We start from the raw sequence: 121,896 nt of genomic DNA, 5'->3' as shown, positions 1-121,896 counted from the left end.
ATGCAATTCTATCTAAAGAGTTAAAAACAATTAAATAAGCTTGGTACTTTACAAAGGAATCTCCCAAATAAATTCCTTTGGTCTGATCGCGATAATGATGTCATACCTGTGACTCGTGCATTTCTAATTTAAAAGCTAACGATTAACTGAAAGGTTATAGCCTATTTATAAAAAAAAAAAAAAAAAAAAACTCTGCAGACAAGGAATAACAGTGGGCCTCCTCGGCAATAGATCTCCCTGCTCCTCCTCCACAGTTCAGATGAGGGGAGGATCACTCACTCACTGAAATCTGAGACATGTGCTTTACTCGTGAGTTTATCCTGATTCCAGATCGCTCAGTCCATGTGAGAGAATCGGCTGGTTCAAATGGAGATATCTTGCGAGCCGTGCTTACTGCTGGATTTCTAGAGGACAGACTGAAAGAATGATCTCATTTCACAGTGCCGATCTCACACTGGTGCTTCACGTTTATTATTAAGAAGGACTCTACCGGCTGGACCCAAAATTTAAAGCAATGGATCCAGTAACGAGGTGGACACCAAAACAGGTTGTTGACTGGATGAGAGGTGAGTTTAAGATTTGTATTTCTTGCATAATATGTTTGTTTGCTGGTGGTCGTTTAATTTTTAAATGGTCTCTCTTTCCAGTGTACGAATATAGGACGTGTGCTTTGTTTACCTGTAGTACTTTCGACGAAACCAAGATTTGTGTGTCAGCAATGTTTGAGCACCAACAAAACAAACTCCTATGTTTAAAGAAACTCATGTTCTAGCGTGGTATAAAAAAAACAAATACATTTATTTGAATAACATCCCGCTGCAGGGTAACGTTACGGCGGGTTTTTGATTGTCATGCAGGAGTACTCCCACAGTTCTTATTGTTTTAGACAGATTTATCAAACCGTTCATCTTTTTTCCAGAAGATAATTATACCCTGCCATTTGTGTGAATGATTGACACATAAAAGGCTATTCTTCAGTGTTGAGAACTTGTTTATTCGTAGCTGTGAATTACAGACGAATTGGAATTGAAATGAATGCCAATCAAATTCAAATCTGATCGGACTCATTTGTGAATTCGAATCGAGGACCATTATTTGTGTAATCAGGAAATATTAATGTAATAATAATGATTGTGTGAAGTGTGAATATAAGATTCAAATGTGAATTGGACCACCTGTCCTTGCATGAATTGGAGTCAAATTCCACTTATAAAGTTTATTGTCTTAGAGTCAATTGGGAATCTGTGTGGACAGTTGATGTGACACATTAAAAATCTGAAATTCCATGGATAATTATTATGTAGTCTATATGTGTATTATAAATTTACAGCTTTCTTAATGTCTCAATTCATCATGCAATAAGAGAAACATGTAACACGCTCATAACTGCTACTGTTGGCTTATGTTTTGGTGAATTGGTTGCAAACTAGTATGCTACAACTACATCACACTTACAGTATGCTTTCATAAAACTGAAGGTCATGTTGGGTTGAGCTGTGGACTGTGTGGTGTGGTATGAGTGTGAATATAGCCGTCTCAAGTTTTGAATAGTTCAAAAAAATGTCTTTCAGTGAATAATAGTAATATTAATATAATTATTATTTTGTCGAACTCAAATTAAAAGTGTCTGGTAGCTATATCAGAGGTTTTTAGCTTCCTTAAAAGTTTGACACATGCTCTAGAGATATGTGTGTGTGTGTGTGTGTGTGGGTTCAATTGCCCCTAAAGTTTCCTTAAATAAAATTTATGTTTAGATTTTTAGACAGGCATTTTTTTTTCTGGCACATCTTTTTGATTTTTATTTTGACACTTATACGCCTCAGTAAAAAAATATGTTTTTGCCGCTCAAACTACTTAAAAACTATCCTAATGGCATTCATTTATCAATATTTGTACTGTCCAACTATATTAATGACTTAATTTGAGGTACACAAGTTAATTTGTCCTTTATCTGACAGTTCTGACTCAGTATCCTGGAGTTATAAATTGCTAAAGGCACAATGGTGACAGTTAAAGTATCAACCGTTGCAGGGTTTGAACCAACAACAATTAGTTACAAGGTGTGTTCAACTGCTATACCTCATGACTCTGAAACAAATGTAAATAGACTTTGAGCACATACAATGATATAGTGTAAACGGTACTAGTACATTGCAAACATACAGAAAAAAAAAGAACAGGAGCATCAGTTCTCTGTTGAATGAAATGCCTAAGGCTTGTAGTGGTTCACGTCTGGGCTTTTGTTTCTCTGCACTGCTTCATTTATAAATTATTTGATTTCTCTATGCTCACAAAAGTCAGTTGCATTAAATAAATAAAACATTCAGGGAAAAGTAGCAGACCTTCTCACACATTCTTGCAAACAAACATGCATGAACAGACGGTAAAAGTTGAATGGCAAGTCTTTAAAACATTTGCTTTTATATGGAATGCTACTGTATATGCAAAAACTGCAGTGAATAATTTCAAACTTACGAAATTGAGTTTCATTCCTCCCCTTCTCCTCCCTCTACACTTGTTGAGGGACAGTTGGTTTTCTTTACAGTCTTTTTCAAAACTTCAGAAACATCCAAAAGATGAATGAGTTACAAAACCTAAATAAAGTAAAAGTACTCAATGAGCTGAATTCCAATTTTTTTTTATTTGTGAATTAATGTTTTTTTTGTAATCATTCAATGCAATGATACTCAAAGCAATTCATCTACAAATTATCGCCACTTTTCTTGCAAATCCTCTGTTCTTGCAAGGAGAGCTAGGATAAAGTCGATGCCTGTATTGTATAATACTTGTTTTAGTCACATTGACTTGATTTATGGTGTTCTTGCATCATTTTTGAGGATTAAAAGGTCCAAACCCCATTCATTTAATTGCATGAAAAACATCCATCAGAAATTCTGTTTTGAAATGTTTGGTGTTGACATGATGTGGGTGTTTAAATTACAGACTTCTCATTTCTTTTAGAAACTAGTCGTTCAAGGTCAACACTGATTTTGACCAGCTATCCAAGATGCTGATTAGTGTATTGTATTGCACCAAACTAGGGCTGTGTGTCGTGGGCAACACACCCACGATATGATATGTAATACAGAGCCCACGATGTGACTTATATCATGTGGGTCTGCACTAATTTTCACCTCAGCACTCAGCAGTATTTAGTATAACAGCTGTTGCCATTGCAAGAGCAGTCAGTTCCCCTCCTCACTGTAACAATATAGTTAATGGCATAGGTTTCATATTAACATTAAGCAATCCCCTCCAGATAATTAATAATGATAATTAAATTTAGATCACGTACATGCATTCACTCACACAGATCGTGCTGCACACACAGAAACTTCTCAACACGGCCATGCAATTTTTATCACTAAAATAGCTTCTCAGCTGAACTCAGCAAGAAGTTGCTAGCATCACTATTTTTGAAGCAATTATAGTCACTGCTTAACTGTTAATAGAGAAACGCTGCTACAGAATGAGGGAACTCATTCATGCACAATCTCTCTCTCTTTCTCTGGCCCATTTATGAACAGACTTGATCAAACTTTTCTGTTAATAGAATATCAAACTGGAAATCCTTGTACTGCAAGCTTACCGGTGTTTTCACAAAGGCTAGTGCTTGAACATGGTTGCCAGGTTGAGAAAAACTAGTAAAACACTTTGAGCAGATACTTCAGTTTTGCGCAAGTGTAAATGTCTATTCTATTCATCAATGTCTGTTGTTGTCATTAATAAAAACTGTTGTTGTATTCAAATTAAGATACAGAAGCAGCTGTATTCTTACTCGTATATGTTTTGCAGTACAACATTGTATACACACATAAGTACATTGTACCTTTTTTTGACGTTTGACGATTTTGACAATGCATCTATATGGACAAAGCGTCTGTGACGTCACCCATAGACTTTCTGAAGTACAGTTTTGAGGCTGTTTATGGGGGGTGTGGGTGGCGCCATATTAGAAAATCTTTGGAAATACAAAAGTTTCAGAAAGGATACAGAGGTGGTATGATGTGTTGTGTCAGACGGCCGAGACGTCAAATTCCACTTGGCACAGCCCGTTATCAGCTGTCAATCAAAGTTAACCGCCCTTATTTGTCATACATTTTATATCGAAATACGATCTAAACTAACAAATTTTAAAAAAATTCACCCCCCTCACAGTTGTCAGGCACTGGGAACCTATCGAAAAATACAATAAAAGTCCATGGGACCAAACTGTAAACATGCTTGGACATTTTAATATGAAGTCTATGGATATTTGCTCCCTTTTGGGACCTGCCCCTAGTGGACTTCTGATGTATTGCAGTTTTTTGCACTTCCGGGTAGGCTTCATTTTTCACATTAGAATGTTGCCGCTTGGTCTAAATCTGACGCACATGGCACCCGTCAATATAACACGCTACTGTTATGGGTAGGTTTAGGTCTAGGGTGGGGTTAGGGTTGGAAAACTAGGAGGCGTCTTCTGGCCCATACATATCTGCGTCTCATATTGACGCTAAAGGGTGCCATGTGCATCGGATGTTGACGCATTGTCAAAAGCGTCAGTTAGATGATGCCTTGGGATGAGACCGGGCTGGAATTATACACTGCAATGATGCTCAATGCTATAGAAAATGTGTTTTTTTTATGTTTTGTTTTGTTTTGTTGTAGCAGAAATGCAATCGTGTGACTAAACTTCTAAAAGTTTTTGAACCATAAGTTTGTGTTGTGTGTTGTTGGTTTTATGGATAGCGTTACTAAAGGGGAACTTCTCACAATATGTTTGTGGATTTCCACCAAGGCACGACATCTAATAGATGTGTGTCAGTTAAGATAACTGGTTGAACATTTTTAACATTTTCTGTTTCTTTGCTGTAAGTATGATTAATTTTTCACAGACTACACAGTTATCATGCTAACCACGCAACAGCACATTACTCTACAGTGACTATCTCAAATATCACCAGATCTGTAAGCTTGAATGACGACAATATTAGTTGAAGAACATTTAGTTGCAGGGCTACCTGTCATGAGAAGCCATTGAAGCAACAAGTGTACCTTTTCCATAGGTTCTGTTAATTATATTAATGTTTTAATCCAATGGTTTCCATCCATGTTACCACAACACCATATGTCAACCCTTAGATCTTGTTATCGCCATATGGCATCTTCATGAGATTCTCGTAAATATTTAATGGAGACTCTCTGTTGAAGTTTACATGGAAGAGGTGCCCGGTATTTCCTGTTCTCTTCTTTACTTTTATGGGACTGCATTTTTGTAGCATGCATGCAGTATAGAAGTGTTTTGTTTTTCTGAGTTGCAGACACAAAAAATACGACACAAAATTGTGTGGCATTGATCTTTTCAGAGACATTTCGGTACACTCTACATTCCCACATGTAAAGAGACCTTTGATCCCACTTTGACAATCCGTTGATATTTGCATGCATCCATGCTCCGTTTATAACGGCACTGAGGTGACAAGGCGTGATCCTGCTTGGATTTTGCATTCAGAAATGAGCAACCCAATGCAAATCTCCCAGATCACAGTAGCTTAGTAGAGCCAGAATAAGAGCAGTGATCTCTACAAACACGTAGCTTAACTCAACGTGGGAAACGCAACCTCAGGTAGCACATCACACACAGTTCACTGCCCCTCCATGAGTGCCCAGCCAGGCAGAAAGTTGGACGGGACACTGTGGGCTCATTGCTGCAAAAGGCCTAATCCTCAGGAACAAAGGGAATGCCTGTTAATAAACACACAAGTTCGTCAATGAAAGGCATAGAAATAAGCTCTAGACAGAATTTGATTTTGATGGCCGTCTTATGTTCTTGTTTAGAGAATTACTTTATTTTGTGGAAACTAGGTGTTCATGAACATGTCATCAATTATTCAGCCTCATGTCTTTCCAAATCTTATAAGACTTTTGTTCATCTTTAAAACACAAATCACAATATTTTAAGGAAACCCGAGAGGATTAAGGATTCTTCCATTGGAAGTCCATTCTACCAAAGCTTTGAGTTTACCTTTATTTTGATGGTCCTTTTAACACATCCTATTCACTATAAGTAACATTGGGCTCTCATTAGTGTTAGTAGAGTACTAGTAGACTGGTAGCTGGGATAGAATAAGTTGACATGTACTTGCAAAGTTACTTATAGTCAGTAGATACACGCTATTAAAATGATAAAAGAAGCGAGAACAAACCTAAATGGTTCTTGGAGGTTAAAGGGATAGTTCAATTTGAAATACATTTTTGGTATGTTTTATCTTACCTCAAGGGCATCCAAGATGTAGGTGTCTATTTCCACAGTAGTTTAAATTTTGATATTTTTAGGTCAAACCGTTCTTGTCTGTCAGTCATAAAATGCAGGTCTATGGTCACCACCTCAAAGAGCAAAGAAGTTTTCTTTGCCGTTTCAAACTCCCAGAACAAACTCAAAAACGAACTTCGTTTCATCCTGATTTTCTTTTCGAAAGGACATGTCCTCGATTTTCGCTTTTCCTCTGCAAGTCACACAATTTGTGGTATCATTCATGTCTGTAGCACAAATGGCATGAGCAAGAGAATTAGAATGCAAAAGTGTATGTTCATAAATATTAAATCAGTAGATTATAACAATTATATTCGTATAATTATACTAATATAACAATTATACAAATCTTAGAACAGTTCAGATTTCCAGTGCGTATGTTCCTCTTGTGTGTTTCCACTGCTCGGCAATAACAAAAGGATTGGGCCTCCTATTGCACAGTGTAAAGGTCACATTATAATACCCCTCATACAGCACCTGCAATTGGGTAAACAGAGGAAGGGTGTTACTGCATGTACAGACAAAGAGCCTGAACTATATCAGGGCATCATGGGAAATCCTGCTCTCGCCTTCTCTGAAAAACATACCTTTGTTTATTGCACACTTGCACATAATCGTTCTAACACCAGGATCATGACATGTTTCAAATTGATTTGCTTTTTATTTCAACAGCTTTTATTACGGAACAACAGTCAACATGCATATTGCTGAAAGACCAGTCCAACATGTCATATTCCCACTAAATGCATGTGGATGCTTGACATCAGTCTCCCGTGCGTCAGTCAGAGGGATTTGTGTTTGTGTGAGATCTGAGAGTAACAGCATCACAGGGTTTAGTCATTGACTGAGAACAGATTGGTGCATGTGACTCATACAGCAGTAACTTTCACATGCTTCGACAGACATCAGCCATAACATCATTTGTCCGTTCTCTCAGTATTCATTCTGGATCTATTCAGACTTCCATACCGTATTGATTTACTCTATTTTCATCCTTAAGTATAAGGAGTTAACTTTCACAACTTCAGTGACATTGAATATGTCCCCAGAGTGCTTTATTTGTGCACAACGATTGATTAGTAAATGAAGACCTCTTTCCTTTGTTACATTGTTGTTTCTAAAAGCTTTTTTGTGTATTCATGGGAGAGAGCTAAAATTCAGACATAGATTAGACCAAAGCACTTAAATTTTCAACATTCTTCTGTGTGTAATGTTTGCATTTGAACATGAAAAAGGCTTGCAAAAGTTGCAAAGCAGTGCGCTCTTTTTTTTTTTTTTTTTTTTAACTCCCTGAAATGCCTTCTTTGCACTCTTGAGTTTTTAGTTGTTGTTTTTTTTTTGTTTGTTTGGTTTTTCTTTTTTGGCGAAATGAACGCTTCACAAAATTCCTCATTTAAATAATTTCCGCCCAAGGCATACACTGAATAGAGGGGGTGAGGCCTGGGTGTGTTGTATTAGTAGTGTGTTGAATCGCGCAGTTCTGGTAAGGAGTGGGAGATATTTGTGTATGTATATATATATATATATATATATAATGTAAACACTAAACACAAACTTTTATATTAGATGTGATCAATCATTTTGACAGCACTACATTAAAAACTTGGAAGTGTATTGCATTCACTTGAGGAAACAAAATCTACTCTCTTTTTCTGAATTAACAAGTTAATTATCTCAGAATTACGAGATAATTTGTCATGGAAAAAAATTGTTCCTCTGTTTTTCTGACTTTTTGAGATAATCAAGTCATTAATTCAGAAAAACATAGCAAAAACTTTTTTCCATTAAAAATTATCTTGTAATTCTGAGATAATTAACTTGTTAATTCAGAAAAAGAGCAAAAACTTTTTTCCATTAAAAATTATCTCGCGAGATAATTAACTTGTTAATTCAGAAAAACAGAGCAAAAACTTTTTTCCATTAAAAATTATCTTGTAATTCTAAAATAATTTACTTATTAATTCAGAAAAAGAGCAAAAACTTTTTTCCATTAAAAATTATCTTGTAATTCTGAGATAATTAACTTATTAATTCAGAAAAAGAGCAAAAACTGTTTTCCAATTAAAAATTATCTCGTAATTCTGAGATAATTAACTTGTTAATTCAGAAAAACAGAGCAAAAACATTTTTTCCATTAAAAATTATCTCGCAATTCTGAGATAATTAACTTGTTAATTCAGAAAAACAGAGCAAAAACTTTTTCCATTAAAAATTATCTCGCAATTCTGAGATAATTAACTTGTTAATTCAGAAAAACAGAGCAAAAACATTTTTTTCCATTAAAAATTATCTCGCAATTCTTAGATAATTAACTTATTAATTCAGAAAAAGAGCAAAAACTTTTTTCCATTAAAAATTATCTCGCAATTCTGAGATAATTAACTTGTTAATTCAGAAAAACAGAGCAAAAACTTTTTCCATTAAAAATAATCTCGCAATTCTGAGATAATTAACTTGTTAATTCAGAAAAACAGAGCAAAAACTGTTTTCCATGAAAAATTATCTCGCAATTCTGAGATAATTAACTTGTTAATTCAGAAAAACAGAGCAAAAACGTTTTTCCATTAAAAATATTCTTGTAATTCTGAGATAATTAACTTGTTGCATTATATGACTGATAGACACCAACGGTTTGACCTAAAAATATCAAAATTGAAACTACTGCGGAAACAAAGACACCTACATCTTGAATGCCCTTGAGGTAAACAAACATACCAAAAATTCATTTCAAAGTGGACTATCCCTTTAATAAAAGTACTTAAAGGAGTCTCCAAATAGTAGGCTACAGCTGTTGTTTTGGGCTTGTAGTAGTAACACTAATTATTAGTTAACTATTATGACACACTAATTCATTTTATTTTGCTAAATACATCTAAACAGAAGCGCAGAGCATCCTACAGGAAGTCTCTCGCCATAATGTCATCGCCCATGGATCAGCACTCCTCTACGATTCATTGCTGCGTCTTGGCCCCTTTCACCAGGAAGAAGATCTACAACACATTCCTCTCTCCTCAGAGGAAAGGTTTAGGTTGTCTTCCGTCTCTGATTACAGTCTATATTGGATATGTTTGCAACAAGCAAGTTGAAATATGATGCAGGAATTTCATAATTATGATCTTTTCCAGTGGTCCAGTGCATGTTTTATGCTAAAATAAGGGTGTTACAAAGTAGTTGTTAAGATATGGGAAGGTTAGTCTCAGTAATTATGGTTTGGCAGAAGATGATGTGGCAGAGTTTGGTAAGGGTAGATCCAGTCACAGATGCCTTTGTGTTTTCAAATCTGCTTCTGATTACAGGTCTCTCAGACTGACTTTCATCCCCTAGCCTTGAGTCTGCACTGTTCAGCCACAACAATTACTGTATAAGGAGTTAATGAGGAGATTTTGGCAAGTGTGAGATCCCTGAGCGGCTCTTATACAGGCCTGGCTATGAATGGAAACCTAGTTTCTGTGTGCAGACAAGTGGAATGTGTCAAACCACCTGCATTGTATTATTATGTTAATTCATTGAATCATGTTTAACCCTCTGGGGTTGTTCGTTTCAGAGTCACACTCGGGGTGTTCGGGTCCAAATGGTCCAATCATGATTTTTTTTTTTTTTTTACTCGTTTTTTTATAATATTTTTTCTTTTCTTTTTTGGCGTTTTGAGAAAATTTCAAAAATAATAGTAATGCAATAACTATGACAAAATTTCCCCCCATTGAACATTATAGAAAAAATATATTTTTTTAAATATTAAAAAAAAAAAAAATTAAGCTGTATTTCATTTTAGAGTCAAGCCTAGGCCTCAAAAAAGCCATTTTTGAAATGAGATGGATGCCATCTGATGGACAAACTGGGCATTTTAAAAATGCAAAACACATGTATAATCTGAATTTTTTTGGTGTGTTTGTGTATAAAAGTGTGTTTGTGTGTGTGTGTCTGGATGTGTCTGTTTTGCACTCTTGATGTTTTATAGATTCACCCCTTCACTGTTGTGTGCTTTTTTTCAAGATCGTGGCTGATTTGTAGATTGTACGCACAAAAAAACTCAGTATTTTCACACTTTTGCTAATTTCCCATTCATTTTCCATGTGGGTCCATTTGGACCCGAACACCCCAAGTGTGACTATTTTTTAATAAAACCACTTAGACTATTCCCACCCTGTCCCCAATTTTTGGGGGTGTTCAAATACCAAATACCAACAAATTCACCAAATTTCGGACCATTCCGAGGAAGCTGTGATTTTTAAAAAATTTGTATTTAAATTCTTCGGGTCCATTTGGGCCGAACAACCCCAGATGGTTAAAGAAGTGATGAAATGAAATCAGGAATTACCGTTCTCAAAGTCCTGGCATTCACCTTAAGTATCACTTTTTATGTGCATGGTTAGCATATAGACATACAGACAAATGCAAAGCCTTTCAAAGTATACTCCATTTGAACGCATGCACAAGCATAGGCGGTTAACGCTTGCTCACTAGAGTTATGACCAAGAAAATGTCTTCATACTCTTTTGAATTGAGTTGCAGGGTTATCCTTAACCTCCTCTGGATAGGCACTCGTCAATGTGGGCATCAATTGTTTTTGCTTTCTCCAGTAGCTTGTTTTTGAGCCGTTTCTTCTCGGACTGTGAAACAGAGGCCGGGGTTGGGGGGAAAATAATCCTGGACGCATTCACAAGCTGAGTGTACTGACTGGTGCAAGCCCAAAATATGCTTCAGTTCTGATGCAAATGCTTAGCATCTGAAGTGTAAAGCCGAACACATGTTCTTATAAAGTGTACTCTGTTTGCTAGCGTACGTGAACAGAGGCAGTCAACATGAGCATTTGAAAGTATCATCCATGTGAAGTGTTTGTGTTTTTTTTTTTCTCTCCAGAAGTTATGGCGGATAAGAATGTCTTTGTGTAACCGGTCCTACTCAACCCGCTCTGAGTGGGATTCAAACCATGGTCTCTGGCTTTGGATGCGGCGTGCTAACAAGGGCGCTAAAGATTGCACCTTTTAAAGTTACAGAGATTGTTTTGGCTTTACAGCAGCTCTGGAATAAAGTTATTGTCCAGCTAAAGTTAGGTTTGATTGATTCACTTCCATTGCAAAGATCATTAGTTATTAACTTTGAGGTCGCTTACATGACACAGTTCTAACAGAAAACCCTTTATGCGCTCCGGCTCACTCATCCGCACAACAACAGTAGTCTGGTGACTTGAGAATGCTAACCTTTTATATCATGTGCAAGCTTTAAAAATGCAAACATGTGAAAATGCTGACTATGGGCAGTAGGGAGTCAGTGTGGTGTTGCAGAACCGGGATAATATGGTCATACTTTCTGGTTCTAGTAAGAACTCGAGATGCTGCGTTTTGGACCAGCTGGAGTTTGTTTATTAAGAGTGCAGGGCAACCACTCATAAGAGCATTACAATAATCTTGCCTTGATTTCATGAATGCGTGAACTAATCGTTCCGCATTTGTCATTTAAAGCATGTGGTGTAATTTAGATATATTTTTAAGATGGAAGAATGCGGTTTTACAGATACTAGAAATTTGACTTTCAAATGAAAGTTTGGTATCAAAGAGCACACCCAGATTCCTTTCCGATGAGCAGCTGTCAAGTGTTAGTCTGTATTCTAGGCTATTACTTGAGGACGTTTTTTTGACCAATATAAATAATCTCTGTTTTTCAGAATTAAAGGATTAGTTCACTTTTGAAAAAACTTTTGCTGATAATTTACTCACCCCCATGTCATCCAAGATGTCCATGTCTTTCTTTCCTCAGTCGAAAAGAAATTAAGGTTTTTGATGAAAACATTCCAGGATTTTTCTCCATATAATGGACTTCAATGGGAACCGGATGGTTCAAGGTCCAAAAGATAGTTAATAACAGTTTCAGATGCAGCTTCAAATGTCTTTAAACGATATCAGACGATGAATAAGGGTCTTATCATGCGAAACGATCGGTTATTTCAATGCTTATTCCAAAAATGTAACTTTTCTAAGGACAAATGCTAGCCTTGCTATATTCTCTGAGGCGCGTTTGTAACGTCACGTAATACGTAATTACGTTCAAAAGGTCACGGGCGACGTAGCCGGAAGTACAGAATCAAAATCGTCCGACATCGTTGTTTTTCCTTTTTTTGTAAACGGTGTTTGAGCTAGTTTGCACGTTCAACCTATGCGTTCAACTTGTAAACACTGACTCTGTACTTTCGGCTACGTCGCCCGTGACCTTTTGAACGTAATTACGTACTACGTGACGTTGCAAACGCGCCTCACAGAATACAGCAAGGCTAGCATTTGTCCTTTGAAAAGTTACATTTTTGGAATAAGTTTTGAAATAACCGATCGTTTGATCGCATGATAAGACCCTTATTCATCGTCTGATATCGTTTAAAGACATTTGAAGCTGCATCTGAAACAGTTATTAACTGTCTTTTGGACCTTGAACCATCCGGTTCCCATTGAAGTCCATTATATGGAGAAAAATCCTGGAATGTTTTCATCAAAAACCTAAATTTCTTTTCGACTGAGGAAAGAAAGACATGGACATCTTGGATGACATGGGGGTGAGTAAATTATCAGCAAAAGTTTTTTCAAAAGTGAACTAATCCTTAAAAGTAGTAGGAAATTACTAGTCATCCAGTTTTTTTTTTTTTATATCAGCCATGCATTCCGTTAATTTTGTGACATGCTAAGTTTCATCAGGGCTTCAAGTACAAGTACGATTCTGGACGGTAAACCCTGATCTGGCTTGCATTTCCACTGCCAACAGTACCCTTACTGGATAGGTGTGGTATAGTGATCATAGACTGTATGACATAATGGAAATTGTGTTTGTGACATCACCCCTAGGTTTCTGGAGAACATTTTTGAAGCCCAAAGTGGGCGGAGCTTGCCGTCGTCATGGCAGCGTGTCACTAAGCATCACTCGCGGATAATTGAAAATGGGCAAAGAGGCGGGATTAGCTGAGGTGACGTGAAAAATCAGCACATCACAATCGAACCGATTTGACTCCCGAGCATTCCCAGGTCAGACGGAAAAGGTCAAAGAAGTGGAGACAACGCGAGCATGGACTATTTTGTTTCCTGGTGCTTCCTCTGCACCTCGTCACCTCGCTTTCTGATTGGCTCCAAGCTACAGTCCACAGGATGTGTGCTCGTTCTTCCCCGGGGGGCATCACATACGAGGAGAAATCGGGCCAAAAAAATCCAACATGTTGGATATCCCCGATTTGAGATCGCGATCGCGACGTCCTTCCGAGCAGTTGAGAGCAGTCTTAACACACCACACACGGCAGTTTTGTTTTAGCTTACCTCAAGGGCATCCAAGATGTAGGTGTCTTTGTTTCCACAGTATTTTCAATTTTGACATTTTTCAGTCAAACCGTTGTTGTCTATCAGTCATACACTGGAGGCCAAGGGGGTCCACCAAAAAGCATGCACATAGAAGTCAAAATTAAACATTATTTAATGACGCGTAAATGTAAGTATTGATGGCCTATGACACGAAACGAGCGGTTTGTGCGAGAAAACGAACAGTATCACCCGAAAGTTCCCGAACTCTGAAAAAGTACTACCTCACCAGCAAGGACTTTCTGTGGGCTTCATTCCTGCGGTGTAAACACACCAAGTACCACCCCAAAGTTCCTAGTTCCTGGGGAAAGTTCCTGCAGTGGAAACACGGCTATTCACAACTTCTGACAATCGAAACAGAAATAATTGTGTACCATACTGTACAGTACTTTACCGTAACACTCAGTGGAAACAAGACGTTAAAGTTACGAGAATTTCTTTACCCATAACACACATTTTTGGCACCTTAGTTGTTGCTTCCAGGGAAGATCGTTGTTCTATTTCATCGGTTTTGAAACAACTGGATGCACAGGCATGTGGACGAATTTGAGTGTATTATCATGAATATGATGTGCATACTGTGCTGATGACTACATTTGCTGCACAAAGAGTGTTCCAGATGAATCACTTTCCAGTGAGGATCTATTTCCAAGCCAGGCTCATTGAAAAAAAAAATGTCCTGTGCAGTGTTGTAGTACTCGAGACTCGGACTCGTCTCGGACTCAGTCTCGAGACCATATTTTAATGGTCTTGGTCTTGTCATGGACTCGTGTCCATTTGGACTCGGAATTGACTCGTACTCGAACATTTTTTTTTTAGGACTCGGAATTATTCCCGAGTCCACTCGAGTTCAATTAAAAATATTTTTCATGATTATTAATGTATGTTAATAAAATATTTCTTTAAATTGATTGACACGCCCAGTGATTGGTGATTTTCTAGTGCGCAACTGCGCATGACAAATTGTAATAAAATTACTTTTAACACCACCTACTATGTGGCCTTTTTACCCTAAACTGATCATATTTCATACTCTAAGTAAATTCAGTAAAAAAAAAAAAAAAAAAAAGGATTTCTCTAAGTAAATAAAAGTAAATTAGGTAATCAACCCTCAGTGGTCTCGGTCTCGACTCGGACTCGACCGTCTCTGGTCTCGGACTCGACTCGGACTCGACTCTCTATGGACTCGGTCTTGACTCGGACTCGTCTCTCTCTGCTCTCGGTGTCGACTCGGACTCGAGTGAGGTGGTCTCGACTACAACACTGGTCCTGTGGCAACAATTATGCAAAATAATATTGGCTGCAACACATTCATATTGAAATGAATCTGATGAACATGAATCTGGCTGTTTTTTACATTGCTTGTTGTCAGTATCATACAAGTTTGGAAATTAAATGTCTAGTAAATGGTCTCTGTCGCATTTGAAAATAATGTACCACCTACACTAAACCCTCCCCTAAGCCTAGTCTTAACAAAAGCAAACATGAGATAAAAAGCGTTTGCTAAAGGAACCATGCCATTTCAGGTCGCCTCTGTAAGTCTTCGATCTCTTTTTTTGTTTCACAAAACTCGTATCCCAGCGCTCTGCATCACACGTGCAATGCTTTATCAGGCGAGTTCACTACATAAATATGGTGCTGATTAAGTGTCAATGCATTAGTCATGCACTATAGAATGGTCAAAGTCTTTTGAGGTCATAATATCCAGCATGAAAATATGTATTTATTAATACATATTTTTATAATACATATGTGAATTCTTAAACTCACTGACCCAGAACTAGCCCTCCTCCGTGTCATTTAAAGGAGTAGTTCAACTTTTGCTGATAATTTACTCACCCCCATGTCATCCAAGATGTCCATGTCTTTCTTTCTTCGGTCGAAAAGAAATTAAAGTTTTTGATGAAAACATTCCAAGATTTTTCTCATATAATGGACAATGGGAACCAAACGGTTTAAGGTACAAATGAGAGTTTCAGTGCAAACTGTTCAAAGGGCTTTAAACGATTCCAGACGATGAACAAGGGTCTTATCAAGCGAAACGATCACTCATTTAAAAAATGTACAAAAATAACAAAGTTTAAGTTTTATAAGCTCAAATGCTCGCCTTCTGTTCTGTGTGACTCTCCTATTCAAACTCGTTCATCAAAACGAACTAATCTTTTCCCGAGTCAACTCGTTCATTTCGTCCGTTGAATGAATCAAATGACACGAAAAAGATTTGTTTATTTGGATGAACGAGTTCAAACAGGAGAGTCACGAACGCGCATCACAGAACAGAGCAAGGTGAGCATTTGAGCTTATACACTTTTTTTTTTTTTTTTAATGAGCGATCGTTTCACTAGATAAGACCCTTATTCATCGTCTGGAATCGTTTAAAGCCCTTTGAACAGTTTGTATTGAAACTGGACCTTGAACCATTTGGTTCCCATTGAAGTCCATTATATGGAGAAAAATCCTGGAATGTTTTCATCAAAAACTTTAATTTCTTTTCGACTGAAGAAAGAAAGACATGGACATCTTGGATGACATGGGGGTGAGTAAATTATCAGCAAAAGTTGTTTCAAAAGTGAACTACTTCTTTAATCCTGAGAGAGGTGATGTTTGTGACCCTCAGAAAACCTGTTCGTTTTGGTCTTTTCATGTAAAATGGCGAACATGATCGCAAAAGCCCCAGAGCATCTCCTTTTCCTGTCATTCTAAAAGCTTTGTCTCCCTTTATCTCTTATCTCTCGTTTCAAGAATGAGGGGTTTAAAAACCCCATCCAAGTGCCTTTCTTTTCTCTTGGGATTTGGATTTTGGGGAATTTGCAAACCAGATTAACAGTATTGATTGTTATATGAGCTGCTGTATTCCAATCAATACAAGTGACTATTTGTTAGATCAAATCTCCATCCCAGGAATATTGAATCCAGTCTCTTAACCAAATCCCGTTTTTCTGATATTAGCAAATAGTACACCAAATCCCTTTTCAATGTAAAAGCCTGAGAGGTTGAGAGAGGAAAAGCAGGAGATGAAATGATGAACAAATTAGCAGGGTTTATTGAATAATCCTCTACTGAGAATTTCTAGGTCCTTCAATATTTCAGGAGGTAACAAATCTTGACAAATAAAACCACACAGCACTGGCCTGTTTTATTTGATTTATTATTGTTTTTTTACAGTAAGCATTTCTCTGCTTTACTCGTTTGGTTGTTGCGTCTAATGAGAGGTTGAGCACACAAAGGATTTTTTTTGCCTTCACAATAACATCGAGATAGCACCATTGTGGAATTCCCACAAAGGGTCAACGCCCCCAAACAATAGGCATTCCTTCATTCCCCTCAGGTTTACTGGAAATCTCAATAGGCTGAGAGAGAGAGTTCCAGTGGCAGTGGCTATTGTACATGCTGCGTATGAAAGCACAGAGTTTGTGTGGAGAGGGAGGTCAGACTCCCACTGGGAGGCCCTTTATTCGGGATGGTGGAAGGGGTTTCTCTCTCATGTAATCAAACCCCTGAGAACCACAGCCTGTGCGAGCGACTCTCAGAGAAGGGTTGGCTCTGGGGGCACATCCCGTCAGAACAGATGTGCAGGGTTTAGTTTCAGAGCACAAGGTGTTGGGTTTATCAGTGATCACATCAAAGTCTCTTAGCAAGACTGAGATTGGAATAAACATGACTTTAGACCGATCCAACTGTGTGTAATTATCCAGTTTTGATCCGAAACATGATACTTTAACAAGACTCAGACAAAAGAAACAGTTGGGGGAAAAACATGGTACATAGGTTAAGGCCAAAAAAAAAAAACACCCATGCCCTCATTGGCTCTGCAGTGTGAATCTCGCCACGATTATCAGTTCTGGAATGTTTTTTTTTTTTGTTTTTTTTTTTTTTAAAGTCTGAACTTTTGTGGTTCTGGTGCACCATGCAGGCCGAGCAATGGGAGCATATCCTTTAATAGTAGAGCTCTGTGATGTCTGTGACTCAGAAAACATGGATGGAAATGGACAGAATCCAGTCATTAAAAAAATGGAATTGACTGTAAAATGTAGAATATGATTAATAAATCAAAAGTAGGGCTGTACAATTAATCAATTCACGATATGGACAGGCATTGGCAACCTGTGGCTGGCGTGGAGGGGTAATCGCTGACACGTGAACAAAGCGAGAGAGGTGTGTGTATTTCATTTAAAGGGATAGTTCACTTTGAAATGAATTTTTGGTATGTTTTAGCTTACCTTAAGGCCATCCAGGATGTAGGTGTCTTTGTTTCCACAGTATTTTAGGTCAAACCGTTCTTGTCTGTCAGTCATATAATGCAGGTCTGTGGTCACCACCTCAAAGAGCATGCACAGAGAAGTCCAGATTAAACATGATTTAATGACTCGTAAATGTAAGTACACATCGATGGCCTAAGACACGAAACGAGCGGTTTGTGTGAGAAAAAGAACAGTATTTATATCGTTTTTACCTCTTGTAACCACAGCCATGTTTAAAGGGTTAGTTCACCCAAAAATGAAAATTCTGTCAGTATTTATTCATCCTCATGTTGTTCCAAATGTGTTTATTTGTTCTGCTGAACACAAATGAAGATATTTGGAAGAATGTTTTCATCAAACAGATCTCGATCCCCATTGACTACCATAGTATGTATTTTTTCCTACTATGGTAGTCAATGGGGATATTAATGCTTTTTAGCATTAATATGGATATTGGCTGTTTAATAGTACTTATAAAGCACATATTAATGCCTTATTCTGCATGACAATATTTAAAGGGTTAGTTCACCCAAAAATGAAAATTAAGTCATTAATTACTCACCCCCATGCTGTACCAACCCCGTAAGACCTTCGTTCGTCTTCGGAACACAAATGAAGATATTTTTGATTAAATCTGAGAGCTGTATAACCACCACATTGGCTCATTGGCGACGAGAATACTTTTTGTGCGAAAAAACAAACAAAAATAACGAGTTTATTCGACTATTCCTTTTCTTCCTTGTAGGCCAGAAACGAGAGTTCCTTAGATTTCCACGACGCATGCGCGAGAATTGCTATCTTTTTCAACTACTTCAGATCAGTTCTCGCGCATGCGTCGTGGAAATCTAAGAAACTCTCGTTTCTGGCCTACAAGGAAGAAAAGGAATAGTCGAATAAACTTGTTATTTTTGTTTGTTTTTTCGCACAAAAAGTATTCTCGTCGCTTGATAAACATATAGTTGAGCCACGATAGTCACTTGGGATATTTAAACATTTTCTTCATTGACTTTCTGGGCTGTCAAGAGGCAGTCCCTTAGGAGCCAATGTGGTAGTTATACAGCTCTCAAATTAAATAAAAAATATCTTCATTTGTGTTCCGAAGACGAACGAAGGTCTTACGGGGTTGGTACAGCATGGGGGTGAGTAATTAATGACTTAATTTTCATTTTTGGGTGAACTAACCCTTTAACATCCCTTAACTCTACCCAATACCTACTTACAGTAACAACTACCTAAATAATAAACTGTAATTAGGAGTGTATTAAGGCAAAAGTTGTAGTTTTATAGTTAATTATATGTGACCTACATTCTTCAAAGATATTCAACTTAGTATTTATGCCTGGTTTCACAGACAAGTCTTAAACCTAGTCCGAGACTAAAATGCATGTTTGAGCTGTCTTAACTTGAAGCAACTTGCACAGATGTATCTTAAAATATGTCACTGCCATTGTTTTGTCTCAAGATGCTTACCAGTAATGTTTTTTTTTTCTTTATAAAAGCTATCCATGTCCTAGTTTAACTAAGGCATAATCCTAGCTTAGTCTAGGCCCTGTCTGTGAAACCAGGCCCTATAGAGCCCTATCAAACATTCCACACACATTACAATGCAAACTCCTTTCATGCGTCACTTTGAGCATTTTCTGATCAGATAGCGTTCAGATCGTAAAAACATCAGGTGCTTTCACATTCCAGACAAAACTGGAAAAAGCTGAACACACAGTCGTGAGACATTTATTTAGCATATAGCGCTGCAATTGAAGAACAGATATTCGTTTTGCGTTAAATGTGGCCAAGTGTGAATGGAATCGTTTTGACTGATAGCTATCAGATCAGTAAAAACACATTAATAAATAATTTCCCATTGGAAATGTGTTATTCGAAGTCTAATATAAACCTGGAAACAAACCAACAAAAGGATTTTGACCAATTTAAAACAAATTGGCACAGTGGTTAACTCAAAGACTTAAGTGTCACTTCATGATGAAGAGTTTGCAACCCCTAGACTAGTGTCTATGAGTGTTAAAAATAATACTGCCATTTAAACACGTACACTGTAAAAAGTAATGTGATTTTAACGGTAAAAGGAGTGAAAAACTGTTAATTAGTTTTTCGTACTATATACAGTAAATAACTGTGATGGATGTAATTGTGCATGTAATATACTAATTGTTCAGTAAAATACCGTTAAGTTTACTGTAAAAAAATAATCGTGATTTTAGCGGTAAGATAAGTGAAAAACTGTTATTTAGTTAACTGAAAGTTTCCGTACTATATACAGTAAATAACTGTGATGGATCTCATGGTACATGTAATGTAATTTTTCTGTAAAATACCATTAAAGTTAGTTTTTGAAGTTTTTGAAAGTGAAAAAGAACAACTCATTGTGTAATTTACAGTGAAAAAACGTAAACTGATTTCACATTTAATGTATTTTTGTTGAAATAACTGTTTCTTCATAGTTTTCTTTGTTTTTTTTCCCTAATCAGTTATGTACATTTGGGGTTTATCATGTAACATTTAATGTTGTTAAATTAAGGTTTATTGCATTTGTTAAATTTCATGTGCGTTGCCATGATGGTGTTTAGTGTTAATGTGAATGACACTGTGCAGTTTATCACTGTAAAAAATATTGATGGTTTAACTTAAAGTAAGTAACCTGGTTGCCTTAATTTTAAGTTCATTGAATTGGAAAAAGTGAGTTAATACAATGAAGGAGATTAATTTAACCATCAGAAACTCAAAATTCTATGTTATCTGAACTAAATAAATTATTTAAGTTGATTTGACAAAAGAAAAAATGTGATTACTACATTGTAAAAAAATATTGTTGGTTTAACTTAAAAAAAGTAAGTAACCTGGGTTGTGTAAAAAAAATATTGTTGGTTTAACTTAAAAAAGTAAGTAACCTGGGTTGCCTTAATTTTAAGTTGATTGAACTGGAAAAAGTGAGTTAATACAATGAAGGAGATTAATTTAACCATCAGAAACTCAAAATAATAAGTTATCTCAACTAAATAAATTATTATACAGTTGATTTGACAAAAGAAAATATGTTGTGATAAAAAATCTTGAAAATATTTTTTACAGTGTTATTTTTTACTGTCTAGTGATTGGTGGTTGTCAAGTGAAATACAAAGGCACAAATCAGATATTAATATTTCAATAGGTTGGTAAATTAACAGTACATCAGATAATGAAATATGGTTTATTAATGTAAAAATTAAGTCAAGTCTGTAAAACCAATCATGTTCCTACCGTAAAGTTCTGGCAACCACAGCTGCCGTTTTTTTTTTTTTACCGTAAAAAATTATGGTTTATTTTTTACAGTAGTCATGTTGTGTGTGTATGTGAATGAGCAGCATATGTTTGTCTACCTCACATGCTCACGTTTTACAGCTTCTTCCGTCTAACGATGTCACAGACGCATAAAGATTCTCATCATACATTTTTATTAAATAATAAATAACAGAATTAACACTGTACCTTGCATGTGCCCATCAACAGGTTAGGTGTTGATTTTTTTTTTTTTTTTTAAACTAAAATATATAATTATTTGATGTTAGTATAGGTTTGCAAAAACAACAAACTGTCAATTGTTTAACCAGCTTGACACACATGTGTAAACTCTAGCAGGTGGAAACAATGTTGAGTTGCTCTATACACACCTGTTGCAGTGTCAAGGAAAGAAGCGTGTTTCTAATGAAAACCTTATGTTTCTAGACATGTTCTTAAATACCGTATGTAGCTTTCTATCGTACTTTAGAAGTCTCTTATATCACCAAGGCTGCATTTATATGATCAACAATACAGTAAAAACTAATGAATGACTTCATAATTATGTGAAAACATGTACGGTGGTGTGCTGTATACGTACCATTTCACTGTCTGTTTTAAATCTGTATTTGAATTGTCCCGCTCTCATTCTCACATGTCAAAACAAACTCCACGCGGTGTTTTTTTTTTTCAAAATTAATTTATTTTTGCAAACATGTTAAAACTTGTATAAAATATATAATTATTTGATGTTATGGTTCTTTTAAAATCATTTGACAAAAAGTAATAAAGACAAAAATCAAACACACAGAACATGCAGACTTCAAAATTAAATAGCAGTATTTTTGCACTTTAGTATTCACAGACACATTCCATATTGCTTATGCAATTACTTTTGATTTATTCATCCAAAATTAGCTAATTCCGTTACACATTATACTGTAAATTCCACTTTTATGACTGGATTCTACAACTCTGAATCAATAATGCACTTTTACATAGAGGCAAAATGAAGCTATAACCCCTTTAAAATAGATTGATTATAGAACAAGAAGCACCAGGATTTGTCATTGCTGCGCTCAGGATTAACTGTTTTTGAGTATTGAGTTACATGCATTTTAGGATGGATCATCAGTTATGTTAGTAACAGCTTTTATAATGACATGACTTCATTCTTTGAGGAAATGTCACACTCTCTTTGTTCACCGAACGCTCTATTTTTTTCTTATTTAAATTATTTTGAGGTCTATAATGTGTGTATATAAATGTACACTCTGGTATTGGTCTGCATTGTAGAGATCATACCATATTTTTACCACTGTTAAGTGAATGTGATCAGGTAAACTGAATGTGTAGAAATCTGCACATAATTTCTGAGTGTAATGCAGCCTACTAGACCTTGTATGTTAGACAAGTACAACAAGAACCATTCTTAATTCGTAATTTAGCTTCTTTGTTCTTTAAAACGGTTGAAAAAGTTGATATTTACCTTTTTATTAATTTTAAGTGTTTGCTGTGAAATTTCATTGGTATTGGCATCATCAACCCTGGAACGCTGACAGTTCATGTCTGTTGTTATTGTTAACTCTTATGACAGAGAAGTGTGCTTAATTGTATTGAATATCCACTTGTGTGCCAATCAAATGTGGTCAAAGTTTACTGTTCACAGAAGCAGAGCGGGAATTCCAGCGTGGAGCGTCAATTTAATGTTGAAATAGAGAAACGTTTAATACATTTCATCTGTTTATATGTACAGCATTCACATAACAGCATTTGTTAATGTTAGCCTCTTACATTTTAATGTTTGTTCACAGTGCATTAACTTTTGATCTTACAAATGTATTAGTACTTGTTAAGATTAACATTAAGATTAATAAATACTGTAGAAGTATTATTATTATTCATTATTGCTGCTGAGAAGCATTTATGATCAATTAGATATAATTTGTAATAATGTTATTCAAACCGAACCGGAAAAAATGCGATACAGAACCCACGATTCGAATCTCGATACTTTCATGGCGCAAGCCACGCCCACTGCTACCCCGGCTCCGCCCAGCCTGGCTCATTGGACCTACACTTCGAATTCAGTTTTGTAGCCCAACCACCATTAACACCAATAATAATAAGCAACGTGTAATCTTTCAACTTCTGACTGTTTGATCACGAAATTCCAAAAATACATGCCGTTTTGGCGCTCTTTGGTGTGGCGTGACAAATCCTCATTTCAAGTGGCAGCACGAAGTGCGAGTAAACGCAACTATCTCTTCCTCAGGTACTGAATAAACATGAATGGGCTACTGAAGGCATGTTGAAAGATACAATAAACTCACTGAAAGACATCATAACTTGTGTAATCACGCAATTAGTGTTTCAGCAGCGGAAAGACGTCAATAAAACAGCTTAGCTTGTCATTAGCATTATATTTAACGTTAACGTTACCTCAGAAGTCTTTCAGTGTCTACAACTTGTTGGTTCCTAGAGAAATGAACTAAATAAATGTACTACATTAGCCTATATATTATATTTTACTTAACCTGTTAATCTTGCTATTTAATGTATGTTTAAGTTATCTTTCATGAAAATGACAGCAACTCTCAATATTGTTTTCAATAACAAATTAGAGTAAAAATTAGAGTAAAGTTAATGCAAAAACTGCCTTGCGTTCAGTTTACATGTTTTCATACATGTGTTGGGTGTTGATTATTATATCTAAAAAATAAATAGCATCTGAATTTAGGCTAAAAGTCTGGGTTCTTTTATGTTATGGTAATGTGCGGCTCTTTTTTATCCTTGCAAAACATTTCATTGTAATTTAATTAATTTAAAGACATTTTTTTTTTCATTAAACCACAGTAAAAAAAATAAATAAATAAAGCAATTTTAGCTTTCTAAACCGAACCAAACCGAGACGTTAAAACCGTGGGAAAACCGAACCGTCAGTTTTGTGTATGTTACACCCCTAAATAATAAACTACATTTTCACTGAAACTAACATGCAATTTAAGTGTCTAAAAACATTTACAAGCATATTGTTTTCCAAGTATATTATTTCCACATTTTAGAAGTACAAACCCAATTCCATAAAAGTTGGGACACTGTACAAATTGTGAATAAAAACAGAATGCAATGATGTGGAAGTTTCAAATTTCAATATTATATGTAGAATACAACATAGATGACATATCAAATGTTGAAAGTGAGACATTTTGAATTGCCATGCCAAATATTGGCTCCTTTTGGATTTCATGAGAGCTACAAATTCCCAAAAAGTTGGGACAGGTAGCAATAAGAGGCCAGAAAAGTTAAATGTACATATAAGGAATAGCTGGAGGACCAATTTGCAACTTATTAGGTCAATTGGCAACATGATTGGGTATAAAAAGAGCCTCTCAGAGTGGCAGTGTCTCTCAGAAGTCAAAATGGGCAGAGGATCACCAATTCCCCCAATGCTGAGGCAAAAAATAGTGAAGCAATATCAGAAAGGAGTTTCTCAGAGAAAAATTGCAAAGAGTTTGAAGTTATCATCATCAACAGTGCATAATATCATCCAAAGATTCAGAGAATCTGGAACAATCTCTGTGCGTAAGGGTCAAGGCCGGAAAACCATACTGAATGCCCGTGATCTTCGGGCCCTTAGACGGCACTGCATCACACACAGGAATGCTACTGTAATGGAAATCACAACATGGGCTCAAGAATACTTCCAGAAAACATTGTCAGTGTACACAATCCACCGTGCCATTCACCGTTGCCGGCTAAAGCTCTATAGGTCAAAAAAGAAGCCATATCTAAACGGGAACCAGAAGCGCAGGCGTTTTCTCTGGGCCAAGGCTCATTTAAAGTGGACTCTAGCAAAGTGGAAAACTGTTCTGTGGTCAGACGAATCAAAATTTGAAGTTCTTTTTGGAAAACTGGGATGCCATGTCATCCGGACTAAAGAGGACAAGGACAACCCAAGTTGTTATCAGCGCTCAGTTCAGAAGCCTGCATCTCTGATGGTATGGGGTTGCATGAGTGCGTGTGGCATGGGCAGCTTACACATCTGGAAAGGCACCATCAATGCTGAAAGGTATATCCAAGTTCTAGAACAACATATGCTCCCATCCAGACATCGTCTCTTTCAGGGAAGACCTTGTATTTTCCAACAAGACAATGCCAAACCACATACTGCATCAATTAAAACATCATGGCTGCGTAGAAGAAGGATCCGGGTACTGAAATGGCCAGCCTGCAGTCCAGATCTTTCACCCATAGAAAACATTTGGCGCATCATAAAGAGGAAGATGCAACAAAGAAGACCTAAGACAGTTGAGCAGCTAGAAGCCTTTATTAGACAAGAATGGGACAACATTCCTATTCCTAAACTTGAGCAACTTGTCTCCTCAGTCCCCAGACGTTTGCAGACTGTTATTAAAAGAAGAGGGGATGCCACACAGTGGTAAAAATGGCCTTGTCCCAACTTTTTTGAGATGTGTTGATGCCATGAAATTTAAAATCAACTTATGTTTCCCTTAAAATTATGCATTTTCTCAGTTTAAACATTTGATATGTCATCTATGTTGTATTCTAAATATAATATTGAAATTTGAAACTTCCACATCGTTGCATTCTGTTTTTATTCACAATTTGTACAGTGTCCCAACTTTTATGGAATTGGGTTTGTATACTTTGTTTTATTTTATTTACAAGGGAATTCACTGATATAGCAGAGCCTCAACTTTGTTTGAGATTTCCAGAGATAAATGAAGGTGGGCTTGTGTATTGAATATTAAGGTCAGTGATTTTTGTCTGGGCTGTCAAGCCGTCGAGTCCGAGGGCATCGGGCCAGACCTTTGCAGCTGCTCTCTCTGTAGTGCCTTTGACTGGGTGAACAGTAAACCCCCTTCCCCCTCTCGTCCCACAGGACCGTCCTTCACTGGTGCTGCAGCCGGGGTGACTGAGGGCTTTGTGTGTCCGTGGGGGGGTTGGATGCTCATGTCAAGAATCAGACATAAGTCCCTTAAGTCAGCAAATCCTACTTTAAAAACCGAATTTCGTGTGATTTACATCAAAAGGAAACCGAGGCAGGAAATACTCCAACATTTCCAAACAGATCTGCGCGTAAAGAAACTGGACAAGGCAGCGAAACCCTGAAGGAATCCAGCTAAACCAGTCTGCTGACATTAGTTTCCTCTGAGCTGTTGGTTGGCTTGCTGTAATTATAGGTGACCCTTTGCAAAAACAACAAACTGTCAATTGTTTAACCAGCTTGACACACATGTGTAAACTCTAGCAGGTGGAAACAACGTTGTGTAAGCTCTATACACACCTGTTGCAGTGTCAAGGAAAGAAGCGTGTTTCTAATGAAAACCTTATTTCTATCGTACTTTAGAAGTCTCTTATAGTCACCAAGGCTGCATTTATATGATCAACAATACAGTAAAAACTAATGAATGACTTCATAATTATGTGAATAATTATGCGAAAACACGTACGGTGGTGTGCTTTATACGTACCATTTCATTGTCTGTTTTAAATCTGTATTTGAATTGTCACGCTCTCAGTCTCACATGTCAAAACAAACTCCACGCGGCGTCAGTGATAGTTTAATTTCGCCTTAAGATGCCGTTCTCGTACTGTCTAATGACAACCGGGAAAAACGATCTGTATGGGTTTTTGCTGATAACCCATTGTTCCAGCAATCGTTATCGGTGCCTAATAAGCGGCAAAAAACGAATAATTGGTTGACCTCTAATGATATCGTTGGGTTTTTTATGTTCAAAAAGCAGTTCAAAATTAAATGTTTAACATTGTTTCTGCTGTCGTTTTTGGTCAATATAATGGCTCTTTTCTGAAAAATTATTAAAATATTTCTTTTAAAAAACTTTCTTGAACCCAAATTAATTTTTCAACTCTGAAAAGGTTTCAGTGCGTTCAAGTTTTACATGTTTTATCACTGTTCCCCCATAACTGTTTTTAGCAGTCCTTGCAGCACATTACAGTATTAAAGGCGTACTATGCAAGTTTTTTGGATCAAAATTCAAAAACCACAATGTTATACATTATGATTTGTGTACATTCTCAAATGTTTCTAAGAATTTTTAAATCCAGAGAAATAAGGACACAAACCATGACCGTGCGTCGCCCATCAATGACATCATCCCCACGTTACCCTCGATTTCCGGTTATACTGTATTTTGTAGAAACAATGGAAACACCAAAGACGGTTTAATATATAATGAGACAGGTTAGCAACTGTTTGCATACACTCATCGACAGAAAACGAATCATGGTAATATATCTCTTTTTGTTTAAATCTCGTTTTCTTGATTTACCTCGAGTATCATATTTACCACATGGTGTCTAATATAGTAGATGCCGAGCAAATGCACAGAGTAGCATTATAAACACTTTTAACACACTCAAATGTATCTAAAATGATTAAATAGCGCTGCATTACCTCACATACACAACACCAATTTTAACTAAAACCCCAAAACTTTTTTATGCGTTTTGACTGTTCATTTACACGACAACAGTGTTTTTGGGGCCTGAAAACATAAGCTTTTGAAAACAAGTTTCAAAGTGAAAGTTTTTGAAAACGATTCTGTTATTTGTGCCTGTGTAAACAACAAAAATGCAAATTTCTGAAAACGGTGACATCATGCATATGTATCATGTGTTCAGCCGGGTGCCAACTATGCTAAATACAGCGTTTTTAAAAATGTGTGTGAATGGGGATTCCTTCGACAGCACTGTTGCCTGTACGCAACTTTTTTTTGTACAATGTATCCTTGTTTGATCAAAGTTGAAGCCAAAAAAGTCTGAAATTATATCATTTTAGGATTTCTTAATTTTAGGGATTGTAGAAAAGGGAATCAAGGTATGGTCTAATATGGTTATTATGCTTAAAAGGGAAATGATGGAATTAAATGAACATAAGCACTCTATTCAAAGTCAAAATGCGGCGCTGTTGCTCGTTCTACAGGCTTACGTTTTTTTAGAGCAGTCTTTCAATTAAAAGAATCTGTGATACGTGACTTATTTTGTATTGGTTTGTTCTGTATGGATATACGAATTGAATTTGTACAAGTGTTAAATGTCCTGAAAAGTGTAAAGCTCCGTTCACACCGCCAGCGACATGATCCCAATCATTTCAATGGAGCGCTGGCGACTTCCGGCGACACGAGCGACAGTGACCGTTGGTGACAGAATGTGGGCGTGTCAAGCGACAAGAGACAAGTGACAAAAGTTGAGAAATTTCAACTTTATGCAAATGAGAAGCGATTATCGCGTGGGACAACCAATAGGAAAGAAGATTTCAGTGGAGCTCATGCATCACTGTGTCAAGCGCAGGCAAGACAGATGAGCTCGAGGACGATTTCACTGTTTTATATGATTTGACTGTAAACACATACTTGAATACAAAATTATTAAAATTCTCAGTGAGTTTAACTCATACATTTAACGTTATAGTTGGAGTGTTGTAATTTTATGATGCACGTTTAGCACTGCTGCAGTTCATTTTACAATTTCCCCAGCATTGACTATTAGGGAAAAGAAAATTGATTATTTGTCAAATTGGAATGACGTTTTAATAATTTATGACGGTATGAATGAGTTTAATTTGTTGATTGATGGATCGTTGATCTAGTGAATGATTTAATCCACTGAACACTGCTGTGGTAATATAAAAACACTCTCCCAACAGCATACTGTTTCTTTTTAGCCTTAAAAGTCAAATTAAAATTGTATATATCACTTGTGATGGTATTTTGTATAGATATGGTCAGACGTGCAGTCTACCAATAACATTAGACTTCTCAGTACAGAGCCTAGCGACATACAGCGACAAAGTCGCTGGCGGTGTGAATGGGGCTTTATAGGCTAAATTTGACAATTCTGAAGAATGTAGATACCCTGCAGGTTTTAGAGAACAGGCCTACAAATGGTTTTCTGAAAGCGGCAGGGTATCTGCATTCTTCAGAATTGTCAAATTTAGAAGACTTTTTAAAGGGATAGTTCACTTTGAAATGAATTTTTGGTATGTTTTCGCTTACCTCAAGGGCATCCAAGATGTAGGTGTCTTTGTTTCCGCAGTACTTTCAATTTTGATACTTTTAGGTCAAACTGTTCTTGTCTGTCTGTCATATAATGCAGGTCTATGGTCACCACCTCAAAGAGCATGCATAGAGAAGTCCAAATTAAACATGATTTAATGACTTTTTTTATTTATTTAATCACACAAACCGCTCGTTTCGTGTATTAGGCCATCAACGTGTACTTACTTTTACAAGTCATTAAATCTTGTTTAATTTGGACTTCTCTGTGCATGCTCTTTGAGGTGGTGACCATAGACCTCCATTATATGACTGACAGACAAGAACGGTTTGAACTAAAACTATCAAAATTGAAACTACTGTGGAAATAAAGACACCTACATCTTGAGGCAAGCTAAAACATATCAAAAATTAATTTCAAAGTCAACTATCCCTTTAAGACATTTAAAACTTGACTAAAAATGTGGCACTATCAGAACATTGAACTGTGTGTTTGTGGCGCAGAAATGACATTCTTTACCCTTTCTAAAAAATGTTTTCTGTCTCTTTTCTCTTCTTCTTGTGAAGGTCTGGATGACAGTCTTCAGCAGTATGTGCACAACTTTGAGAGAGAGAAGATTAATGGAGAACAGCTTCTGAAGATCTCCCATCAGGACCTTGAGGAACTGGCTGTTACCCGCATCGGCCATCAGGAACTGGTTTTAGAGGCCGTAGATCTCCTCTGTGCTCTGGTTAGTATGATTGTGTTGAGCTTCTAAATTGTTACCTATTTATTACATACTTTATTTGCACTAGTGAAATCGCTTATCTATACCACACAAAAAATTGCCCCGATATCTTGAATTTTATAGATATTTTACCTGCATTTTATATGATTCATTACACAGTGAGCTGTTTCATGTTCATGTTCGTCGCCAATCAACTGTATGAAATGTAAGATGACCTACGTAGGTCTGGGGCGAATGCGATAACTGTGTTAAATCTTATTATTTGTCCATAAATAATTAATTAAATGTATGCCTGAAATCAACAGCCCTAAAATATTCAGTATTTATATTGGTTAATGGTGATTGATTGAATGCAATCCTTTCATTATTATATTCGCTAATCCCGGCCTACAAATATTGATTAGTCAGTAGTAGTATTGTCTCCCATTCATCTACTAATTTAAAAGAAATTGGTAGTTAGTCACATGACATTTGAGCATCCATGTAGAAATCAGCTTAACCCTAAAACCGTATTCTGGACAAATGTGGGCAAAATAGTTTTGATTTATTTTTTAAAAATACTTCCCTTGATCCTTGATACAAGACTTGGTTACTTTTCCTAAGTTTGCCTCCTGAACACACACATTTTTTTTTTACTCAATTCTACAATGTTAAGTGGGTGGGGAAAAAAAACTCCTTAATCTTGTATTTGGGTCAAAAATGGGCACCCATAAAAATAAATGAATGGGAAAAACTGTAATTTAGAGCACTCTAAAATAAGCCAAAATAAGACACCAGGTGAAAGCAAAGTCACTTCATCTTTAGATTTTAGCTCTAAGAACTTATTGGAATGATATTTTAATGTAGTTAAAAAATTTAAAAAATAAAACATAAAAATAAGTATAATTTATATAGAGAATATGGTACTTTTTGAAGTAAATACATTTAAAAAAAAAACACACACACACCATAAATGGATAGACAAAACTTTGAATGAATGAAAGTTTTTAATGAATGAAAGTTTTATTTTCGAACATGTAGAGAAAAAAAAAACAATACATAAAACAAAGAGAAAAAAAAAAACAATTTTTTTTTTTTTAACTTGTACTTGTCCGAAAAGGAGTAGGAAGAAGCATAAGCTTATTCAATCCTACCCCATCTTCAACTAATTATAACTAATTAACCGGTTGACCGAATATTTTGATCTATTTGTCTCTAAACACCAAAAACAAAAACAACATACATATCTACCTATGTGTGTATATACATCTTCAAAAAAAAAAAATTACATAAGAGAGAAAAAAAGAAAAATATATAAATAAACTATCACCTAACTAATAATCTTCATCCTCTCTATACCTTTCAAACTTTATCAAAGACAGTGATATAACATTTATAATAAATAAAAATTAGGATCACACCTGAGTCCTCTGTGCCCACATTCACAGGATTAAGGGCTATAAAGTGAATACGGTTTTAGTGAGTGGTAACCAGTTCACAGTGGCCATTGACTTCCATGTTTTTCTTTCTTCCTACTATGGAATCCACAGTCAACTGTTTGATTACCAACATTCTTTAAAACGCCTTTGTGTGTATTCAACAGAGGAAATAAACTCTGTTTAGAACAACTTGAGGTTGAGTAAGTGATGACAGAATTTTCATTTTAGGGTGAACTATCCCTTTAAGGATTCAAGCTTTGGAATAATAATGCTGTTTACCACCCAGAACAGTATGATTTTGAGAAAAAGAAACCAGGAAATCAATGTGGCTCAGAAAGATTTTGGTTTCTGTGGAGGTGTGTTCTGTGGGGAGGAAAACTCAAGGACCTGATAGGAACACATGGAAATACTTAGGTAGAATGTCTTGGTGGCTTTGACTGATGGTCATGCCAGTGCTTGTAAAAGATATTGTACATCGCAGTGTCCAGCACTGAATGCTATAATTGTGCCCAGACCCCTATAGCATCAAACGCAGACAATGGTCACAAATCTGTTTTGGGTTCCCCATTTTTTCTCATTTTAATAATCTAAAGAATCGTTTTCCACTTTAAATAACCTTTTGTTGCAATGGGAAGTTTCCATTGATGTTAAAGGTTCTTCTAAAAGCACAGATAAAGAATCTTTTATGTATCCACAAGTTTCCAAGGGGCGCTCCTGTAGGCGGAAGTAGCATTCCAATGGTATTTTGTGTGTTAGTTAGCGAAGAGGCTAGCTGTTTTTCGGAGAATTATTTTACTATTTAAAGACGCAAATCTTTGTGAGAGATGTCGTTACGGAGCTCAGGGACAACATGTGCTGTTCGCGGTTGTATGTATAGCCGGACTAAACTAGTTCAGTGGCTTAAACGTGATTGTTTTGAACATAAGCTGAAAACGAAATCACAGTGATCCTACCAACAACTGAAGTTTCCATCACCTCCCAAAAGACGACGAATCTTCCTGTGTACATTTGTTTAAAATCTTAATATTCTATAAACTCTATCAGCATGTGATTGGCTGTTCGCTACTGATGTTACACCTAAACTCAGGATCAAAGCCTGTGTTGACAGAATACCAAATGTGCCAGTTAATATATTCCAGCAGCACATTAATTTATAATTTTGAATAAACTCCAAAGCACAATGACTAAGTGTGTATTTTTTATTTTAATTGTTTGTCAGCTCGCACAACTGTCTGTCACCATGCTTTGATCAGTATTGATTATTAATAATGTTATTATAATACTCCCAATCAACTACTGCGGAGGTAAAGGTACTGTTATTTCACCCTTTTTAATTTCGTTGAGGTTGTGTTCCCACATCGTTAGCTAGTTTGGATCGCTATAACTTGAATGACTGTCAACTGTTGATTGAACGAGTGTCAAGCATGCAAAGTAGCGCTTTGTTTACTTCAAACCGGAAGTCGCGCCCACTTTTGACGCAAGGCCTCATGGGGCGTAGGAAACTTGTGGATACGTGTCGTGTATGTAATTTCACACCAGTATTCCAAATACTTGACCACAAAATGCCTGATTGACCAATTATAATCAAGCATCCAGAGGGACATTTAAAGGGTTGGTTCACCCAAAAATGAAAATGATGTCATTAATGATTCACCCTCATGTCGTCCCAAGCCCGTCAGACCCCCGTTCATCTTCAGGACACGGTTTAAGATCTGTTCCTCCATTGAACATGTGTACGGTATACTGTCCTTGTCCAGAAAGGAAATAAAGACATAATCAAAGTAGTCATGTGACATCAGTGGGTTAGTTACAATGTTTCGAAGCATCGAAAATACATTTTGGTTCAAAAATAACAAAAACTACGACTTTATTCAGCATTGTATTGTCTTCCGGTTCTGTTGTGGATCCGCGTTCAGTGACGTGTGTCTGGTGCGGCTGAGCTTCGGTTTCAGTCTGAGGGAGACGCACGCTGTACAAAACGATCTTCACAAACATGTCTAAGGATTTCCACACAGAGGAAGACTTGCATTTTTTTGCCCAGCCATATTTATTTGAACCCGAATACACGGACACACGTCAGCCGTGTCACTGAACGCAAATTCCACAACAGAAGTGGAAGACAATACAATGCTGAATAAAGTCACAGTTTTTGTTATTTTTGGAGCAAAATGTATTTTCGACGCTTCAAAACATTGTAACTTACATGGACTACTTTGATGATGTCTTTATTTCCTTTCTGGACAAGGACAATATACCGTACATACATTTCCAATGGAGGGACAGAAAGCTCTCAGACTAAATCTAAAATATCTTAAACTGTGTTCTGAAGATGAACGGAGGTCTGACAGGCTCGGGACGACATGAGGTAGAGTCATTAATGACATAATTTTCATTTTTGGGTGAACAAACCCTTTTAATAAATCTTCATAATGTACTAATATATGGATGGAATCTCAAGAATTTCCTCAAATGTCAATTAACACATTTTGCGAAATGCATCATTGTCTAAGAAGAATTAGTGGTTTGGAATGAGACTCCTAATGATTTTTCCAGATCATCTCCCCAAACCTTATACATCTGTTTTGTCCCTAAATCACAGCCGTCTCCTCGATGGAAAGAGTCTCCTATTGTCTCGTAGCACTGGAAATGATATCAGAGACGCTCAGGCCAAGTGTTGGATGCAGAAAGTGTTTTTCATGCTGAACAGGAAACACATTACCGCCTCCATCTGGGAGAGCGTCTGTGAACTTTCCCCTGATGGAGGAAACCAATCTTTAATTTCTTCAAACCATATCAGGTGTAGTTAACCCTATCATTTGATAAATATAAACCCTCAAAGTGCCTTGGGGAGTTATAACACGCTCTCATTTCAGGACTTATATCATTTCTGAATGTTAACTTGTGTACCAGTGTAATATTGTCATGCTGATGTTAAAGGGATAGTTTACTTTGAAATAAATTTTTGGTATGTTTTATCTTACCTCAAGGGCATCCAAGATGTAGGTGTCTTTGTTTCTGCAGTAGTTTCAATTTTGACATTTTTAGGTCAAACCGTTCTTGTCTGTCAGTCATATAATGGAGGTCTATGGTCACCACCTCAAAGATCATGCACAAAGAAGTCCAAATTAAATATGATTTAATGACTCATAAATGTAAGTACACATTGATGGCCTAAGACACGAAACGAGCGGTTTGTGTGAGAAAACGAACAGTATTTATATCGTTTTTACCTCTTGTAACCACAACCACGTCCAAGTGATCTGAGGGCATGGCCGCTTCGGTTTTGTTTGTTTTCTCATTCAAACCGCTCGTTTCGTGTCTTAGGCCATCAATGTGTACTTACTTTTAAGAGTCATTAAATCATGTTTAATTTGGACTTCTCTGTGCATGCTCTTTGAGGTGGTGACCATAGACCTCCATTATAAGACTGACGGACAACACCAGTTTGACCTAAAAATATCAAAATTGAAACTACTGTGGAAACAAAGACACCTACATCTTGAATGCCCTTGAGGTAAGCTAAAGCATCACAAAAAAAATCACTATCCCTTTAATGTTGAATCAAGTTCCTCTAGTCAGTAGACAAGAATTGAACAGTAACGCCGCCTTCACACTGGCAGTTGAAATCAGCTCCGATGCGGCTGCGAAACGACCGGAAGTCATTCATTTCCTATGGAGATTCGCAGACCGCATGCGAATGGGTCCGAAACGGGTCCGACCGAGTGCGGTGCGAAGAAAATCGTGTCCGTTGGTCATCCGGATGCGTTCAAAAATTTGAACTCTTGCGAAAAGCTACGGACGGTTCCTATCCGACAATTCCAGCGGAAGTTGACCGTTGCTATGGTACTGATAAACAAACCTGAATTATTAACTTTTAATAAAATAAATATTGATTTTATAACGATAAGTTGTGATGTCATTTTTTATTTTCATGACTTTCTAACGTTTATAAGGGCAGTTAATACAATTAAATTGAAGGTAGACATTGAACTATTGACCACTATATCACATTTTTTAGCCGACCTGACATGTCAACGTCCTGAGCAACTTTCCTCACGCAGCATAACCCTAATCAGAGAGATCATACAGAACTGACAGAATCAAACTTTAATCTCTCCGCCATTTTTGTTCTACCCGCGTCCGATGCTTTTCACTGTGTAGTACGACGTCCGTTGGGAACGTATTGCGTATTACGGAGCTGATTTCAACTGCCAGTGTGAAGGCAGCGTAAGCTAATCACGCTGTCTAGCTTTGTCTTTCTGGAGCGTTACGTGACTGTGAAGTTCAGAGGATCCATGAAACAGAGTTGAAACTGCATATGTTCTCAAATGAACATGCTCATGAATTGGCAATGTGAGCAGTTTAATATGCAAAGGCTGAAGTGCAGATTTTTCTGTTTAAATAGATTAAAAAATGCAATTTATTCCTGTGATCAGTGTTGGGTAAGTTACTCTAAAAAAGTAATTAATTACTAGTTACTAATTACGTCTTCAACAGTGTAATTAGATTACTGTACTAATTACTCTCTCTAAAAAGTATTTAATTACTTTCAATGTCCCATATCAATCTCAACCAGCTGAATAATATAAGGATAGACATGAATCTGTTTTAATTCTTTCAAATAAATACTATAAAATTGCATGAATTATCCCTAAACAGACCAAGATGGAGGAGGTTACATTATAAAAACATACTTTTTAGCATCAGACAATATATTTTGATGTTAAACCCACTATTGTTTTATGTCTGATCTCATGACATTTCACACTTTTTTCAAACATATTTTACAGTAATTCATATGAATTTGTACGAGTGCGGTACGAAAAACCTCATAAAACGCATACGAATCGCTGTGAGATCGGATTGATCTATACACAGTATTTACTTCAATTACATCAGAAGTAACTGTAATTAAATTACAGATAAATTCAGAGTAATCCCTTACTTTACATTTTCAAGGGAAAAGTAATTTAGTTACACCCAACACTGCCTGTGATTAAAGCTGAATATTCAGCATCGTTACTCCAGTATTACCATTACTCCCAAACTGTTTTTGTTGCTTAATATTTTGTGAAAGTTTTCTATGATACACTGCGATTTAAATAATAATAATAATAAAAATGAATTCTTACATTAAATTGGTCAAAAGTGACAGTAAATCCGTTTATAATCTTAATCTTATTACTCTCATTTATAATTTATATTATTTTGGACATTCTATTCATCAAAGTATCCTAAAAAAAAAAAAACAATGTTAAAATATGTCGGTGCCATTGTTTTTTCTAACGATGCACGTCAGAATTTATTTATTTTTTTATTTTGTTTTTTTTTCTAAAGCACATTTATACAAGCTACTTAAATGTCCTAATTTAACTGAGGCCTAATCCTGGCTTAATCTAAGCCATGTGTAAAACCAGCCCTACATGGCGTTAAATAAGAAGCCATATGACCCAAATTGGTTATTTATTCTTTTACATCTTTGTTATTATACCTTAAAAAGCCTTGCTTTAGTTTTTACATCCATAATGATGAGATGCAAGCATGTGAACCAAGTACATTTGATGTTATTGACATCGAACTTGGCACTTTCTGAGGCATACATATGAATGTGCGAGCAAAATTGGCCACAAACTGATTTGCGATATGATGAGGGTAAGCAAACGATGGTATCATTTTTATTTATGGGTAAAATATCCTTTCTAGAGACCATAGCAGATCAACCTGAAGTAGATTTGTTTTCTTTTTTTTTCTTTCAGAGATGAGCAGTTTTGGCTTAGATACAGTACTTTTGTAAACTGCGATTTGCCAGACCAGGAGGAATGCTCTTGTCCTTTCCAAGATTTTAAAAGTAGAGCACGGGGGATGCCAGGTTTAGCAGCTAAATCAAGCAGCGCACATTTTGCCAAACAATTTTTAGAGTCTAAATAGGGCTGTGACATTTTAAACGGTCCAATTGCGTTACATCATGTAACAGTTGAGCATGAGGTGTTGAATTTAATACACCAAGAACGATGCCTTCTAAGTGTGGATTAAATTTCAATGTATGTAATACAGTCTCTTTGCTTTTTGCTGCGTCTGCTGAACAAGCCTACATTCATTGCATTCCAGAAGTGGATATGAATTGTCTAATAAATACTTAGTATTGGGCAAGTCAAGCATCAATTTTCATTTACAAATTTCCTGTAAAAGGACAATAAAAACAGAAGAGAAATAAGTTGTGTAGTATGCTAATCTTATTGGTGTGCATTGAACCCGAAGAATCTTTCACTGCTGATGAAGCAATTGGATTTATTGCTCTCTCACAGTCAATGCCATGCGGGAATCACTAACTAATAATAAAATTAAAACAAAAATCTGTATAAAGAAGGAAAATATGTTTCTAGCTGCTCACTGAATGCATTTAAAACAGTGGAATATGGATTTGAAGTGGGCATGTTGGTCATCGAGAACTCGACAGATAAATCAGCTTATTACTTGTGTTGGGAAGGTGGTGATGAATCTGGTCGACGCCGCTTCTTTGTGCCTTGCTGTTTTTCAGCATCTCACACCATGAGCACTGCGTTTAAAACAGTGTCGAGTGAAAAAGCTTTCAAAAGCATGTCAAGACCTCTGTGTTCTGTCCCATTCTGTCAGTTGTGTTGTGTCAACTGGTTTTGAATCCATGACCACATTCTGTGTACCCACAGTAGTCCTCAACAGTGTTGCACTTCCACATACAGTCCTCGACTCTATCCAGGCGAACTATAAGGCATCACCCAATCCACAAGTTTCCGAGGGGCGCTCCTGTAAAAAATAAAGTGGGTGAAACTTCCGGTGAGGCGGCGGAAGTAGCATTCCAATGGTATTTTGTGTGTTAGTTAGCGAAGAGGCTAGCTGTTTTTCGGAGAATTATTTTACTATTTAAAGACGCAAATCTTTATGAGAGATGTCGTTACGGAGCTCAGGGACAACATGTGCTGTTTGCGGTTGTATGTATAACCGGACTAAACTAGTTCAGTGGCTTAAACGGGATTGTTTTGAACATAAGCTGAAAACGAAATCAGAGTGTTCCTGCCAACGACTGTAGTTTCCATCACCTCCCAAAAGACGACGAATCTTCCTGTGTACATTTGTTTAAATTCTTAATATTCTATAAACTCTATCAGCATGTGATTGGCTGTTCTCTACTGATGTTACACCTAAACTCAGGATCAAAGCCTGTGTTGACAGAATACCAAATGTGCCAGTTAATGTATTCAAGCAGCACATTCATTTATAATTTTGAATAAACTCTAAAGCACAATGACTAAGTGTGTATTTTTTATTTTAATTGTTTGTCAGCTCGCACAACTGTCTGTCACCATGCCTTGATGAGTATTGATTATTAATAATGTTATTATAATACTCCCAATCAACTACTGCGGAGGTAAAGGTACTGTTATTTCACCTTTTTTAATTTCGTTGAGGTTGTGTTCCCACATCGTTAGCTAGTTTGGATCGCTATAACTTGAATGACTGTCAACTGTTGAATGAACGAGTGTCAAGCATGTCAAATCGCGCTTTGTTTACTTCCAACCGGAAGTCGCGCCCACTTTTGACGCAAGGCCTCATGGGGCGTAGGAAACTTGTGGATAGCTTGTTTTCACGTGACGTCTCGCCATGGCGCGAAATGCAGATGGAGGGCAGGAAGTGATTTTCTATATTTAGGAAGCACTATAACACACTCAAAATGCCAATGTTTTGCGTCGTTTATGGTTGCTCAAATCGATCAAACCACGAGGAGTTTTTATCGTGTGCCAAAAGTTGTTGTTCATAAGGGGGGAAAATACAAGAAATTGACAGAAAAACACTGGGAAAAATGCCTTGCAAACCTACGTCTGCGGTCGGGAGGAGCCGAATGGGAAAATGCCTGTGTGTGTGCGCAGTGATCACTTCGTCAAATGTGAGTTAATACATTATTTATGTGGCTTATAATTACATTATTCAGGTGTTTAAATACATTTATGTGGCTGTTTGTGTAACGTACCAGTTTCCGAACTTTGTAAAGTCAAAGTATCTCTGTAAGACGAGTTAGTTGCTGATATCTACAGCCTCGATGGAAGGCAAATCTCTCAATTCAGTCGAAAATCGGTCCTCTTCATAACGTAAGGATCATGTCCAACATATGTTTCGAGTTTCTGTTCATATATTTCTCTTGTAATAGCGTCTAAAGTAGTACAGTACGGATTTTCCTCCCTCTTGTGCATTGCGCTCTTCACTCCTTGCCCTCCATCTGCATTCCGCGCGTCAACACAATCACGTGACTGCAAACCACCTATATGCAATTGTAACCAATCAAAAACCAATCCGTTTCCAATTAATCACAATAGTGAAAATGTAAAGGTTTGATCACATGCCCGTATAGCTGAAAGCATATGCGTTCAGCCGAATATAAACCCTTTCAAAGTATACTCCATTTGATAGCATGCGTGAACACAGGCGCTCGACATATGCGCACTAGATAGCTTCACCTTTGTCCAGTGTCTTTGCTATTTCTCTCCGTAAACAACAAAAATGACTGTGTACTCGTTTAAACTGGAGTTGCATAAGTTCTCACCAATTTGGACATCTTTTTTTGTTGTTCTGTCTCCGTTTCTTTTCAAATGTAACACAAGGTGTTTTGGCCGCCTTGTGGATAAACGAATTACTACAACAACAACAAAAAAAAGATGTACATGCGCACAGAGCGTACATTCAGTAGGGCTGGACGATTTAGGAAAAAATCTAAGTCTTATCTTCATCATGTTCATACATTAAAGCATCAAACTTTCCTTTTGAGAAAAAAAAAACGCAGGAAAAACGTCTCTTTTGTTGATGAGCGCTTCGTATTATAAATATGGGGAGACGGTTCACAGAGGCAGAGATGGAGAAAAAATAAAATAAAATTCTGTATCAAAATGTATAGGCAAGACAAGTAGTTTGTTTAGCGAGTCAAAACTGTTACCTTAAATTAAATGTTTATCTCTGTGAAGCTGCTTTGAAACAATCTACATTGTTAAAGGGGACATATCATGCAAAATCCACTTTTTTAGCCCTTAAATGCATTTTGTTGTATATTTGGAGTGTTTATAAGTACAGAAAAGATGAAATTGTTCTCTTCAGGTGATTCGTTTATATCTTTATATTCTGTTTTGGTCATATTTTTCAACCTGTTCAGATTTTTCTGTTCTCTATGACGTTTTTTGAGGAATTACGTCACCGTATTTGCAGCGGAACTGCCAAATAAGGACATTACTACCGGCCCAACACTTCGAGCAATCCGCCATTATTATTTCTCACTCCGATTTTGTAGTCCGAGCTCAGTGATGCAGAAGTTTAGAGAGGGCAAGTCAAAATGTTTGGTTGTTGGATGTACGTTAGTGACCTGAAGCACTTCAAGGATTCCCACTTCAACAACATCCGCCAGTATAAAGAAGGGTTTGCGGATTGACTTCGTCTGAATGAGAGGTCAATTCCTCTATCTTTGGAGACGACGAACAGAGCATTTCGATAAGCTGTAAATATCGTTAATAAAAATAAAGTACTTTACTTTCTTAAAACACATGGTGGTCATGGTTTAGCAGTACCTTTGTCTTTCTTTGTTTTTGTTTTGAAGTAACGTTAACATTACACGTCTGCAGTATTATTGTTCTTGAGTTTCATCAATGGTCATTTAGCTGCGTTTTTCTGATGCTTTTCTAAACGTATCATATTATCAATACAGATTGTTTATGGTAAGATTAGACCGTAGTCATTTATCTTGTCAGTGTGCTTGTTTTAACAAGAGAAATAGTGGAATTTCACTAATAACACAAAACAGTTAACTCACATACCAATACATCCATAATGAAGAGGTTGTTCTGCAGGTTCGTCGTCGTCTTTATCAACTCGCTCGCTCTGGCTCGAATATGTAAGGCTTGAAGGACAAGTCTTCTGTTGTTGACATTTTATTAACGTGTGAATAAAAATGTTCTTTGAAGGTATCGTATATAATCGTATATCTCTAATCAAACTACAATAATGGCCGAACGGGGAGTTGAACTGACTGTGAACTAATCGACCTGGAGAGCGGGCGGGGTGTGACGCATCTCCTTTTTATTTAAAGGGGCTGCTTTGAAACGGGTCGCTCAAAGAGGCACATCAGAAAAGGGGCCTGTGGAGCTATAATAATGAGGAATTCAGACCCAAGCATTGCAGTTATGTTTTATATAGACCACAACGGTATGATTTATATGTAAAAATGAATTATTTAAAAGCATGATATGTGCCCTTTAAAGTGCTATATAAATGAGGATGAATTGACTTCATGTGGAGCAATGTTTACTGTGAACCAAGCCTCTTTGAGACGCTGAAAACACTGAGCTGCTTCAATCTAAAACACGCAGCGCATTCATTCAATTAAATCGCAGCCTTTGTGTTTTCATTATGGCACCAAGTCAAATCATGATTTTGATTCTACTTTGATTAATTGTGAAGCATAACCTAGCATGCGGTTCGAAAAGTCATGCTGTGCGTGTACAGTAAGCATGTACTGTACTGATGACGATATTTACATCATGCACACTGTACGCATGTCCTAGCACACTTAAAAACAAGTATACTTTGGGCTTTACGGTAATATATAATTTTGTGCCTTTTCCTCAGAACTATGGTGTGGAAACGGATAACTTGAAGAATCTGGTGCTGAAGATGAGAGCTGTGACCAACAGCCTTCACAATGCAACATCAGAACGCAGGAAGAGTCCTACGTGTGAAAGCAACACATCTAGCAAGCTGCCGAATGAATTCCTCTCCTCTGTGGTTGAACTTATTGGAGCAGCCAAAAGCCTCTTGGCTTGGCTGGACAGGTATAAACATCTCATCCTACTCATCTTTTCTTTGTTATTTATGTTACCTTATTTATGTATAGAGGCATTCATTGGGAATTTAAGAATGTAAAAGGCTTGTGTTGTGTACTGATGATTTATAAGGAGCTTTTACTGCTGGTAAACCTCTGGAAGCTCATATATTCACTGCAGAGTCTGAACTTAGACTTGCATGAGCAGCATGTATAGATTTTTCCAGACAGGGCAGACATTTGTAACCAGATACAATCCTCCTTTCTTTCCTAACCAGTCTGAGCACACACAGCTAACCTCATCTTTCTCATGAAGGCTGAGATTTTTGTGATGCTTTGTTCAAAATCCCAGTTAGCTGCCTTGCTATGTCCTCCCTACATAGACAGCATCCTTGCTGAAGTGGACCCTGATACGCGACTGATTTTCAACACTGAAAAAAATGTTTCACTCAGAAATTGCTAGTAAATTTCCCAAGTAATTATGGAATTTTGAAGTAGAAATGATGAAATAACATAATCTTTGTTTAATTACTTTAAAAAAATCATAGTTTTACTGTGCAGCTACTCCAGAAACCACAAACATTTTTTTTCACGGTTACAATGTACACTCACCTAAAGGATTATTAGTTCAATTTCTCATTAATGCAATTATCTAATCAACCAATCACATGGCAGTTGCTTCAATGCATGTAGGGGTGTGGTCCTGGTCAAGACAATCTCGTGAACTCCAAACTGAATGTCAGAATGGGAAAGAAAGGAGATTTAAGTCCTTTTGAGCGTGGCATGTTTGTTGGTGCCAGACGGGCCGGTCTGAGTATTTCACAATCTGCTCACTTACTGGGATTTTCACACACAACCATTTCTAGGGTTTACAAAGAATGGTGTGAAAAGGGAAAAACATCCAGTATGGGGCAGTCCTGTGGGCGAAAATGCCTTGTTGATGCTAGAGGTCAGAGGAGAATGGGCCGACAGATTCAAGCTGATAGAAGAGCAACTTTGACTGAAATAACAACTCGTTACAACCGAGGTATGCAGCAAAGCATTTGTGAAGCCACAACACACACAACCTTGAGGCGACAATTTGCAAGAGCTCAACAAAATTGGACAGTTGAAGACTGGAAAAATGTGGCCTGGTCTGATGAGTCTCGATTTCTGTTGAGACATTCAGATGGTCGAGTCAGAATTTGGTGTAAACAGAATGAGAACATGGATCCATCATGCCTTGTTACCACTGTGCAGGCTGGTGGTGGTGGTGTAATGGTGTGGGGGATGTTTTCTTGGCACACTTTAAGCCCCTTAGTGCCAATTAGGCATCGTTTAAATGCCACGGCCTACCTGAGCATTGTTTCTGACCATGTTCATCCCTTTATGGCCACCATGTCCCCATCCTCTGATGGCTACTTCCAGCAGGATAATGCACCATGTCACAAAGCTCCAATCATTTCAAATTGGTTTCTTGAACATGACAATGAGTTCACTGAACTAAAATGGCCCCCACAGTCACCAGATCTCAACCCAATAGAGCATCTTTGGGATGTGGTGGAACGGGAGCTTCGTGCACAAATCTCCATCAACAGCAAGATTCTATCCTATCAATATGGACCAACATTTCTAAAGAATGCTTTCAGCACCTTGTTGAATCAATGCCACGTAGAATTGACCCTTCGCTAAGCCCCGCCCTCCCTAGTTACTGTTGCTACGCCTGTCAAGCTTTCGCGGCTGGCCCATCTATTATAGTGTGGATGCACCCGGTGTCAGACATTTCAATGAGATAATTAGTAATTTTCGGCGAACAAGTGAAATATCTGAGAGAGAAAGACAAAAGGGACTACAGTATGCATTCGAGGGATATATTCACGACATTATATGCAACCAATTAGAGAATAATTTCTTAAAAATTAAAGTTAAAGCCTAACGTTATAGTCCCAGCGCAAGCAGCAGCGCCTCATACGCTGACCGTTCAAATGGGAAACACAAATCGAGGAACAGCTATGTTCATACACAGCAGGGTATGTGAAAAATAATCTTAATAATTATAAATCAAACAGCTTATCAATAAATCTTGTGGAATAACACTAATACCGGGAGAGCCGCGATCGGATTGGGTTAAGTTAAGGGGTAACGTTAGTAGGACGTTGAGTAACAAAATGCTGAAATATATTTTAAAGTATGTCAGTGAGCCTTTGTCTTGTCTCTTTAATCGTCTTATTTTACGTTATCATTATGACCAAAGAACCGTCAATATTTCCAAGCAATGGGTGTTTTTGTTAACCATGTCGACATTTATCAGTGTAGTTGTGAATGGGTCTCGCACATAGACGCTAGATCACGTCAATCATTTTTCCCCTTGGCTTTTAGATTTTCTGGAAGGAAAACAACTCTCCCCCGTCCAAACTTTTAGTACACCGGTATCAGATTTGCACAATCCATACGCACAATGCTTCAGCATGTTTCCCTCGTTCGAAAGCTTGCCAGACCTCCCGCGCATAGTTACGGTTGCTAAGACATGATTGGCCAGTGGCGGTTTTCGGGCGTGGCTTAGCGAAGGGTCAATTAAGGCAGTTCTGAAAGGCGAAAGGGGGTCAAACACTGTATTAGTGTGGTGTTCCTAATAATCTTTTAGGTGAATGTATAAAGCCACTGTGGAGAAAACAGTGATGTCATCGTCCAGCTCAGTTCAGTTCTCATATAATGGTGTCAGTGCAGGCAGATCAATATAATTGTTCAATATTACGTGTCCCTAACTAAGCCGGCTGTTTTCCTCAAAATTAAAAGTGTCGATTGTGTTTTTCATAGAAGCATGGCTCAACACAGCTGTAGTGCAGAACATTAAGAGTTCAGTTGGTCTGGAGATGCAAAATGCAGAAGAAATGGAATCCAATCAACAGACAAAATGTAGCATTGCTTTATTTCCATTTTGACAAACAGAGTCAGGGTCTCTATTCAAGTAAAACACTATAGTACTTGCATAACTAGGAAGTATGGCCCAAGGGCGATATAAATATGGACACAGAGTGAGCTAACTTATCTTAAAGGAATTTTTTGGGTTTGACGGAGCATTTCATTAAACTAAAATACTATTTATTTAATGTAATTACTTATCCGCTGTCTTTATTTATTTATTTATTGCGCTACATGTTCTGGCAAAAGCAGGAAAATTCCCAACTCAGAAATTATGCTTGATGTGAATTAGAATTTGTTTAGTCTAGTTTCATTTTAGATGTTCTTCCACCCAAAAAAAAAAAAGTCCAAAAGCAAAAAGAAATTGAATATTTGTTTCTTTCTGAAAAAAAAAAAAATAAGAAGAAAGAATTCATGCAAGCGTTACAAGCTTTATATTTCTGCTTTTAAACCCTTGAAGTGCAAGGCCCTGTTTACTTTGATTTTCAAGTGAAGCGGAACCGCAGTTTTCTGTGGATATTATGACACAAAAGATGTTGATTTAAACTCAGAACATTCCTTCAAAGTCAAAGCCACTGGTACTATTATTATGATGTTTTCACCACAGAAATTCAGTGATATTTTCTCAAGTTATATGTTGTTGTTCTTCTGATCTGTCTGGATAAAAGAGTTTGACTGCACTAAATGGAGCTGACATGGTAATGTGTTCAAATCCCAGCTTCAGTTTTTATGACCGCCGATTCAGAAAATCCAGACACACAGTGATGGAAATAAAGTCCTTTGCTATTGTACGGCCACATCAGAAAATCCTGTGCTAGAAGTGTGTTGTCCTGTGCTTGTATTCATTTGATCTTTTACACAGTGTGACATTTGTCTTTAACCTTCATTTCCACTGTCTGCAGAACTCCATTGACGGGAATCAGTGATTTCACCAGCACCAAGAACAAGATCATTCAGTTGTGTCTGGAGCTGACCACCACAGTTCAACAGGTCAGTGTGGCTTTTTAGGACGGACGCACATGTTCATTTTTTAAGATCTCTTGTATTTCACAGTGGGGGTTGAAAAGCTGGAATCAATCCATGTCTGAAGCTAGTTATCTGACCGTGTGCTGTCTTGCTGTGTTTGCTTTGGGGGATTTACTTCAGACAGTAATAAGTAGACCCCACAACAAATCAGTCACAGCTTCTGAGTTTACAGTTTCTTTAACACAACCCAGGATGCTCTTTAACATGGCTGCCAACATTCCTCCATGTTATCTTCCTTGCTTGTGGTTGCCTTCTGCAAGATGTTCTCACTGCACTTTCATAGCTGCCATAATCGGAGAAACCTCAAGATGGCTGATATTGGTTTAATAAGTACATACTCTCTCCTGTCTCTCGTTCTTCCTTGGCTATTCATGTTTAGATTGTTTAATAGTATGTTTCAATGTTAAGTTTGAGTTTTTGACATCGGCAGATTGATCAGTACCAGTTTTTAATGTAGAAATTCCAAATATCTTTCGTGAATTTGTTTTGGTGGTTTCACACAGTAGGATGTCTTTTGAGAATTTGAGAGACTTGTAACATTATGACAGCCCTGAATAGATTTTTGTTTGGGAAATGAAATATTCTGTGGAAGCTGTGGAGTGACTACATGGTTTGGGTTTTATTCTTGGCTGACTATGTAGTGCCCTATGATTTCATCATGTGGAAAACGTGGTCAGAATAGTGTTAATGAATGATTTTGACCACGTCAAGCACATGTGATGTGATGCTTCTGCCATCGCACTATATGAGGACTTGAACTTCATCTCCAGAGTTGCTTGGAGAGTCAATTCACCAGTATTTTACCATTTAATTTTATAAAACTATCTTGATATACATGCACAAACGTAAGTTTCGTTTAACTCGAAGAAATTGTGACAGAGATATATTACTATTGTACAGTACCTCTCAAAATAATAATACAATTATTACAAAAATATTTTAAAGGAGTAATCACACAATTTGTCTTCCATGGTTTCATTTGAAAAGTAAACCTCTGCTTGCAGCACTGTGTTTGCCAAAAAAAAAAAATATTGTTTAATTTTCGTTTCATTATTTTAAAGATTGATTTTATTTCTGATGTTTTAAACCACTTTTTTTATTTATTTTAACAAATATTAATTTATTTGTGTCATCTTAAATCCAGAAAAACTGAAACTTAACAACACAGATTTTCAAAAAAATAATAATAAATAAAAATTATATATATATCCTATTATTAAAAATAACAGGTAACAAATACGTTTATCATGTTTTGTGACGTTTTAATTCAACTCTAATAATAATTTAAAAAAAAAACAAAAACAATTAAAATGGAATCCAGGAAAAAATACAATGGAAAAAACAGAATTCAGGTAAAAAATAAAATGGAATTTGAGAAAAAACGAAACCCATTTCTTAGGGACCTAAGAATATAATTTTTGCTAAAATTTGTATAAATTGTTGTTATATTGCTTAAGTTTAATGATTTCAATTAATCAGACATGCTAAAATTTAATTTAAACGTACAGTATGCGATTTTTGGCCACCAGGGGTCACTCGTTTAAAATAATAACAAAAGACGTACTTTGATGACGTCGGGAAAGAGCGTGGGCTCACGGGAGTTGTTGTCGCTGTCAATGACAACCAGCTCAGCTCATGACATGACATCATCGTTTCACAAAATATACGGATATACGGCATCTCTCTGTAGATTTAGCTTGTCAAGAAGCTTTAAATGCAACCCCAATGTTTACCTCGGGTCATATTTTTCAGGTACGTTTGAGCTTTAGCTAATGAGCTGGCTGTAGCAGCAGAACGTGCAGGCAAAGCGTAATCGTGGTCCATAACTATTATACAGACGAATATAAATATTAATATTACGCTACTTCAATGAATGACCTATTTTAGAACATTTTTCATATATAGAGCGCACCGGATTATAAAGCACATAAGATACTGCAGTCAAACGTTTGACTGGGTTTGCGTTATTCATCCACTATGTGCTAAAGGGAATGTAGTAAGTGCGCGGCGCCGGAGGTAAGGCGTTTATTTAGTAAGCATGAGCGCGCTGAAGCGGGCACGTACATTTGCAGCCTGACTCATATGAGTATTCAATGTGCGCGGCTCGCTAACAGCAACAGTTGACTGATTTGAATGAGACGACACGGTTACTGTGAACGGGGAGCGCTTTATGCGCGAGCAGCACCGGGGACAGCGTGTCTGTGATTTACACACACAAAAATACGTACTACTTTTTTTTCTTCGTCATTTTCTTTGCTTTATTGGCGGTAGTCCAGTGTTCCCCTTTGTGTTTGACGGTTTCGCCGGGTTCCGCAAGGAAGTTAGAGAAAATAGAGGAGTCAAAGGTTATATGACGCCATAGACGGGCGACGAAACGGAAATAAAGAAACGTCCCGTGTCTTCGAATTAAACTATAAATTTCTCCGTATTTGAAATTTGGTGGAAACTGTCGGGATAATGTAAGTACATATCTAACAGAAATATATAACATAGATACAGTTATTTTTGCTATTTTTAATGCAGAAAAAATACATATTGTGGCTTTAACAATTAAAACAGCATACAGGGAAAAAAATAAATAAATAAAATTGTATGTGTACATACTGTATATTGAAGAACGCATTACAGTTCCATATTACTTTGACAAATTAAAACCAACATTTTTGGTTTTGGTTTACCATTTTTACTTCATTTTATTGAGTTGATATTTACACTTTCATTTCTACTCGCTTGAATTAAGTCGGATATGGAATTGACTTCGTTTTTTTTTTTTTTTTTAATTCTTGCCTGAACTAACTTTTTCATGTAAATTACATTGTTATTTTTCACTAATATTTACTTCACCAAAAAATCATTTTTTACAGTGTAGTAACCATACTATAAATGGAATAATTGACTCTAGGCACTTGAATTATTAGAAAAATAAAACACACTCAAGGTGTAACTGCACTTCAGTTGGTGGTTGCTGTATCTTTTCTGATCAATTCAATGGACCTGTTTTTAATTATTCCTTACTTACTTGTGCCTAGTTTAAAAAACACACTAAAACGATTTTCCTGTGGATCAGTAACTGAGCGCACATGATTGATAAGGAATGAATATAGAGTTAAGGAATGAGAGTGGTTGATAGAGTGACATAATCAACCAAGAGTTTCTATAGACCATTTCACAAGATGTAAACAACACTGGTCCAGAAGCACTTCCTGTTTCAGTTTTTTAACACTACATAAAAGCTGGGATAAAATACAACCAACAGAACATTTAAAACTGAATCAAAAAGTTAAACAAACATCTTTAAGATGTTTTCTTTACATGTGTAATAAAGAAAACAGTTACAAACTGAAACAGGAAGTGCTTCTGGACCAGTGTTGTTTACATCTTGTGAAATGGTCTATAGAGAGTAAGTGGAGCCGGTAGGGATCTCACAATGATCAGTAACAGCATGAGTGTTTTCAACAGGAGTCTGGTACACACATTTGACATATTTCTCCAAACTCAAACAATTTGCAATTGTCCCAAAAAGGTTATGAATTTTGCTTCATTTCACAAGTTCGTGTGCCCATATAATCTTAGCGTAGCCTAAGTGGTAAACAGATTTGGCTTGCTGTCCGCTATAGAGGGGCTCAGAGAGGATATTGTACTCGAACTCTGATTGCCCCGCTATTACACAGGAAAAATATGGTCCAAAAGGAGAAGGGGAGAAGGAGGGATGAAGAAAGAACTAACGATGGGAAGTGGTAAGAGGCTGGTATTAATAAGATCAGATGGGCGTACTCCTCCCGAAATAACGTTAATAATTACACTTCATGCAAATTACAAATCGGATGCATCATTTTCTCAAAACACTGTGTGTAAAAGCAATATTAAAACAGCCTTTATTGAATGTTTCTTCCCCTTCTATGCGTAATGCAGCAGATGCTGGTTTCCCTTCCCTCTCTCTCTCTCTCTCTCTCCCTCACATTGGTGGATTCCCACAGTGTGTTGTGTAATTATCTTGTCTCGGAGTGGACATGGAGATGTGATTCAAGACTGAAAGCTGTTTATTTGAGGCTGGAGGTCATTCACTGTTGCTCTGTAATTATACATTCCTGAATCTGAACTTTTTGTTTTTATTATTTACTGTGATTTCAAACATTTTCTCTCTTTCCTGCACAGGACTGCACTGTGTATGACACGGAAGAGAAGGTTTTGGATGTTGTAAGTATCTGTTTGCATTTGCATTTCTTATTTTTTTTTTATATAAATCAAGTCATTTGTTTTACAGCCCTAGTAAGATGAGAAAGCAGAAGTTTAGTCATTTATCATGGTTGCAAAAAAAAAAAAAACTATGGCTTTCTGAACATCTTTGCCAAGCGCAAACCAGTACAGAAGTAATCAATAAATTATCGGGAAGGTTCATGCCTTTTTTCACAATCATTTTGGAGGGTCATACAGTAGAAAAAATTATTGCTGGTGAAGGGAGGGTCAAGTCTTTTTTGGCTACAGACCTCAAATCTCCTCCGGTGGCCCCTTAAATAAAAAATGAACAGTCCCTTACCATGCTTTCCACCCTCATATCCCCCTGAGACGAGAGGTTTATGTATTTTTTTTGTCTGGAAAGAATCCTCCGATGATGCAAAAATCTTCATTTTGACTACAGTCAGTAGTAGGGCCTGTCCCGTATGTCCTCAACCCGCCCATAGAGGGATCTCACTCACAGAATGAACACATAGTGTCAGCCATCTTTTTTTGGAAGCTAAGCTAACAGGCTCTTGTTCTGTGGAGAAAGCTGAGTAGCAGGGGTTACCATCCTCTTTTTCACGGACATGTCCGGCCGTTGATGTCCGGGATTCAGCTTTTGCTTTCTGCAGTCGCCATTCATTGTTTACATGCACAACTTTTGTTTCAATCTAACTGAATTCATTCTGATTGGTAAGTCTGAATGTAGTGTTTACATGAACGCTAAACAAGTGATCGGTTGATGTGTTTTAACATTGCTAAGAAAATTCCCGCTCCTCCGTGAGAGATACGAGACCGGTGTGTCTCACAGGTGTCGCTCATCGGTAATCACGCCACTGGCCTTGTGCCATTCTCCCGCGGGCCTCACTCGTCCCGCTCGCCACAGTAAAAACACCAATAAATTGTGATTTAAAGAAATCTGTTTTGAATATTTAAAAATCACAGCTTCTTCAAAAAATTACGAAACTTGGTGACTTTTATGGCATTGGGTATGTGAACACACAAAAAAATTGAGGTCATGATTCAAGCAATTTAAGTGGTCGTAAAAAAATGAGTCACACTTTTGCTCTTCTGTCAAAAATGACGACCCATAGGAAATGAATGGGAAATTGACACACAAAAAAAAATTCTCTGAATTTTTGTATGTACAATCTACAAATCGGCCACAATTCTAAAAAAAAAAAAAAGTACACCGCAAGAAAGGGGTGACACTCTACAACATCTAGAGTGCAAAACAGACACACCCACCAATACACACACACATACAAACACACTTTTATACACATACACACCAATAAATTTTGATTACAAAAAGTATGTTTTGAATTTTTAAAAATCACAGCTTCATCGCAATGTTACGAAACTTGGTGACCTTTATGGCATTATGTATGTGAACACACAAATAAATTGAGGTCATGATCTGAGCATGCTAAGTGGTCTTAAAAAAAATAGTCACACTTGTCAAAAATGACCCCATAGGAAATGAATAGGAAATTGTAAAAAGAAAAAAATTGTGAATATTTGTTTTTATTATAAGAAATAGTTTTTGAGATTGTTTCAACTATATATACAAATCCACCAACAACAAAAAAAAAAAAAAATGTGTTCATAAACAGCTGGGGAATTCACATGCCTCTCCATAGAGAGCTGTACATGCCATCTAGTGGTTATACCATGATTCTACGCTTTTTCTATATACTGTAACCAGATGGTGCTAATTTTCTTCAAAAAATATTTTTTTCTGAAGGCCTAGAATAAATTCAATTAAATTGTCTCAAAATACTAAATTAAAAAGAATAAATATTATAGAACAAAAATAAATTGCATTGGTTTTACTGGGATGGAGAAAGTTTCATTTTTAGGTGTCCGGTCACTTTTGACCGGGAAGATAACAAGTGTGACTCCGAAACGAAGAGCACCTGAGGGTTAAAAACACATTCATCTATCCAGAGGTGAAGAATCCCTTTAAACGGCATATAAATCTGCATAATGTTACTGTATGAAATGGCGACCTAGGACGAGCTGTGGGACTGTGAAGCTTTGGGGCTGTTAATGGACTCGATCTACTCCATCTGTGTTTTGATCATCGTTCTGAATCCGATCCAGACGTAGTCTTCAACAAAAACATGATTTTCTCAGTTTGTTCATCAATATGTTGCTTTTTTATAAAACTTACCAATTGTTTCAAGTGTTGAAAAAAAAAGCATTACGCTGGAATAAAATGTGTTTGTTTTGTTTGTTTGTTTAAAAGCAGAGGGGCTGTTTGTTTTTTTTTGAAACATTGCATGTTTGCAGGCAACTTTTTTTTTTAAAAAAGCTGGTGGGGAAAGAGTTAAAACCCTTAAGTGCAGTGAAATGTGGACACATGCAGTCATGCGTGCATATTGGGAAGGGTGAAGGAAGTTTGGAATTGACATGCAAGCACACGCTAAGTCATAATAGATTGGCAAAATCACACACATAAAGCATGAATGAGCCCTGCATTCCTTCACTGTCTAGCGTCTGCGGCAGAGAGAAAGGCAGACCATTCATAAGAAGCTGATAGTATAATGAGCTGTCTGCAATACAAAACAAATATACAATACAGGTCAAAAGTGTGGAATAATTAAGAAAAAAAGTTTTGATTTGATTAAAAAAATAAATTTGCTAAATATCGTTACAATTTTAAATAATTGTTTTCTATTTGACAATTTTTTAATGTAATTTATTTTTTATGGTAACTCTGAATTGTCATTATTACTCTAGTCTTTAGTTCACATGAATCAATTATTGTTATTGTTGAAAAATAACTTAAAAACTACTTAAAGAGGGTAACATATAAAATAACAGCTTTAAGTTAAAAAAAATATGATTTAACATCACTGAACCAACCTTTACATAAACCTGAACATATCAATTTATACCAGCTAAACTCATTTTTATGTTAAATCGTGTAGAAATAACTATTTACTGTAATAAATACAGGTTACCACAGTTTACCATTCAAAAACTAAGTAAGAGTTTTAAAGAAACTAATACTTTTATTTAGAAGGATGTATTCAATTGATCAAATTTGTCGATAAAGACATTTATAATGTTACAAAAGATTTCTGTTTAAATTAAATGCTGTTTTAATGAACTTTCCTTTTTTTCTTTTACTTTTTTTTACGATCTTAAAAAATGCATCAGGGTTTCCACAAAAATATTATGTAGCAAAACTGTTTTTGAAATTGATAAGGATAAATAATTAATTGACCCCCATATAACAACTTAAAAAAAAATCATGTCATGTGACTGAAGACTGGAGTAATGGAACTGAAAATTCAGGTTTGATCACAGGAATACATTACATTTTAAAATATAAAGACCCGTTATTTTAAATTGTAATAATATTGCACAATATTTCTGTATTTTTGATCAAATAATTGCAACCTTTGTTGCGTATAAGACACTTCTTATTTATTCCAAACTTTTAAACGGTAGTGTAGATTATTTGTATTTTCACGTTATAGCTATAGCTATACACTCTAAACAATGCTGGGTTGTTTGAACCCAAATTTGGGACAAATATGGACAACCCAAATGCTGGGTTAAAAATGTCATTTTAAATTTTAACCCAACTTCAACTTTTAACTTGCATTTTTAACCCAACATTTGGGTTTGTCCATATTTCACTCAAATTTGGCTTGAAACAACCCAGCATTTTTTTACAGTCTATATAGAAATTAAAAAGAGATATTTAACAAGACATTCAACTCTTCAAATCTAGGTTAAATTTTGAAACAATTCCAACAGCGATAAAAAATCAAATGAAACCACGTTGTTCAATGCTGTTCTCTCCATCCAGAATGTACGGTTCAGTTTGTTGGCGCTCCTGTCCTTGTGCACTGAGCGGAAAATTAAATCAAAGCCCGGATAGCGTTCACTTTGTTTATGCATGCCCTGTGGTTTATTTATGTGCTTGGCTTGGTTTGATTCACATGGAATTTTAAAGTAAACCTAAGATATCTGTTTTTCTAGGCACAGATCTTGCATTAAATTCAATTAAAATAAGTGTTTGTTGTTACAACTAACATGTTAGTCCATTTAGACTCTGGAAAACAGAAATGCACAGGAATCAATTTTGAGTGACAGAATTTGAAGACGACTTTTCTGAACACTCTGTTCTGCTTAATTCCAGTCAAAGGTGTTGAACAGTATTTGTGACCAGACTGTGAGAACCACGTCTGATCCTCTCATGAGCCAATCAGCGTGTCTGGAGGAAGTTCAACTCACCAACATCAAACCAGGAGAGGGATTGGTGAGAATTATTACTTATAATCATTATTTATATTCAGAATGTTTTTATGTTATGCCTGTAAACGGCATCTCAAACGGGTCATAACAACAACATTCTAATTCTCTCACCATTTGCTCACACTCATGCCATTCACACACAAAAGGAGAAAATAAAGAAAGTTTTAGGGTTGTGCATTTTAGCCCGTTTTTCCTTTCAAGTACACAATAGATCAATAAAGCGAGTACATAATTTTAATTAAAACATATTTATTTATAATGTATTATATATCATCATTTAAAAAAAATATGAGAAACATCTAAAAGGAATGGTCGTTTAAAATAAAGTACATTTTTAAATAGTACACTAATATATTCTGGTTAATCTCATTTAATTCAATCAAACTAATAATTCTAGATTATCTAATAAGATTATATATTCAAAACATAATATTACAAATTCTTTATATCTACACAAAATGACACAAACGCATAAGTGAACTTGAACTGTTGCATTCTAGTCAAATACACAACTTAACTTAAAGAGATAGTCAGATAGATCAACTGTTCGGTTACTGAAATACTTCAAAATGTCTTCTTATTCAGCAGAAGAAAGACCGTCATACAGGTTTGGAACAAATAGAGTGGGTTAACTATCCCATTATATTATATTAAGAGTTCAGATGCAAAAGCCTCTAAGTGTCATTTGAAATTTTCTTCTAAAATGATCATTTTTATCAAGCTTGTATATTTAAGTTCAGTAATTTCACTTAAATGGCGATGAAGATTACCTATTAATTGTCATTTAAGTGAAATTACTGAACTTGAATATACAAGCTTGATAAAAATGGTCATTTTAGAAGAAAATTTCAAATGGCATTTAGAGGCTTTTGCATCTGAACTCTTCATATATTAAACTCAATATTAGAACTTTAATCTACACAAAAGCACATTAGTGTCATGGACTTGACGTTGATGGTTGTGAATGCACACTTCTAGCAACACAACAAGGGCAACTCAAGCACAAATAATTTGCAAAAGTGTATTATTATCATCCTCATTATAATGTGCATCTTGCACTTAACTATATTTTCATTATCAAAGTGATTCCAGACATCATTGAACTTTTAAAGCCAGTGTTTCATTTTAGTTGTCTGGTCTGGACCAGGATGTCGTCCCAACACTATCAATCAATGAAATTTAAATTCAGAAGTCTATGATTATAGTTATGTGGACTGCTTTTATATTAGACTCTTTTTAATGGTGCTTTTGCATCAGTTAATGTATTGCAAGGAAAATTTCTTCAGTACACTCTACACACAAATTGGGTTGTTTTTACCCAATTTTGGGTCAAATATGGACAAACTCAAACATTGGGTTAAAAATGTCATTTAAAAATGTAACCAAATGGCTGGGTTTGTCCATATTTGACCCAAAATTGGATTAAAACAACCCAGCATTTTTTTAGAGTGTATGTTTCCTTTTGATTTCCATGTAACAAAAAAGAAAGAGTGTCAAACAGGGTCTGAAATTAGCAAGGGCTAATACTAAATTATGCCAAGACTATGCACTGTAAAAAAATATTGATGGTTTAACTTAAAGTAAGTAACTTGGTTGCCTTAAAATTTTAAGTTGATTGAACTGGAAAAAGTCAGTTAATACAATGAAGGAGAATGATTTAATCATCAGAAACTGATAATTATATATTATCTGAACTAAATAAATGATTTAAGTTGATTTGACAAAAGAAAAAATGTTGTGATTACTACACTGTAAAAAAATATTGTTGGTTTAACTTAAAAAACTAAGTAACCTAGGTTGCGTTAAAATTTTAAGTTGATTGAACTGGAAAAAGTGAGTTAATACAATGAAGGAGATTCATGTAATCATCAGAAACTCAAAATAATAAGTTATCTCAACTAAATAAATTATTATAAAGTTGATTTGACAAAAGAAAATATGTTGTGATATATTTTTTTACAGTGTGGCGATTGTTCCAATTAAAGTGAAATCATGTGGAAAAGGAATGAAAAGTGTTGGTTGCGCCATTACATTAGAGCAGCTCATGTTGTATCAGGTTTATTTTTAACGTATTTGCACTGTGGAGCCTTCTAACCAATCACACGTTTCTTTTGAGCTCATGAACGCAATGGCCAATCAGAGGGATTCAGATTAGTCACTGCTGAAAATGTTGAACTTTTAGTACTTTTTTTTATCGCTGGTCCAAGACGGTGTTCCTTGTCGTCAGAGAATGAAACTATCCCATAGGATATGAATCAGACTTCTATTTTCTCTCTATGTCTGCAGGTTCCTGTCTGCCAACCAACTGTATATGGTGCTGTTCTCTCTCTATTTCTGTTGTTTTTAACGTTTTCTCTCCTTGTCTTCCTGTTACTCAGGGGATGTACATCAAATCCACCTACGATGGGCTTCACGTCATCACTGGCACCACTGAACATGTGAGTAAGGGCTCTAATGACAAAAGCATTTGATGTATCACTATTCGCTTTTTGATGTCAATGGCTAAGATGAATTTAGCCTCTGTGTGCACGTAATGTTGAGTCTAAATGAACAAACTCATAAATAGATGGGGCTTCTGTTAGATTGCAGACTCACCAGTGTTTGTTAGGCCTCAGTAAGAATGTTGCATGTCAAGTTTACATATTCTTCTTTAATTAGATTGCATTCCTGGGAATGCATGAACTGATACTGTAAAATCTATATCTTGAATGCAATACAAGCCACTTTAACCCCTTAACTGTCACTGTCCCGGTACCGGGACGCCTAACTTTACTTCACTACGTATATTTCTATTAAATCCTAATCTAATTATGACAAATTATATATTGTTGGAAAGGTCTAAGACTTCTAAATAGATATTCTACCCCTGTTTTGTGTTAAAAAATTATGTAGGAAGAGTAATTGATGAATTTATGACAAGAGTGCACCTCAAAAAATCTGCATCATAACAGGAGTTTTGACCTTTGTCACAAAAAGTTGATGAACCCACTTTTAATCATTGAAACTTCTGTTTTTATGCTAAAAGTTCATAATAAACATATAATCTAGTATTTTTCAATAAAAAAAAAAATTATAGTACAATATTATACTCTAAAAATGATAATATTTATATTTATTGTCCTCTAAAATATAATATTATTTTTTATCGCCTTTTTTTATTATATCACATATTTTAGTAGTTATCATAAATTAGGTATCATTTGAAAGCTTATAAACTCAGAATTCTTCGTGTGAAAACTGTTTTATAATTGAAAGTTGCGTTACCATAGAAACGGTACTTATTTTATCAGGCTCCTCCCCTTTTGGGCATCATTATATTTCATAATTAATGATCAAAACCTTTTCTAATCTTGACAAAACTGATATTCCAAATTTTGTGACAGAATTGATATTTGGACAGAAATGTATTAATTTATTAAAGCAAAATGTATACAACTAAATTCAATGTAATTCAATGGCACCCGGTGGCTATTTTTGGTACTACGCCTAAACAAAATCTCATGGGAACTTCAATTTTTATGATATCAACTTCAAATTTGGAACATAACTTGATAAGATGTATGGCTTTGATTTTATAGAAATTTTAGAGTAAAAAATATTTTATAAAATATATATTTTATATAAAATAAAAAATATATAGTACAGTATATTTAATTTACTGTAAATTTAAACTTTCATAACTTTTTCATACTTTCATTTTTTGAAGTGTTTTCACTTCAGCAATATTCTGCTGAGTGTTTTCTTTAAAACAAACTTGGGTATATATTCCAAAGCATTCTTAAATTACAACCATTTAAGTTTGAATAGTGCATTTTAACCCCCATTCTCAAAAAGGGGGGTGACAGCTAAGGGGTTAATCTTAGTCTTACACATGCATAAATGTCATTTCAGAGGTTTGTGAACAATTTTCAATAATACATTTCCCTCATGTAAAACACGGCTGACGTGTGTCTGGTGCGTCCGTGTATTCGGGTTCAAATAAATATGGCTGGGCAAAAATGCAAGTCTTCCTCTGTGTGGAAATCCTTAGACATGTTTGTGAAAATCGTTTTGTACAGCGTGCGTCTCCCTCAGACTGTAACCGAAGCTCAGCCGCACCAGACACACGTCAGCCGTGTCACTGAACACGGATCCACAACAGAAGCGGAAGACAATACAATGCTGAATAAAGTCCTAGTTTTTGTTATTTTTGGACCAAAATGTATTTTCGATGCGTCGAAACATTGCAACTAACCCACTGATTTCACATGACTACTTTGATGATGTCTTTATTTCCTTTCTGGACAAGGACAATGGAGGGACAGAAAGCTCTAAATTATCTTAAACTCTCCGTAGAGGGAGAGTCATTAATCAATGACATAATTTTCATTTTTGGGTGAACTAACCCTTTAATGAAAATGAACACTAGGTTTATCATTTTAGAAATATGTAAAAAGTTTTGATAATTGAATTTGAGAACTTAATATAGCGTGTGTTCATATAACGTACACTGTTCTTTAGAAGACATGCTCTTACTTTGTATAGCATGGTTTTGGATTATGTGCATGGTTATACAGTATGTTGTGCCTTTATTTCTGTTCATTGTGATTTAATTTAATTCATTAGGGGCAATTTTACCCCATTTCTATTAAGCAATCGTTTTATTATTATTTAATTATTTCGATATTTAGTGAAGGGGTTAGGGATTGCATCTTGTTCACAACATTTACAAATGGTTTTAACAGAATGGAAATATATTTGAATGAAAACAGACACTTATAGAATGTCCCGTTAGTCTCCAGCAGATCTGACACACAAGATCCACGCCGGAGACGAGGTCATCCAGGTCAACCAGCAGACAGTGGTAAGCGTTTCTTTATGCGCACACGTTTTTTGTATTGTACAATGATATTTTCTGTTAAAATAAACCTTTTTGTTTTTCATCTATACTTTTTTAGTACTGAATGAATGCGTGTTTACGTCATTTCTCTGCACCCCGTCTGCTATATTAAGATCAATTTCTTCACGATTAGTCATACTTGTGAAAAATGAATGTTCAGAAGTGCGTTCTCTGCGGGATTGTGCCTATGAGAATCTGAAAAGCCTGAGCAGAATTAAAGGCTTGTGCTTGTTTGCTCCAGGTGGGTTGGCAGCTGAAGAACCTGGTGGCCAAGCTGAGAGAGGACCCTAAACGTGTTGTACTTATTTTAAAGAAAAGACCCACAGGAACCTCAGGATTTACCCCAGCACCTCTCAAAAACATGCGCTGGAAACCACCCGTGCCTCAGGTGTGTCATTCATAACGCATTAACAGTCCTCACATGAACACACAAGTGAACTGAATTGTGTTTTCTGATGGTAAAAAGAATAATTTAAGAAAACATGCATGAAATATACATTTTATACTATATGACCAAATATACACTGCTGGTCAAAAAGTTTAATGTTTTTTTTAAAAGTCTCTTATGCTCACAAAGATTTATTTGATCAAAAATACAGTAAAAACAGTAATATTGAAAAAAAAAACTGGGTGTATGTGCCATGTTTCGGTTTATACAGTGGTCACACTTAAATGTCTAATATTGTTTGAACAGTTGATCTATTGTTGTATCATTTAAGTAAGGGTTAATGCCCGACGAGGTGTCCATTGTCAGGTTTTAATGGACGACGGCGAGGCGTAAACCGGCCGACGCGCAGCGGAGGACGGTTGCCTCCGCCGAAGTCCATTAAAACCTGACAATGGACACCTCGGAGGGCATTAACCCGCTTATACCATGGTCACTTGCCAAATAAAACATTTTTAAAACATTAGTTTATATTTTAATTAGGATAAATCTAGTTTTTACAAATAATAACTTGACTGACTGTTTATCTAACAACCGGAGATATTTATAGTCCGCTTAGCTCGTATCCCTTCAGGTTCACAAATGCATTTTTTTTTCATGAAACACAAAGGTAGGCATAGTTTTTTTTATTACACCTAAAACAATTAATCAAACAACAATAAAAAAAACAATTAGCTCTGAGCTCCAGCGATTTGCGCTTAACGTTATAGAGGGCAATAAATTAATCAGATCAAAGAGAGGGTCATTTGCCTCAGGCTCCTTAGGCTTGAAACGCTGTAACGTTAAGCCTTCTCCTGCCTTGGTTGTCTGGACAGCTGCGTAAAACTCCCGCAGGGTCTCATTCAGGGGTGCGTTTCCACGAAAGCATCGTTATCCAACTATGGTCGCAAGTTACGTCGTTACCAATAGAGTTCAATGGAGCAGAGCAGCAGCGGTGTAATTTTCTCCGTTTTATTTACATTTTTTCTTTCTTCAGCAGCATACCAGTCGTCAAAGTTGCCATATTCTCCATAAATGTTAAAAGAAATAGCACGAAGTCGCTCATTGTTGTATTAGGCTATAATATCTAACGTTAGATGATAGAGCATGTGACTGCCTGTTGCTATGGTTACTCACAGCCGTTGTAGGCAGCGCATTTATTTATTCATTTCGAATGGTAAACAGGCAGTTTCACCAGAACTACTTTACTAGGTGTCCTCTATCACTTTTTAACGGACACCCTGCAGCCAATCAGAATCGAGTATTCACCCAGACCATGGTATAAAAAAATATAATGAATCATTATATTATACTGTATACATATAATCAATCTATTTCCAAGTATTTTGTTTGAACAAATGTTGCTACATTTAGTGATGTCTTGAGGATATGTGGCTTTTAACTTGTGAAGAAATGTTTTACCAAAGGTTTCCCTCATGTTCTGCAGAGCTCCACATCTCCCAGTAAGAGTCAGTCACCAGAATCTGCCAAACTCTGCAGTAGAAAGGACAAGCCTGCCATACTGGACCTGTACATCCCTCCACCTCCCTCAGTGCCGTACACTCCACGGTGAGCCTGAAGCCAAAACCTCTGGAACATGTGGCATTCAAATACCTTGTAAATATCATGGTGTTTTTATTATAGTAAACATTCCATACATTGCCTGTATCAAAGTATAATTATATTTACGTCTGTCACTAAGGATTATTTTGGTAATCTTGTAATAGGTGTATTGTCATTACAACCCCCAAAAATTTAAATAAATGTCCAGTGAACTTAAAATACATATATAAAAATGACACAAGGCCATCTTTGTTTTAAAACGAATATTCAACAATAATATTCATCTGCCTAAATTGACACCATTATATGAGATTTGAACTGAGCTGGATGATGTATATACAGTATATACACTCACAAGGATTATTAGGAAAACCTGTTCAATTAGCCTTTCGCCGAGCCCCGCCCCCCTTAGTTACTGCTGCTACCTCCGTCAAACAAATGGTCAAACACGGGCAGCGCGACAGATTGCCATGACGGCAAAGGGTATTCCCGTGCGTGTCGGTGACCTTTTTTGGAGCAATACCTCCACGATATCAAGCAAGATCGAAGCAAAAGGGGTTACGGTATGCGGTGGAGGGATTTATTCCAAATATAAAATTAAGAAATGAATGAGACACGACTACTATTAATGATGCTAATGCTTACCAGTCTCAAGAAAAATCAGAAAAACCCCATGACCATGCTAAGTTACCTCAAATGCAACCAGCACAGCCTTGAAGATTTTATAAACTGGTTCAGTGGCTAATTGTTTGGAGTTCGAAATATATAACTTGCGCTGCATATTTATTCATTTTGCCTCCGATACAGGAGTACACGTTCGCTTTAACAAGCAGGTTGTTCATTACCACAGCAACCGATTGCGTGTCATGCTCATGCTGAATGCGATTTTCGTGTTTAAAAAGTAACTAACGTTATGCATAAGAGACGGAAAGAGGCAGAGAACCATACGTTATTTAAGGTTATTTCTATTCGTTACGATATTGATATATGAACTGATGTTGTCATGTAAGCTTCATGCTTTCCCCGTTGTGAACGTCCTCTAAACTGTAGTCTACGGTGCTGCACTGCTGACTTAGCTGACTGCTGCTCATTTTCCCAGAGAATATCATGGTATGTTAACAACAACCCTTTAGAAAATGTACAGTAAGTCCTTTGTGGATCCTCTTGATCTGCTTTCTCCGTGCTTCTTTGACTAATCTCAGTCGCACGCACGCTGCACGCGAGACGAGTTAACCATGTTCGACACATTTAACTGGAATTGGGGCGTCCACACTGTTTAATACATCTTAGGCACCGCTCGCGTTGTGTTTTGGACTTTGGAAAGGGAAAAAACACAACTTCTCCAGACAATCTCTCGGGGTATCATGTGTCCGATTTACAAACGCCGTGGGCGCACCGCTTATTGTTTGACGGAACAGCTCACACAGTAACGGTTGCTATGATGTGTGATTGGACAATGGCCATTTTGTGGGAGGGGCCGGCGAAAGGTCAATTTCTCATTAATACAAATCAACCAATCACATGGCAGTTGCTTCAACGCATTTAGGGGTGTGGTCCTGGTCAAGACAATCTCCTGAACTCCAAACTGAATGTCAGAATGGGAAAGAAAGGTGATTTAAGCAATTTTGAGCGTGGCATGGTTGTTGGTGCCAGACGGGCCGCTCTGAGTATTTGGAAAAATGTTGCCTGGTCTGATGAGTCTCGATTTCTGTTGAGACATTCAGATGGTCGAGTCAGAATTTGGCGTAAACCGAATGAGAACATGGATCCATCATGCCTTGTTACCACTGTGCAGGCTGGTGGTGGTGGTGTAATGGTGTGGGGGATGTTTTCTTGGCACACTTTAGGTCCCTTATAATAATAATACATTTTATTTAAAGCGCCTTATCAGGACACCCAAGGACACTGGGTAACACTTCCTTTTACAGTCCAGTTACCCATGTAAATACTATGTACTTATTTTAGTAACTACAATTACTGGTTAATAACTAGTTCTAACCCTGAACCTACCCCTGTTCCATGTACTTACCTTATATTAGCCAGTACTTTCTAACAACATTTAATTCAAATGTCCAATTAATCTTGAATATTCTTTACGATAGAAATGCTAAAGTGATCTCACAATAGCACAAACAATTAAATATTAGACTTCTTAAATGCTTTTAAATATATTATGCAGCCTTAGAAAATGGTCTAATAATGTGGTTTATGGATTCTCATCCGGTCGTGGAATGTGCCACACAGGTGAGGATATTTTTTTTTTAAATCAAGTATACTTGACGATTCTCGACTTTAAAGTAACATCGTATTCCATCACTTGGTACCAATGCAGTACTTTTCTGTAGATTTCTGGCTTTCCCAGGCTCTGTATTTCTGAAGTTAGAGTAACTACATTATTTAATCGTTCCTGCTGATTGAATAAACGTTTGTCCGCTGTTATAGGGAAGTACGGAATGGCTCATACAGCAGTGTCAGTGCCAGACCTAAAGGCTCCGAGTCCCCAAACTCCTTCCTGGACCTGGAGAGCCACCGGCGCTTCACAATTGCAGACTATGACAAAATGTCTGTTCACCCGGTCGAGGTCAACGTGCAGATGCGTCCAAGAGGAAGATCCTCATCACATGGTCAGTATTTCAGATTTACAGTAAACCTTTTGTTTAATTGGTATTTGATTGTGTTGGGGATTGGATTCTAGCAATTATAAATAAGAGCATTCCTTTCTGGGATTGGTCCATCCTTTTGCAAACATGCTATGGTGAAACCTCTGTTGAAGAAGCCAGGTCTTATCACATTTTAGGCCAATCTCAAATTTACCTTTCATTGCAAAAATCTTAGAGAATGCTGTATCTGTGCAATTCCTGGAAACAAACATTATCGTAGAAAAATTCCAATCTGGATTTAGGAAAAAACACAGTACAGAGTCAGCACTTTTAAGAGTTTTAAATGATATTTTATTTAACTTTTGGAACTTTTCCAATTTTGTCGTTCGGTCGCATTGCTACAGTTAAAAGGAAATCTTTACCACAAGTCAATTATCTGTTCTCAATGCTTCCACCCAATGTTCAACACCCACTGATAAATGGTTTGAATCACTTGATTCATTAACCTCTCACTTCTATTGGAAAAATAACACACCTCAAATATCACTGGAAAAATTACAAAAGACAAAATCACAAGGCGGCCTAGAAGCTCCAAATTTTCAATATTACTTTTTAGCAAATCAGCTACAATATTTATATAAACGGATTCATAAAACTAATCATAACAATTCATTGATGGAATTAGAACAAAACCATAGCAAATATAGTCTTTCTACCAAAATCAATTCAGAAAATGCCCCATTTTAATAATATTACAATTGCATCAACTCTAACTTGCCTGGTGGAAAGTAAACAAAATGAACAATTAACCACTAACATCATGTAGACACACCCCCAACTGGTTCAACCCTGATTTTCAATTATGCAATAAACCAACACATTTTCCATCTTGGCAACAAAAGGGAATCACTCATCTCCATCACTTATTTGAAAACAACCAATTCGTATTATTTGTTGACTCTGGGAATTCAGCAATGTTGGTGCTCTTAGATTTGAGTGCTGCATTTGATACAGTTGATCATGACATTCTCTTATCACGTCTTGAAAAGTGTGTGGGCATTAAAGGAACTGCACTTAGCTGGTTCCGGTCTTATCTTAGTAGTAGAACCTTCTCAGTGTTTATTGGTCGTGCTGTATCATTTGGTGCCAGTGGTGGAATGTAAGATTACAAAATACTTTGTTACTTTACATAAGTAAATTTTTCACGTCTCTTTACTTTACTTAAGTAGAATAAATAGTGCATACTTTTTTCTTTTACTTCGTTGCATTTTGCAGCAATTATTCTACTTTCTACTCCACTACATTTCTACAACTTCTGTTACATTTTCTGATCAGTTTTTCCCCTGCCAAAACGTAATCTGACCGTTGCACGTTTGTCTCACCAGTGACGTTTGGTTGCCATAGATATATCAACAAGGTAACACTAAATGCGTCTCGCACGCAGTGTGTTTATCGTGCGATTTATACGCGAAAATTTGCCTGTACGTGCATAGGAAACGCATCGTGTGTAATATACGTTTGGTTAGGATTATGGCAAGCCAAGAGGTTCAGAATTACACCATAAATTAATCACATTTTCTGCCAAACATAGTTATTAACATATAGTAAGGATAAGCATGATGTGCATATTGCCTAATTGCAAGCTTGTTTCAGAAATGGTGACAACAATTTGTTTCCATCATTATTGAACATCATTATAATAGAATTAAATGTTTTATTAATCATTAGAAAATAGACATGAAGAGAATAAATTGTTATGCAAGTACTTTTACTTTTAATACTTAAAGTACATTTAAAATGAGGTATTTTTTACTTTTTACTTAAGTATGGTTGTCATTGTGTTACTTCAACTTTTACTAAAGTAAATATTTATCTGGTTATTTGTACTTTTACTTAAGTACTGAGATTCAGTACTTCCTCCACCACTGTCTGGTGCACCAGTTACCTGTGGTGTTCCTCAAGGGTCTATGCTGGCTCCCGTTTTATTTTCACTATACATGCTAACTCAATGTTTAGGAAGCATGGAGTGTCTTTTCATTTTTATGCAGATGACACCCAAATCTATCTCCCTCTGAAACATAATGACAAGCAATTCCTAGAAACTTTGCTTGCCTTTTTAACTGATGTACGAGCTTTGATGTCCTTGAATTTCTTGCACTTCGGCTACAAATGGTCCAAAATACCGCAGCCAGGTTTTTAACTGGGACTCGTAGACGAGAACACATTACTCCAATACTATTGTGTGTGTTATGGAGTTGAATTTAAAATTTTGTTTTTAGTTTTTAAGGCTTTGACTGGTCTGGCACCATCCTATCTGTCAGATCTGGTAAATGTAAAAAAGTCAACAAGATGCTTGCGATCCTCAGACAGCATTATACTGTCATATCCAAGATCAAAATTAAAGTTGTGAGGCGATCGTGCGTTTTCAGTGGCCGGTCCAATGACATGAAACGGTCTTCCTTTATCCGTGAGGTCTGCAACGTCTCTACATGATTTTAAATCTAAGATAAATTGTTATTTTTTCTACACTCATAACTTTGGTCTCTATCAAACCAAACTTAATGTTTTATTGTCTGTTATTAAAGCTACAATACCTAAGATTTTATGCCGCTAGAGGGCGCTACATTCAAAACAACAACAACGGCTTTGCTTGATGACGCCGTGGAGGAACGCGGAATGATGGGAACTGTTGTTTTCAACTCCACCGTGGATAAATCATAGACAGTATAAATCAGTCAGACGGGAATCGGAAATTAGTTGTCGTGGATGAAATAAAGTTCGATTTCTATATCTGTTGCGTTTAATGACATGCTTGTTTTTCATTAAACTGAAATAACCGCAAGAAAAGTAAAGTATATTAGTTATCACAGATGTTAGGGGAGAGCCGGGACGGTTGAAACAATTTTCAGATAAACGTCGTTTTCTAAGATACAGCCAACAGTTCACATTCCGAGAAGTATTCGCGGTGAATATGACCTTACGATTTTTCACATCATATGCATAGACAACAAGACATTCTAACAATAATACTAATTGTTTTGCATGATTTACTGACATGAAATTTGAATACAGAACACGGTGTTACTCACCTGTCAAATAAAACGCATGCAAGATCGGCGTCTCTTTCTAGTTCGAGTTTTTCACAAAGTTCTCTCCATTTAGGAAATGCCACCGATGTTGAGCTGGTTTTATTTCTCTTGTCCCAAATTCTTCTTGGGTCGTTTGGTTGACGTTTGCGTTCATGAGACTTGTCTTTGTCGACAGAACCAGGTGCAATCGCTAAAGAATAATTGTGCTCCATTCCATAACAAATGCGCGAAACAAGCTTACGTTTGTTGCTTGATAGACGCTAACGCACAACTGCAACTTCCGCATTTGTCCAGGACTACACGCAGTACGAGCGGAAACCGAGGTAATGCGGATATGACGCGATTTACTGGCGACTCCCAGCTCACCCCTGCTCACACGCCCCGTTTCCTTGGTTAAAATCTCAATTTTCTCGCGATTTAAACATTGATTGAAACATTTCGAATATTGTAAGTTATCATCTTAACTAAAAATATAACACTGGCGTTGTGATTTTGGGATATTTTAATGCAAAAATCGTATGTATTCCACCTTTAATGTATTGTGTGTGGTTTGTTTTATAATTCTTCTTTTGTACGGTGGTCAACTTCTGTTGTGTTTTATTTGTGCTTTATAAATAAATGAAATGAAACCATTGTTTTATGATTTTCATCAAATTGTACAGTATATAGCACCATATAAAGTGCTGACCAAGGTTCTTTCTTGGACTTGAAGTTTTTTTTTTTTATTATATTTTTTTTTTTACTTAAAATCACAAAAGTGGATGCTGTTCTAATAGATAAAGGGAATGGGATCATTGCAGTGTATCTTAAATGAAAGAATTCCTTTGGCATGCCAGGTCCTCTTGTATGTTCTCATTGAGTGTGATTGTAATCATCTGTTTTTCATGAATATACACACAGGTAAACAGCGACCTCTGTCTATGCCAGTGGATACATCTTTGAGCGTGGCAGACCTGTATGCGAAGCCCTGGACTCAAGGACGGAAAGGTACAGGACACCTTCACAAAACACGTGCCACATTAACTAATCCAGTTCCCAGGCCTCTGTGACAGACAGAGAATTTGAGGAATTTTACTGGAGAACTTGTGTGTGTTCACTCTTGGCAGGTTTGGTTGAATTCTGGTGCATTTGCTCTGTTAGTGCGGTTCATTTAAATAAGTCTGAACGCTGCCATCCGAACCTAAAAACAGGACGTGATGTCACAAGATAAGAACCTAAAACGGACCAAATGCTCAAGCATACCTGGTTGCCCATTACAGATCGGTACAGGCATCAGAATCACGTCTTTTTGCAGCAGATCTTCATTTGTGCGTGTAATGGAGGACTTCATGGTGCTGGTTTGATTCCTTTACACATTTTATAAGTTTTTAGCTGGTAAAAAGATGACTACAAGTGTGAACACACCATAAGAATCAATATTATTGTTGCTCCAAAAAGTAATTATTTTCTTGTCCCATTAGTTGTAAAAAAACAAGAAAAGGGTGCAAAATAATGTTCTTATATCCTAGTGTATATAACACTTAAACATTTAACGTGTTTTAACCCAAAATCCAAAATTTAACTTTGTACAGTGACTATATAAAGCCAGTAACCTTCACATGCAAGGATACCAAGAAGGGACATGATGAAACTGTGCAAAGTAACATAGCATAATGTTCCTGTAGCTCAACTAGTAGCACGTCATTAGCAACACCAAGGTCATAGGTTTGATTCGAAAGCAAGTAGAGCTATTGCTACATTCACGCCATGTTGTAATTACCATAAATAAAGCTCTGTATGCTTTCGAATCGTGCTTGTGGCCAAGTCGTAGCTCTCGAGTTTACACTTGTAATTACAAGTTCTACAAATACGTGAAGGCTTTAGATTACATTACAGTAATTACTACTTGGCATGAATTTACCTAGAAAACACTGGAATAATGAGCAAAAGCTAATCGATACACCTTAACAACTTAAAGGGATAGTTCACTTTGAAATCAATTTTTGGTATGTTTTAGCTTACCTCAAGGGCATCCAAGATGTAGGTGTCTTTGTTTCCACAGTAGTTTCAATTTTGAAATTTTTAGGTCAAACCGTTCTTGTCTGTCAGTCATATAATGCAGGTCTATGGTCACCACCTCAAAGAGCATGCACAGAGAAGTCCAAATTAAACAAGATCTAATGACTCGTAAATGTAAGCACACATTGATGGCCTAAGACACGAAACGAGCGGTTTGTGTGAGAAAACAGTATTTATATTGTTTTTACCTCTTGTAACCACAGCCACGTCCAAGTGATCTGAGGGCACGGGCGCTTCGGTCTGCGCAAGCGCCGAAAAGCGCCGGAAGTGATCTAAATATGGTTGGGACAAAAATGCAATGTTGTCTGTTGATATATTGAAATCGTCTTCCATTGCGATTTCCTGTATATCTAAATATGTTTAGATCTTCACAGTGAAAGGTAACGCTTCTGAAATCTCTGTAAATAATGAGTGTCGTACACGCGCGAGAGATCACTTCTGGTTCTTTCGCAGACCAAAGCGCCCGCGCCCTCAGATCACTTGGACGTGGCTCTGGTTATAAGAGGTAAAAACGATATAAATACTAGCATTATAAGGGCAACCCAGGAAAATAACCTGTTATCTGGGGACCTTTAAGGCCCGTACACACCGGGACAAATATCAGCGCGCATTATTCGTCAGCGTTTTTCAGCGCGTTTTTTTTGTTCACACCTAAGCGATTTTTCGCTGACAATGCGACTTCATTCCCTAACATTAGATGGCGCCAATTTGCTCTGCAATACCACTCTATAACAGTTCTCTTTTATCAAGATGTTTGTAGTTGCTGTCGTGTTATTATATATTAGCATATTTAGTTCTTTATGTTCTAGCGCCAACGAGAACAGCAGCTCTATGTTCATCTTGCCTTGCATCTTCCTCGTCTTATTTCTTCCTGGCTGTGTAGACGGCGACGCTACTTGGCGTGTATATCTTCTCCGTTCCGTATGTGTGCTCGGCAAGACCGTTTTGTGTTTGAGCGCCCCCAAGTTGTGTTTTACTGTAACTTCAGAAGCTCCAGACACGTGAGCAAAAGCGCCAATCTCATTGGTCAGATAATTTTGGACGTGATGCGTCAAACTACAAAAAACGAACCCGAGGCGTTTTTTAAAAAAATGACGCGTTTTACGCGTCGGTGTGCACACTCACATTGGCGCCCTTTGTTTAGTCACGTTAAACGTCGGTGAATATCGCGCGCGAAATTCATCCCGGTGTGAACAGGCCTTTGAATTGAGACTTTTTTTCAGCAAGAATGCATTAAATTGATCAAAAGTGACCGTAAAGGTGTTTATATTGTCAAAACCCAAAAATCTAAATAAATGCAGTTTTTTTTTACTTTCCATAGTTGTTTTCTTAGTCATTTTTACTGCATATTTTATCAAAAAAAAAATTGATTTATTTGAAGCCATTTGTGAGCATAAGAGACTCCTTTCAAAAACATTCAAAAATCATACCAACCCCACATTTTGATTTTCATAGTGTGTATGAAATTCACTTTTCATAAAAGCAAAACTCTACCAACAGGAACCTTATTACACAGATTTCAAGAAAGATACCCCCACTGCAAATAGTGGATTTCATACCAAATAATTGTTTGAAACATGAATATGTTTTAAGACATGGATTTTTGAATCTTCTGTTGTAGGTGAAGATCTCCCGTACAGATACCTCAGCAACGAGCGAATACCAACGATCGCCGAGGAGGCCTCGGACCCGTCGTACAAGTTCACAGCCGAAAGACCCGCTTACGGGACGGACTACTCGCGGAACAGCCGATTCCTCGGCAGTGCGGATCTACACAACAGCGCCACCATTCCTTATCAGGAGGACTTAGTCAAACAGACCCCCATGACGTCCTCCCCCAAACGGCCTCCCGCGGAGCCCTCGCTACTGGTCAGTTGGATCACACGGCTTAAGCTATTGACTCACTAACAGCTTCCCGTTCTCCCTTTTTCCAGCTGTGTGCGGTGACTCTTTTCTCATGCTTTCACTCTCCTTTTCTCGGGATATTTCTTTGTGCCTCTTATTTGCCTATATTGCTACTTGACTAGATTGCCTTAATGTGTCTAAAACGACTAGAATTTAACCTCAGAAATGTATGTTTGGAAACACGTGTGGGGGGAAATGAGATGCATTATCTCTGGTCTACTCGGTTGTCTTTTCAGAAAGATTTACTTGTATGCAACGGTATTGATTTGTATATGATGCCATTTGAAAATGTATATCTACCTCAGCTATTTCTACAGTGGTATCTATGAAGTTCAAAGTGTTTATGTAATAGTGGTACTTATGGTTGGTAAAAAATAATCTGGTTTAAAAAGAGTTGGCTGGCTTTTTCCAGTTCCCCCATGTCTTTCCAAACAGTTTAGTCAACTGATATCTAATCAGAGAAACAAATGCATGATGTTGTTTCTCTTGTCTTTTGCTTTGGATGTGTAACCTTCAATAGATGTAATTGGAGGGTTGAGCAAACTTTTTTTTTAATGAATTTCTATGAGTTTCCTCATAGTTAAATGGGCTATATGCACGCATAAATTCTGCATTTGACGCAAGGATGCTCGTCCATTTCCGGTTGTGGAGATTAAAGCGGAGGAAAACCGAGGAAAACGGGATTATGGCAGAGTCTTCAATATTTACTGTCCTCCCGTCTTTGAAACGAAACTTTCATACATTTAGATGTAATTTTATATATAATTATGTTTATTTAATATAATTTTATAAAGAAGCATAAACACAACGAGGGGTATCTGTTTTGTCTGTTTTTGTGACTAACGTTTCTTTAGTATAACCATGGAGTATAAAATTCAATGTAAATTCTCGGTATTGCATTGGACTCTACGATCGGCGGAAGTTATCGAGCATCCTTAGACATAGAGCCCATTGTGTTTTCTCCTTTATGTATTAGGAGTATGAGTTGTGAGTAAATTATTTTGAGAGATTTTTTATCATTACATTACGCCAAAGTAAAATTAATTTTTTTTTTTAATCTTTTTTGAATTTATGGTGTTGTGCCTTGCTTTTGTGGAACATAACATGGGTATACTATATTGACAGTATTTTTTATTTTATTTTTTCAAATGCTTATTGCATGTTGAAAACGTTTTTTTTTTTGTAACATTTTTCATTAAAATGCTGATGTCATTTACAAATCGGTGTCATTAGAAATCTGTATTTTCTTTCTTCCATGGTAAACAAAAATGAATGTTTTGCCGGTTGTTTAAACTCTTCTATACCACAAAAGTGGATGCGTTAGAAGGACTTGGGATATGAAAATATTTTATTTGTTTTATTTTATTTGTGGTATTGAAAAGGGCAGCTCAGACAAAATAAAAAATCTCCTTTTGTGTTCCACAGAATAAAAAATATATATAATTAAGGTTAATAATAACGTTTTTAATTAAAAGGATAGTTCAACCAAAAATGAAAATTCTGTCATCATTTACTCAAGTTGTTCCAAACATATACGAAACTATGGAAATCAATAGTGAATTATCGCTATTTGTTTTTGGGGTGAACTATCCCTTTAAGGGTGAATCAGTTATGACAGCTGTCCTAGCTTGTCGCTGTAAAATGTATGCTTTTTAGCAATGCAAATATTAAATTATATTTAAAGGGAAAATAGCACAGCTTCAAAAAATAGAGAAAAAATGAACCAAATAACACAATATAAATCAGCGGTAATTTTTTTTTTTAATGCTGTGTTTTTTATCAGTAGTTTGTCATATCTGGATCATGCACAATCCAATCTATTGTTATTCACAGAGTTTTGAACCATTTTGTACCACATTAGTTGCTTCTGCCCATTAAAGCTGCTATTCCAGATATTTTTACGTTGTCTTCATTGAATTATTTAGTTGTTTAATGCATAATTTGTCTGTTTCGTCAGTAATAGGTAATACTTTGGCATTTACTACATATTTAACTCCATAATACGTAGGTTGCAATATATAAATATGAGAAACCGATCCAATCATAGCAGTTTAAAGATTTATTAATAACAAAACTCAGAACAAAGCACACTTGAAACCACGAACAGAATAATGAACAAGGGAACAGGACAATGAACTGAAAGAAAAATAATTTAAATACAAACAAATCAATCATGAAATGAATGACAGGTGTACATGATGATTAAATCAACGAGAATCCATAGAAACAAACTGAAAACTAGGACAGGGAACTAAAACACGTGACAAACCAACACAGATTACCCAAACAAGCAGGTTTTTCATTACTAAAGCATGATGTAATATAGTATTGTAAAGGTTTATGAAATCAGCCAAAACACAATGCATTTTTTGTGACACTTGTCCAAGACGTACTGATCTTAAAAATATAATAGTTGTGGCATGGTACAACTTCATTCGCACTTTCTCTGCTGCTTTCCTTTTACATTTAGGTTTTACAGTCTGTCTAACTTGTTTTGCTCTCTATCAATCCAAATTACCCTAATATTTTCACCTAACAATTCATTCATACTGACCTTTTACATTTCCCCATATTTGCTGCATTTTCACAAAACTAAAATTACTTGTTGGCAAAACACTCAATGAATTGTACTTTTATTGAAGAAATGCATTGATCTTTACAGAACAAAGTAACAATCAATGTCCTCTAGCTTTGTAAGGAATGTGAATTCACTCTTTGAATTATTATATTATGTTATGCTATATATTATATTATATAATGCACAAATAAATATGAGGCATGTTTTGTGAGTGATGCATGTGAATATAACACTTTTTTGCCTAGAATCTCTTAAAGTGTTTTATCTGATTGATACATAATGTACATGTATAAATATATACATAATTAGTCAGCAAAAACTGTAACTTGTAAAGGGTGGTCATCAGCTTCTACAAGAACTCACTGTTCAGCAAAAACTGTTTTAAATGCACAGAAAAGTCAGTAAGGATTGGTGGCCTTGTCCATGTTGAAGCATATATTGACTGTTCTTTATGTCCTGCCACAGGATCCTGACTGGGTCTCCAACAACGCATTCATCAACAGGTGGGTGCAGAACTAAATGAGCAGCCTCTATCCCAGATTCACAGTCACTGTGAGCCAGTGCAAAAGCCCAGGAAGAATCTTAGCTCAAATGTTATCAGCTCTTCCTGTCAGGATGCGAGATGCTCTTTGGGCTTTTAATAGTGTGGTGACATGGTTTCAATTCCCCATGATGGACAGAAAGAAAGAGACAACCCCAAGATCTGGAACAGTAACCATTATATGTGAAGGTTGATTATTATACATTTTCTCAGACAGTATATACTCAGGAACCCCTGTTCAATTTCTCATTAATGCAATTATCTAAATCAACCAATCACATGCCAGTTGCTTCAACACATTTAGGGGTGTGGTTCTGGTCAAGACAATCTCCTGAACTCCAAACTGAATGTCAGAATGGGAAAGAAAGGTGATTTAAGCAATTTTGAGCGTGGCATGGTTGTTGGTGTCTGAGTATTTCACAATCTGCTCAGTTACTGGGATTTTCACACACAACCATTTCTAGGGTTTACAAAGAATGGTGTGAAAAGGGAAAAACATCCAGTATGGGGCAGTCCTGTGGGCGAAAATGCCTTGTTGATGCGAGAGGTCAGAGGAGAATGGGCCGACAGATTCAAGCTGAAAGAAGAGCAACTTTGACTGAAATAACCACTCGTTACAACCGAGGTATGCAGCAAAGCATTTGTGAAGCCACAACATGCACAACCTTGAGGCGGATGGGCTACAACAGCAGAAGACCCCACCGGGTACCACTCATCTCCACTACTAATAGGAAAAAGAGGCGACAATTTGCAAGAGCTCACCAAAATTGGGCAGTTGAAGACTGGAAAAATGTTGCCTGGTCTGATGAGTCTCGATTTCTGTTGAGACATTCAGATGGTAGAGTCAGAATTTGGTATAGTTTACACAGACACAAAAGATAATCTCATAAACCACAGTGTACTGTATATAGAAACATACGAAAATATATGAGGTTAAGGAAACTCGAGCAAATGGATTTCATTCACAAGTGATTTCTACTTGACATAACCTCATGTTTGTTTAAGCTTTCAGATATAGTTTATTTGCTAAGCCTGTTCCTGTATTAAATCCTTCATCGTCTCCCCAGCAGGTACAGCAACACTGCCATGCGATCCTGGTCGTTCTCTCAAGCGGTAAGAACCACATCTGTACATGATCCAATCCAATCCAATCCAACTTTATTTCTATAGCACATTTTATAAACAGGAAGTTTCCAAAGTGCTGCACAGATGATTCATACTGTACATCCAAATCAATTAGCATACAATGAAAACAAATAACAAAATAAAAACATCTCAGTCCAAGAATACAGTAAAATAATAACAGACATCAAAAGACCACACAACTCACGCGGGATTAAAAGCCAAGGAATAAAAATGTGTCTTTAGACGAGACTTAAAACTCTCAACCGTCCAGGCATTTCGAACATGTAGGGGCAAAGAGTTCCAAAGTTTTGGTCCCACCACAGAAAAAGCCCTGTCCCCTCGAGTTTTGAGTCTTGTCTTAGGAACAGCGAGCTGGAACTGGCTCTCCGACCTCAGTGACCTAGCTGGCGCATAAATTTGAATGAGGTCCGCAATATATGTTGGGGCCAGTCCATTTACAGCTTTAAAAACAAACAATAAGATCTTAAAATCAATCCTAAAACGAACAGGAAGCCAGTGCAATGAGACGAGAATTGGCGTTGTGTGTGCGCGCTTTTTGGTTCCTGTTAAAAGTCATGCTGCAGAATTTTGGACTAACTGTAATCGTGAAAGTGCGTTGTGATTTATACCGGTATAGAGTGCATTACAGTAGTCTAATCGAGAGGAAATAAAAGCATGTATAGCTTGTTCAAAACTGTTCAAAGACAAGAACGGTTTAACTTTTTAAATTCACAACTGCATTTATTTGTTTATCAAATTTAAAATCACTGTCAATTTTAACCCCCAGATTAGTAATAACAGTATGCACAAAGTCATTTAGGCTGCCAAAATCTATCATGGGGTTTGTGGGGCCAAAAAGCATGATCTCGGTTTTACTCTCATTTAATTTAAAAAAATGTTGTGCTAACCACGCTTTGACATCGTTTAAACAGTCAAGTAGAGGTGTCAGGGAGCTGCCTTCATGCTTGCTGATTGGCATGATCTCTTTTTAGTGCAACCTTGCCAGTTTGGCAGAATCGGTTTAGTTTGCAGATAGGAAGCTGAAAATCTTCATCTTATGTGGGAATATCTGAACTCTACAGTTTTCTAAATATTTGTATCTGGGTTTATGTTAAACATGTCCAAACTCACTCAGGCTAATATAAACTCGGTCATCCGAATATCCATGCACGATGCATGTTTACCCAAACTGTTCTCTAATACGCATACAAAACACAGTGTAGGGCAGCCATTATTATTTTAATAACATTCAAACATATTATATCTTGAACCTACAAAGTGAACTTTCATTTTTTTCTGAACTGTACATTCACACTTAAAAATAAAGGTTTCAAAAGGGCGATTTTGCAGTGGAAGAACATTAAGTTCCTCGAAGATCAGTTCAATATGTGAATATTCTAAAATATTCCAAAATATTCTTGGTGTGAAGAATATTTTAATAATCTAAACAATCTCTTTCCACTGCAAAGAAGATTTTGTGCGATGGATGTTGAAGGTTCTTCATAATGCTGATGGGGAAACCTTTACTTTTAAGGGTGTTGTTGCTGCCTTCTGTGCAGAGTGATCCTCAACTGAGTGCCTAGTTTTCATCAACCATGAAGATTATGTCAAATATACTTCTGTTTCTATATCCTTGTCAATGTTAACATAACAAGCATGAGTGATCTCAGATGGTGAACGGCACCGCACCACAACATGGAGAGAGTTTTTTGTTCATTTGGGTGTTGTGAATGCTGTGCGAGTGTGAACCCTCAAACTCATTTTACTCAAATACCTTTCCTTTCATATATTTAAAATGACTTGCAGATTTCTAATTTTATTACCTCTGAAGACATTATGACTGTAAGCATGTAAAAAACACAGTCTCATCCCAAGACGTCATATAACTGACGTCTTGGGACGTCTTTTGACCATACGTCAATATCCGCCTTTTTAGGGCCCCCTTAAACGTCGGTAGATGGCGATCCTGGGCCGTCATACAACTGACGCTTTACCTTTAACGTCACTTAGGTGACGGGTTAGGTTTAGGGTTAGGTTTAGGTATGGGGTAGAGTTAGGATCCCATAACCTCATCTACCGACGTTTAAGGGGGCCCTAAAAAGGCGGATATTGACGTATGGTCAAAAGACGTCCCAAGACGTCAGTTATATGACGTCTTGGGATGAGACCGGGTTGATGTAAACAAAAGATGTGTGCGGCTGATGCTCCTTTGCGGCTGATGCTCCTTATGAACAGCTCGTGCAAGCGTGCGTGTGTGTGTGTGGTCCATGAGCGTGCACACCTCTGGTTGCAGTTTTGCTTGTCGCCCAGAGGGGGGCGTAGTTCTGCAAAAACTCAGAGACTTGCGCAATGCACCTTTAAGAAATGGATTCCAAGTGCCATTATTTATATTCTGGTTGAAAGTGATTTCAACACGTAGCCTACAACATGTTCCTGGATCAACATCTTTGTTGATCCTGGAACACCATTCGAATCAACCAATCAGATTTAAGGGAAGTTTACAGTTTATGTCACGTTTAGGCTTACAAGCAGGGTTACTGTACGTACACACCACCTCCCAACTTGAGTTTCTAATGCAACCGGAAGTCATTCATTTTCAATGGAAGCTGGCCTCTCTCAGCTGCAAGGAGCGTCACATCCATCGGCGACGTGTTTTGGGCGTTTTGAACGTTTTGAACGACAATCAGAAAGTTGAAAGAAGCTAAACCTTATGGTAATGAGCTGTGACGCAATTGAGCGGCAAAACACCAGCAACCAATTGGAATATCGCACCCGCTGATTCCGGAGAAACATACAATGTAATCTTTCATTCCTACCAAAACATTAGTTCTGCAACATGACATCATGACTTTTGCGTAAACATAATGTTGACTCGAAAGTGGCGTGTTATCTCTACGCATTTTGAGCTATCCGCGTGTATCCGTATATGTCTACGCCATTAACGTCCGAGTGATTCCGCGTGCCTGTACACGCCGTCAAATGTCTGCGCGAAACAAAGCAAAATGTAGATCTACATCTGGGGAGCGATCTTTTATTTTCCTAAGATGGCAAGGGAACAGTCATAAATGGCATTAACCCCAGTGACGGTTAGGTTTAGGGACAGGGTTGAGGTAAGTCATATATTTATACAAAGTATATACAGTAATAACCTTAAGTCAACGGCGTTCATAAATACGCTGAAAAGCGATTATGCGTCTTGATAGCGCGCCAAAAATGGAAATACGAATTGGCGTGTGCCGCGTGTCATACACACGCTACTTCATGGGATCAGTCTGAGTTCTGAGTAAATGGAGGAGAAGCTAATAATCTCCGATGCTGGGTTCCCTATCATTTATGAAATGACGTTGTTTGCATATAGATAAAAGGTCCTGGAGGGTGTCATGAACCCAAAATTTCTGAGTTCGACGCCATCTCCAAAAATAAAATACAGCAGCTCCAAACATAACAACTTCCATAATGATCCAGTGATACACATTTTGAGGATGAGCACAACTTTTATTGGAAATATTTACGAACGCTCGTTTTAAGCGGGAATGCAGTTCATTTGCTCACGGTGACACCGATTTGACCAATTGCAATACATGCAAATAATAATAATAGGTAATTATTCTATATTATAAATATTATTCGTTTTTTTCCCCAACCAAATATGACCAAAACGGTTATAAAAATGCTGTCATTATAAAAGGTTTCTAGTGCCATATTGCTTGCTTTTTCTGTTTATATTTCATATTATGACACTTCTCTTCTCCCGCTACGTCAGAGCGCCCAAAGCGTCAACAAGCTTCCTCGTAATTTTAGACAGGCGTCCTTCACCAGAGCTTTTCAAGTCGGCGGCGGTATATACATCAGTGTTATTCACATATCATTTCCCTGTGATTTTCGATTAGGACAAAGGATAGGATTAGGACAAAATTTTCAGACAGGAATGTTATTCCAGGATCAACAAAATATGTTGGCAAAGCCACGGTGACCCAAGCAATATCCATTTTGGCACCTTCTCCTTCATAGCCGATACCTGAGCCCCTTTCACACACCGAGTATTACTATTGTAGCTTTTGTATGAATGCAAACACATCCCGAGATTGATAACAGGATTGATCCCGGGATGGGGACCTATAATATTGCTGGGATCAGTCCCGGAGCACGCCCTGTGTGAACAAAAGGTAGGACCAATGGCGTAAGGGGTGTGTTGAAGTGACAAGCTGAGATTGTTCGGCTGCTTAGTGGAACGTTACGCGATGCATTCGTTTACGATCGAATCAGAAATAATTTGAGAGAAATCACAGATCATATGCAAACTTAAGATTCTGCAGAGACATTATACATCACAATCTGATGTCAAGAGTCTTTACGTGATGTGTGTGAACGGACACACAGATTCCAGAAAATCACTGGCAGTGTGAATGAACCCAAATGATATATTGAGAACCGAGACCAGCAGGGAAAAGGGAGCAGTCAAACTCTGGTTCGAACTGAGCAATCAAGTTAAGGGCTAGGTTTTCTAGTTGTCAAAATATCAAATGTATTTTGCCCAACAATTTCTCCAATTGCCAAAAAACAATCTTCAACACACATCGCGGATGCCATTTAAAACCGCGACGCCACGTGAGATTCTTTAGAACACCATCTTGTAAGTCCTCCATGGTCACGCAAGGGGAATAACCCCACGCGACTCAAAAAAAAAAAGAGAGAGAAAGAGAGAGCCAAAGAATGAACCCTCTGTGTCAGGCAGCGACATGGCTTTCCCTCAGGGGGATATTTATTTAAGTGGTGTGACAATCATCTGAACAGGACATTGTGAGAAATGATCCTCTGGTTAATCCCATGAAGTCAGAGACAGCAGAGATAGGGCTTTCTCAATCACATGGACACCATTTCTGCTGAGACATAAATGTTAATAATTACAAAAAACACTGGAAAATGGGCTTTATGAGAGGAAGAAATTTGGTTGTAAACATTCCGCATTTCACCAATATCTTTCAAAGCACAGCCACTGACAATATCACAATATTATTGGTAATATTGTGTCCCTGGTACATTAAAGGTGCCATTGAGGAAAAAATTGAGGTTAAAATATCCAAAAAATGAGCTACACGCATCAAAAGAGTGAGAAGAAATAAGGTTGATGATGTCATTAAAAAAATTACAAGTTATTGTGCTTACTAGCCCCGGCTCGGCAGGTGTTGTAATACCAGTTTTGGCCATGGGGGGCGGTATGCGGGCAGGCAACAGAAACACCAGCCAAACTGATGTACACGAGTAACTCGCACGGCTTGTGTGTGTACTTGAACCTGATGTCAACCGTGTGCAAAGTACAGCCCACTACTACATTTCAGTTTATTGGTCGACATTATGTCGATATAATAATTATTGGTCATAATTATTGGTCGACATTATGCATGAGGAACATTTTGGTAATTTGTAGCATACTGTATCTTTCAACAGTGTTCATGTTCTTTTACCATTAGCTAGTAGAGATGATCGGTTCACGTGCGCTAGGGATCTGTCGTGTAAAGCCTGTTTTATGCTTCTGCGTCGAATCGACGGCGTACCCCCGCAGACCCCTATCCGTCGACGCGAACCCCTCTCCGACCCCTCCGCCGTAGCTCGACGTGCACCTCCAAAAATTTGTAACTACGCGTCGAGGCGACGCAGACAGCAAGGGCTTTGATTGGTCAGATTATACATCAATTCAGGAGTGTAGCTTTTCCGATTTCCCCCTCCCGCTTTTAGCGCTATTTTTAACGTTTGCACCCTCATTCTGATAATTATAATACTCTTATAAAAAAGTAAATAAAGAATTAATCTAAAAATAAACTGTTTTTTTTTTCATTGTTAATATATATGTCTATATTCTTTTTTTTTCTTTTTTGCTCGCAATAAACTTCAATCAATCAATAAATCAACGTTTGTTTTGAAACACAGTTTGTTGTTTATTTTCAATACAATGTTCACGGTTACATCATTGATAATACAGTACTAACCAAGTCTGCCACGGGACACATTATCCTGCATAGCACAGTTCCATGTGGAGACTGAAAAAATCCTTTAAGTCATTCCGAACAGGTATCGTTATGGCAGCTCGGGTGGAACCTTTATTTTATTGTCTATGGGTGGAACGTGCCCTGGACATCCGTGTTGATTCTGTGGGGATAAAGTTTGTGTCGTCTTGTTATTCAACGTCGATTAGCTCCAGCTGGCAGCTGCTAAAACAACATTCTCTCTCTTTCGCTCGCGGCGCACGGAACCAAAGAGATTCGCGAACCCCCCTAGCGTTCTGGCGGTGAAATGCACCGCGATGCACCACAACCTCACGCAGAAGTATAAAACGGCCACGACGCCGTAGCAGTGACGACGTAGCTACGCCGTGGAGTTGACGCAGAAGCATAATGAGGCCTTAACATTTACAAGCACCAAAACGGTATTTATTGTTTGAATTGCGTAATAAAATTGACAGAATCTGAGAGCTGAGATTTTTTTATATATCATAATTGACCTGCTCCGTCTAGTCTGTCGGTCTCCGTGTCCTTTTCTGTGCGTGACAAACTTGATGTGTGGCGTGAGAGCGTGTGAAAAGTGAAAAGTCTCACGGTGAATTCGTGAGAGTTGGCAGCTCTGAATGGCGCTAGCTTGGTCAACATCAGTGAATGCTGTCTGTCAAATTAATTCAAACTAACAATAAAAATGTAATACGAAGAAAACGAATATCGTAAAACTTCAAATAATAGTCTGGGCTTTATTTTCCCATATCGTCGAAATGCACCGGCTTGAGACAGGCGTCTATGAGACGGCCTTTATAATTTAGTCTCTAAAAAATCTCCAAATGTTCCACGTGAAACTGCGGCCTTCCAACCTTTTACTATCATGTCAATTGATTTGATTATTATGCACGAGGGAGAGACAGCAAGACAGCGCTGGCCCGTGTTGTTTGAAGATGTGTTTGACTTTCTGGAGGTATACTGCCCCCATCTGGTATGGAATATGGAGTATGATTTGATTTTTTATGCTAGAAGAATCTTAAAGGGGTTGTTGATTATGATTTCATAATCATATGAAATGTGTATTGTTGCTGTTTGAGCATAAACCACATCTGCAAAAGTTACAATGCTCAAAGTTCGAAGCAAAGGAAGATATTTGCTTTTAAAGAAAATGTTTTTTAAGAACTACAACAAATGGCTGGTAGGAACTACAGAAGCTTCCTCCTGGGTTAGTAACATCACTAACCCTAAAATTTATATAAACCCCTTCCCCGGGACACCCAGTCCATGTTGAGAAGAGGAAAAGGAGTTGTAGTCACGCTGTGTGCATCTCACAACAGTTCATAGACCATTTCACAAGATGTAAACAACACTAGTCCAGAAGCACTTCCTGTTTCAGTTTTTTAACACTACATAAAAGCTGGGATAAAATACAACCAACAAAACATTTAAAACTGAATCAAAAAGTTAAACAAACATCTTTAAGATGTTTTCTTTACATGTGAAATAAAGAAAACAGTTACAAACTGAAACAGGAAGTGCTTCTGGACCAGTGTTGTTTACATCTTGTGAAATGGTCTATACAAGTGATTTATAGATTATCCTGACTCCACATCAGCAACATATCTTTGTCTGACTCCGGTTTAAACATAAAAGGTAGAACACTTTCTGACATTTAGCATGTGTCTGTGAGGTAATCGAAGCTGCTAACACGCACGCTATTGAAGCTCCGCCCACTGTGTCGGGAGCTGCAGCTCTTTTGCATTTAAAGGGCCAGACACAAAGCAGTGCGTTTTTGCTAACCCTCAAAAAGTGACAACTTTAACATCCTATATAAAAATATCTGTGGGGTATTTTGAGCTAAAACTTCACATAAACACTCTGGAGACATCAGAGATTTATTTTACATCTTGTGAAAAGGGCATTATACCACCCCTTTAACCTCTGGAGTTTGAGGACTTGGTGAACCTCTTGTGATTAGTTCTGGTAACTGAAGTCTTCATTTCAGCAAAATACCGGTAGATGTTGGATGTGAAAATATTTGATTTGCTTCATTAAATTGTATATTCTATGATTATTAAATTCTAGCCATTTACTCTGTATCATATAAGCATACATTTTTTTTAATCAATACCTAATCACGCTAAAAATGCTGGGTTGTTTCAACCCAACTTTGGGTCAAATATGGACAAACCCAGCCATTGGGTTACATTTTTACATTGCATTTTTAACCCAACGTTTGTGTCCATATTTGACCCAAAGTTGGGTTAAAACAACCCAGAATTTTAGAGTGTACACACTATAACATAAAGTAAGCACTAGACAAGGGGCTAAGGAAAACTCAGGCTTAAATATAGAAGGAGTCTGATTAACAGAACTAGAGACATGTTCATGTGACTGTGTTTACTGCCCTTATTTGTGTGTAGAATAAGAAGTGGAGAATGTTTTGAAATGTTTCTTGCGTAAGCAGAAGTTCTTTTTTCTCTAAAATGATCCGGCAATGTGCACGTCCATTAATCGAGGTGGAAGGACAGAGTCTGGTGAACGGGTAAATCAGATAATGTATTAATACTATATTATATACTGTAACAGTATTATTGACAACTGGAGGCTTGAGAGCTTAAAATGTCTCTTCTAAATGATGTCATCTACATATTTACTTTGATTTCTTAGATATAGACAAATAGACAGCAGATTTTGACACTTGAATGGTTACAATATACTTTTTTAACTTTATGGTTACAATATAGGCAACTTGAATAGGTACATTTAAAGCATGTTCTATGGTAGCAAACCTTTTTGGATAATTATTAGGTACATATTGCAATGTGAAGAAAATGCTCCTTCAAATTGTCTGCTCTTCTGTTATACCTTAAAAGGAACTTGTGAAGTTTGAGGAAATTGAGAAAGTTTCATTTTGCTTGCGTCTTCTTTACTGTGAATACATTTTTATTAATTACATAATATATTTAAAGGTTGTGACATTCTGTGACAGTTTTTCATGTCAGTGTTTTAAATGATGTTAGGTCTTTTAGTTTGCATACTGATGTAGCTTTCCTATATGCACAATTTGTATTAGATATCAGTTAAGTGTTGTAATTTTCATTGTGCCAATGTGCTTTTCTATATCAGCTCAGAACATTTTAATCACAAGTCCTGTGACAATGCCACATAATGCAGATCAATCTACACTCCGTACATCATGATGACAAAGCAAAATCCATTTTTGCAAAGTTGCATTTTTTATTAAAAAAAAAAGACATCAAATTAAACCAGTAAAAAATATGAGAACTTAAAATATCACGTTGACATAAGTATTCAGACACTAGATTTCTCAGGTGCATTATGTTTCTCTAGATGATCTTCTAGTTGTTTTTTATACTTTGACGGAAGTTCATCTGTGGCATACCAATTGATTGGACAATACCTAGACACACCTGGAAATGTAAGGTATAACAGCTGAAAATGCATCAAGCATTTTTATATCAGCTAAGCATTCATTTCTTGAAATAGCAAGTTTTGTCGGGGAGCAAAGAGATATAGGGGCTGAGTATCATCAGCATGACAGGGAAAATGAATCCCATGCTTCCTAATGAAATCTCCCAAGGGTAGCATGTAGAGAGTGAATAACAACGTTCCTGGTACTGAGCCTTGTGGTACTCCATGCTGAACTTCGATAAGACATCTCTTCATTTACTGCCACAAACTGATAAGTTTATATTAGATAAGTTCTAACTTCAAATAATCATTTAAGAGGTTTTATGCATGCGCAATAAGGTGAATTTAGTGTTTTCCAACGTCACCATGCTTTGCCAAGACATATTACTGGATCAACATATCCAGAAGTTTCTGGAAACGCTGGTGTGGATGAGAGTGCTTTGAAATGAAAACACTGTTTTCAAATGTGTTTTCAAATGTAGACGAAGCCTCAAGGTTATCTGTCATGTCTAGGTAACTAGGCACTGAATATCACCTGCGAAATATCTGGACTGGTCATAAAGGAAAGTTGAATGCAGCAAAATAAAAACTTTGTTCAGAGGGCTCAGGACTGGGCTGAAGGTTTACCTTGCAACAGCTAAGACATTGCGAGCCATTTAAACTCAATGAACATCTCTGAAAATCTCCACCAATAGTCCCCATCCCATCTGCAGAGAAAATTGTCTGAAAATGCCCAAATTCAGAATCCAAAGTATCACAAATCTGGTGTGGATTTTTTTAAGGCTACCACATAACAAAATAGCAAAAAAGTAATGGGATGCTATAGATAAAGATAGACTGAATACTTTCTGAATGCACTGTTGCACTTCATTTTAAAGTATGTATGGTGTGCAGTGTACTTACCCAAAAAAGTACTGAATAATATAAGGTAAATACTTGGACTTAAAATGGGTTACGGTTAGGTTTAGGGTTCAGGTTCAGGGTTAATACCTAGTTATTAGCAGTTATTGTAATTGCTTTAGTAAATACTTAGTATGTACATGCCGAACAGGGCTGTAAAACAAAGTGCTGTCAAAGTCTCTGACTGAAACTGATCCTAATGATCACCGAATGTGTCTGCTTTGGTCTTTTTCCAGGCCTCTTTCCCCATTTCTCTGGCTCCCCAAATTGCTGCTGATGAGTACAATCCGGTAATTCTTGTGAACCTATTGTACATTCATATTCTGCATTGTAGTGTGAAAGTATCAGAAATCATGATTACAAGACAAGGTCATTATAATATCACCATATTACATATGCATTTATCTTCAGGTGTCTCTCAGACAGAAGTCAAAAAAGAAGAATTGTGGAGGTATGTGTTGCACTGCACAAACAACTCAAAAGTTGTGTTTTTTTTTTCTTCCAGAGTCACCATTTTTGTTTTATTGTGGCATTTAAACATTTGTTCTAATAGGCAGTCTAAGAATGAGCAGAAGGAGAGTTTCAGTAAAAGATCTGGAGCCAGTGGACCATCAGGGCTGGCTCTATAGGAAAAAAGAGGGGAAGGGATTTCTGGGAATTAAGTGGAAAAAGTATTGGTTTATTCTAAAGAAAACCTCTCTGTACTGGTACACAAATCAAGTGGTGAGTATCCGAATGCCATTTATGTGCCTACATCTTATCATGCTATTGTTTTTTCTATGAATTGAATATTATTTATAAAGGTCAGCACAACATTTTTTCTTAGATATTTTAGCATTAATCTTGGTAAAAAAGGATTTAGGATTTAATTTTAATAGTTTTTTCTCTGCCTTGATAATAATGGGAAGAAAGGACATGTTACAAAAAAACTTTTGTTTTGTGTTTTTTCCCAGGCTGAAAAAGCAGAAGGCTTCATAAATTTGACTGATTTTGTAATTGACAGAGCAATGGAATGTAAGAAAAAATAGTAAGTGACATTGTCATTTCTGTTCATTTCCTCTTGAATTGCTAAACAATATTTGTTTTCCAAATGAAAGGGCCTTCAATTATTAGAATATAACATGGTTCTTTTTTTTCATTACCATGATGATTATAAAATATCTTTCAATTGAAAAAACCCTTCACACTTTTTTGTATTTCTCACAGTGCGATCAAAGCTTGCCATCCCAAAGTCATGATGTTCTACTTTGCAGCTGACAACAATGTGGACATGAAGTTGTAAGCCCATTGACACATCAGTTTGAAAAAAAAAAAAACATATTCTTTTTAGTAACATCCATGGTTGTATTTACAGTAGTTACAGTAATGTTTTGTATAAACTACTGATATAGATAGTTAAGTCATGTCAAGTCATTAGGCCCGGATGGCACCCATAAGCAGCCCTGGTACCCATACTCCCTTATTGCCCCCCACAACACAGCCCTGGGAACATGGTCGTAAGCCTTTATCCAAGTCCAAAAACCCTCATAATTAGAAAACACCCTCCGGTCTTTTTTTTTTTTTAAATATGGGAACCACCACACCTGCCTTCCAATCTCCAGGTGCTATTCTGACTACATCTAGGGGCTTCAGTTTCTTCAGTATATTGAATCTTGGCAGCCCTGGCCCCTTGCCACTTCTGAACCTTTAACTTCCTCAGTGACTTCCAACAGAAAATGCTTGAGTACTCTCCCAATTCCTCCAGCCCTGCCTCTTCTTTCAAGATATTATCCTCAGGGTTCAGAAGATCCTCAAAGGTTTTCCTTCACCCTCCCAATTATATCAACAGGTGAGGTTAGCAAATTCTGCATCAGGCAATGCTTCCCTCAACTAAGCCATTTGCTACAAACTCTTTGAGGCCGGAAAAGTCCATGGATTCTCATTGGGTTGCTGTCAGATTAACAAACTTTCAGCCACAGCTCCAAGCAGCCTATCTCGCAATGTCAGTTTTGAACAGAACCCATTCAGACTCTGTGTCTCCAGCCTTCCTCGGGATGAAGGAATAACATAACGTAAACAGAACACAGTCTTTCCTGCACGTGACACCGTGGCGCAGAGTCAGGGAATTTGTTTATCACCCTGGGTGACTAGTTCAAACTCTATCCAGGACTTTGGCTCCAGCCCTCGAGCTGTGTGGAGGTGAGGCCAACCATATCGAGCTGGTGCCACAGTATCCTGTGTGTATGGGCCCTCCTCGGCTTCTCCTTGCAGGTGGTGATCCCACAAGGAAAAGGCCCCACTTTATTCTAGTGGGCTGAGCCCGACTGAGCCAGAACCTGGCTATCAGGTGCTCCAGGAGAGTGCCCTGGTTTCATTCTACCAGTCATGGTCTTTCACTCTTTTATCAGATCACTTTCAAATCACATTCTCTAGGGAACGTATTGAATCACTCTTGGTCTGGCCTCTCACCTGGGACCAGTTTGCCAAGGGTGACCCCCCTGCAAGAGAGCTGAAGCTACTCTCATTCATTTTGTGTGATTGGTTTTGCTGACATTGAGTTTGCTGACCTGTCTTTGGTTTTTGTTTGCTTGTGCGACACATGGAAAGGAAGATGAATGGGGTTAAATACTGAGGAAACTTGAATGAATTTATAAAAAAAAATTGGGTTAGACAGTTTTAATAATCTCTTGTATAAACTGTCATTTTGTGTCATTGTCAGTAACTTATGTTTTGTTATTTCAGATGGTTAAATAAACTTGGTCTGGCATCTATTCAGTATGAACCCACAGAGGGTCATACAGCTGGTAAGTTGTAAGTCTACTAGTGTTACAAGCATTCCTTAGAATTTTTTGGCATCTTTGTTTGTCTACTGCACAGAATGCTACAGTGAGGCCAGTGATCACGAGGAGTCCACAGACACACCTCCTCCACCCTATACTGAGCACCACACCCAAGCTGTAGAAATTGTGAATAGTCCATCAGCTGCTGCTCACCAGGCAAGTTCACAGTTGCACAATACATGTGTCCTTGACCTCCGGCCAAAGATTAATACAAACTTCAGGTTTCACTGTTTTCACATTGTCTGCATTCACACAACAGCTTAAAGTGTTAAATTAACACAGAATTTACACATTGATTGGAGTTGTTCAATAAATAACACCATGCCATAAAATTAACATAACACCATAAAATTTGCCATCTTTAATATTTACTTTAGTCACCATCACTGTGGTTAATGGTATTCTTCAATGATATTATTAGAATGGAAAAGGGGCATTATAAAAAAGAAACTATTAAGATACGGAACAAGTGTGTTCAATCCTGCTCTGAGCGGGACTCTATCCAGAAGATTTCAGCATGAACATACAGTACATCGTTAGACAGGTACTAATACTAAATACTCAAAGTTGATAGGCTTTCTAAGCGAGACCCCATTCGTCGTCACGACATAACGAGACGTTTCCTTTCCTAGCATCTCAGCTCCACCCCCCTTAGGATGCTAGGAAGGATGCAAGGAAAGAAAATGAGGAAAAAGGAATCGAAGGAAAGGTTATGGGTAGGGTTGGGTATCGTTTGAATTTGAACGATTGCGATTCCGATTCCTTGTTTCGATTCCGGTTCCCAACGATTCTCGATTCCGATTCTTTTAAGAGGCAGGGTCAAAAAAGTTTAGCTAACCTTGCTAACCAACGGCCTTTCTGAAGGAAATAATCCTTCTGTAAAAATACTCCTTTTGTCACAAATTTTGCATTTTGCCGAGATTTTGTTATTTTTAGAAAAGTGAAGCCACACTTTGGATCGCCGACGTAAGGTACTCATGTTCGACTCGCGCGATTATGCCAACACTTCCGGTAGACGCTTCTTCGTTGGTGTTGTTCAGCGGTTTCTTCTTCCGCTCGGCGGACTGTGAATATCGAAACTAGGAATCAAAATTTTAACTTTTGAACGATTCCGGGAAAAACGAAAAGTTAGTCCCGGTTCCACTCGATTCTCGATACCCAACCCTAGTTATGGGTGCTTCTCATTTCTTATTTGTGCATCCTCATTTCATTCCCTCGCTTCCTTAGTCATAGAAGTATGAATTGGTTTTTAATTTGAGAATTGAGAAGCAACCACAGAGCTTAGCTATAGCCTTAATTAAACACACCTGAAATCTTTAGGAGGGTCACCAAAATCTTCCAGGCAGGTGTATTGGAGCTAAACTCTGCAGTAAAGTGGCCCTCCAGTAGCAGGACTGGACACCCTTGATTTAGAAGAACTATGTTTGAAAACATTTGCACCCAACATATATTATAATAGACAATTCCATTGTCCCTTACTCTGATGTATCTTTCCCATTTAGGAAAGCCTTCCTCCGCCATATTCCTCCCCTGTTCCTAGTGAAACCACTGGAACCCTACCCTCCCCCGTCAGTACGATGACCTCCCACAGCTCTGCCTCCTCTCTGGCTAAGCATAGACGGTCTTGGCTAGACCTTGTCTCACAGGCAACACCTACTGCTGGGGAGACAGTGGTCTGCTCAGCTGTGGTCCATACAATGAACCCCACAATAAAGGAAACCTCACAATGCAGTGAAATCACTGCATTGTCTCAAGGCCCCTTTGAATGCTCATCAAGAACAACACATATGGCATTATCCACAGAGCCAGAGGAACCAGACCCGCTGCTAACCTCAAATGACACCGGACCTGAAAGTGAGCAAGTTGGGGAACCAATTAAATATCATAAACCGATTTATGATAGGAAATGACATTGTTCAGCCAGTGACATGACTACTGATCAATTTGGAGGATATTATTAATGTTTGTTATGATCAAAAAAAAAACTTTCATAGAAGTTTGATTGCTTAGGTTTAAACATAACCCTTGCCATAAAAGTTATAATTGTTTTAATAGCTCTAGATGGACAGGAAGGAACTGATGATGAGATGGAAAGATTGTACATGCATTTGAAAAGAGCAAGCCTGTCTCCAACGGGCGAGCGAAAACCATCATCAAAATGGGAATTACGAACCTCCTTTATAAAGCGTTGCAGAAACCAGATGCTCAATGAGAAGATACATCTCATCAGAACCCTCAACAGCACTCTAAAGGTTAGAAGTTCAGATAAACCTCAATTCAATTCTTCCTCAAATCTTACAATTTTGTCTGTAAGTGTTAAGGCCTATTTACATCGACTGTGAAATATGTTGGGGGGAAAAATAGTACCAAGCGTGTGTACTAAGCGTGGGGTCGCATCATATTTTGTGATTTGATTACCTTGACTTGATCTGTACAGCAGAATTATCATCCATCTAACATTACACATTACACACTAAGGCTCACTTAACATATTATTGATTAAATCTGAGAGCTGGATCACTCCTCCATAGGCTTTTAAGGGATTGAAACTTGCCGGCCCAAAAAAGTTAAAGACATCGTTAAAATAGTGACTACAGTGGCTCAATCTTAAGTTTATCAAGCGACAAGAATACTTTTTGTGCGCAAAAAACAAACAAAAATAACGACTTTATTCAACTATTAATTTGGGCCTCGAGATCACGTAGTGTAGCAGTGCAGCGCTTCTGTGTTGTACGTCACACGTAGGTTCACTATACTCTGATTTCACGCAGCCGCCATTTTGAAATCGCTCCTTTGGGAAGAAAACCGGAAGTGCCGCCTTTAATCATAGGAGTGTCGCGAATGCGATGCCGTATTGTCGTGTTTAATGTAGAAATTAGTTATTCTAAAAATGTACATACATTTCTTTCGTACTTTAGACTATATACAGTAAAATTCATTTATAAATAAAAAAAAATTATTGAGAACGTAAAAAAGCAGCAGGAACAAACTATATACATACCTATGGATGTTAACATCCAATAGTGTAAATCGCAGCAGCAGCTTCAGGTTGGTAGTCCAAGGCATTGTTGTCTATCTGTACTTCCCACCGGAGCCTCGCTTTCAATTTCAAAAATGGCAGCTGCGTGAAATCAGGGTATTGGCCAATGCTGGTCATGTGTGTGATGCATGTGACCTACAACCCAGAAGTGCTGCGCAGTTACACAACGTGAAATATCTCGAGGCCAACAGAGAAGGAAATTAATAGTTGAATAAAGTCGTTATTTTTGTTTTTTACCGCACAAAAAGTATTCTCATCGTATTTACTACAATAACTGTACCACAAATGTAAACATTTGATGTTCTCCAGAGTGGAAACACAATTATACACTGGAGCGTTTACCAAATCTGTTTCGTCAATATGATATTGTTACAGTCTCAACACACATAACGATTATATTCATGCATGTTTATTATATATGCACATATATTATTAGAGGTCTCTAAACAGGTATACCTGTAGAAAAAAGGGATGATGAACTGCAACTATTTGTAAACGTCGTTTTCAGGCTTGTGCTAAAAAAGATGGTATGCAAAGACAACAGCAGCTCCATCTTCAGGACCAGTAGAGATTATTGCTGGTTCTTTCATTTCTTTTTCCACCTGATGTGAATAGGTTTTATTTCAAAATGTATAATTGGCGTGAACAGGCCCTTTAGAGTGAAAAAAGTTCAGTAGCGCCTAAAAACGCTAGGCGCGCCGCATTCTCCTTTTCCCAAATTTCTTGTCACGTGACCTATTGTGCGCTTATGGTGCGCTTGCGGCATTCTGAAAAGTTCGAGCGTAAAATCGAGCGTAGCTTCCTTTATGAGCGTGCATACCGCGAGCCTACATTTGAAATAACGAACTTGAACGCGCGAAAGACGCGATATGTGAGCAGGCCCTTATGCGTTCGTTTTTTTAGCGATGGTAAAAAATTAATCATTTGAAATTTGAGGTTACTGACACCTGGCAGAACTATGTCAATTCCAAAATCTACACTGAAAAAATAATATGCTTTATCTAATCAATAAAATTGTGGCAACATATTACAAGCAATATTATTAATTAAATTGTACAAATTAGAATTCATTTTAAAAAATACTATTACTCAATTCTAATTTGTTCAATTTAATAAATAATATTGCTTGTAATCTGTTGCCACAATTTTATTGATTAGATAAAGCATATTCATTTTTACAGTGTACCAGCAGAGTTGGATGAATAAAGCATATTTAGACTTTTTAAAACATATTTTGTAGAAATCAAATTAATATTAATTTAATTTGATCAATTTTGTGTTCATCCAATTTGCTATCAATACTGTGTTATATAATAAGTTATTTTTAACAAAAAAAAAATTGTCTTCGATTTAGGCTAAAGAAGCAGATCTACTGACTTTGGAGCAGGTACTGGCTGACTCTGCTCTCACCGCAAGTAAATTCAGGGAGTGGAAAGAGACCAACAGTCTTCTGCTGCAGGACATTATTTTAAACAACCCGCTACAGACTGAACCCCTGAACACCCCTAGTGCCCCATCTGTGCCTCCCTCAACATAACCGTCACTAGCCTAAACACCAGAACACAAACACTGCAAAAATGTAATTTTAATATCTTGATGTAAGAATTAAAACCCTCTAGAGGAAATTTGATCTGAGACTCCCATTTCTTTCACTTGCCATAATTTTTCTGTTTATTTTTTTTACTAATGTCAAATCAGTCTGTTACAAATGTAAAGTTATTGTAAAATCCTTGTTGTTTCTAAACCTTTTCCAAACCTGTGATGTCTCACTGATGTTAAGATACATTCTTTTAAATAATTTTAGATGTCATGGAAAACCAAACATGTTTTTATTACTGATATTTTTAGTGTGCATTCAATACAAACAAGGATTTCACCTGGTTGTAATTTAAAGTGCTGATCACGTGCGGTCTGTACAGTTTTTCATTTTTATTATTGTAAATACATCTGTTTAGATATATTTATTGATTAAATAAATATGATGCTAAAGTGTTAGTAAGTAGCTTCATATTTCTGCATTACAAATATCTTGGTGCTGTTTTTAGCATAAATTATCTTATCGTATATCCACATTATTGTGTCCGACTAAAAGAGGTCTCAGTCCGGATCAAACTGGAAAAAAGGTTTGGTTCGTTTCTAGTGAGAAAGCATTTCTGTATGGTTCGGACTTTCAGACCTTTTACAGGAAGTTCTGGTGGTTCCCAAAAAGCCCAAAAAACGTGGCAGGAAAAATGAGCCGTGGTAGCCCATGGGGAGATGAGGAGACAAGGTTTTTAATATGGAAGTATGGTCTAAAGACATAATAAGAAGTTTCAGTCTTCTCTTCCTTTCCTGCCGGCGATGATAAAATGTTCGCATGATGAGGACGTTCATTTGGCGAATTTGAACTATCCTTGTGTATAGTTGGTGCTGCAGGTAATTATGCCATAAAAATAACAATATAGTTGCAACGATATGCGTCTGTTCGTTTATGTTCTCAAAGTTACCCGTCGAATTGACAAAACGCAGACGTCAGACAAACATCCATTTACTAAACCAATCAATATCAAGATGCAGCCCTCATAGGTGATGATGTTGCGTAAATTTATATAGAGTGCTAGCATAATTTCAGTGTGAAACCAAACCAAAACTTTCTGAAAGTATAAAATGTATCAAAACGTAAACTTTAGTTCGGACCTTGGTGCAGACTAGATATCCTAGGTACTACCAGAAGCCCTGAGTTTTGTGATCTTAAAGAGCATGATGGGAGTGTAGGGCAGTAATAGGTAATCAGAGTAGAGATGATAAAATCTGTGTTGATCATTTTACATTTAGCTGACGCATTTATCCTAAGCGACTTACAATTGGTATATGTCAGAGGTCACACGCCTCTGGAGCAACTAGGGGTTAAGTGTCTTGCTCAGGGTCACATTGGTGTCTCGCAGTGGATTCGAACCCGGGTCTCTCACTCCAATGGCATGTGTCTTATCCACTGCGCCATCAACACCCCATATTCATATGATCAAAATGTCTTGGCCTAGGAAGAACTCTAGCAGCTGCATTTTGGACTAACTGTCGCTTGTTTATTGAGGATGCACCGCAACCAGGCGGTATTGGATTACAGTAATTTAGTCTAAAGGCGAACAGATAATGTTCCGTAGCTTAGCAATGTTTCTGAGGTGGAAGAATGCTGTTTTTCAAAAGACAAGTTGCTGTATAATATAACACACAGGTCTTTAACTGCAGAGGATGAAGTAACAGTACATCCTTCTAAATGCAAATTGTATTCTGAGATTCTGAGTACAGGTTTTTGGTCCAATCAGTAACAACTCAGTCTTATCTGAATAGAAGAAAATATGACAGGTCATCCAGTACTTTATATCTTTAACACACTCATATTTTATTTATGGAAGATTTGAAATGGGTCTGTGATTTGCTAATTCATTTGGATTTAATTGTGATTTCTTAATGAGAGGTTGCCTGACTTCGTCATAGTCATTTTCTAATAAGAAAATGAGTCTGAGACCACTCCATAGGGCTTTGATTATGAGGCGTGTCTTAACCGAACCAGGAAAAAAAAAACCTCTGCACTCAATTGGATAGTCGGTAGACCTACAACCAATCAGAGCAACGCAGTAAGTCAACTCCTTTGCATAGCGCAGTTTTCAAATACAGAACGTTGCCTAACTTTATTTATTTTAGAAGTTAAATAACGATTGTTGCTTCTTTTACTTACTTCTCCATGAGTGCCACCAAAGGAGAAACCACAACGACCACAGGCTTTTCATTACGTCCCATCTTCTTAACGACCGTCAGAGCCAGCTGATAAGTTACACTTTTCCCGAATCATTGGAAGGACGCCAAAAATATCTTTCCGATCGACAAATGCCTTGATTGCAGTTCTCTGTTTGTCTATTAAAATGAATGCGCTGTTGATTTATTTTACAAAAGACGCGACAGCGGAATCTATACATCTCAATTCTCCAGCTGCAGTCATCTTTGACAAGCGCTCTTTGATAACGTGATGATTATGTCCTTGCAAACCATCTGTCCATCATCGTATAAAGCCCGCCCTGGCAATATGATTGGCCCGTTAATTTCTTGCCTGATCATAATTACTCCTCAATGGATCGAGTCCAGACTGAACTTCCCGACCAAAAAATTTTGTGGGCGGAGTTCAGGCTGGCATCCAGGCTAAATGAGAGGCCTAATAACTGCCAGCTTTAATGGTCTTGGGACATGACCTAAAGATAAAGACGAGTTAATAATATTGAGAAGAGGCTCTTTGCAACAGGTAACAACTCTTTTGGTAGTCCAGTGGGTAATGTAGTTTAGTTGGCGAGCAACAGACAGCACACCAGATGGATTTCTCATTCTGGCTGGAGATTTCAATCATGCAGACCCTAGGTCTGTATTTCCAAAAATATATCAACATATTGACTTTCCAACATAAGGGGGGAAATATTTTGGACTTGGTTTACACAACCCACAGAAGGGCCACTTAAAACCATCCCACTGACATTCAGGAATACAAAGAGACAGTCACTGCCTACATCACCAATTGCATGGATGATGTAACTGTAACCAGGACTATCTCAATACGAGCTTCAGAAACCATGGTTGACGAAATGTTGCTTTCAGAGCCAGTGGTGATGAAGGCCTGAGAACAGCCTGGGCCGACCTGTCCTGGGGTATCAGAAAGGCCAAAAACAGTACGCCAGGAGGATAGCCCATAACTTTAGAGACAGCAGAGACATGAGGAGACTACAAAATCCACCACAGTCCTGTGACAGTGACATCTCTTTGCTGAAAGAAACTCAACAACTTCGTTGCATGTTTTGAAGCATCCACATCTACACAGAAAACTCCACTTCCTCTTGACGACCAGGTTCTGTGTCTTTCTCCAGTGTGAAGAGATCCCTCTCTAAAATCAACACCCGCAAAGCAGCTGGTCCAGACAGTATAACTGGCCACGTGCTTAAGAACTGTGCAAACGAGCTCAAAGATGTCCTCACAGACATTTTCAACATCTCCCTGAGCCAGGCAGTTTTCCCCACTTTTAAAGCTACCACAATATCCCCAAGACTACACCCCTATCCGGCTTTAATGGCTATCGCCCTGTTGCACTGACTCCTATTGTCATGAAATGCTTTGAACGTATAGTTATGCAACACATCATAACCATCCTCCCCCTCTCCACGGACCCCTTCCAGTTTGCATATGGGGCCAACAGTCTACCGATGACGTGGTCTTCACTGGCCTTCATTCATTCCTCTCCCAAACAAAGGATTCTTATGTAAGAATGCTTTTCATAGGTTTTACAATAGTTTGGCATTTAATACCATTATCCCAAAGCAGTTAATACAGAATCTGGGCCAGATTGACCTCAACACATCCTTGTGCAACTGGTTGCTGGACTTTCTTTCGGGTCGGCAGCAACACATCCAGCACAGTCCCATTAAACACCCCCCTCTCTTTATCCTACTAACCCATGATCGCGCAACAATGGATAGTACCAATTGCGTCATAAAGTTTGTGGATGACACAACTGTGGTGGGTCTTATCAGCAACAATGATGAGACAAACTATAGAAATGAGATGTTCCAACTAGCCAGATGGTGCAGTGACAACAATCTCTCTCTCTCTGAGTGTAGAGAAAACAAAGGAGATTGTTGTGGACTTTCGAAGAGCACACACCCAGTACCCTTCTCTGCACATCAACAGTGCTGTTGTGGAGAGGGTGAGCAGCACCAAGTTTCTGGGTGTGTATTTAACAGATGACCTCTCCTGGACCTCCAACACTAGCTAAAAAAGCCCAACAGTGACTATTTTCTCTTCAAACTAAGGAGAGCCAGAGCCCCGGCCCCCATTATGTTTATATTCAGAGCCCCAGCACCCATGATGTATATTCTTTTGTGGCAACATTGAAAGCATCATGAGCAGCTGCATTACAGTGTGGTTTGGGAACTGCACCACCCGCAACAAGAAACCCCTGCAGCGCATAGTGAATGCAACAGGAAAGATCGTCGGTGCCCCACTACCTGGAAAGCACTGGAAAGCCAACCCTCACACGACTTCTTTAGACCCCATTTACACCTGGTATTAAAATGCGAACTGTATCCAGATAAGTTATCCGGATAATAAGTACCGATTCCATTTACACCTGGCCACATAAATGTTTTTTTTCTCAAAACGGATATAAATCCGATCTTCAACTCCTACGTTATATGCAGATTTAATGGATTGCATCGCCACCAAAAGCAACAGATATGAGCTGCATTTTATTGATTATCAGCTAATTTCCAAATCAAAGACATCAATAAGAGAGAGTTGCAACAGCCCTGGTAAGATAATTTTGTTTCTTTACTTGAAGATGATTGTGTGTTAAGCGTCTGTGACTTACTTTCACTTTTATTTGCGATGTTTGCACGTTGGCTTGATGAATAGACGCTCAGCTGCTCATCTGCAGTGATGCGTGTCGCAGTAGCGCCGTCATATTGGACTACACCATGACATATAGCCTATATAACACGCTCTCACTCGTTTATTTTTTAGCATTTTTGGGAGGAGTAAAATATACATATGTGGTTTCAACAACCAGATTGTGTTTACACCTAGTAAAGATCCGAACACAATGCGAGCCAGACTACCTCCAGATGTGGTCAGGCAGATCCTATCACAATCCGATCACAACGCATTTACACCTTGCATTAATATGCATTTTTTATTATACGGATAACTTATCTGGATACAGATCGCATAATACCAGGTGTAAATGGGGTCTTAGGGCCAATCCCAATTCTACCCCTTACCCCTTCACTTTCCCCTAGCCCTACCCCTTCGCCTTCCCCTTGACCCTTGAAACAGAGTGGCAATGCGTCGGGGTGAAAATATTCCCCTAAGAAATGGGACACCACTACGCCTCCGTTAAACGTCATTATAAGTCGTCGCTAGCGCCTACGTCACAGGAGATGCGCTGATGTTTATCACAACGTCCAAGATGCCGTCGACAGCTGCAGTTATCTCAGTCGCGTGGGTTACAGCTATTTTCTTGCATTTATCTTGTGAAGTTCGCAGGAAACAATGGAGACGACGAAAATATGTTGCAGGACCATCGTTAGCAAACTACAGTAATTTTAGCGATTTTTTTACAAACGTTTCTGTGAAGAAACTGACCGTAAATATGAACACAATATTGAATGTACCATAAAGCAAATCATTATTTGTCGTTACAATACTTATTAAAGCCACAAATACTTGTAGTAATACTTGTCTCCTTTGTCGCTTGGGCAGCCAGCCTGGGTTAGCAGTGACACTTCTCATACCCCTTCGTTTGAAGTGTGCTCCCGAAAAATCTTCGTTTGAAGGGCTATCTGGCTCTTCCCCCTAGCCCTCCCGCAAAACGGAGGGGAAGGGGAAAGTGAAGGGGTAAGGGGTAGAATTGGGATTGGGATTGGCCCTTAGTCTACTGCCATCTGGGAGGAGGTTCAGGAGTCTTCAGGCCTGAACCACTAGTCTGAAGAATAGCTTAATCCACCAAGCTGTCAGGAAGTTGAACTCTCTTCCCTCTCTGCCCTTAGATACAAGGAACTTTAACCAGAGGCAGACAGAGTACACAGCTTTATTACTTGAGTAAAAGTACAGATACCCCTTGCTAAATTTTACTCAAGTACAAGTAAAAGTACTACAGTCAGATGTCTACTTATCATGGTGAGAGGATGGTGACTTGTAGAATGAGGATCGTGACTCAGTGGAAGCGGAAGTAGAATCTCTGTGCAGGTGACGAGTGAACACCAGGATGATGGATGGAAGACGGACAGCAGAATGGATACAGGGCAAGAGATCTCAGGTGAGTAGAGGGGTAAGGAGTCTGACATAAAGCGTGTATACTGCAATGAGACCAGACAAGGAGTGAAAGGAGAACTGGGCATATAAAGTGCGTGTTGATGAGTGAGTACAGGTGCAGAGAGTCAGTACTCTGGTGATTGTCAAGTCAAGTCATCTTATAGCGCTCCGCTTTTTACAATAGCCTACAGATTGTATCACAGCAGCTTCACAGTGATAAGATGAAAATGAATAACAAGAAGTTTGCTTCTAGAATGAAATGGCTTCATCGTCCACCTGAAGAAAGGCAGATCAAAAATATTGTTGAGTAATTAAATGTCCCCAACTAAGCATGCCAAAAGCCAAGACAACAGTGGCAAGGAAGCGAAAGTCTCAGATAGATATTTAAGAGAGATATTTAAATAAGGGCACCAGCAGCAGCAGAACCCCTACACATGAACATGAGTAACTAAGAAAACATAAAATAATTAAATAAGTAAACGGTTTTAATTTTTTTATTTTAATTTTTTAGATCTATTAAACACAATTAAATAAACAAACAAGAAAATGATATTATTGACTCATATTTAATTGAACTTGTAAAAGACTATTCAGTCAAGTTTTGTTACTAACAAATTTTATCATTAGGCTTCGTAACAAGGTGTTCTGACAATGGGCTTTATGCACAGCTGCACTACTTCCTGAACTTCAGCCAGCTCCTTGTTTCCTGTCTGCCATTATTGGGCAAAATTGATGAATTCAGGTGTGTCTGATTATTGTTGCCATGACTACTGAGGTCAAGCACACCTGAATTAATCAATGTGTCCAATAATGGCAGAGAGGAAACAAGGAGCTGGCTGAAATTCAGGAAGTAGTGAAGCTGTGCATAAAGCCAATTCATGCTACCCATCGAGATTTGCTACTTACCGGTTATGCGCATGTGCAGACTCCGTTTTTGTTTTTTTGTTTTTTTAAAGGTACATTTTCCTGTTATAATGTATAATTTCCCTTTAAAAAATGCTTACTATCATATGAAAGGGTTAGTTCACCCAAAAATGAAAATTAAGTCATTAATTACTCACCCCCATGCTGTTCCAACCTTCGTTCATCTTCGGAACACAAATAAAGATATTTTTGATTGAATCTGAGAGCTGGGTCACTCTTCCATAGGCTTCCTCATAGACATATACACTAGACCTCACCTTGGATACGGCAGTTCATTGGAACGAATGCGTCAATAGAGCCGCCATCTTGAAACAGGGGAGCCCTTCCACTTTAATGCATCAGCATATTTGCGCTAGACACAGGTCTAGCGCAAATAAAATCACCATAAATCATCATGAATGCGATTTTTCTTGTTTTTTTGGTTTGCTCCAACGGTCAGACATGTATTTATCATTGATTCCAGAAAGAATTTTTTTAAAATTTTTTTTAAACATTCTTCCTAGATCAGATTTCATCCGTGAACATCATACGCTGCACAAAAGTCCGCCACCATCAATGAATTCGAAGTAAAGACAGAGATAGCAGCTTTACCTAGCTACTTCCTATGACAAGACCCCTGTTCCAAGATGGCGGCGGTTTTGACGCATGCTTAGAACCCCCAGGTGAGGTCTAGTGTATATGTCTATGAGGCTTCCTAAGGGACTGGCTCTTGACGGCACATAAAGTCATTAAAGAAAAGGTTTAAATATTCCATGTGCCTACAGCGGCTCAATTATAAGTTTATCAAGCGACGAGACTACTTTTTGTGCGAAAAAAACATAAATAACGACTTTATTCCACTATGGGCTCTATGCACGGCGGTATTTCCGGTGAAGGATTAAGGATGCTCGATAACTTCCGCCAATCGTTGAGTCCAATGCAATACAGAGAATTTATATTGAATTTTATACTCCATGGTTATACTAAAGAAACGTTAGTCACAAAAACAGATAAAACAGACACCCCTCGTTGTGTTTATGCTTCTTTTAAAAATTACATTAAATAAACATAACTATATATAAAATTACATCTAAACGTATGTACGTTTCGTTTCAAAGTCGGGAGGACAGTACATTTTGAAGACTCTGCCATAATCCCGTTTTCCTCGGTTCTCCTCTGCTTTAATCTCCACAACCGGAAATGGACGAGCATCCTTGCGTCAAATTCAGAACTTATGCGTGCATATACATAGGGTGCTTCTCAATATCCCTCCTCGTCTCCTCGCTCCTCCGTCCTCCCTCCTATGACCCGGAAACCGATCGAGCTCAGCCGTCTTGAAGGACATCTCAATTCTCTAATTGCACCGTGAGGAGTCGAGGATGGAGGAGATAGGAGGCTTCCTGAGGAGTCATAAGCGAGGATACACAGGTGCATCCTACGCGGAACTGTTATATTGACTAAACGTGACGCACGTGTCAATTCTCCTCCCCCTTCACATCGGTCACAATCATTTTAATTTATACTTTACCTTTGCAGTTTATATAAACCACACATCTCAGATATTTCAATAGTATAGCCTATCTTTATTATTATTTATTATGAATTTATAAAATAACCAAACTTCAACAACATAAGGGAGATCCTTTTAGCGCTGCTTATGACACTGTGGAGTGACACTCGAGTGATCAAGTATTCCAATGTATAAAAAAGCTTTTATTCGATTCCTCTCCTTTCCTTTCCTCGCTTCCTTCCCTCGCGTCCTACAGGGGGTGGAGCTGAGACACAAGGAAAGGAAACAAGGAAAGGAAACGAGGATGCATAAGAAATGAGAAGCACCCATAGACGCCCTATTGGCCGCTTTGGAACGTTGCTGCGATACATCAACGGGTCCGCCATTTTGCGGAGGTCAAGACTGCATTGTAATTAAATGCAAGTAAACGGGTGAGCTGCGTTTTTCTGGATAAAAACATTCTTGGATAAGAATGGTGAAGATCCCCATACTGAGATATTTAAGTTTGCTCATTGTGGAAAAAGCATTTTATGTGATTGACCAGATTTTAGCAATAACATTGATAACTGATGGATCATTTATGATAATACATATGTTGTGGTACAACTGGGCATGCAGTGCAATGCAAATAGTAATTATAACATAAAGTGAAAAGTACTAGTAAATAGTTTAGTCAATAAAATAAACAAATAGTATACAGCAAATAAAATGGTAATGAATACATGTAAAAATATTGATAATAGTTTATTAATAATTCTATAATAATAGCAATAGAATAAGACATTTCAACTACAGAATAAACACACACAAAAAATATATTTAATATTTAGCTCTTTGTGCTAAATTTCAGTTTTACTGATCAGTAATAGGCTAGCCATTATAACAGAAGTAGCTTCAGTCAAACATACAAAAATAGCTTAAATATAAAGTTATGAAACTTTACTTTGCCTTCAGCCAAAACTATTTACCAGGGAACCATTAATAGATTAATGAGACCAAAGATAAACACAAATTATACGAATTATATCTCATGTTTAACCTCTAGACTAGAGACATCCGAGCCAGCGGCAACCGTCAGAAGCACTGGCCGTGGTACGGCTGTTCCACGGCTGTACGGCCGTGGTACGCAGCAACTCCGAAAACTTCAGATCAAATTTTTAAATAGGCTCTATCTTTATAAACAAACCACATATTTGAGCTTTAAACAACTACATTGTCGACTGAAAAACTATTAAAACTACATTGCGTGACACAATAACAGTAGTATTTAATCTCTAAACGTTACTTACTAATTAAATCATGACCAAATACAACCAAAAACAAACGTTCAGTCTTGCTTGTGAAAGGTACTTCCTCGAAAGCTATTTTTTCAGTTGTGTGGCGATTTTTACAGCCCCAAGCAGCGCACAAAAGAGGCATTTTTCTCAATTCCCGGTATGAGAGGTATGGGAAAGTTGATCTCCCCAATATGGCGGCGCCGTTGACGTACGCTCCAGCGGCCAATAGGGCGTCTATGTATATATTATGTCTATGTGCATATAGCCCATTCCATTACTTCCTTATGGGCGCATGCGCGAGAACTGAGACAAGGACGTTCTCATTCGTCTACTTCTTGTTACCGGCTGCTCACCGCTTAGGAGTTTTACCGCCACCTACCGTATAAAATGATGATCCATATATAAGGCGCTCCGGATTATAACGAACAGGGTGCGATTTGTGAAAAAAACAGAGGGGGGGATGTTTTGAAAAAAAAATCATAAAAAAATTCATGAACTTCATCACTGCATTTGCAGGAAAAAAAATTCTTAATAACTCATGAAGTATCCTAACGTAATATTTTTAATAGCTTCCCACACATATATGAACTGTGATCATGCACAACGAAAAAACATGCAATTAAATCAATAGATTAATAGGGTAGAGGCTAATTTATATCAGCCTCTCCTGAACCAGGGATTGATCGCAAAGTTAAACCACAATAGAAACAGTTTTACTGCTGCTGTTACGTTAAAGTTATAATGTTAACGTTACACCGCGATGCTGACCTACAGTGAAATAATAAAAAAAAAAAAACAGATGCATTATCTATGTTTGTTAATTCGCCTCATTTGCGCCGCAGAACCTCTAGATGCGCGTAAACGCGTCTTTACATTGAATTAACATTAAATCACTCGCGCCAGATGTTCGAGAGTGAGTGACTAATCAAAAAACATTTGCTTTAATCTCAGTTGAGTGAAACATCGTGTGTATAACTTTGGCCATTCTCAGTGACTGGACACTAGCTCTGCTTGTCATCATGGAAACAGAAAATCAGATTGTGATGTTTATTCTGAATAGCTATGCTGCTTTCATTTCTACAAGCAGCTCCACAGCCCAGCGCGGTTCTGCAACCGTCTCGCAAGTGTTGATAGGCTATTATACGAGGTGTAACCAATCAGATAGCGCCGTGGGCGGGATTGAGCAAGTCTGCAGACTCGTGCAGAGCCAGCCAAAGTAGCGTATTTAAAACTAAAATTAACTTTAATCAAAGCACGGATCCGTGATAAGTGTTCTGATCCGTCTCACCACTAGTGTAGGATCACTGATCACTTGGAGGGGGGGATAAATTTATCCCCACCGGGGATAAAAATAATTAAGCAGAGGAAGGGATACATTGACCAGAAAGGGGGAAATCCCACGCATCCCCCCCCCCCCGGCAAATCGCACCCTGATAACGAACACTGTCGTTTTTTGAGAAGATTTAAAGGCTTTTAAGTGCACCTTATAGTGCGGAAAATACGCAAATTGAAAAGCGTATGTACAGCGCGCATCTTCCTCTGCTTGTAAACAGAAAGTTTTGCGCTTCCAGCTATATCAGCACATCATCTTATACGGTAGGGGGCGGTAAAACTCCTAAGCGGTGAGCAGCCGGTAACAAGAAGTAGACGAATGAGAACGTCCTCGTCTCAGTTCTCGCGCATGCGCCCATAAGGAAGTACTGGAATAGTGGAATAAAGTCGTTATTTATGGGTTTTTTCGCACAAAGAGTATTCTCGTCACTTGATAAACTTATAATTGAGCCGCTGTAGGCACATGGAATATTTAAATCTTTTCTTTAATGACTTTATGGGCCGTCAAGAGCCAGTCCCTTATGCAGTCTATGGAAGAGTGATCCAGCTCTCAGATTCAATCAAAAATATCTTTATTTGTGTTCCGAAGATGAACAAAGGTCTTATGGGGTTGGTACAGCATGGGGGTGAGTAATTAATGACTTAATTTTCATTTTTGGGTGAACTAACCCTTGAATATATTAGGGCTGGGCGATAAAACGATAACGATAATTATCGCGATATAATTTTCCTCGATAAAACGATATCAAGAGGTCGATAAATGTTCGATAATGCTTATGCGTCAAAAGCGGAACGAAACTCATTTAACAGCGCGCGCCACACGGAGCATTTATCCGCTCGGGTCAAAGTCCAAATGGCAGTGCATTGAGCGGAGAGCGAGCTCACGCAGACGCGCCTCTGATCGTTTTGCTCACGAGATCCAGTGAGAAGCACTTGAGTTCAGCGAAGAACACCAATGTCAAGTTTAAACCTGTTTAAAGGCAGATGAAACACCGCTGACAAAAAGGAGAAACACTGCGTGCAACGAGACAGTCAGAATCTGAATTGATACTGAATCCATTTAGCCTACCATGGATTTACTGTAAGGTTAGCCAAGTAATATTAACTGCACCATGAAATGTGGGATATACATATTGTATAATATTATTAATGTAGACAATGTATTATGACTAATGGAATATAAGTACAGTATTTAATAATGCATTTAACTGTTAGGCTATTGTTTTTCATACAAAAAATACAGAAACCATAAAGTTATGCCATTATAGTGAGGAGCTAAGTTAGGCTATAACTGGTTTTATCTGTGGTTATCATGATCTAAAAAATGCATGATACTGGATGACCAATGGTTAATTTGAATACAACTCAAACAGTCAGAATATTACTTTTTACCACATAAAAATATGGTTGTTGCATAGGAAAAAAAACAACAACAAAAAAACAGATGTTACTGTTTTTGTTAATGAACATAAATTTAAAGAGTAGTTTAAAAACACAATTAACACTCTGGTTTATACAACTTTCACTTAGTTACAAAAATCTGCCTTTAAACTTAAAAAAAATAAATATTTGACATATATCGTGATAATTATCGTTATCGACTGATATAAAAAAAATTATCGTGATAATTTTTTTGGGCCATATCGCCCAGCCCATGTTATTGAATTTGTACGGTCAGCCAGCTGAAAAGGAATAACTGAAAGTTTCATTTACTATGAGGAAAGGTGCTTTGACAAGTCCGGGACAGCTGAAAGACTTTTCAGACAGGCTAAACGTTGTAGATATGATGCTTTTTTTTAAGAAAAAGGGGAGAGTAAACAGTTTTATTTTTTTATTTTATGTTTTCTTCGTTAGGCTACTCATCGTCATGTGTAGGGGTTCTGCTGCTACTGCTGGTAATCTTCTTTAAATATCTCTCTCTCGGCTGAGACTCTCGCTTACGGCCATACCACCCTGAACACGCCCGATCTCGTCCGATCTCGGAAGCTAAGCAGGGTCGGGCCTGGTTAGTACTTGGATGGGAGACCGCCTGGGAATACCAGGTGCTGTAAGCTTTTGCTTCATATTCACTACGAATATCATTCACTTCAACAAGGATTTATTTTCTTACATTTTGCTTTCTCTGGCTTTTGTCTGCTGTTAGTGCGGCAAAGGAAAAGCTCAGCTCAGCCTCGTCATTCTTCCTTTCTCCAACAGGAGGCGATCGAGTTGCTTTCTATTCAATTCAGAAAGCTTTTTTTGGCATGACAAAAAACAACAACAAACAAACAAAAACACCATACAAGTTGTTATTAAGGGTATAAATGTAAAAAATACTGACTTTTTTAGTTTTTTTTTGTAAGTCTTCCATTTGTTTTTCAACAGTGAGTGATGCTATTCTGCCCTCTTGCGTTTGGATTCAACTTTAATAAAGTAAATAGGCTAACTAAAGTGAAAACTGAAAGAAAACCTTCTAGATTTTCTACAAAAAATCTAGATTTTCTGTTATAGTAATGTTAAAACCATCAATTATAGTAATGACATGCTCTATATTAGAGATTTTTACAACAGCACACATTACAGCAATGTTAAATGTTTTTTTTATTATTATTATGGTTATTATGATTTTGTTTGTGCTCTCCATAATAGTAAATATTTAGTTTTCTAATTATTTCAGTACCACAGAAAAAAGGAGATTTATAAAGATTAATAATTAATTTCCAGACTCTTCTCATAATTAAAAAAACACAGAGATTTTAAGCTCATAGGCTAACAAAGAAACATTGCACAACTATTTGTCATTTAAATGATAAAACTTATAAGTTTGGAAACCAACCTCTTTGAATATTGACAATGAAAATATGAGGTACAGTTTCTGGTTGCACTGAACAAAATGAGCAGTTTTTGGTTAAACTTGGAGAGAAAATGTTTAGCAGGATAAAATTTGTTTAATATCTTAAATGAAATATCCTTAATCTTATTTGTAATGAAATATTAACAACCAAACATTTCTCCAATTACTGTAATAGTTCCAAATTCCAATAAACCGAGACCATAGGAAATGAAATATGTTTGTTAACTTTCTTCTTCTTGAAATAGAGAATGTATAGTCTTGTATTATTGTTTTTGCTTGTCAAAAACAAAAGTGTACCACAGAAAGTGTCAGCTGGATGTAAAGAAACATATGTAGACTATGAACTCTACATAAAGAAACCAGACCAGGACCTGGTCCAAATACAGAGGAAAATACTCAGTTTTTTTATCCATCCATCCATCCATCCATCTTCTTCCGCTCATCCGGGGCCAGGTCCCGGGGGCAGCAGTCTAAGCAGAGATGCCCAAACTTCCCTCTCCCTAGATACTTCCTCCAGCTCTTCTGGGGGGATACCGAGGCGTTCCCAGGCCAGCCGGGAGACATAGTCTCTCCAACGTGTCCTAGGTCTTCCCCGGGGCCTCCGCCCAGTGGGACGTGCCCGGAACACCTCCCCAGGAAGGCGTCCAGGAGGCATCTGGAACAGATGCCCGAGCCACCTCAGCTGACCCCTCTCGATGTGGAGGAGCAGCGGTTCTACTCTGAGCTCCTCCCGAGTGACCGAGCTTCTCACCCTATCTCTAAGGGATCGCCCAGCCACCCTGCGGAGAAAGCTCATTTCAGCCGCCTGTATCCGGGATCTTGTCCTTTCGGTCATGACCCAAAGCTCATGACCATAGGTGAGAGTAGGAACGTAGATTGACCGGTAAATCGAGAGCTTTGCCTTACGGCTCAGCTCCTTCTTCACCACAACAGACCAGTACATCGACCGCATTACTGCGGAAGCTGCACCGATCCGTCTGTCAGTCTCCCGTTCCATCCTTCCCTCACTCGTGAACAAAACCCCAAGATACTTAAACTCCTCCACTTGAGGAAGGATCTCTCCACCAACCTGAAGTGGGCAAGCCACCCTTTTCCGGCTGAGGACCATGGCCTCGGATTTGGAGGTGCTTATTTTCATCCCAGCCGCTTCACACTCGGCTGCAAACCGTCCCAGTGCACGCTGAAGGTCCTGGTATGAAGGGGCCAACACGACAACATCATCCGCGAAGAGCAGAGACGAAATCGTGTGGTCCCCAAACCTGACACCCTCCGGCCCCTGGCTGCGCCTAGAAATTCTGTCCATAAAAATTATGAACAGAACCGGCGACAAAGGGCAGCCCTGCAGGAGTCCTACATGCACCGGGAAGAAGTCTGACTTACTACCGCCAATGCGAACCAAGCTCCTGCTTCGGTCATACAGGGACCGGACAGCCCTTAGCAAAGGACCCCAGACCCCATATTCCCGGAGCACCCTCCACAGGCCGCCTCGGGGGACACAGTCGAATGCCTTCTCCAAATCCACAAAGCACATGTGGACTGGTTGGGCAAACTCCCATGAACCCTCCAGCACCCTGTAGAGAGTATAGAGTTGGCCCAGTGTTCCACGGCCAGGACAAAAACCGCACTGTTCCTCCTGAATCCGAGGTTCCACCATCGTCCGTATTCTCCTAGTTGGAACACACCCTCCGGGCCCCCTTCTTAAAAAGAGGAACCACCACCCCGGTCTGCCATCCCAGGGGCACTGTCCCCGACCGCCACGCGATGCTGCAGAGGCGTGTCAACCAAGACAGCCCCACAGCATCCAGAGACTTGAGGTATTCGGGGCGGATCTCATCCACCCCCGGTGCCTTGCCACCGAGGAGTTTCTTGACTACCTCGGTGACCTCAGCTAGGTTGATGTACGAGTCAACCCCTGAGCCCTCAGCCTCTGCTTCCTCAATGGAAGATGTGACGGCGGGATTGAGGAGGTCCTCAAAGTATTCCTTCCACCGTCCGACGACATCCCCAGTCGAGGTCAACAGCCGCCCACCCCCGCTGTAAACAGCATTGGTAGGGGACCGTTTCCCTCTCCTGAGGCGCCGGACAGTTTGCCAGAATCTCGTCGAGGCCAACCGATAGTCCTTCTCCATGGCCTCACCGAACTCCTCCCAGGCCCGAGTTTTTGCCTCCACGACCACCCGGGCTGCAGTCCACTTGGCCTGCCGGTACCTGTCAGCTGCCTCCGGAGTCCCACGAGCCAACCAGGCCCGGTAGGACTCCTTCTTCAGCTTGACGGCATCCTTTACTTCCGGTATCCACCACCGGGTTCGAGGATTGCCGCCTCGACAGGCACCGGAGACCTTACGGCCACAGCTCCGAGCAGCTGCTTCGACAATGGAGGTGGAGAACATGGTCCACTCAGACTCAATATCTCCAGCCTCCCTCGGGATCTGGTCGTAGCTCTGCCGGAGGTGAGAGTTGAAGATCTTTCTGACAGGAGATTCGGCCAAACGTTTCCAGCAAACCCTTACAGTACGCTTGGGTCCGCCGAGTCCATCCAGCCTCCTCCCCCGCCATCGGATCCAACTCACCACCAGGTGGTGATCAGTTGACAGCTCCGCCCCTCTCTTCACCCGAGTGTCCAAGACATACGGCCGCAGGTCAGATGAAACGACCACAAAGTCGATCATCGACCTACGACCTAGGGTGTCCTGGTGCCACGTGCACTGGTGGACACCCCTATGCTTGAACATGGTGTTCGTTATGGACAAACTGTAACTAGCACAGAAGTCCAATAACTGAACACCGCTCGGGTTCAGGTCTGGGGGGCCGTTCCTCCCAATCACGCCCCTCAGTGGCGCAAAAAGTGGGTATGCGCTATATGCGGCGCATAGGGGCGCAGCACAATGGGGGGCGCCAAAGCGATGGTAAAAAAAAAAAAATTATATAGGCTATATTGTATTTCTATATGTAGCTGCCGTTGTGCGTTTCTAAATCATTTCTGCATTCCTTCATTGTTATATAAAATTTTAGAGGACTAACAGCTAGGCTAGAGTATAGGCGCCCTCATGGAGAAGGGGGGCGGGTAATATCGCGAGCGGGCGGGGGCGCCGTGAGCTCTGAGCGAGCAGGTACGAGTAGTTAGTTGTCGTCGAAAAAGATGGATTAAACAAAATGTTGTGGGGCTAAAAATGGAAAAAGAAAGAGAGAAAAGGAGATGGCATGTCAATTGATGCGACAGCAGCTAAATAACTGCATGCATTGCTGAAAGCCAACAGGTAGGATTCAAAATGTGACATCCCAACACATGTAGGCTATATCTCGGTGGCCATCGGGACTACCGGGAGATTCCCGCTGGGCCGACGTGCTTTTCAGCCAATACATTTCATCCTTTTTTAATTTATTTGTCTTAACGGCCCACAAAACTCATACATCGACGGCCCATTTGTTTGTTGTTTGTTTTGTTTTTTGCTTAATTGGCGGCGCTGTGCTGGTGTAATGCATTGGTCAAAAAAAGTCAGCTTTAGTTTTTTTTTCTGACACACTGGCCCATGAAATACGTCATTATGCGCAAGTATCTTTCAAGTATAGAAATTAGTGCAAAACTAATTATGAAAGTTTCCTTTATTTTTCTGTGCATTTGTTTTACAATAGCCTTTATGGCTACTATCATGGGATTAATATTATAACTATTATTATGTAGTAGTGTAATGTAGACAGACACTAACTAAAAGAGGTTCAAATTTTTCTCTGTTTAATTTGCACCCTGAATATGGGTTGGAGCTTTCAATTTTGAACTCTCAAAGTGCACCAGACTGCTGAATTTAACATTACAGAACACAAAATTTTCTTACGGGGGAGCATGCCCCCGAACCCCCCTAGAGAAACAGAGGTCCACCTACCACAGTTTTACCTAAAATCCTGTGAGAAACACTGGTATTGCTGTTCCAATGGAGCTTAGTTTTGTTAGGGGGGTTCATCAAGGTGGAGTAGCTATAGTTTAATTGTGTTAATAAACGACAATTTTGCACTTATTTTCTTCTGTTAGCTCTCATTTCTTCCTACTCACTTATTTCACAGCACACTTACATTACATTTATTTTTCCTTTTTTTTTTGGGGGGGGGGGGGGGGGGTGCCGGGGGGCGCTAAAATTGTTGCTGCATACCCCTCTGAAACTGGGTAGTTGCGCCCCTGACGCCCCTCCAGGTGTCACTGTCGTTACCCACGTGAGCGTTGAAGTCCCCCAGTAGAACAACGGAGTCCCCAGTCGGGGCACTTTCCAGCACCCCTCCCAGAGACTCCAAGAAGGCCGGATACTCTGCACTGCCGTTTGGCCCGTAGGCACAAACGACAGTGAGAGACCTATCCCCGACCCGTAGGCGCAGAGAAACGACCCTCTCGTTCACCGGGGTAAACTCCAACACATGGCGGCTGAGCTGGGGGGCTATAAGCAAGCCCACACCAGCCCGCCGCCTCTCACCATGGGCAACTCCAGAGTGGTGAAGAGTCCATCCTCTCTCAAGGAGTGAGGTTCCAGAACCCAAGCCATGCGTAGAGGTGATTCCAACTATCTCTAGTCGGAACCTCTCAACCTCACGCACAATCTCGGGCTCCTTCCCCGCCAGTGAGGTGACATTCCACGTCCCTAAGGCTAGATTCCGTGTCCAGGGATCGGGTCGCCGAGGCCCCTGCCTTCGACTGCCGCCCAATCCTCTCTGCACCGGCCCCTTACGGCTCCTCCTGCAGGTGGTGAGCCCACGGGAAGACGGTCCCACGTCGCTTCTTCGGGCTGAGCCCGGCCGGACCCCGTGGGGAGAGGCCCGGCCACCAGGCACTCGCATACGAGCCCCAACCCCGGGCCTGGCTCCAGGGTGGGGCCCCGGCTGCGCCATACCGGGCAACGTCACGGTCCTTGTATATACTTCCGTCATAAGGGGTTTTTGAACCGCTCTTAGTCTGACCCATCACCTAGGACCTGTTTGCCTTTGGAGACCCTACCAGGGGCATATAGCCCCAGACAACATAGCTCCTAGGGTCATTCGGGTACTCAAACCCCTCCACCACGTTAAGGTGGCAGTTCAAGGAGGGCCAGTTTTTTTTAAAGAAATTAATCTTTAATCATTAAATACCCCTGCCCTACTAAGAGGTTCCACTTCAAACCAGGTTTTATGCAAACAGAATAGCTATTACAATTAGCTACTGTTGTGGTGAACAAAATATGCTTGTAAATGAACTTACATGGCAAAAATGATTGCCTGTGAAAAGCTGACAGTTAGGCCTAATAGAAGTTTTAAATTTCTGTAATTGCACATTAACAATTATGAAAGACATTGATGGCTACATCATTCCACACTTACTTAAGCACATGACATCATATAAGGTGCAAATAAAATCTATCTATCTATCTATCTATCTATCTATCTATCTATCTATCTATCTATCTATCTATCTATCTATCTATCTATCTATTCATCTATCTGTATAGTGTAAGGCATTCGGCTGACAAAAAAAAAGAGTTTAGTAAGCTCTGGTCTAGATGAAGATGAGGAAAGGAGCGGTTCCAAAAGAAAGTTTAGCGCTTAAGCTGCTTGGAAAGTCGTACGGGAGCTGCGGGGGGTTCCGATCATATGCGTATGCGGACAATTCGGATGCGATTTGAGCTTTGGATCCGTTGAAATATCTGAACTTCTGCGGCTAGACCGTATGCGACCGGGCAACCGGATGTGATGTATTCTAATAAAAACTATAAGCACGAGGCTAGAATCACAAATATTTTAACTCTTTAATGTTTTTCTGTAAGCACTCTTTTTATAAAATATTGGTTATAATTAACTATAGAAGAAGAAAAAAATTATAATTATTAAATCAATATTTATATTGATCAGCTCTATAAAATCTACTGTTTTTATTTGAGAGTCATTTTTTTGTGTAGATATATTTATGCATGCATTACATTCAATAAAATCATTAATTTTTCCATTGTGAATATCCGAGGTTGCTTCACGACCAATTTCAAAGTTCCGTGCGACTGACACTAGGGGGCGAAATACGACAATCGTATGCGAATGTCGTGTGCAGTGGAAAGGTGGCTTTAGTAGAGAAAGAAAGCAACTCCATCGCCTCCTGGAGGAGAAAGGAAGAATGACGAGGCTGAGCTTTGCTTTTCCTTTGCCGCACTAATAGCAAACAAAAGCCACTAAGCCAGAAAGAAAACTGTAAGAAAATAAATGTACATTCAAAGGATAAAAGGTAAAATTCTCGTTGGAGTGAATGATCTCCGTGTTGAAGATGAAGCAAAAGCTTACAGCACCTGGTATTCCCAGGCGGTCTCCCATCCAAGTACTAACCAGGCCCGACCCTGCTTAGCTTCCGAGATCGGACGAGATCGGGCGTGTTCAGGGTGGTATGGCCGTAAGCGAGAGACTCAGCCGAGAAAGAGTTATTTAAAGAAGGACACCAGCAGCACCCCTACATGACGGACCACACTGACACACGTCCCGAGCTGCAGAAACAGACCCCTTTCCCCTCTCAAGTGTTTTCAAGACTTTTTTCAAAAAATATTCTCGCTTCATGAAATTTTAACTCGGTTCACAGCATTTGTGGCACACATTTTGTACCATAACGATGAGTGAGAAAAACCCGCTGACGTCCCTTTTCCTTAAAAAAAAAGACAGAAAGTAAAAGGTAAAAGTCAAGAAAATTATTAGCTTAATTGTTATGCATCCTAATGATATTGAATACAAATTTGTTAGTTGCCAGACATGACTGATTACAGTTCAATTAAAATGAGTCAATATCACTTGTTTTTTGTTTATACTTTTTAATAATTTATTTAGGCGTTTGATCGTGAACTCGTACTGTTATTAAGAGTATTACTGTAAAAAAAAAATATTTCAAACAAAATTGACTTTTTGAGTCTTCCATTTTTTTTTTTCGAACAGTGCAGATGCTGCCCTCTTGCGTTTGGATTCAACTTTAATAAAGTAAATAACTAAAGCAAAAACTGAAGAAAAAAAAGCTAAGAAACTAAGAAAACTAGAAATTAAAAATAAAATCTTTGATTTTGCATTAAAGTGATGAGATGACATGAGTGCTTTGTACAATATTAGAGATTGCACACATTACAGGAATGTTGACTGATTTTTTATTATTATTACAAATGCTTGAAAAACAAAACAAAACAAATCGGGTATACAAATCAAAATAGGCCTATAGCCTATATAGAACAACCCAAAAAATCAAAATAATAATACAAATAAATAAAATAATAAATGTCAGTTTATTATACAGTTTATAGTTAACAGTTACAGTTAAATAGATGTGTTTATATATATATATATATATATATATATATATATATATATATATATATATATATATATATATGCTTAACCTTTGACGCTCCTGTCCATTTGGTGGCGGTATATGCACCTTTTAGCTGGTTTGCCAACCGCCATAAAACTCCGATGATGAAGGAGATCCTCATTGGGAAGTTTTGCTATGGAAGTGCGATAAAACCCTTTGGATAAAACCGGTAAAAAAAGGTTATGTATGAGTTTTTCTGCCAGCAGTTTGATCTGTTTTTGTGACTTACTTGTATCACCGCGTGTAAAAAAATCTCCACACACTCATCATTTTGGTGAATTGAGTGGGTTTAGCTTCTAATTTGATGTTAATGTATGTTTTTAGCCATATCTGTGACCTGTGTCTTAGATTGCAGTGACTCTTAGGGAGGACGGTAATTAATGTGTCTTTTCTCATGCATCCTTCAGCAGAAAGACCGTGAGTCTGAACACTGTTCGCTGACGTGTAACAGGCTAAACTCTCTGTCTCTCTCTATTCATGAACATGAAGAAATCCTGAGTTCTTTGTATGCAGATTTATTTTAAAATTAAATCCATACATATGAGAGAGTGAAACAAACAGCATAATGGCCCAATGACGTGTTGTGCAATTTTGATGTCCAAACCCCTTTATGAAGTCAAAATAAGGAAATGTTTTATAAAAATCACATTTATTTAATCTGTTAATCTCTGTTTATCAAATGATATATTGAGGGTATTACAAAGTGAAAGAATTATAAGACATTACAGTCTCATAACGTCATACCGGATAACTGTCCGGACCTTAGAGTGACATACAAAAAAGCCAAACAAACTGTTAAAAATAAAATAAACCTTAACATCTCTGCCACAGGCATTTTTGTATGAGTCTTGACAACAATATATTTAAATATTACAAAGAATATGACATCCAGTTGATTGTTATGCTTTGGAGCATTCTGTCCCATAACGTCATACTAGAGCCAGGGGTAGGCAAGTTCGGTCCTAGAGAGCCGCTGTCCTGCAGAATTTAGTTCCAACCCTAATCAAACACACCTGAACAAGTTAATCAATCTCTGCGTCCCAATTCGCATACTATCCGTCCTAAATAGTATTCGAAATTAGAATTAGTACGTCCCAAATCGTAGTATGTTGAAATGAGTGTTTCAAAGATACCCGGATGGTCTACTTTTTCCGGTCAGAATCCGAAGTGTAGATCGATGCACACTCTAACGGCTGATATTGCCCACAAACCATTGCGCGTTGGACGAGGATTCGGTTAGAACTACAAACACGAGTAAAAAGTCTTAAAAAAAAACTACAGACACGTAGTCGAAACGGAGGACGCGCGAGTCCCCGCTAGGGCTGTGCCATATCATACCGTCCACGATAATACCGGTATAACATTTTACATGATAAAAAATTGTCATATCGCGATATTGATGATATGATGACGTATGGCGTATTTACGTTACTTAGCGCGTGCACAACAACACAGCAGCATGTCAGCCTCCGGATCAGATCAAGATTTAGTTCCTAAAAAGGGCGCTACTCCAATAGTATGGAAGTTGTTTAAATACAAGAGGTCAGATCTCCCACAACACAATTTTTTTTTTTTTTGTCAAATATGCATGAAAACTCGTTTCACCACTTCCCTACTAGCGTACATTTTGCATTCGCCTAATCTTCCTTCAGAGTTTCCGCAGTTCGGGTACAACAGTCAACACGATTAAACTCTTTCTAAGATGATTCAATGTTACTATTATTATATTTGTAAATAAAAGGTCTATGGTTTCGCATAACACAACTTTATCTTGCTGGACTTTATTGCTGTATCGTTAACTAAATCATCATGTTACTTTCTACCGGCCGGGTGTCTGTTAGAGCAAAACACTAGAGTCAGAGCACTATTGTTCATCACACGCACAGTAACTGAAATGTAAAACTGTTAAAAGAAAGGACTCAATAAACGATTGCATAGCTAGATGCTGTATATTATCCACGACGCTACGCATCAATATTTATTTCCTTTGTGCTTTGAACTGTTCAGTGCAGAGTATTCGACGCGCTACGCGTGCGCGCTGTGACTCCGTGTTGCTTCAAGCGCATCATTCAGCGCTCGGGATGCGCATAAGCGTTGTGCGATATATTGGAGCCTTTCATATCATAATACTTTTGCGCAATGAAAGATTATTAATAGCCTTTCTTCTGTCCTATCGATCATATGTTGCTGCCTCATTAAACAGCTGTGCTATACATTTTAAACATGCCTCAATTTTATAGTAGACTAGGCTATATAATAATTAATCCTTTTGATTTGTTACCTTGTTTTTTTTCATGAATGTACAATACAAAGAGCAATGTGTAAAGTTTTACCAGATTTAGTGTTACAATTGTCTCTTATTTATTCCCCACTAAATGTTTTTTCTCTAAATGTTCCGATTTTATACAATTATTGTATAAATTAGGTATTGTATACCTCATTTGATGCTAATCCAAAAACTATGCAAGGCAACTGTTACATTTTGAAGGTTTGTTTGGATTGCCGCTGTTTGTTTAAATTTTTTGTACTTCAAAGTTTAGGTAAATTTTATTAGGTGACTATATTGTGCAGGCTTCTGAAGTTATTGTTAATATTGTTAATGTATTACTGTAGTTATTGTTAAAATAAAATGATAAGGAGTTATGTTATATCGCCCACCCCTAGTCCCCGCGGTTGTGTAGTAGAGAGGTTTAGATAAAGAGCTTTGAGTGATTAATTATCAGTATCTAACCTGACGAAAATGAATTTATTCAATGTTGTACACATTGCATTTGGAGCAGCATTGTGAACTTTTGTAAAGACACGTTTAGCCATTACGTTTTAAATGCATCATTATATTCAAATTGCAAACACACGAGGAGAGCATGAAAGACCCACAACTGGCAGATGAACGCCCTCTCCGAAACGGTAGGAAATAAAATTAGATAGAATGGAGGATTTTAACTGTGACAAGATGATTGACAGGGCAGTTTACGGTGACAGGATGCAACGCAGCACGCGACAGAGCTGTCCGTTAAAGATGACGTGATAGTATGTCCCAAAGCTTGCCTACTCTTTTGCTACACACTCAAAAGTATGTACTTTTTCCTCACAAAAAGAGTACATACTTTTAGGACGTAGTATAAGTAAGCGAATTGGGAAGCAGCCAATGTCTTCAGGATTACTAAGGCTATAGGCAGGTGAGATTTTGTTCAGTGTTGGAGCCAAACTCTGCAGGACAGCGGCTCTCTAGGACCGAACTTGCCTACCCCTGTACTAGACGGTGGGCTGAACGTGTTTTCCGTGTTGTTGATCGATCTCCATCAGTAGAGAATAAGCTTCTTTTATGTATGATATCAAGTCATTATATGTAGTCAAATAAAATTTGTTGGCAATTTTGGTTTGATCATAGCCTGACTTCGTCTAGTGAGAATATGAGTCTGAAACTGCTTCATAGGGCTTTGATTATGAGGCGTGTATTAACCGAACCAGGAAAAAAACAAAAAACACTGCACTCAATTGGAAAGTCGGTAGACCTTCAACCAATCAGAGCAACGCAGTAAGTCAACTACTTTGCATTTCACAGTTGTCAACAGAACTTACTTATTTTAGAAGTTAAATAACGAGTGATGCTTCTTTTAATTGGTCCTCCATGAGTGCGACCAAAGGAGAAACGACAACGACCACAGGCTTTTCATTACGTCCCATCTTCTTAGAGACCGTCAGAGCCAGCTGATAAGTTACACTTTTCCCGAATCATGTAGGAAGGATAGCAAAAAATATCTTTCCGATCGACAAATGCCTTGATTGCAGTTTTCTGTTTGTCTGTTAAAATGAATGCGCTGTCAATTTATTTAACAAAAGACGCGACAGCGGAATCTATACATCTCAATTCTCAAGCTGCAGTCATCTCTGAGGGAAATCAGTTAGCGCTCTTTGATAACGTGATGATTACGTCCTTGCAGATCATCTGTCCATCATCGTATAAAGCCCCCCTGGCAATTTGATTGGCCCGAACGTTTCTTGCCTGATCATAATTACTCAATGGATCGAGTCCAGATCGAACTTCCCGTCCAAAAAATGTTGTGGGCGGAGTTCGGGCTGGCATCCAGGCTAGTTTGATCATATATTTTCACAAACATTTGTTTTATTTGTCAATGGTCTTAGGCAAATCACGGGATAGCTCTAGTAGCTGAACCAATCAGATTGTAGTTTTTAGCTCATTAAAAATACTAACCAATCCAGTGATTATGAATTTTAAAAAAAATTGCATATTGTGAGGTCACTGACTAGGTTTCAATGCAACCCACAAATCAGAGGCCGGTTACGTTTTAGGCCGGTAACTTGTGTGAAAAAATCTATTTTTTTAAACATAATTTTTCATTGAATCGATGTCTAAAGACATTTCCATCTAAAATGACTTTTCAGGTAAGTGTGTCTGTCTGAAAAGAAATTTAATATAGTAATCAAATGTCAAACAACACTGCATAGTTTATCATAGTTAGATTAATGCTTATTAAAGTTGAAGTTATTCATTCAAGAGCTGTGAGTGATTTTCTCTGCCTTTTGTTGTTTGATTCGCATTACTGGCTCAATTGTCACGTTTATTAGTAGGGGTAACCGTTTAAAATTCCATAACCGAGTGAAACCTTTTTGCTCGGTTAAGTGGCGTCAATACATATTTGTACAAAACTTTTGCGTTTTTTTTTCTCTGATTGTCGATAAAAAAAATATTGCGAAATGACAGCGTTTCTATTAACGATGTTATGCGACTAAAACATTTTTTTTTCCTTTCGCGATAAGCCATTCCAAAAATAATGGCAACGGACGTTGGTATATCACAGCCACCGCACTAGACATTAGTATTATTTATGGAAGGAGACGTGGTGTGTCATCCGAGCATTAATGGCAGGTAAAGTCACAGAGTTTCTGTGTGTTTCTCCCTCATTTCTGCTCCGCGGTCTTGATTGTGGCATTTCTTTGAGGTTTTGTCTAGTAGGCTATTCCTTGTATCTTTTATGAATTTTAAAAAAGAACTCTGCCTCGTATTATGTCCAAACGGTCTACTTTTGTGTTCATTCGTTTCCCATTATTTAATCGGTTGGCCTAATTGCGAAATGAAAAATGAACGTTTGTTGTATTTTGTAAATAGCAAAGTTGAACACCAAAATGTTCATTTGAACTGTAGGCTTATACACCAAATGTTGCGCAAAAATATATAGGCTATATATAGGCTACATATCGACGAATTTGCCCCTTAAACATTTAAAATATTTGACAAATTAATATGAAAAAAAAGATTTTACTGGTTTTCTGAGGCCAAATTAGAACCTGGAAATGATATTTTCCCCCGCAATGCTGAATGAGAAGAGCCGTAACCACAGCCTGCAGAAATGGGATTTATAAGTGATTTATATAGGCTATAATAAATGTGTCTGATAATAAAATAATATAAAATAACGAGGCATTAATTATTTATTAATAAACTATTGTTTTCTAAATAATTTTCGGCTAAAAACAATTCTCCATCTCAGGATGCACATTTAGAGAGAAATTAATTTGCTACATAATTACATAGTCAGAAGATATTGGCCTTCGATTAGAATTTGTTCGTTTTAAATTGGACATTTAAAGCTTTAGCCTACAAAGGATAACCCCTGTAGACTAAAGCTTTACATGTCTAATTTAAAACGAACAAATTCGAATGCGGTGGCTGTTTCAGTTCTCGCGCTTCAGTTCGCGGAGATCATGAAGCGCGCCTGAATGTTAAAGAACAACGTTTTCTTGTTATTGTGAGTTTACGCAAATAAATGTATTTGCGAATAATGCATTATTATTTTCTGTATGACCAGAAATGAAAGAGTATTTTAAGTTGTTTGTTTCCACTGAAAGAACTGCAAGTGTTCACATGGGCGTCTCGCAGCCATCAATGCGCGCTCCACACACACTGGATATGCGTCAAAAATATTGTGTTTATTTGTGCTTTGTTCCTTTTTTTGGATAAAGGCGTCTTCTACATAATATGCAGCCTAATAAAATGTTACAATAATGATGATTATTATTATTATTTGCGGACACGGAGTTAATGTGCTTATTTTCAATTGGCAATTTCATTTTGAAGGGTGATGGAAACGCGGCTACTTTAACTGCTCTGTACTTACCACTGCGTTTTATTTCTATAAATTAATTTCGTTTCAAATGGGGTCCAAACAGTTATTAAAAAGGTGTTAAAAATTAACTCTGTATCTCGAGGTTGCGGCGCGCACATGGTTAACCGAGTATTAACCGATAAGGGCCTCGGTTAACCCTTATGTGCTGTTGTGGCTTTTTTCAGCCACTAAGGGGTATTTTTTAGTCTTAATTTGGCCGTAACTTTTTCTTTGTTTCAGCAAATGGAATGATTTTTGGTGACAAATCTTATTTTGACACATATTTTGGGAAAATGCTTTGAAATTTTTCAAAAACTCAACAGTACACTCTGGGCAAATTCACTACCCTTTCGTTATGTTCGTGGCTGAAAAAAGCCACTACTTTAAACTGCTGTAAAAATGTATCAGATAAATATTTTTTTCAAATTTTTTTGCATAAATCTATTAACCGACCTCAGTCCTAATCAAAACTACTAAATGTTTAAAAAAAATTCAGGATTTTAACTCTTTAATTGCCAAATTCATAAATGATGTCACTGATTTGGGAAAAAAAACACAGAAAATTACTTATTTTCAATATAAAATATGATTGTGGACTGGATTTTTTTTCACCTTTTATCACAGTCTTGGACATGTCAAAGATTAGAAACAACATTGGTTTTGATGCATTGTTAGTTTTTGTGTAGCATCAGATTTTAACTTTTTCTCCCTCATTTACTGTTCGTGGCTGTTTTTGCCCCATTGACTTCCATTATAACCACATTTTTTGATTGCAAAGCCATGACACCATAAAATCATGCATTTTTGATTGTTGATGGTTTTCCCTGTTGGGAAGAGGTAAAATTTGTAATTTTTACTGTTGATAACCAGGTGGAACCATTTAACCCTTTAGACAGGCCTGTGCAAAAAAAAGCTTAGTTTCTGGCTTTTACATGCAGTTATATGGAGTATAATAGCATATTACAGTGTGTATATGTGTGTGTGGGTGTGCGTGAGTGTGTGAGAGAGTGTGAGAACTCACCTTGATGTGTCTGAGAAAATAAAAATATACACTTCAGCTCTCAAAACTACATGGAGTAAACAAAAACAAAGTAAGTGTATTTATGCATCTGCTGCCTTTTGATGGTGAGAAATGCAGACTAAACAAAAACAAAGCAAGTGGATATAAACGCTTGTCATTTGATGGTGAGAAGAGCAGCAAGCAACATGAGAGAGGGCTTGACTT

General features: G+C 37.9%; 2 protein-coding genes and 2 non-coding genes across 10 annotated transcripts in view; 3 read left to right on the top strand and 1 right to left on the bottom strand.

Moving 5' to 3' along the window:
* The first annotated feature begins 257 nt into the window (after nt 1–257).
* LOC120480977 (connector enhancer of kinase suppressor of ras 3) lies at nt 258–93,514 on the top strand. 5 transcript variants are annotated; one of them, XM_039674400.2, is made up of 25 exons: nt 260–566; nt 29,747–29,910; nt 41,967–42,169; nt 45,963–46,050; nt 50,242–50,283; nt 54,464–54,583; nt 56,958–57,017; nt 59,354–59,422; nt 59,700–59,846; nt 61,330–61,451; nt 63,888–64,069; nt 68,035–68,121; nt 70,814–71,061; nt 74,141–74,178; nt 75,287–75,329; nt 85,897–85,950; nt 86,072–86,111; nt 86,214–86,383; nt 86,614–86,687; nt 86,867–86,938; nt 88,382–88,443; nt 88,517–88,635; nt 89,982–90,333; nt 90,535–90,731; nt 92,874–93,514. In XM_039674400.2, exons 1-25 carry the CDS (start codon nt 515–517, stop codon nt 93,054–93,056), a joined length of 2,988 nt encoding a protein of 995 aa, XP_039530334.2. In that variant the 5' UTR covers nt 260–514; the 3' UTR covers nt 93,057–93,514. The 5 variants fall into 5 exon arrangements, with proteins under 5 accessions (XP_039530341.2, XP_039530334.2, XP_039530327.2 ...); XM_039674393.2 differs by having other exon boundaries at nt 75,284–75,329; XM_039674407.2 differs by lacking the exon at nt 90,535–90,731 and having other exon boundaries at nt 258–566; nt 75,284–75,329; nt 92,874–93,013.
* A 12,786-nt stretch (nt 93,515–106,300) lies between these two features.
* LOC120486963 (5S ribosomal RNA) lies at nt 106,301–106,419 on the top strand. The gene has a single exon (XR_005624335.1). It is a non-coding gene; the product is annotated as a 5S ribosomal RNA (ribosomal RNA).
* Nucleotides 106,420–113,476: 7,057 nt separating this feature from the next.
* Nucleotides 113,477–113,595, bottom strand: LOC120487047 (5S ribosomal RNA). The gene has a single exon (XR_005624365.1). It is a non-coding gene; the product is annotated as a 5S ribosomal RNA (ribosomal RNA).
* A 1,009-nt stretch (nt 113,596–114,604) lies between these two features.
* Nucleotides 114,605–121,896, top strand: part of LOC120480998 (uncharacterized) — a 12,784-nt gene continuing 5,492 nt past the window's right edge. The window contains exon 1 of one of the 3 annotated variants that reach the window (XM_039674429.2): nt 114,605–114,712. The gene's annotated coding sequence lies outside the window, so the exon portion shown is untranslated. Of the gene's footprint in view, nt 114,723–121,896 lie in introns of all 3 variants that reach the window. The other 2 variants (XM_039674421.2, XM_039674415.1) reach the window with 2 other exon arrangements.

Source organism: Pimephales promelas, chromosome 15, assembly GCF_988280905.1.
Source record: "Pimephales promelas chromosome 15, fPimPro1.hap1.1, whole genome shotgun sequence".
Taxonomy (NCBI): domain Eukaryota; kingdom Metazoa; phylum Chordata; class Actinopteri; order Cypriniformes; family Leuciscidae; genus Pimephales; species Pimephales promelas.
Note: the sequence above shows the minus strand (reverse complement) of the source record. Positions and strands in the feature narration are given on the sequence as shown.

Coding starts and splice junctions, on each gene's coding strand:
- LOC120480977 (XM_039674393.2), top strand. CDS start 515: ATGGATCCAGTAACGAGGTGGACACCAAAACAGGTTGTTGACTGGATG. Junction 59,423..59,699: donor AGGTCAACCAGCAGACAGTG/GTAAGCGTTTCT, acceptor TGTTTGCTCCAG/GTGGGTTGGCAGCTGAAGAA. Junction 86,939..88,381: donor AACAATGTGGACATGAAGTT/GTAAGCCCATTG, acceptor TTGTTATTTCAG/ATGGTTAAATAAACTTGGTC.